This window comes from Pituophis catenifer, unplaced genomic scaffold (genome assembly GCF_029215685.1).
Source record: "Pituophis catenifer annectens isolate HBS135680 unplaced genomic scaffold, rPitCat1.0.hap2 SCAF_2, whole genome shotgun sequence".
In the NCBI taxonomy this organism is placed as follows: Eukaryota; Metazoa; Chordata; class Lepidosauria; order Squamata; family Colubridae; genus Pituophis; species Pituophis catenifer.
In genome coordinates this window covers 130884247-131024620 of record NW_027256882.1, presented here as the reverse complement: position 1 = coordinate 131024620, position 140374 = coordinate 130884247, and the positions used below count along the sequence as shown (strand labels likewise).

At 39.9% G+C, this 140374-nt stretch overlaps 3 protein-coding genes across 3 annotated transcripts; all 3 read right to left on the bottom strand.

Annotated features, from left to right (window-relative positions):
• Window positions 1-13802: 13802 nt before the first annotated feature.
• Window positions 13803-45457, bottom strand: ST6GALNAC1 (ST6 N-acetylgalactosaminide alpha-2,6-sialyltransferase 1). Its single transcript, XM_070934601.1, has 9 exons — window positions 45345-45457; window positions 31508-32291; window positions 29479-29647; window positions 27027-27198; window positions 23363-23501; window positions 23037-23140; window positions 18852-18938; window positions 15774-15873; window positions 13803-13973 (listed from the first exon to the last, which is right to left on the bottom strand). The coding sequence occupies exons 1-9, from the start codon at window positions 45455-45457 to the stop codon at window positions 13803-13805; spliced, it is 1839 nt and encodes a 612-aa protein (XP_070790702.1).
• A 22685-nt stretch (window positions 45458-68142) lies between these two features.
• LOC139310444 (uncharacterized) lies at window positions 68143-73060 on the bottom strand. The gene is made up of 2 exons (XM_070934599.1): window positions 72384-73060; window positions 68143-69512 (listed from the first exon to the last, which is right to left on the bottom strand). Exons 1-2 carry the CDS (start codon window positions 72709-72711, stop codon window positions 68917-68919), a joined length of 924 nt encoding a protein of 307 aa, XP_070790700.1. The 5' UTR covers window positions 72712-73060; the 3' UTR covers window positions 68143-68916.
• Window positions 73061-80720: 7660 nt separating this feature from the next.
• Window positions 80721-137093, bottom strand: MXRA7 (matrix remodeling associated 7). Its single transcript, XM_070937525.1, has 4 exons — window positions 136317-137093; window positions 110836-110896; window positions 102605-102701; window positions 80721-80863 (listed from the first exon to the last, which is right to left on the bottom strand). The coding sequence occupies exons 1-4, from the start codon at window positions 136908-136910 to the stop codon at window positions 80749-80751; spliced, it is 867 nt and encodes a 288-aa protein (XP_070793626.1). The 5' UTR covers window positions 136911-137093; the 3' UTR covers window positions 80721-80748.
• Between the last annotated feature and the right edge of the window lie 3281 nt (window positions 137094-140374).

The window sequence follows — 140374 nt, the reverse complement described above, 5'->3', positions numbered from 1 at the left end:
AATCATTCCCTTCGACGTCCCTTCTCTTCTTTCACGTCGACCTTGAAAAGAAGTAGTCCAATAAGATAGTTCACTGAGATATAAACCGGTCGGTTTTTCTAGAGTCACCCGTTTACCCACACTTTGCAGTTTGCACGGATCGATGCAAAACGCAAGGCTGAGGTACATCCGGAAAGGAAAAGCTGCGGCTTGAATTCACCCAACTTCTCTACTACAATGCATAAAAGTGAGATGGCGGGGGAGGGGAGGGGGGAAGGACAGCGGAAAGAAACTTCTTTGATAGTGTGCTTAGTGGCAGTCATTTAGCGAGTGATCCGATACTATAATGCCGTCTTGGCTTGCCCAAAAGAGCAGTCATTAGAAACCAACAGCGAACGGCGGTCGCATAGGGAAGGCCTAACGTCGAACAGGGAAATTGAGGGATTTTCTGCCAACATGCTTAAACACCCTATGAACCAACCAGTACCCTACACAAGTGATCAATAGGAGAGTGCAAAGAACATCATTCAAATTGCCCCAGTTGGAGTTGTCACCTATTTTGGAGCAAGAAAAATCCCAGTTCCAGGAAAGGAAATATATATCCCCTGCTCAAGTCCTCGTTTCCAACCCTGTTTTTATTTCATGGATGTATTTGGTTGGTTGCAAAAACAAAAATGCCACCCCAAATTGATTAGAGTGGAAACTGGGTGCAAAAGTTTCTTTGTGCATTTATAAACAGTTTACCGATCTGCAAGGAAATGAAGGCATGGTAACCATTTTGCAAATGGGTGCATGTTCTATTGCTATTGTTCTGAGTTGGTAGAGAAGAAGAATATCTTATAAACAGCAGGCGGAGGAGGTGAATCTCTGCAAGGAGATGTTGTCAGACACAAAAGCAAGAATGAAATTCTTCCAAGTTGAATGCTTTATTGTTGACACCTATAGACAAAATTGTCTGAGATTAAAGACTGAATCTACAATATACTCTGAACTATTAAAGAGGAGCTGCTGTTACCTTCTTACTCTTGGCATGCCGCAAAGAGGGGGTTGCGGGGTTTTTTAAAATTGTCCTTGTTTAAACTTTTAAGGGGTTCTGGGAGGGGGGAGGGGGGTGGGATTAGAATTAGGATTGTGGGTTTGGGGGATAACCCACTAGGGGGAGAGTCGGGCTTGGCCAGGACGTTCGGCGGGGGTGGTGGGGGATCCGGAGGGGGTCGAGCTGGTCCAGACTATGCTTTCACCATCGGTACTGTGTGTGGGAGGGGTAGATATGGCGGGAGCAGGGGGCCATATCATGTTAAGGGAGCACGCACCCGCTGTCTTCAAGCGGTAGAGTGCTCCAGCCCCCAAGGCTCTACCCGTTCTCCAGGTAGTACAGACCTTCAGGGCCCGGGCCTTCGTCTGATGTTGTGCAACGCCAGGTCTGTAGTAAATAAAGCCCCCCTCATCTGTGATCTTGTTTACGAGGGGGGAGCGGACCTGGCGGGTATTACGGAGACCTGGTTGGGCCCAGAGGGAGGGGTCCCTCTGGTAGAAATGTGCCCACCAGGTTTCCACGCATTCCATCAGCCAAGGTCACAGGGGAGGGGCGGGGGAGTAGCGGTTATTATTAAAGAAGGCCTTAGGCCGAGGGAGACCACTGTACCTCAGACAGCTGGTTGTGAGTCCCTCCTTGTGAAGTGGGGCCACGGGGTTCAGATGGGTTTGCTGATCACGTACCTGGCTCCCTGCCACGTGGCGGCAGCCCTGCCCGAGCTACTCAACGTTATTGCCGCGGTGGCGGTTGATACCCCCAGACTTATGGTCATGGGGGATTTCAACCTGCCATCCGTGGGTGAGGCGTCTGAGGTGGCTCGGGAGTTCATGGCTTCCATGACGGCCATGGACCTGACCCAACTAATTCATGGCCCTACGCACACTGGGGGAAACACACTGGACTTGGTTTTTGTCTCTGGACAGTGGTTGAGTGATCTCGAGATAGGGGATATAGTCATCGAGCCCTTGTCATGGTCAGATCACTCGCTCCTTCGCCTTGACCTTCGAACCGCAGCACCCCGCCGCAGGGAGGCGGAACCGGTAAGATGGTACCGCCCCAGGCGCCTGATGGAACCTGATAGGTTCCAGATGGAGCTTGGGCCAATCCCGGAGGTTCTGGCTCACGCCTCATCTGGGGACCTAGTGGCCGCCTGGGATAGGGCGGCGGCTGGAGCCCTGGATCGAGTCGTGCCTTTGCGGCCTCTGACCCGGCGCCAATCTCGCCTGGCTCCTTGGTTCACCGAGGAGCTGAGGGAGATGAAGCGCCGGAAAAGACGCCTAGAGAGCTGTTGGAGGGCTAGTCTTTCTGAATCTGACCGAACACTGGTAAGATCTCATATTAGGAGTTACCTAGTGGCGATAAAAGCAGCAAAGTGTACTCACTTTACTGCTCTTATTGCGTCATCAGATAATCGCCCGGCCACCCTGTTTAGGGTGACCCGCTCCCTGCTCCACCAGGAAGCGCGGGAGGACCCCTTGGAGGGAAGAGCCGAGGATTTTGTTCAGTATCTGTATGACAAAATCACTCAGATTCGGGCAGGTCTGGACTCCGACGGGATAGATCCAACGAGGGTGACGGAGACAGGTCTTGAGACTGTTATCTGGGATGAGTTTGATCCTGTGACCCCAGATGACGTGGACAGGATTCTGGGTAGATTGAACGCGACCACATGTTTGTTGGACCCGTGTCCCTCCTGGTTAGTGCTGGCTTCCCGGGAGGTGACGCGAGGCTGGCTCCAGGGGATTATAAATGCTTCGTTGGGTGAGGGTGTCTTTCCCGCCGCCTTGAAAGAGGCGGTGGTAAGGCCTCTCCTCAAGAAGCCTTCCCTGGACCCGGCAGTATTGGCTAATTATCGTCCAGTCTCCAACCTTTGCTTCGTTGCGAAGGTTGTTGAGAGTGTGGTTGCGCGACAGCTACCCCAGTACCTGGATGAAGCGTCGTATCTAGATCCGTTCCAGTCGGGCTTCAGGCCTGGATACAGCACGGAAACGGCATTGGTCGCGTTGGTTGATGATCTCTGGAGGGCTCGGGACAGGGGTTGTTCCTCTGTCCTGGTCCTGTTAGACCTCTCAGCGGCTTTTGATACCATTGACCATGGTATCATGCTGCACCGGCTGGAAGGGTTGGGGGTGGGAGGCACCGTTTTACGGTGGTTCTCCTCCTTTCTCTCTGACCGGTCGCAGTCTGTGTTGACAGGGGGGCAGAGATCGACCCCGAGGCCCCTTATATGTGGGGTGCCGCAGGGATCGGTTCTCTCGCCCCTTCTGTTCAACATTTATGTAAAGCCGCTGGGCGAGATCATCCGTGGTTTCGGGGTGAAGTACCATCTGTACGCTGATGACACCCAGCTGTACATCTCCACCCCGGACCACCCCAACGATGCCCTTGAAGTGATGTCCCAGTGCCTGGAGGCCGTACGGATCTGGATGGGGAGAAACGGGCTCAGGCTCAACCCATCCAAGACCCAGTGGCTGTGGTTTCCGACGTCCCGATATAGTCAGGTGGTGCCATCGCTGGCTATTGGGGGAGAATCATTGGCCCCCACGGAAAGGGCTCGTAACTTGGGCGTCCTCCTGGACTCACGGCTGTCTTTAGAAGAGCACTTGACGGCCGTGACTGGGAGGATTTTTCATCAGGTTCGCCTGATTCGCCAGTTGCGTCCCTTTCTAGATCGGGACTCGTTACGCACAGTCACTCATGCCCTCGTCACCTCTCGTTTGGACTATTGTAATGCTCTCTACATGGGGCTCCCCTTGAGGTAAACCCGGAGGCTCCAACTGGCGCAGAGTGCGGCCGCGCGGGTGGTTATGGGAGCAACATGGAGCTCCCATGTAACACCTCTCCTGCGCGAGCTGCACTGGCTCCCGGTGGTCTTCCGGGTGCGCTTCAAGGTTCTGGTTACCACCTTTAAAGCGCTCCATGGCTTGGGACCTGGTTACTTACGGGACCGCCTACTACCATCATCAGCCTCCCACCGACCAGTACGCTCCCACAGAGAGGGGCTCCTCCAGGTGCCGTCGGCCAAACAATGTCGGCTGTCGGCCCCTAGGGGGAGAGCCTTCTCTGTGGGGGCACCGACGATCTGGAATGAGCTCCCCCCAGAGATACGGAGGATTCCGGATCTGCGCACCTTCCGCCGCGAGTTGAAGATGCTTTTATTTCATCAAGCTGGCCTCGCCTAAATCTTCTCCCTTTTAAGTGTTAATTCTAAATTTTAATGGATTTTAAAATATGGGTATTTTTAAATTATGGGTATTAATTCAGCCAAATTTATTTAATCCATTTTATTCGATTTTAAATTTTGTATATTTATGTGTTTTATTTCATGGCTGTGCACCGCCCTGAGTCCTTCGGGAGTAGGGCGGTATAGAAATTCAATAAATAAATAAAAGAAATACTCTCATACATGATATACGGACTGAGTTACAGTATTTCTTACTTCTCCGAATGCACCTCTTCTCTCTTGAGGATCCATCTCTTCACTACATTCCATCACAGGTATAAATATAATCAATAAATAATAAATGATTAAAATCCAAGGATCAAGAGACAGAATGAAGCCAACAGTTCCTACCAATTAGGAAAAGAGGAGAGATGTGCAAAACACATTTCTGGAGATGTGAGATTCTGCACGTGTTTGGTAGATCATTAGATGGTAATACTGTACATTACAAAAGATCAGCAGAGCCAGCACATTACAAAAAAAACACCAATGAACTATTTCAAATAAAACTTCAGTAGATCCCCCACCTTTCGAAAATTGCTGTGTAATTGTACAGAGTTGGTTCCGAACCCGTGCCAAGGATATGGTATGGAGGTGTTCTTAATACTGCCTAAGGGGTGGAATCTTAAACTGGAGCCGAGGGGTATGTTCTATCCTCAATCAGAGATCAGATTGCTGATGACACAGCCCTCCAGATGAGCATTTTTATTTTAGTTCTACCAGTCTTGCATTTAGAACTATTCCAGTAACATAATAATCATAATAATTTATTAAACTTGTGTGCCGCCTGACTCCCAACAACTCTGGGTGATTCTAACAACAGAACTGATATCATTATAGGGTTGTTTTGTTTCTTTGCTTCTAAATACCATGTTTGCACCTTCAAATAAAGTCACTTCCAAAAATTAGGGCAAGATAAAAAGTGTGTGTTTGTGTGTGTGTATGTATGCATGTATGTATGTGTATATATATGATAAGGTAGTATATATAAGACCCTCTCTTCCAGGTTTTTCCCACCACAACCCTATTGGATAGGTCAGGCAGATAAAAACAGAGTATTCCTAGTATATATTATGGGGAGGGAAGCTTCTAGTGCTCTAAGGATTAAATCCACCCTTCAATTCATCCTGAGGAAAACTGAGTACTTCACCTTCTATTTGATGGTAAGAATTGCTGATGTTCTCAACTATAGTAAAGCATGGAGTCAGAATATAAATTTGTCAAGAAGTTAATGGCAAAAAAGTCTCGATTTGACAGAAATAAGCAACTGTAGAGCTAGTTATAGCTAGAACATACAGAATTAAGATATTGATTAAAAGGACTATGAAACAGTAAAATGGGGGGTGGGGGGTATTTTCATATTGTTGGAAGAAATATCCATCTGGTTCAGTTCCAAGCCGGAAGAAAGGCACTGGAAACAAAATGCAGGCTGGAGGCTGATTGAAAAGAGGGTTTAATGATGAAGCAGAACCACATGGGTTCTGGGCAGGTGACCACATGGAGTTGAGAGTGGGGTTTTTTTATACCTTCTCTTGGGCTTTGCACTTGAGCTTCCTGTTCCTGTGCAAAAACATGTATTCTATTGGCTGTTGTCAGGCTCCCATGGGGCCATGTAGGGGTTATGTAGGGGTCATAGCTGGTTCTATAGGCAAAGTACAAATCCTATGTGTTTGTCTGAGCTACGTTTGGTTGAGGTTTGGACTGCTGATGCAATAAAGGGGCATTGGGCAATTCCTATTGTGGCTGAGGGCTAATTCTATCTTTGTTCAGATCTTGCTGCAGAGAATTTCAAAATATCCTGACTTGAATGGATTTTTGCCTGCAGTATTTGCTTTGCCTATGAATAGAGCTACCTATCTCTATCTCTTAAGTGCTGACATCTGCTGTGGGCTATTAAGAAAGGTGGGGGCTGCTTTCTCCCTCTAAAAGCATGTTTCTCAATTTCTCATCCGGGAAAATATAATATTCTGCCTTTTTAAAAATTTTCTCAAACCACTCCATTCTTCTAGGAGAGGGGTGGGTGCTAACTTTTTACAATATGGGGCAGGCACAGAGATGGGTTTCAGCAGCGGTAGCTGAAATTTTGAGTAGTTTGGAGAACTGGTAGTAAAAATTCTGACTGGCCCCACCCCCATCTATTCTCTGCCTCCCAAGTCCCAGCTGATCGGGAGGAAATTGGGATTTTGCAGTAACCTTCCCCTGGAGTGGGGTGGGAATGGAGGTTTTGCAGTAATCTTCCCCTGGAGTGGGGTGGGAATAGAGATTTTATAGTATCCTTCCCTGCCACGCTCACCAACAGAACTGGTACTAAAAAAATTTGAAATCCACCACTGGGCAGGCAGTATAGGTCTGGAAATAGGGTGCCCCCATGTTTAGTTTTGATAACTCTGCAGTCAGCTATTATTCTATTTTCTGGAATATCCTGTACTTTCCAGAGCTGGGTATAAATATAGCAAATAAAGCTGCCTGGATAACCTTTGGCTTTTTTTAAAAAAAAAATCATGCTTTTGCTGGGCATATTATATTCTGCTCTTTTTCAACAACTTCAAGGTAGTTTTGATGGAACCATTGGTTGAAGGAGATGAAGCCCCAATGTTAAAAGATATTAAAAGATATCTAGGGTTAAAAGATACTCCAGCTTAGAGGCCATGCAGGGGAGGAAACTTATGTCCATCTCAGGCTTCCCCAAGGGAAGACGGACAATCTGGTGAGATTTTTATAAACTGGCAATCAACAATAAAGAAACCTACTGAAACTGTTGTGATTGCTTGCACCTGACAGTAGTTCTCATGTAGTTCTCCCTTAATTTTATCCTTGTAACAACTTTATGAAGTAGTCTAGGCTAAGAGAATTCAAATTCAAAACCTTTTTAACCAGATGATGTTATCTCTCTTTTTAAGATTCTGGGCCCAGCTATACCTTCATATCTATAAGCCTTTTAGACCTCTCTTTGCAAAGCTTACACAGCCTAATTGATCAAAATGTCAACATTAGCAAGAAGTCTGCTACCTGGCTGAATTTAGCTCCATTTGGTTTGAGTTCTGTTCCATTCCTGATTCTTTCTCAGTAAATTCAGATATTGTTGAGTTATGTTTATCGAATAAGCCATGGTTGGTCTTGCATAACATTGAAATGTGAAAAGAATTTGTCACATTTATTTGGTGCAGTAGTTCAGGCCTAGATTAGAAACCAGAAGATTGTGAGTTCAAGTCCTCCCGTAGGCATAAAAGTCAGCTGGACGACTTTGGACCACTCTCATCCCCACCCACCTCACTGCTATGGGCAAAATTGAAGCTGGGCTTTCAGCCTTCAGTTATATAAAACAAAAGTAGGATATAAATAATAGCTGCGGTTACACAATACAAGAAAACCAAACTTTATAAACAGTGTAATTGCTTACCACAGTAAGGGAAACCAGTGTAAGATCCAGATAGTGAAACAGTTCCCTGTAGAGCGACAATTAAGATTGAATAAATAATTTCTTTGTGTCTCAAGAGATAATTCTATAAATCGCTACCAAAGTTAATATTTTGTCCTAGGGCTGCTTATTTTAGTAGCTGACATAGGGGGGAAAATCATTTCAGTGAGCTCCTCTAACAATCTGGTGTGTTTTCTATGCATTATGGTGGTTTTAAATTGTATTTTATTGCTTTATATTAGCTTGTATTGTTATCCATCCAGAATTATTTGCTTAAGATGAGTGGCCATATCTCTTTCCCAAATAAATAAAAACCTTTTCTTCAGCAATATCGTCGTTTTGTCAGGTAAAAATCTCCATTCCAGCGAAACGTAACTGACCTAAGATTTCTAGTTCAGAAACTATCCAAGAGTTTAGTCCCACCTGATTTTTATTTTTATGTTTTGCAAATCTGTCCCTCATTTGATTGGTTACAGCAGAATTTTTAGAAAAGTTTTAAAGGCTAATTAGCTCATAAATTATTAAATAGTACATAAATTACTATAAATTGGTCAAAACATTATTAAAGAGAAAAGAATCCCTCAGAGCCATGATCAGTCTTACCAAAATAAAATTCATACTAATACTGTAAATGAAACCTCTGCCTCAGTCAGTCAATCACCATTTAAAGTTCTTGTGAGAGAATGAACTAACGTGTGCACAACTATACTTGCAGATGATTACTTCCATTTTCAATAACCTTTTGGTGAAATTCTACACTAAAATCATCCTGAAAAAGCCTTGGGAAGAATGGAGAAGCCCTCATATGGACTAGTGACTTGTTCATGAACTGGAACAGAAGATGGGCCCTCACAAAGAAATGCAAACAGCGGCATGAAATCAGCATTGGAACTAATTTTGTTAGGGATGACAGATAGCCAGGAATACTGACAACACCAAATTATTTAGGAGAAATTAATCAAAAGAATTTTGTAAAGAAGAATCCAGAATTCTGTTGTCTGAATTGAGTGGCAATATAAATCCTCCAAATAATAATAAAATAAAATAATATCTTCAGATTTGGTATGATTAAAATGGCAAACTCAGTGAGTTTAATAAAAATAAATATAAAACATGTAAGTTTCAGATATATTTTATTTATTTATTGCTTTTAAAGTAATAACAAGAAAAAAAAGAACATGAAGATAACTGATACATACACTGACAAAAAGAAACAGAAGGTGCTTTAACAAAAAAGTGAAAAATTACAAGAAAATAGTATGATATAACAGTAAACATTTACAATGCTATATATACTTATCCAATGCAAATATTAATCATGTATATATATATTTATAGTACACCTGTATAACTCTTTTTATAACCTATCTGTATTTTGTATAAATATGTCCCATATTTCATTTTACTTTTCCATACAAAGCCTATGTCTATAGGCAATCTGCTCATAGGTGGCAAGTGGAATCATATCTTCACTCCATTGAATGAATGGAGCAATATATTTATCTTTTCAATGCTGCAATATCAGTCTTGGCCATAGTAAGGGCACATAGAATCCATGTATATTGTCTGGTTGTCAAATTCCAAGTACTAGATATATAATTTCAGAAGAACGTTATCCTCTGAAAGTTTTAGCTCTTGTTACACAACCATATTTATATAATCCACATTCCCCCCCCAAAACCTAGTAAGTATAGGATATTGCAAAATATACTATAATATCACAAAGACAGAATTTATGCCGATATGTTTATGACAAAGATATTGGGAGAAGAGTAAGATTAATTACTTAAACCAAAAATAAATAAAAAATAGTGCACTGATTCCACTTATTAGAGATGAAAATATATAAAACTTCAGTGGATATAAATTGACAATTTTTAAAATTCTATTTAGAATTATATAGCAAACCAGAGAATATATTGAAAATATTGAAAATATTAACTTTTTTAAATAAGTTAATTTACCTCACTTAATTCTGCACAAAAACAACTTTTATTTGCTCCTCTGACTAAGGTAAAGAGTAAACAAATAATTTTAATCATGGCAAGTGGTAAAACACCAGGATTGGATGCATTCCCTATTCAGTGGTATAAAACATTTATAGATCTTTTGGTGCCAAAACTTAGTTAATTGTATTATGAGATATTTGATAAGGGAATTTTATCAGCAGCATATAACCAGGCTTATATTACAGTTATACCAAAGATCACACTCAGATAAAGATTACACTCCAAGTACTAATTATCATCCAATCTCATTGATTAATATTGATTCAAAAATATTAATAGCAGTGTTAGCAAATATAACAAGTGATATTGTTTGTTATTAAGAATGATCAAGCAGGGTTTATAAAAATTCAGCAAGCAGCAGAGAACATGAGGTTAATTATAGACATAAGAGATTTGAATAAAGGTAAAGAACAATTTGTAATTTTATCATTAGTTGCTGAAAAAGCCTTTGACAAAATATATAAACAATAGTTTGGGTTTCCTTTGGAATTCATAAAAGTGACTAGTTCCTCTAAATAGTGAGAAAGTAGGAGAAAACATACGACTAACCTTCATTTTAAATGTAGGCAACACATATATCTTGAGCCATTTTATGAATTCCAAAGGAAATCCAAACTACGTTCAGTAGTTTTAAACTACTAGCAAGAGACTTGTGGAAATGGCAAATAATAGGCATGTGAGGGTCAGATGGGGAACTGGCCACTGAGTAATGTTTATTTGTACCTTCAATGTTCAAATTCAAAAATACCTATTTGAGTATTTCAGAAAACCATACCCTATTTTCCAGATTTCTCCACCTTTCAAGCGTAGGGAATCTGTGATGCTCCCGGTGCTGGTGCAGCAGCATTAAGAGCCTTGACTATAAACAATACAAACAAATTATAGCAACCTTATTGATTTCTTTGTTGAGTTTAGCTCTGCTGTCCAGTTTCTAAAGAAATTTCTTTAGAATCAGATTTACTATATTCTCTTTTTCCTTCCCTGCCTTTCTGTCCAATTTAGTCATGTGTTTGTTGCTATTTATAAAACCCGTTTTTCCTGCATTTTCATAATAAGCTCTAGTAAAATACCCAGAATCAGAAAGGTCATCAAAGATCATCTATATCAAACATACAGTAGTGCAGGCAGTCTGCTGCTACAGAATCTTAGTGGGTCAGCCTTTGCTTGAAACTCTGATGAGAATTCATCATCTCCCTGGGCAGTGGCTAGTTTCATGCATCATGCCAAGGCATGTTGGGTTTCACTATGGTTTGTTCTATTGTCCATGTTTGAATTTTAATGGGTGTATGCTTCCTGAAACATGCTGACAAAAAGTGAAGTTTAGGACATAGAATCCTTAAGGGGAAAACATGTCAGATATAAGAAAACTTTTCAGACTGGAGAACAGTTCTCCTTAGCTTCCATGCTCTCTGCTCTGAGTAAAGCTCCAGGTAGACAAATGTTCTTTGTTATGTGCTAGACTACCTATAACTGGGTAATACCTATATAGATTAGCCTAGAATATGAATAGAATATATATTTTTGCTGATTGTAAAAAAAATGGAGATCTGGCCTTGGAAAGGGGGAAGAGAGCAATGAAACATAAATGGAGAAGAAACAGAAGTTTAATCGCAAGAAAAAGCATGAGATAGAAATTCAAAATAACCCCACTTTGATTCTGTTTCATGGGGCAGAGAGAAACTCTGTCAGACTTCAAGATTCGGTGATTATACCCTACAACAACAAAATAGCATTTTTGAAATCTGCACTGCTTGTTTCTTGAGCATGGGAACCTAGAAGGACTGAACTTCAATAATGTATCTTCAATAACAAGTGATTTGTGCTGCACTTATTTCTATCTGTGCATTATTGAAGGCCAGTAAGCATATGCAGTATATCCCAGATACCTGAAACAGGGATCTCTTACACTAGACTGCAGCAGATGAACAACCAATAGGAAGTGTAAAAAATCCTGATTGAAAATCTCTGCACCAACTGTACCCATTTGTTACTATGACGTGCAATTACATGTTTGGGTTATTGGTAAATTCAGTACCTCTCTAATTATAAAATAGAATCCAACCCACCCTAATATCATCAGACTGTTTCTGATATAAATTTTTCAGAGTTGATCCAATTTCCAATTTTACTATAAAGATGAAATTTATGTGATATTTTAACTGTTTCTGGATCCTATGAAATCATGATTTCTATTCCATTCCATTAGAAGTATTATTGATCTCAAACCATTTATGTGATCTTGTATGAAATAATATAGAGATGGTCTGGGCCATTCAAATAATCTTTGTTCATGTTTCTATATCCTTATTTATTCCAAGGTTTGTAAATTACTTTCTAAAGGACTTTTCCGCTATCTTCCATGTTGTGAAGGAGACTAAGATTAATGCCCTCTCTGCAACAGAAAAATACAAGGGAGAAAGGGGCCTCTACAGAGAAAAACATTTGAAAAACAAAACTTATTGGGAATTGTAAAGGTCCTATTCAGGCTTGAAGAATACCAGGACAGAGTTGTCACTTAGCAACCTGGAGCAATGTGGCATGATTTGGATTCCAGAGTGGGAAGGCGAACAATAACTCCTTGCTACCCTACTGAGAACTCAAAAGCTTGAGGCTCTACTCTTGAGAGCAAGCAACCAAATGTGAAGGATGGGGAAACCTCTCTCTAGAGAACAGTCTTTATTAGAGAGATGGCAAATATAACAAATGGTTTTGCAAATTCCCACTTCACACCCCCAAATGTCAGGAAGAAAGGCATTCCTGTTGTTATTTGCAGTTCTCCACTGGAAATCAAAAAGTTAAGCAAATCTAGAAAGTTACATTAATTTCCCAGTAGCAAGAAGAGAGAAATAAATTTTACTCCTTTCCAACATAGGAGGGTCCCTTAATTTAGGTCATCTTGCTTAGTTGTGCCTGCTCTGTTAGCCAGCAGCTTTGCAGGGAGTCATAAGGTAATTTTTCATGGTCTCTTAAAACTCCAGGAACTCAATGAGACTTAGTAATGGGATTCAGCCAGTTCGCACCAATTTGGGAGAACCAGTTGTTAACTTTCTAAGCAGTTCAGAGAACCGGTTATTGGAAGAAATCTTATTTTGCTTTTTTCCACTTTATAGGGCTACTCCTGTAATGAAGGCAGGAAGGAAACATTCTGGTGTTGTTTCTAGCCTAATCTTTATTGCCCTGCTTACAGAAACTGCCTCTCTGGCTAACCCTTACTACATTGTAACAGTTAAGGCATTACAACGTGAGTGACATTGAGTTGGCCATGCCCACATGGTCACATGGCCGAGCCACGCCTTTCCAGCTGGTCATTAGGGCAGAGAACTGGTTGTTAAATTATTTGAATCCCACCACTGATGAGACCCTTTTAGGTGCAAAATATGAGAACCCATCTGTGAGGGAGATGAGCAATTGATAAGTTTGATTTATATAAATAAATAAATAAAATAAAATAAAATATCAGCTTCACCATTTTTTCTAACTTGATTCTAGAGCAAAGAAAGAACACTCCTCACAATCTACATATGAAAAACATTTTTTACTGTTAAACCAAATCCATTTTCATATTAAAAGGTAATGGCTTCACATTAAAACTAAGTAATCATGGTTCTTGTTTCTTTACCGGTGAAGAAGAAAAAAATGTTCACATTTATGCAGATAGGATTCAAAACTAGTATTTCAGGTAGGACAAGTATCAGGGCTCCAATTATAGGGAGGGCCGCTAGGTAGCACCTGAGTTATCTGTATCCCTTTGCTCCCATTTAGTAGTTATTTGGATTCAAGTTTATTCATTCTAATCTCAAGTATCAAGAATCTCTTTGAACATTTGGAAAAAAGTGATCAGACGTCATAAATTGCCTGTGACACTACCTCTCTCCTAAATGTAATCAAATACTCAGGATTTAATTATTCCTACATTAAATTATGCTCTTAAATTGCATAATCTTTTTGTCCTAGATGGATAATAATGGTTCATGGTATGTATATTTTTGGAAATACCTTAAGTGTTATGGAACCATTCAGAAAAATAAATACTAGTGCATCTTAATAACAGCATGTTCAAATAACACCTCCGTTTTAAGAGTTTCTGCACTATAGCAAAATAACCAACTCCAGTCAGGAGTTCATAATCTGCTTCCATCAGGTTCGTTGATAGAGCTTCATAATATTTGCGTCATGAAGTCGTTTCCATACCTTCCGTTCCAGATCGAAGTCATGGTTGGTATAAAAGATTAAACGCTTCCGTTCTTTATCATAATAGTGATCTGAATACTTTTGGTAACCTTCGGTGATGTACCCATAAGCACTTACCTGGGAAAGCAAAGGATTATCATTGAGGAGGGAAATAAATGTGGTTGGTTTGGGGAAAAAAAAAGCCTAGTTAGATACATGAGAAATACTTAATAAATAAATACATGAGCTCATTGGATTTACTGACATAGTTCCATGGGAAGCTTGTTGGAAGGCTGGGATAGTGGCAATTTGCTTTCCCCCAGGGTTAATGATGATGGAGGAGAAAAGGCAAAACTACATTAAACGCTACTCTTATGGAAGGGGGGAGGATCAATCCTCTCCAGAGCACTGACTCCCCAATCTTAAAAGCAGTTCTTATAATGCAATGAATAAATTGCAGGAAATAGTAAAGGGACAACAGACCTAACCAAGTATGGCACACATTATCCACAGACTATAGAGCTTTGATTTGAGAAAATGGAGAACTACTTGCTGTTTAAAGGCAATTCAAATGGATGAAGACATACATATAAGTATGAATGTTTGTTATCTAGATAAAACGTGCATTCCTTAAATAACAAGAACTAGGAGCTGGGCCCAAAAAGCTGTGACCATTAAGATGTTGACTTACATATTCTTAAATTTGATTAACACTCAAGTAAGTAAATGCCTGTAAAGCTTAGATCGTAGTTGCTCAACGATTAACTGTCATATTTTTCGGACTATAAGATGCACAGGTATATAAGACGCACCAAGATTTCGAAGGAGTAAGCAAGAAAAAATGTTTTTGCCCTCCCCGGCCCCCAGGAACACTCTGCAGGCCTCCCAAACCCTCTGCATGCCCTGTTTTTGTGAAAAACAGACCTGTTTTTCGCAAAAACAGGACACACGGGGCAGGGCTTCGGGAGGCAAAAAATGGCTGTATTCGGTGTATAAGACGCACCAACATTTCCACCCTCTTTTGGGGGGGGGGAGTGCATCTTATAGTCCAAAAACTATGGTAATCCACACCTTGTCCTTCCTCTGAGAACATTTCCAAGAGTGATGGGGAAACGGGCAACTTCAAACTAGCTATGCAAAGCAAATGAGGAGAAAAATCTGTGCTAGTACAGCATTCTTCTGCAACTGAGGATTGTGGCTTTGGAAGATGAGGGAGAAGGGTAGCACATAACCTTGGGAAGGGTGCTTAACAGTTGAAATTTGAAAGAGAAAGGGAAAGAGGAAGAAAGCAAGATTAATTCAAAGCCTTTTGGAAGAGTGGGAGATGACTTTGCCCCTCTATGGATATGGTGAATTAACTGTGGAGATGTCAAAGGAATCCAAGAATTCGGAAAGCTGTAGAGGAAGTTGAGGAAAGACATGAGCTTATCTCATTGAAATCTACTCTTTAGGAAGCCTTGGGGATGTCGGGACTTTCAGAGTCCCTTCAAACATTTTTTTACTGAAATTAACTTCAATAAGAAAGACATGCAATAGAAAAGGTTTAACCACAAGTTAAGCATTAGAACTGCATTATGTGGCTGGCATGCAGATGTGACGTTCATGAAGTAAATCAGTGCCAGGATAACTCACTCAGGCAGAAAGGGTTTTAATTTGAAGTTTCTGTTGTTTTAAATAAAAAAGGAAGGATTGAAAGAATATGATTAAAGGAACAGCAGCACAGAAGTGGTCATGTAGGGGGACAAGGGCTAAAAGCATATATCCCTGCCCTGAGGCATTTCTCTAGTGAAGTAGAGAGAAAAAAGCCCAAATGTTGAAATAGCAGCAGATCCACTGATTGCTAAATACGTTTTTCCTAAAGGATGGTGCAAGAGACAAATGTCTCTGTTAACTTTGTGGCTCACCTTTAAATTCTATGCAGCATCTTTGAACCCTTACCTGATCGCAGAGATGGAGTGCAGTGAAAAGAAGGAAGGCTCCTGTTGTAGGTCTATAAATCCGCCAGTAGGGCTTTTCTAGAGTTTTGGATTTCAAAAACCTGGGGTGAGTTACAAAAGGAGATTTAAAAAGGTAGCACTGGGAGACAATGAAAGCTGAGCAGGTCCTCTCCTTGAGGCCTTCTCAGAGAATGAGCTGCTGTTCAGCTCTCAACAAGCAGGTTGAAAGGCATTTATAAGGCATTCTTAAAACTGATCATAGACATACACTCATAATGAATTGTGTTTGTTTTTAAAATTGTCTTGGGTTCAATCTGATAAGGGATCCTCTACCTTTAAGACTGTGAAGGAGGAATAGTTTCAGGAGACACACTAGTTTTTCACAGCTACATTCTAGACAAATCTTGCTTAATTCCAGCCTGATTACTCAAACTCCAGGAATCCCATCCCGAACTGAATCTGACAGCTGGGGATGGTAAAAGGTTCCAACCTTGGAACATGCCAAGCACAAAAGAGCCGTTTCAATGTTCTGAGTGCAGGTGCTTTTGAGAAATTTTATTCTGCACATGAAATAAAACTCCCATTATTTTATTCCAGGTGAGAAAGAAAATTTCAGCAGTGGCCTAGTTTTGAGGGTTCTGACTGCTCCAAATACTGGGATGGAACTGCTGTTTTGTGGTTTGTGTTTGGCATTCTTCCTTCAAAGTTTCATACTGGCTAGTTCAGAAGCTTGAACTACTCATGTTCCTGCTACCGTTGTCAGAGAGTGGATGGAGCAATGTGAGAGTGGAACATCAAGAGGGAAAGGGAAAAAATGCAGGTAAATACATAGCAGAAGAAAATGGCTGCCCAGAGTTGCCTGCTTGCCTTCCAGGTTAGTGTGGTTAGTTGGTTTTTAAAGAAACTTTGTTCTGGGAAAGCTGGAGTTCATGTGGGTGGGTGGATGCATTGCATCCTATGAGAACAGAGATTTTCTCCCCCCCCACCAGGAAATAATGCAAAGGGAAGATTCAAAGGTTTGTGTCATCTCCACAAGAGTTCTTAATTTACTACTCCTGAGATTCAAATACAACGATTAATAATACAGGATTGGCATGCTGAACTTTGTCCTGTGCATGCTCTCTCATATCTGATCATAACATTAATGAATTATTCTTTCAGTTAGGAAGAATCAACAACCTGCTGGTTCATCCCAGAATGATAATGTTGCTTTTGTTAGGATTGCACCTGGCAAACAGGCTGAAAAATAAAATAAAAAAACTGTGCCTTCTGAAACTTAGCTAAGGAAATGTAAACAAAAACATAAACAAATGTTAAGAAAACAAATTAATCACTAAAGACTGAAAGAAATGCTAGAGAATTTAGTTGCTTTCTTTGTCTCCTAATGTGTTGGGTAAGTGAACCTGAAGGTTAACTTAAAGAAACATTATCTGTTCTTTCTGTTGAGAATGAGGAAGGGCCATGATGGCAAATCTATGGCATGTGTGCCAGAGGTGGCACGTGCACCATCACCCCAGGTCAGATCTCCGTGGTGTTTCTTTTGTGAGCTGCTTTTTCCCTGCAAACAACGAAACAAAAGCTCACGAAAGAAAAAGATTTTACCTCTTGCCGCACTGCTGCTGTTGGGATGCCCCGCCTCCCGCCAGCCAGCTGGTCTTGATTGCGCATGCGCGCATCACACACCAGTGGTGAGTTGCTACCGGTTCGCCCCAGATTGGTGAAGCGGTAGCGGCGGCAATGGCGGGAGGCTCCACCCACCTGCCTGGACACTTCTGCACATGCGCAGAAGCATTGTGCACAAGAAAACCAGTAGCAAACTAAATTGAAACCCACTACTGATGTCCGCGCATACGCACCTTTCAGTTTGGGCATGCGCGCACGTGCAGTTTGGGCACTCAGTGTCTCAAAGGTTCACCATCACTGAGGTAGGGGAATGGAAAAAGAGCTGATAACAGATGCTAATCTAAATATAAGTTTCAGATGCTTTCGAAACTTGTTTCTATACTTTTCAGCAGAGATTTGTTGTAAGAGATTAATGTTTTTAAAGTTTGGTCAAATGTTCTTCCATTTGAGCTTTGTGGCATTCTCTGTTGCAGCATCTGCCCTGTGGAACAGCCTTCCCCAATCTGGTTTGTCGTCCTAATGACAGAGTAGTTCTTCCCACACAGGCACTGGACCAGGAAGTTAGAGGAGCCTGCTGTACAACATGTATTACGTATCTGGTTGCTGGTATAGTGTGTTTCACATTATATTTTATATTTTATCGTTTTCCTTGTCCTAGATATTTGTGATCCTTGTTAGCCACCCAGAGTCATTTAGCAAGCAAGTAACCATATAAATACAGGTAGTCCTGATTTACAACTGTTGACTTAGTGACTGTTTGAAGTTACAATGGCACTGAAAAAAGTGATTTGTGAACGTTTTTCACTTGTGACCACTGTAACATCCCCATGGTCATGTGATCAAAATTCTGACACTTTGCAACTGACTCACATTTATGACTGTTGCAGTGTCCTGGGGTCATATGATTACCTTTTGTGAGCTTCTGACAAACCAAATCAATGGGAAAACCAGATTAATTTCATAACCGTGTTACTAATTTAACAACTGCAGTGATCCACTTAACAACTGTGCCAGAAAAGGTAATAAAACAAGGCAAAATTCACTTAACGAATGTTTCACTTAGCAACAAAAATTTGGGGCTCAATTCTGGTCGTAAGTTGAGGACTACCTGTAGTTTAAATAAATCAATAAAATGCTACCAACACCATCTAATTCTTATAATCCTAGAATGAAAAGAAGGCAGTAGCAGCTGGCTTCAAGTTCTCATTGTTTCCTATATAGTCAGAACACAAAATATTTTGGGATTTTTTTTGACCAGATATTGAATGCTCAACCTGTTTTATGTTTCATTCCAATAGCATACAGCCAGCTTGTAATAATTCTGATGGAATGTTTTGTACTTTGTTGCAAATTTGAAACAAGACATTGTTTTGTACATCTATCCATACTGCCATTGCTGCTTATTTAAAATCTTGAAACTTCTTGAGGTTTGAAATTCACTTCACTTATGTCTTACCTGTTTTTAATGTATCTGAGAAAGTCTGGATGAATCACAAAGTATTGATCCAAATTGAAATTGTCAAATTTATCCCGGGGCCTTGGTCTATAAAAACAAAATATATCTTTAGGCAAACTATGTACAGTTCAAGTCAAAGCTGGTTTGGCCAGCTTTTCTATAAATTAGAGTGATGATGCAAGGTCTTATCTTTTCGCACTGTATCTAAGATCAGAATGGGGAAAACAAAGTGTGTGTATATTTTTGTACTGTATTATTCGATTAAAGTCACATCGACATAAAATAACAGCTATTATTAAAAGGAAAAGTGAGAAAAAAACAGTCTTTTTTTTTGAAAAGAAAGAAGGTGGCAAACATTTTAAGGAATGTGATTGTTTAAAAAGGGGCCAGAGGCATATGGCAAAATGTGTATGATATAAAACATATGTCAGGCTTCCCTCTGATTTGCTTAGGACTCTACCCAGCCTAACTGTGGGTTCATCTGCACGGCTCTGAGATGTTCATTTATCCTTTTTGGAGGATTTTTCTTTTCCTCAGAGTTTACTCTATATTGCCATCCCATTCCTGAGGTAGGCTGAGATTAGGTCAAGGAAAGTACGGTAACGTTTTCCATCAGAAAATGGAACAAAACCATTTGTGTAAACATTCAGTATTCCTAGGAAACATTGGCAGCCTTCAGGGCTCCAAATGATAAGACCTTGCTCTATCATTAGCAAAAGTCATTCCTTCTTTGGTTGCCAGAAATAACAAAACTTCACTAAAATCTTCTCTTTTTTCAACTCAGGGAATATTGACCTTGTGAATGACCTTTCTTTTCTGAGACTTTCTGTTGCTGTAGCATCTTCTACCATGAAGGCCTTTGTGAAGTGGGCAATGATACAAAAAGTTACTTTGCTCATCCTTCTCTTCTTTGGTCCTCCATCTTAGTCAATCATGAAAGGAACATTGCAGCAGTGCACAAGAAATATGTCAACCTGTTCAACAACCTTTATTTATGTGTTTGTGTGCTTCCCCCCCCCCTCCTTTTTGGAATTATTAAAATGTTACTGTGATGGTGAATGTTATTTGATGTTACTTGATTTTTGACAGAATTGTGGGGGAACTGAAAATTGTAGGCAAAGAAAGTGGGCCGTTCAGCAAAATAGAAATGGACAATTGAATAAGAGGAGCAATCCCAGTCTTTTATCTTCCTTAACTCTGCAAGTATTCATTTCCAGGCATTTCACAACATGAGTCTTTAGCAAGAAATGGGGAGGGCCACTGCAATGGTGAAAGTCAGCTAGGCCACCAACATCAGAATGCTCTTAAAGCAGGGGTGAAATCCTACTGGTTCTGACCGGTTTGGGTGAACCACTAGGGATTATGGGCATCAATTTGCCGAACCGGTAGTAATTACCCCTCCTTGGTCCCACCCATGTCCGGCCTGTCGCTGCTCACCTCTTCTAGCCACTCGATATTCCACAGAATTCAATGTTAAATGCAGCAGAGAGAATGCTAACTTTTCTCCCTCCATTCAGAACGGAGCTGCTGCAGCCTGTCCCTTTAAGGTAGTCCCCAGGAGGGAGCGGAACGGGGGGGGGGGGAGGAAGCAGCTGGAATGGAGCTGTTTTCGTGAAAGGTAGGAAAATGGGGAATGGGATTTTCTTCTCTGTCATCCATTCCTCAATCTCAGACAAGTGGTTAGGAAGGGAGGGACCGGTGAGGAGCCCCTCGATGTGAGTGATGACGAGTTGGCCATGCTCACCCAGTCACATGACCTCTCCCCAACAAGCCACGCCCACAGAACCGGTAGGGGAACTTTAAGACCACTGTCTTAAAGTTGTTGGTCAAAGTGCCATGTAAATTCCCAGTGAGGAAGGGAAAGGGCACTAGAGGGCGAGAAATTGGACAGTGGGTTTCAAAACAACACACTTCACTCCACTTCACTCTAAAATTTTTTACTACCGGTTTGTGGGCGTGGTTTATTTTGTGGGCATGGCTTGGGGGGGTAATATGACTGGGTGGGCGTGGCCAACTTTTTTTCTTTTAACTTTTAAAAGCATTTTTTTTCTACAACCTTAGGAGGTTGCAGAAAAAAATGCTTTTAGAAGCCTCTGATGATCAGGCAACTCAGCTGGGATCGCCAGAGGCTTTTAAAGGCATTTTTTTTCCTACAATCTCTTCGGCTGAAGAGGTTGTAGAAAAAATGCTTTTAAAAGTAAAAAAAAAAAAAAAAGCCTCTGATGAAGTGGGTGGGGTAAGCGAGCAGCGACCAGGCAGGGGATCGGTTCGGGGGCTGGCTAGCCAATGTTATTACCGGTTCTCCGAACTACTACAAATTTTTACTACCGGTTCTTGTGAACCGGGAGCAACCCACCACTGCTTCACTCCCATTGTAAGAACAGGAGAAAGCACATCACAACAAGGCTGAAGGCATAAGCCCTACGAAAAAGTCAATAGAAATTGTTATACTCAATTTTTTTTTTATCTCTTTGCCAGGGGTGAAATGCTACCGGTTTGCACTGGTTCGGGTGAACCAGTAGTAATAAAAGCTACCAGTTTGTCTGAATTGGTATTTCCGGTGATCATCTGTGCCGCACGATTTATATTCGCTAGAAAGCAGGAATTTCTAGCAAATCTAAATCACGCGGCACAGCTGGTCCTCCCCTCGCTGTTCTACTTACCTTCAAAAGGCTCCTTTTTCTGCGCAAAGCGCACATTTGGTGTGCACTATGCATGCACTTGCATCCAGTGTGCGTTTGGCATGCATTGTGCATGCGTGCACTGCATGCGTTTGGTGCACACTGCATGCGGACACATGCAGCATGTGTTTGGCATGCACTGCACATGCACATACACAGCGTGCATTTGGCATGCAGCACGCATGCGCGGACAGCAAACCGGTGGCAACCTGCGGAGGATTTCACCATTGCTCTTTGTCATTTATTTTCATTAACAGGAAACTGATGGGCCACCAGAGATTCTTGAAAGCAGAACTCACACAAAATTAATCTAAATTTTGTCTGGTTCATCTCCTGATTATTCATTAAAATACTGAGGGTGGGGGAATGTTTTCAGAGTTCTTACTTTAGAATGTTATTTTTCTGTTATGCCAAATGAGATGTGGGTACAGTGTGCCAAAATGTTAATAAATTATGAAAATGCAGCCATCCTTATTCATTAACGTTTTACACACTGGAGAAAGATCTTCAAAATGTTTGCAAGGAGTCAGCAATCCAAGGTCAAGAAAATCTCTCCACACTGCCAAGGCAGAAAAATTGCAAGATAATAAAGACTGAAAGGACTACTTTGTCCTGATCCATTTATACTTTGGGGATGATCTGAACCTGGATAATATGATAGATAGATGATAGATAGATAGATAGATAGATAGATAGATAGATAGATAGATGATAGATAGATAGATAGATAGATAGATAGATAGATAGATGATAGAGATAGAGAGATAGAGATATATTGCGAACTATCCTAAAAATACGAGTTTCAGGTGTAGCTATAAGAGACAGACATTGCGATCTCCAGAACTTAAAATATATTATCCACTTAGCTTTCGTTAGCCTCTGCTAACATCGTCAGAATATAAAAACCACCATTGAAGAGATATTCGCCTTTATGCATCATTGATCAATTTGGCCATTGCGCGCATGATAGGCCCATCCACCCACCTCCCATCTATAATTAGCTCTGTCATTTTTACTTCAGACCTGTTAATTGATGGAGGTTTAGCTCCTGTTGCTTCCTCCCCTATCGGTCACCGCTTCGGCTGCCCATCCCCAGGGAATGACGCTGAGCTGTCAGATATTTAACGGCATTCTCTCCGGCCCCTTCCCTGTAGTACAGTACAGATAAACCTCTGCATCTGAACCTGCTTTCAATTGAAGATGTATATTATGCTACATTATTTTTATGCATTTCAAATAGGCATTTTTATGCCCATATTCTATTCATACATATTCATTTCTGCATTTTCCTCCTCAGCAACGTCCATAGCAAACCACACAATGACATGGCAATGTCATCAGACATCTCCAATACCATTATGTACTTGCATCCCAACACCTGAACTTTTGAGATTATGCAAATCACAAAATTTGCACGATGACCTTGTTCACTGCATGTCTTGTCATTTGACCCCTCTTGCCATCCATTGTGGGAGTCCTTATCCAGAAACACAGCACTACTCACCCATAATAGTCCAAAAATCCCTTCCTGACATTGGTGTTCAGCAGAAGAGCTTTCAGCCATTCATAATCTCTTGTCCCTTCCAGGAAGTGCAGATACTTGATCTCCTAGGAAACATGCCACAAATACACTGGGAGGGGGCGCAGCAGATGGAGTGCCACAGCATAAAAAATAGGGCGGGGCACTCTCTGCTAGACTTGGGTGAGAAAGGGATAAACCTGAGTTGGCTTGTGAAACTTTGAAGAAGGTTTAAAGTTTTCTAATCTAAGTTGTTCTCACAACTACTGTTCACACTAGGAGGAGGAGAAATATAAGGATATCTGTCTTACTTTTCCTGCAGGGATCTTCTTGAATCCACGATTCCCCAGAATCATAACTGAAGCCATTAAGGAGAAGGCTGTGAATCCATAGAAAGAAGTTCTTGTTCCCACATCTTTTTCATAACCCTTGATCACAGCTCCGCTTACTCTGGTAAAAGAGATCATATAAAGTCACCAAGTTAGCTAAGTGGAGCTACTTCAGATACATATGCATAATTTGCAAGATTCCAGGAATATTAAGATACATTCCATACATGCATACCCATCGGTTGATGAGTGAGAATTGCTTTCATAATTCCAGCTGGATTTAGGGAATGTCTTAGCTTTAAGCTTTCACAGAGCACCATTGTGGGCTTTTTTGGGTGTCCAATCAGTAGCAACAGTTTTTCCTGCTGTCTAATTTCCACAGCGCTGATTACTGACTTCCAATAAGTCATCCTCCGGTGCCTCCAGCTGGCCAATGGCAAAGTACAAAAAAGGAGCTAGACAGCTGTTCTTTCATGTGAAGAAGGAAAAAAAAAATCAAACCCAGCCAGTCACTGTGGAGAAGTTGTCTGGGAAGATGTGCCAGAAAATCTTAGGAAGCAGGAAGAACTTATAAGGACCAGGAGGTGGAACAAGATGAAAGTTTCTATCAATCAACACATCTTTCTTGCTGCTCTAGAAGGAAACTTGCAACACTGCCCTCATATAGAAGAAGAACTGAGCTGATAGTTACCATATTTTTCAGAGTATAAGACGCACCTTTCCCCCCCTAAAAGAGGGTGAAAACTTGGATGAGTCTTATACACCGAATGTAGCCCAAACAGAGGTTTCAAGAGGCTGAAAAAAGCCTCTAAAACCTCCGTTTGAGAGGCTGAAAAAAAAGCAAGGCGCAGAACTCACAACCAACGAACCTGTTGCTAAAGTTCACCTCCAGGAACAGCTGATTGGGGGTATTCCGGTAGGCTGTTCCACCCCCAATCAGCTTTTTTCTTATTTTCCTCCCCAAAAATTAAGGTGCGTCTTATACTCCGGTGCGTCTTATAGTCCAAAAAATATGGTAATCAGCTCAGTTTCCCAAGGTCCTTGCCCACAGGCATAGATATGAAATAAACCTCAGCCTATCAAATATGACAATCAGAGTAATAGTCACTTTGTTTTTCAAAAAATTATATTCGTACTGGCAGAATGGAGCTAAAGCTGGCTCCTGTTTGGGTAAACTAAAGAATCATTCTGACATTCTGCTTGCCATGGCATGAAGATAGCTCACTGGTTGTAAAGAATGTGAACACATAATATTATCCTCTATCCAGGGGTGGGCTTCAAAAATTTTAGCTAGGGGTTCTCTGCCCAGTTGCTGGGCGGGTGTAGCCATGGTGGGCGTGGCCTAGTGGGCCTCCTGCACCAGGGCGGGGGGGGTTGCCCTCCCCAGGCTCCAGAGGCTTTCCTTGAGCCTTTGGGAGGATGAAAATGGCCTCCCCAGGCTCTGGAGGCCCTCTGGAGGCCAGAGACAGGTCCCAAACTTCCGGAAGGCCTGTTTTTCACCCTTCCCGACCCTCCACGCACGCCCTGCACTTACCTGCATCTAAAATGGGCCACGTGGGGACCCCTGGGAGGGGAGGAGAGGGGTGGGAGGGGCCAGCCAGGAGTGGGATTTATGGTTCTCCAAACTGCACAGAATCTTAGCTAGAGGTTCTCCCAAATCCCAGCGAACCCCCAGCAGTCCACCCCTGCTGCAATCTATTCTGTCCCACCTGTAAAGCAGGGGTGAAATGCTCCCAGTTTGGACCGGCTCGGGCGAGTAGGTAGCGATGGCGGCAGCCAGTTCAGAGAACCGGTAGCAAAAATCCCTGCCCCTGCCCCCCATGCCCAGCTGAGCCGCGTGATCATCAGAGCCTTTTTTTTTCTTTTAAATGGCTCTGACGAGCCAAGCTCTGATGATCCCAGCTCTGATGATCTCAGCTGTTGCCTGCTAATCAGTAGCAAAAATCCCTCCCCCTCCCCCCTCATCTTGCTTACCTTAGTTGCTGGTCGCAACGCCTTGCTGTAATCCCTGTAATCCATTGCATCAGCAAGCAACTGAATCTCCCTGCCTGCAATCAAGCAGGCAGAGAGTTGTGGACTTCAACTCCCAGAATTCCTCAGCCAGCAAAGCAAAGCTGGCTGAGGAATTCTGGGAGTTGAAGTCTACAAGTCTTAAAATTGCCAAGGTTGGAGACCCCTGTGCTATTGGGTAAGGTTTTTCCCCCTTTGGGAGCTTTAAAAAAATAGTTACAGTAATTGGGGTTTTTTTTAGTTGTTCTTTTTTTAGATCTAGCCATTTAAAGTTTATGAAGTTTTAAATTTAGCTGCTTTTATATAAAAATAAAAATAAAATAAAATAATATTTGTGCAGCTTTCTGAGATTTAGTGTGTTTCTGTAGTGTTTCACTTTAACTACACAAACACACAAAATCTCACAAAGCTGTATGTGGAATTTTGTGTGTGTAAAGTGTAAAAGTTGGGTTTTTTGGGCTTTTTGTGGCTGTGTGAGGTTCCTGCTTGTTGCAGGGGCCATTTTGGGTCTAGCACAGCTGCTTTTACATTGTGGGTGAGCCAGTTGTGTTGTGTTGTGTTGTGTTGTGTTGTGTTGTGTTGTGTGTGTGTAAAATGTGAAAGTATTTTGGGTGGGCTTTTTGTGGCTATATGAGGTTCCTACTTGTTGCAGGGGCCATTTTGGGTCTAGCACAGCTGCTTTTACATTGTGGGTGAGCCAGTTGTGTTGTGTTGTGTTTTGTAAGTTAAAAAAGGGCAAAGAAGTGACAGACTTGGCCACGCCCACCTGACCAACAAGCCACACCCTCCCAGTCACCTTACCACCAAGCCCCATCCACTAATTAAGCCACGCCCACAGAACCGGTAGCAAAAATTTTTAGATTTCACCCCTGCTGTAAAGGTAACTACTGCCTGTCTCTTCTGCAATTGCTTCAAGGTTATATTTTCCAGCTTCCTCCAGCAGTAGCTATGGATCTGGACTGACAGACTGAGCATCAGACTAAGGTAAGATTAGAAGTAGGGTCCACTGGCCAACTGAAGCTGCTACAGACCTTTCTCTGGTCTTTGATTTTTAGCTCCATCTGCTTTCTGGCACTGGGGAAATCAGAACTTCCACTCTGTGTTTAAAAAAACCCCATCTCTCTCATTTCTCTTAATTAAAAAAAAAACCTCCCCCATCTCATTTAGTAATCAATAGGTGACAAGAAAAGGAGCAAGAGGAGGAGGGAAGTAAGTATATTTGCTGCCAGTTCTCCTATTCCCAGAGAAGCTTACTTCTCCCCATGGAGTGGCAGCTGAAGAGCCATTTTCAAGTTCTGTTCCTCCACGTAGAGATAAGAAAAGTGGGCTGGAAATAGCCAGCACCTGCAAACCTTGCTGTAGCACAGAATACAAAGAGGGCCAATACATTTGGCTACTCCAGTACACTTCGGGGGCTGCTTTTTATTTCTGCCTCCAGCAGTCTTCTGAAAAGTGACTGACTACCTGGCTAAACAATTCCTGCTGTAACATAGATGATGCGGCAGCTAAGCTGGAGGGGAGGAGGTAGCTATGCTTAAGGGATGACAGCAGAAGAATTGTGACTGTGCAGGTGGCATCTTAATAGGTAAAGCTGCATACAACTTCAGGCCTTCTGCAGAACTACAGTTCCTCTTACCGGAACACATAATCATGAGAGTCAATTTCCTTGCCCATTCTGGAATTATTCAGTATCCCTCCATTTCCTACTACTGCACAAGTGATGCACTTGGAGGTCTGACTGTTGTTGTGCGCAAAGAGAATGTGATGGTAGGGTTTAGAGGGAAGCATGGATATCACTTCTTTTACCACTGGAAAAAAAAAGAGACACAATTATTCATTGGAAGAGGCTAGCAGGTTACATAAAATCAGACAGGTCCAAACTGGGAAGGACACAACAAACAATTCAGGCGTAGCCGGAAAACTAAATTAGAATATATTACATTGACCATCTTGTCTTGGCATTGAAAGCTCAGTTGTGCATAGAGCTTGTGATCTTCCCCGATACAAATTGGATCTGGAATTGTCAGTGCCATCTCATAACCCTGACTAGGAAATAAAAACTAAAATGTTTTCCTAAAATCACTGGAGTATATATAGGAAGGAGAAATAAACTATTTTTCTCTATTCTTCTATTCTATTCTATTGTTCTATTGTTCTATTATTATACAGGCAGTCTTCAGTTTATGATTTTTCAGCAGCCATTCAAAATTACAGTGGTACTGCCTGAAGGGTACTTATGACTGATCCTTGAAATTCTGACCAAACCCCTCCGGTCATGGGATTGTGATCTAAGCACCTGTCAACCAGCTCACATGTAAGATGGTTGCAGTGTTCCATGGTCATATGATTGTCATTTGTAACCTTCCCTGCTAGCTTCCCACAAGAAAAGTCAATGGGGAAGCTGGCAGAGAAGATCGTAAATCACTCCCACTGCTTTTTCTCCCAAGGAGCTTGGCTATGGTGTACGAGATTCCAGGAGACTTGTACTTCCTAGCATGCATCCCCTTCTAGCAATCCCTCCGCCTGCATTCTGTAGTATTTGCCCACAGATGCAATAGCAAAAAGTGAATCATTTGCCTAATATTATAATGTGCATATAATTATATCATTACATTGTAATGGAATTTGGTCCCTTGCATGCCTAGTCTATTGCACGGAGGTATTGCTCTTCTCTGAATGAAAGCCAAACATCTTCATTAACATGATTCCTATGGAACATGTTTCTTAGCCTGGTAACCATGTAGGAGAACATCCTTTTCCATAGTCCCAAAAGTTTACTTTCTAGCAGCAGGACCATCTTCAGATGAGTTTTTTTCCAGCTAATCTAAGTAACCTGATAGGTTCATAGCAGGAGAGGTGCTCCTGCAGATAATTGTGTCCTAAGACATTTAAGAGTTTTAAAAATTAAATTATACCTAGTAGATAAATTGTAGCCAGGGCAAATCTTTCAGCAGAATTTTATTTATGTCCATCTTTCTCAGCATATGAGTCTGGGCAACTAACAACAATTTAAAGCAGCAACAATAATGATAATAAATAAAATAATGGTACAGGTAATATCCATCAATACAGCACAATTCATTGGGGTTTAACTGAAAAAAAATCTCCCAACACTGAAATTATATGAATCACATTCACTTAAGGTTGGGAGAAATAGCCAGATCTTAAAGGCCTTATGGAAGACCAAGAGATGGGGTGTTTCCATAAAGTAGGGACCATGACAGAGAAGGCATACTTTTGGGACCCCATTCCTCTCTTTCATAGAAGAGATTTGGAGCATGCCTGCTATGTCAGAACAGGTGGGATGGGCAGAAATAATTGGAGATAAGAGCCCCCACAAATAACTTGGTTCTGTGCTATAATCATATGACCCTATGCCTTGCTTTAGTCATCAGAGGAGAGACTACTATCTGCTCTCATTGTCTTTCCCCACTATTTTTCTGTATGAAGGATCCTTTTCCACTTGTGTGTTTAATGGCATTGTATTTAGCTCTGAGGATCAGTAATATTGCACTCAGGTTTTGAAGCAGAACACCACTGGGAGATAAGACAATTTAAGACATAGAATAAGGCTATAATTGTTGGCATCGCCCTCTATAATTGTTGGTATCATCCTGTGGTGCATAATAAACCAACCCTATTACTGCCAATACATTTTGTAGTAGATATTAATGCAATCACATCAGTGGTGGGTTGTCCTCGGTTCGGACCGGTTCACAAGAACCGGTAATAAAACCGGTGGGAGGCTCCGCCCACTGACCCGGACGTCATCATAGGTGATCTGCGCATGCGCAGAAGCTTCTGCCCATGCGCAGAAGAGCGTGTGGGCGTGATGTGAACCGGTAGTAAAGGTAAGTAGAACCCACCCCTGAATCACATGTCAATAATCTAGTGACTTTTGTTTCTTCTTTTCTTAGGATCACGCTGAGAATATGGACTTTTCCATTATCACAAGATGGGGAAACATGGAACAGGTTTTGGGTGGATTGATAACTGACTTCTAATGTATATGACTTCTAATACTTTATACCAGAAGAAGTAGTCTTGCTTTTAACCCATACTATGCACCCAATAATAGAGATGCTCACATGAGAAGTTTAGCTCCATAAAGCCAAATGGTGGAGGAAAATGGTCCATACGCTTCCATTCACTGTCACTGAAGTGACTCCTGTCCATGAAGACTGTGATGTTGGGTAGGAAAATATCATGTAACCAATCAGATTTAGCAGCCTTGTTCTTCAGAGAATCTGGGCAGGTCTAAGAAGTGGAGAAGGAAGGGAAGAAAAGTTACAAGACAACTGTTTGAAAAAAAACACTATTGCCTAATCACAGCGGCTTTCCATCCTTGTTGACTATTTTACAGAGTTCTGACAATAATTGATACGAATGAGATTTCAAAGTAAATATGATCTGCACACTGTCAGGTATTCTAATAAATAATCCTAAAGCTGTGATTTTTTTTTTTAAAGTAAATGTACTCTTGCTTATTTTTCTCCGCTATGGAGTGTTCCTTTTCTTTTTCTTTTTGGTGATGGCTGTAGAATACCTCCATATACTAAGTTTTCTTCAAAGAATTTTATGAGGGGTCCAGGTACTGCTCTCCAGTTGTAATATTTTCCTACTCTTCTCGTACCAAAAATTTATCTGTTAAAAGTAGCAAAATTCCTTGAGATTAGTAATATAGGTAGTCCACTGGTGGATTTCAAAATTTTTTACTACTGGTTCTGTGGGTGTGGCTTGGTGGGTGTGGTGTGGCTTGGTGGGCATGGCAGGGGAAGGATACTGTAAAATCTCCATTCCGTCCCCAATCCAGGGGAAGGTTACTGCAAAATCTCCATTCCGTCCCCAATCCAGGGGAAGGTTACTGCAAAATCCCATTTCCTCCCAATCAGCTGGGATTTGGGAGGCAGAGAATAGATGGGGGTGGCAGTCAGAATTTTTACTACTGGTTCTCTGAACTACTCAAAATTTCTGCTATCGGTTCTCCAGAACTGGTCAGAACCTGCTGAAACCCACCTCTGAGGTAGTCCTGTTCTTACAACAGTTCATTTAGTGACCATTCAAAGTTAAAATAGTACTGAAAAAGGTGATTTATGACTGTTTTTCACAGGATGCTGTTTTGCAGCATCCCCATGGTCACATGATCAAAATTCAGACTCTTGGCAACTGATTCATATTTATGATAGTTGCAGTGTCCCAGAGTCATGTGATTCCCGTTTTGCGAACTTCTGGCAAGCAAAGTCAATGGGAAAACAAGATTCACTTAACAACTGTGTTACTAATTAATAGCTTCAGTTATTCACTTAACATTTGTGGCAAGAAAGGCCGTAAAATGGAGCAAAACTCATTTAACAAGTATTTTGCTTAACAACAGAAATTTTGAGCTTAATTGAGGTCGTAAGTCGAGGACTATCTGTACTAGAAACCATCTGTCTGGAAACATTCTTGGTTAGGCATCAACAAGAGTCAGTGAAATATTTGAGAACATTAATAGTGTGAATCCCTAAATGTGTGTAAGGAAGTCTAATGTAGATGCTAGATTAGAAGAATACTTAATATTCATGTCTGTAGATGAAAAATCACTGAATTTCTACTTCTCCCCAACATGGTACAACAGCACAATCACAACACAAACTAGTCTTCAAAATCATCTTCTATGGAGATTGTTGCGATGTATCTTTAAGAAATATTGCTCTTCTCTCATTCCATAAGGTCCTGTGTAATCCTATCTATAGTCACTTAGATAGCTAGATGGCCAGTGCCTAAATTTGATAAGTAAATAAAAATAAGTAAATTAGGATGATGTGGTTGGAGAGTTCAATTCCAAAACTGTCTGAAAGTTGGAAGAACCATGCAGGCAAGGATAATATTTACTCTCACTGAGTTCTGCTAGAAGTGAAGTTAAGCAGATATTGCAGCCCAGGATGGCCTTCATAATATATGGTTTCCAAGAAAAATTAAGTGCCATTAAGTAAAGAGAACAGGAAGCATCATACATCGCAATAAAGACACCCCTTGTTTGATTATATCACAGAATATAATTATTAATATGTATGTGTTGCAGCAAGCACAGGCATTTTTAGAAAATTTCTGGTAAGATCGCACTATGGTACTTACCGATGGTGGCGTTGAATTATCCAAGATGTAAATGTCATCAAACTCCCAACGGGGCTCAGATTTAAAGTCAGCTGCTTTTAATCTTTTAGGGGTTGTTGCTAAAGGACCCGGATGTGTGACTTGTTGAATATCAGATATCGATCCCTTGGTAGAGTGTTCTTTAATTAGGTTTGTTTTGTTGGATTGCTTTCTCAGGTGAGTTTGATTTGCTCTAGAGGGCAGTGTGGCATTTTCACCAAGAAACTGTTGTTGTCTGGCTGCTTTTCCTGTAGTCTGTTTTCTTGGGGGTACTGGTGTCACCTGTTTAGCCTTTGTTTTCTCCTTTTCTTCATTTCCTGGTGCCATGCCTTTATTTGTTTCTTCCTTTTTGTTGGAGGCTGGTGAATTATTCTTCCCATCTTTAGTAAATGATCGTATTTCAACCAAAGTTTTGGCATGGTTTTGGTTTGCTGCTGGTATCGTCTTATTCTCTTTGGCTTGAGTTTTGTTTAACGAAGGAGTTTCTTTCTTCACGGCTGATTTTTGACCGGTTTCCACTATGACAAGCCTACTCCTGGTTTGCTTTTGAAGTGATGCTAATGCATCTTGGAACTCTGCATGCCTTCCATGGGCATTATAGTTTGCCGGTCTCTTCACAGGATCTTTCTCCAGTAAGGAACTGCCTGGTCCCACTGTTGTATCTGGAAGCTCTAACGTCTTTGGATTGGTAGCTACAACTTCTTGAACATTGTTTTGGATGTCAAACAGAGGCACTATTTTGACATATTGAAAACTAAACAAATGGCTGAAATGCAGTTAAAAAGATAATTGTATTCAAAATGTATTTATTTAAAGTAGTCCATATGTATGACATTTAGAATTCAGGTGCCTACATATGATAAAAAATCAAAAACCTAAGTAAATATCCTGAACCCACCTGTATTGCAGACTTCCTATTCCGAAATGTTTGCCTTTTAAACCATCCCTTTTTATCTTTTTAAATGCTGCACCTGATTACAAATTGCTAAAGGTATATTTTATTATTATCTAGTTAATTCAAGAAAAATTCTTTAAGAAAAAATACTGATGAGTGATATATAGCATATAAAGAAAACTATCTTGGCTGATAAATTTTACATTCTCTTTTTAGGTCACTTGGAAGCACTTGGGTATCTCCTTCAGAGGCAGAATATCTTGGTATTTATTGATTAAATATTAATCAATATTTGGGTCAGGCCGGCCTGACCTAAACTTCTCCGCTTTTAAATGGGAATTTTAAATTCGGTTTTAAATTATTGGGGTTTTAAATATGGTTCAGCCAAATTTATTTAATTTGTTTTATCTCTATTTTAAATTTTGTATTTCCATGTTTTATTTTTATGGCTGTTCACCGCCCTGAGTCCTTCGGGAGTAGGGCGGTATACAAATTCAATAAATAAATAAATAAATAAATAAATAAATAAATAATTGTTCTTCCATCTTTTGTTCTGACTTCACCTACTTCTTTCCTGGCTATGTTCGTATTTTAAGTACTTGTACCTACCTCAACATGTTGCACAAGACTAAACATGACCCCACAATAAGGAAATAAATACTCAACTGTCAGCCCTTTGAGGCAATCCAGACAAAAAACACCAACAATGACTACTTACTCAACATTTATTGTAAGGTTCCATTAATAGAATATTGTAAGTCTGAAAGTACCTCTCCCCTCCCTTACTTTTCCTCTCCTGAAAACTAAGGAGGATCCCTTCTGAAATGTCTTTTCCACCCTTTCTTCAGACTCGGATTTCATCTATCAGACCACTCTGTAGGATGCTGCTCTTCCTCCTGATCATTCCCACATACCTCAGCCTTGGTACATGGCAGCTATATAAGTAATAGTCACTAATAGTGATAGCATTTTTATGCTGCTCCACAGTGCTTTACAGCAGTCTATGATAGTTTACAATATCAGCATTTTACCCCCAACAATCTGGGGCCTCATCCTACTGACTTAGGAAGGCTGGAAAGACACACACACAGACATATATATGATAATAAAAATGAGACAAGAAGAGGACTACAATGTTGTGACCTAGGCTCACTTAGTCATTACAGGACACAATTAGTCTCAAACAAAGCTATTTTATTATAACAGCTGAGAATTACTTCATTCCCAGCTTAGTCCAATTAATTCTAAAACAAGTCCTTCAGAAAAAGCCCTTTGGGCTTATCACAAACCTTTATCTTCTTTGGCACCCTGCCAAAGGCCTTTCTTGGCAAAGCCCCACAAAGTTCAGAAACAAGAGACGCTGACTGGAAAACAGATTTAGCAACATTGCTTTCCTACAAAGAGCCCAAGAGCCTTTGCTGCTCTTTTAAGCCTTATGGGAGGGGCCAATCTTCTCCTCACCTTATTCCCAAGTCGTCCTTTGTGCTTTAGCTGCTCTTGCCTTCTGGCAGCTCTGTGCATACGTGCACTAGGAACAGGCTCCTCCTGTTCTCTGCCTCTCTGCTGTCCGACTCTGGAGGCTCCAGAGTCCGCACATCACTCCCAAATGGCCCTGGCCCCATCTTTGCCTCTGACGCAGAGCCCTTGTCCGGGCCTTCCCCAGGACTGGCCCATGGTCCTCCCCAGCCTCCTCACTGTCCGACTCCGCTGCTAGCTCCACGGGCTGCTGGTGGACCACAACATACAAAAGCTTTTCTTCATTCTTATTCTGACCGTTTCTTCAACTATAAGAATTTGGATTACCTTATTAACCTTGCCCTCTAGACTTGATTATAATCAGACCTAACTGTCTCTCTTAAGATATGGCATAGGACTTATTTAAGCTGGAGTGCACCGGGGAGGAATATTTTTGTGTGTATCTGCCAGATTGACTTTATACCGCACATCTACTGCTGGACATGTTCCCATTTCTCACACCACAGCAGAAGGAACTAGGGCCAGTTCATGGCTATCAGCCCAAAGCCCAGTTATGGAATACACAATTCACACTTAGTCAGAAGTAGTAATTTGTTGAAAGCATTTACAAACCAGATGAATAAGGATAACAATGAAGAAAATCGGACTACACTTTCTGTTCATTGGAAATGCTTTGCAATCCAATAATCTTCCGGAAGGTGCTGAAGACCTGGTTCTGCCAGTGGGTGTGGGGAACCCAGGTGGAGCCCATTAAATGGCTTGCGTGTAATGTAATATAATAATATAATATAATATAATATAATATAATATAATATAATATAATATAATATAATATAATATAATATAATATAATATAATATAATATAATATAATATAATATAATAATATAATATAATATAATATAATATAATATAATATAATATAATATAATATAATATAATATAATATAATATAATATAATATAATATAATATAATATAATATAATATAATATTACCACAGAGAAAGCTCTCCCCTGGGGGTCGCCAGCCGACATTGTCTGGCCGACGGCACCCTGAGGAGGCCCTCTCTGTGGGAGCAAACTGGCCAGTGGGAGGCAATTGGTGGCAGAAGGCGGTCCCGTAAGTACCCCAGCCCTAAGCCATTGAGCGCTTTAAAGGTGATCACCAACACCTTGAAGTGCACCCGGAAGTCCACCGGAAGCCAATGCAGCTCGCGCAGGAGAGGGGTCACATGGGAGTGCCCCGTCGCTCCCATAATCCCCCGCGTGGCCGCATTCTGCACCAGTTGGAGCCTCCGGGTGCACCCCAAGGGGAGCCCCATGTAGAGAGTGTTACAATAGTCCAGACGAGAAGTGACGAAGTGCTTGAGTGACCGTGCATAGGGAGTCCCGATCCAGAAAGGGGCGCAACTGGCGTATCAGGCGAACCTGATAGAAAGCCCCCCTGGCCACAGCCATCATATGCTCTTCTAAAGACAGCTGTGTGTCCAGGAGGACGCCCAAGTTGCGGGCCCTTTCCATGGGGGCCAATGATTTGGCCCCAATAACCAGCGATGGCACCAGCTGGCTATACCGGGACGCCGGCAGCCACAGCCACTCGGTCTTGGAAGGGTTGAGTCGAAGCCTGTTTCTCCCCATCCAGACCCGCACGGCCTCCAGGCACTGGGACATCACTTCAAGGGCATCGTTGGGATGGTCTGGGGTGAAGATGTACAGCTGAGTATCATCAGCGTACTGATGGAACTCCACCCCAAACCCACAGATGATCTCGCCCAGCGGCTTCACATAAATGTTGAACAGGAAGGGTGAGAGGACCGACCCTTGTGGCACCCCACAAACAAGGCGCCTTGGGGTTAACCGCTGCCCCCCTGTCAACACAGATTGCAACCAGTCGGAGAGATAGGAGGAGAACCACCGCAAGACGGTGCCCCCCACTCCCAGTCCCTCCAGCCGACGCAACATGATACCATGGTCGATGGTATCAAAAGCCGCTGAGAGATCTAACAGGACCAGGATAGAGAAATAACCCCTACCCCGAGCCCTCCAGAGATCATCCACCAATGCGACCAATGCCGTTTCCGTGCTGTACCCAGGTCTGAAGCCGGACTGGAGCGGATCTAAATAGACAGCTTCATCCAGGTACCGGGGAAGCTGTCGCGCCACCACATTCTCAACAACCTTCGCAATAAAACGAAGGTTGGAAACTGGACGATAGTTAGCCAAAACAGCCGGATCCAGGGAAGGCCTCTTGAGGAGGGGCCTCACAACCGCCTCTTTCAACATGGCCGGCAGGACACCCTCACTCAAAGAAGCGTTAATAATCCCCTGGAGCCAGCCTCGTGTAACCTCCTGGGAAGTCAGCACCAACCAGGAGGGACATGGGTCCAATAAACATGTGGTCGCATTCAGCCGTCCCAAGATCCTGTCCACGTCCTCGGGAGCCACAGGATCGAACTCCTCCCAGATAACACTCTCAAGGCCTGCCTCAGTCATCTCGTCTGAACTAACCCAGTCAGCGGCCAAGTCTTCCCGAATCTGAGTTATTTTATCATACAGATATTATTATTATTATTATTATTTATTAGATTTCTATACCGCCCTACTCCCGAAGGACTCAGGGCGGTGCACAGCCAGACAATAAAAACACATACAATACAAAATTTAAAAAATAGAATAAAATCAAATTAAATAATTTTGGCCCCGACATATTTAAAACCCCAAACTTTTAAAACCAATTTAAAATTGAATATATAAATACTAAAAGATATTTAAAATTTTAAAAATCTTTTATAAAAGAGGGGGAAAATTAGGCCAGGCCGGCCTGGTGAAATAGTAAGGTCTTTAAGGCGCGGCGGAAGGTGCGCAGATCCGGGATCCTCCGTATCTCTGGGGGGAGCTCGTTCCAGATAGTAGGTGCCCCCACAGAGAAGGCTCTCCCCCTGGGGGCCGCCAGTCAGCATTGTTTGGCTGACGGCACCCGGAGGAGCCCCTCTCTATGGGAGCGTACCGGCCGGTGGGAGGCTATTGGTGGTAGTAGGCGGTCCCGCAAGTACCCGGGTCCTAAGCCATGGAGCGCTTTAAAGGTGGTAACCAAAACCTTGAAGCGCACCCGGAAGACCACCGGGAGCCAGTGCAGCTCGCGCAGGAGAGGTGTTACATGGGAACGCCATGTCGCTCCCATTACCACCCGCGCGGCCGCACTCTGCGCCAGTTGGAGCCTCCGGGTGCTCCTCAAGGGGAGCCCCATGTAGAGAGCGTTGCAATAGTCCAGGCGGGAGGTGACAAGGGCATGAGTGACCGTGCGTAAAGAGTCCCGATCCAGAAAGGGACGCAACTGGCGAATCAGGCGAACCTGATGAAAAATACTCCCGGTCACGGCCGTCAAGTGCTCTTCTAAAGACAGCCGTGAATCCAGGAGGACGCCCAAGTTGCGAGCCCTCTCCGTGGGGGCCAATGATTCGCCCCCAATAGTCAGTGATGGCGTCAACTGACTATATCGGGACGTCGGAAACCACAGCCACTCAGTCTTGGATGGGTTGAGCCTGAGCCTGTTCCTCCCCATCCAGATCCGTACGGCCTCCAGGCACTGGGACATCACTTCAAGGGCATCGTTGGGGTGATCCGGGGTGGAGATGTACAGCTGGGTGTCGTCAGCGTACTGATGGTACTCCACCCCGAAACCACGGATGATCTCGCCCAGCGGCTTCACATAAATGTTGAACAGGAGAGGCGAGAGGACCGACCCTTGCGGTACCCCACATATGAGGGGCCTCGGGGTTGACCTCTGTCCCCCTGTCAACACAGACTGCAACCGGTCAGAGAGAAAGGAGGAGAACCACCGCAACACAATGCCTCCCACCCCCAACTCTTCCAACCGGTGCAGCATGATACCATGGTCGATGGTATCAAAAGCCGCTGAGAGATCTAACAGGACCAGGACAGAGGAGCACCCCCTGTCCCGAGCCCTCCAGAGATCATCAACCAACGCGACCAATGCCGTTTCCGTGCTGTACCCGGGCCTGAAGCCCGACTGGAACGGATCCAGATACGTCGTTTCATCCAGGTGCTGGGGGAGCTCTTGCGCGACCACACTCTCAACAACCTTCGCAATAAAGCGAAGATTGGAGACCGGACGATAATTTACCAACATTGCCGGGTCCAGGGAAGGCTTCTTGAGGAGAGGCCTCACCACCGCCTCTTTCAAGGCGGCGGGAAAGTCACCCTCACTCAGCGAAGCGTTTATAATCCCCTGGAGCCAGCCTCGTGTCACTTCCCGGGAAGCCAGTACTAACCAGGAAGGACACGGGTCCAATAAACAATTGGTCGCGTTCAGTCTACCCAGAATCCTGTCCACATCCTCAGGGGTCACAGGATCAAACTCATCCCAGATAACATTCTCAAGACCTGCCCCTGTCTCTCCCCCTGAGACTACCCAGTCGGAGTCCAAATCTTCCCGAATCTGAGTGATTTTGTCATACAGATACTGAACAAAATCCTCGGCTCTACCCTCCAAGGGGTCCTCCCGCGCTTCCTGGTGGAGCAGGGAGCGGGTCACCCTAAAGAGGGCGGCCGGGCGATTATCTGATGACGCAATAAGAGCAGCAAAATAACTACATTTCGCTGCTTTTATCGCCACTAAGTAATTCCTAATGTGGGATCTTACTAGTGTCCGGTCAGATTCAAGAAGACTGGCCCTCCAACTACTCTCTAGGCGTCTTTTCCGGCGCTTCAACTCCCTCAGCTCCTCGGTGAACCAAGGAGCCAATTGAGATCGGCGCCGGGTCAGAGGCCGCAAAGGCACGACCCGATCCAGAGCACCAGCAGCCGCCCTATCCCAGGCGGCCACCAGGTCTCGCAGCGCAAGAAGATCTGCAGTCGTATACATCTCCAAAATGCAGCGATGGAGGCCCAAAGCTCAGACCGGGGACTTCACAAAAGATGTAACACAGCCAATTGTTCATCGATGTGCTGTTGGTGTCTCAACTGTCCTCCCACAACAGCAGGAGGGTCCTAAATTATCTCCTCCAATGGGGGCGACCTCCGGCCCGCTCTCTCACGGCGGAACCCCACGGGGCCGTAGATTGAAAAAGTTCTCCCACAGACAAGAGTCATGATGTAATAGAGGACCCCTCAACAGTTGCATCAGTTTGGCTGACCATGGTCGGAAAAAAGATTTATCAATCTATCAGTCAGTCTATGAGTCATGCCAGGGGCGAAGATGGAAAATCCTTGGCAAAGTCTTATACTCAAGATCATATTCAAGTAAGTCCCGATGAAAAAGGGAAAGAAGGGAAGGGGAAGAAGGAAGAGGGGAAGAAAAGGGGGGGGAGAGAGAAGATTCCCTCAATTAGGGCGAATAATAAGCCCATTTAGGCAGACACAGTACCTGGGAGGGGGAGGAGAAAAGGGCTGGTATCTATGAGACGGAAAACTCCTCCGTCCCCCCCCCCCAGCCCTACATTCCTCAGATAGTTCAGTTCTTCCGGGATAACAAATCCAAACCCCAGCCTCCATTGGATGTCATAGGGGGCCTCCAGGTCCTCTACAGCTGCCAAGATATCCTGTACAAAATTCTCAGCTCGGCCCTGCAAGGGGTCATCCCATGCTCCCAGATGGAGAAGGGAGCGGGTCACCCTAAACAGGGCGGCTGGGCGGTTATCTGATGACACGATAAGAGCGGCAAAATAGCTAGATTTCGCCGCTTTTATCGCCACTAGGTAGGTCTTAATGTGAGACCTTACCAGTGTCAAGTCAGATTCGGATTGGCTGGCCCTCCAACCGCTCTCTAGGCGTCTTTTCCGGCGCTTCATCTCCCTCAGCTCCTCGGAGAACCAAGGAGCTAAGTGAGTTCGGTGCCGGGTTAGAGGCTGCAAAGGCACGACATGGTCCAAAGCCCCGGCGGCCGCACTGTCCCAGGCAGCCACCAGATCTTCAGCCGAGCCGTGAGCCAGATCTCAGGAAGTGGCCCAAGCTCCATCTGGAACCTATTAGGATCCATCAGGCGCCTGGGGTGGAACCACCTGGTTGGCTCCGCCTCCCTGCGACGGGGTGCAGCGGTCAGAAAGTCAAGTCGAAGGAGTAAGTGGTCAGACCATGACAAGGGTTCAATGCCTATATCCCCTGTATCAAGGCCACTCAACCACTGACCAGAGATAAAAACTAAGTCTAGAGTGTGTCCACCTATGTGAGTAGGGCCATGAATTACTTGGGTCAGGTCCATGGCCGTCATGGAAGCCATGAACTCCCGAGCTACCTCAGACGTTTCACCGATAGATGGCAGGTTGAAATCCCCCATGACCACAAGTCTGGGAGTATCAGCCGCCACTTCGGCTATGACGTTGAGGAGTTTGGGCAGGGTCGTTGCCACGTGGCAGGGAGCCAGGTACGTGATCAATAAACCCATCTGCACCCCACAACCCCACTTCACAAAAAGGGACTCACATCCGGCTATCTGAGGTACAGTGGTCTCCCTCGGATCAAGACCTTCTCTTAGAATGACCGCTACCCCTCCGCCCCTGCCCTGAGCTCTCGGCTGATGAAATGCACGGAAGCCTGGTGGGCACATATCCACGAGGATATGTATCCATTAGTATCTCAGATGGTAAGAAAACATAATCAGTTCACCTCTCCAGATATGTTTATATAAATATATTTAGATATAATGCAGTAAATTAACAAAAGGAAAAAAAATCCCCAGTGTACAGATACTGTCTAGTGGATGGCTATGATTTATAAAAGCAGTTTTTCCTTCTTTTATAATTATGACTAGGGTTGCCATTTCAGCTCATAAATTACATATGAAAATATTTATTAGGTAGGCAAAGGAACAAAACCAGATCTTGGTGGAAAATAGTCTGCAATGATTGACATATTGATATGAAATCAAAGAAAATCCAGTCTACAACAGTGTTTATATTTTGAAAAACAGGATTATGATGATATACCCATTTATCATTCATGGAAGTGCAATGGAAATACACTGCTGAGGTGCCAACCTTTTAAAAAATGATCTCTGTGAGAATTGTTGGCCTCTCTCTGACTCACAATCCTACGCTGGCCTACCATGATTTTTTTTACCTCCATTGCTTTGCTGCAGAAAAACTGCCTTGATAATACAAGAATCTAATGCTATGGGACAGAAAAATCCATTCGTGATAGCTTTAGCTTTCACAGAGTAGTGAATTTACAAGTAGGCTTATAGAACCCAAAATATGCAAAACAGAGGAAATTTTCATGTGATGTTTTCCTCCTACATCTGCAAGCAATGGATGGAAGCTGACTGCTGGGACCACAGCTTCAGTTTTACTTTTCTTGGCAATTTGCTTCTGAGTTCAGAAATGCCATCCCATTGTTTCCTAAAAGAAAAGTATTCTGAAAGCAATGTTATTGCTTTCTTTTGTTTTCAGTTCTTCTTGGACATGGTCCATCCCAAGATTAATATTAGAGAGAGTACTATTTTCATGCCAAGATAGTGCAGTAATGGTGGAAATGCTACTTTAATCCAAGAGCATTTCCTTTGTATTTTGTGGCAAATTCTCTAGAGGCTAAACTCTAGAACAGTGTTTCCCAACCTTGCCAAATTTAAAACATGTAGACTTCAACTTCCAGAATTCCCCAGCCAGCATGCTGAGTGGGGAATTCTGGGAGCTGAAATCCACATGTATTAAAGTTGACAAAGTTGAGAAACGCTGCTGTAAATAATAATCAAGCTGTAGTCATAAGACTTTGATTTATAAAGAAGTATTATTTCTTCACTCTCTGAATATTATTCTACCCTTCTTATGCTTAAGAGCACACATTTAGATCACATATAAAGTCTTTCTAAATGAATAGAGAATCTTAGACATTATTAACCAACTTCAAACTTAAAAAGATGCCAACTTTTAAAAACAGGATACAGGTTATATAAGGGCTTCTAGTCACACAGTTACATAGGCATGCCTTCAATTGTTAAACACGTTTAGAACATTTAGTAAATATTGAAGCATCATGTAAGTAACACAAATAAATTCAAGGAATATACAATTTATTCTTTGTGCCAGTCAGGTAAAGTAGCAAATATTGCAGTCCAACTTTGCAAGAAATAACAGGCATGAATAACACTTCTTCCTCCTGTGAAGGCTAAAAAATTTGTTGTTGTCTTCTTACACCAATGGAAGAAGAACCAAGAGGAGGAGGAAAAGGTTTTCTGTATGCTTTAAGTCCTGTATTTTCTGGCATCACTGAGGGTTGCAATATCCATATCGCTATCTCTATAACTATATTACACTTTTACCCCTCACATTTCTAGGTTCTATCATATCTTAAGATCTAAAATGGAAACCTAACATCAAAAAGGTCATCAAAAAAGCACAACAAAGAATGTTCTTTCTTCGCCAACTCAGGAAGCTGAAACTGCCCAAGGAGCTGCTGATACAGTTCTACAGAGAAATTATTGAATCTGTCATCTGCACCTCTATAACTGTCTGGTTTGGTTCTGCAACCCAACAAGACAGAACTGCAGAAAAAACAATTACTACCAACCCGCCTTCCATTGAGGACCTGTATCCTGCACAAGTCAAAAAGAGGGCTCTGAAAATATTTACAGACCCCTTGCATCCTGGACATAAATTGTTTCAACTCCTACCCTCAAAATGACACTATAGAGCACTGCACACCAGAACACACTAGAACTATAGAGCACTGCACACCAGAACAACAAAACCGGAGATGGGTTGAAGCAGGTTCTGACCAGTTCTGGAGAACCGGTAGTGGAAATTTTGAGTAGTTCGGAGAACTGGTAGTAAAAATTCTGACTGGTCCCACCCTCATCTATTCTCTGTCTCCCAAGTCCCAGCTGATCGGGAGGAAATGGGGATTTTGCAGTAACCTTCCCCTGGAGTGGGATGGGAATGGAGATTTTAGAGGCTCCTTCCCCTGCCACGCCCACCAAGCCATGCCCACCAAGCCATGCCCACCAAGCCATGCCATGCCCATCAAGTCACACCCACAGAACCGATAGTAAAAAATTTTGAAACCCACCATTGAACTAGACAGAACAACAGTTTTTTCCCGAACACCATCACCCTGCTAAACAAATAATTCCCTTAACACTGTCAAACTATTCACTAAGTCTGCATTACTATTAATCTTCTCATCGTTCCTATCACCCATCTCCTCCCACTTATGATTGTATCACTGAACTTTGTTCCTTGTATTCTTACGATTTATATTGTTTCCTAGTATGATTTGTTTGCTTATTTGTACCCTATGACTATCATTAACTGTTGTACCTTATGATTGTTGATGAACGTATCTTTTCTTTTACCAATCACACTTGGCCAATAAACAATTCTTTAATCTTTAACATCCTGGACATGAACTGTTTCAACTTCTCCCCTCAGGATGCCATTACAGGGCATCCTGTACAAAACAACTGGACAAAAAAGATACTCTGCTAAATACCTAATTCCCACAGCACTGTCTTATGCTTAAGAATATCTAACCATATAGTAGAGCTGCATTACTATTATCCTTCTCATCTTTTCTATTACCTACTCCTATTGATATCTTATGATTATCACTTTGTTGTTGTATCTTATGATTTATGATTTTGTTGCTTATATGTACACTGAGAATTTATGCACCAGAGACAAATTCTTTGTGTGTCCAATCACACTTGCCAAAAAATTCTATTCCTATTCTTATTCTTATTATTCCTATTCCTACAAATAACTCCAGGCAGTGAACATATCCAACACTACTTCTTCCTCCTATTTTCCCCACAACAACCACCCTCTGAGAGGGGTCACTAGAGAGAGAATGACTAGAGTCAGACAGCTTTCATGGCTAAAGCAGGACTAGAATTGCTCCCAGGTTCATAATTCTTGACTTAATAGGAACATTAAAAGATTTTCCTGCTTTTTATCTAACAACCAAAACCCAGGTCATTACTTAGAAGAGTTAAACTCATGTTCGTTACTAATTTTTGAGTGAAAATAGGCACACCTGAAAGTGCTATACTTTTATAGTTAGGAAACTGCATCTTTTGTTTTGTGACCCAATACTATTTTTAAAAAAATATTGGGATGTAACAAGAGTTCACTACCAACAATCTAGGAAAATTAAATGATCTTTCATTTCATCGCTGCAGAACATATTTTTAGAAAATTATACTTGTTGCACTCCATTATCCATTCTTTTTTGAAACAAAACTTACACCAGTTATTTACCTCAGCAATCTGGTAAGCTACATAAATTCTACCCTGCCACTATTGTTTAAGGAATATGTTATAAATGGATGGAAACTTTTCAATTAAACATGCAAATGCACACAAAGGACAGACACTGATATGTTTCTAGACCTAATCATTCATATACAAATTGGTAGGTATGTGTATACCCATAGACACGTACACATTTTAATAAGTTTTTAGATTTCTGCTTTCTCTAGAATCATAATCACTTTGCTTTTATTTCTGTCCCAATAAAAGAAATTTCAGGCTGGACATAGAAGAGCAAAGCAAGAAAAGAATCTCTCCAAATTCCCTTAAAAATGATCACAGTGATATTACTGATTGGAAGATGCCCACGCTCAGTCTATGGGCAAAACAGCATGATTTTCAGGGACTTTCATGGGCTGAAAGAGACAAGGATGAGGTTGAAGCATACCTCTGGGAGCAGCATTATTTTTATTGATGTTTTATCTATAATTATGCACAAATTTGGGGAAAGAGCCTTGGTGGTGCAGCAGACTAAAGTGCTGTTAAGTAACACCAGCTGCCTGCAATTACTGCAAGTTCAAATCTCACCAGGCTCAAGGTTGACTCAGCCTTCCATCCTTTCGAGGTAGGTAAAATGAGGACCTGGATTGTGGAGGCAATAAGCTGACTTTGTATAAAAAAAGAACCCCACTTAGGGGGGGCCGAAAGCCCTACTAAGCAGGTATATACAAAACTATGAAGGCTATTGCTTAACACATTGTAAGCCGCTCTCCAGAGAAGGGCGGCATATAAATCGAACCAAGAAAGAAAGAAAGAAAGAAAGAAAGAAAGAAAGAAAGAAAGAAAGAAAGAAAGAAAGAAAGAAAGAAAAAGGAAGGAAGGAAGGAAGGATTGCAAAAGTTGGTTTTTAACCTTGGGAGCAAAATTAGTCACATTGCTGGGACCTATCCTGATAATGCAAAAGATGTATCTTGCAAAAAACAAAACAAAACCTGACCCCATCCCAAAGCTATAGGAATAATGGATAAATAATGGAAGATATTTTATAACTATCTATTATACTTTATAACTATCTATTGTGACAAGTCACAAATACTTGCCTGGAGAACATATTGCCATATCCACAAAAGAGAAGATATAGATAAGTACAACATATAGTGCATCTCAGTACCCAATCAAAGACCAGCTGATCATGTTAGAGCATGCAGTATATAATTTTCATTTGAGAAGTTAAATTTCTTCTTACCTGTATGGATATTTTTCAACAAAGCCAATGTAAGCAGCAAATGACAGAATGAGGAACAAAAAGCCTAGGAGGAAGAGTTGGGATGATGTAGGAAACTTCCGCCTTAATCTCATGGTGTAATCCTGAACGTTCAGGATATCTCTACCTGTCCTAGCCCCAGATGTAGTGCAGATTGGCTAATCCCACAGCGTTATTCCCCTGATATCACCTGCCTAGGGAGGGAGAGAGGGAGGGTAGGGCAGGGCAGGAGCTTCATACAGAATTTCTACACTTCATTCCTTTGCCAGAAAGATAGAGAAGACTACTTCCTCCTATTAGAATTACTGTTCTTGGAGGCAGACTGCCCAAATGGAAAGACTCCCACAAGTTAAACAAGTAGGTGCAAATATTTTCTGAATTCACAAATGTGTGTAATTAAGATGAATGAGTTGTGAAAGGAACAGGGCTCCTTTACAAAGTTGCAAGAGGTGCATTTTTTCCAAATCTGCTTAAATAAGATGCACCTGCCCAAATCCTCTCCTCTTTTCTATTATAAGCAATTACTCCTTTCTGATTGTTAGATAAAATATGGGGAATTCAGTTAAGGAGCACACCAAGGAAACTGCCATAAGCCTGGAAGCTACTGAAACCCTCAATTATGCTGAAAACTACAAGACATGAGTGTGCAGACAATCCTCTTCTTGATGACATGTTCCCCCTTCCATTGCCTAGAATGTTATGGAGGCAACAGACAATTTCTTAGTTGACACAGAAGAAAGAAGAGTAATTTTTGCCTATTGTTTCTTGCAAAGTTTGGATGCAATATTTAGCCATCCTGCTGATTTGCCCCAAATACTGACTCCTTTAGAATTAGAATAACAGAGTTGGAAGGGACCTTGGAGGTCTTATAGTCCAACCCCCTGCTAAGGCAGGAAACCCTACACCACTTCAGACAAATGGTTATCCAATCTCCTGAAAAATTCCAGTGTTGGAGGATTTACAACTTCTGGAGGCAAGTTGTTCCACTGATTAATTGTTCTAACTGTCAGGAAATTTCTCCTTAGTTCTAAGTTGCTTCTCTCCTTGATTTGTTTCCACCCATTGCTTCTTGTCCTGCCCTCAGGTGCTTTGAAAAATAGCTTGACTCCCTCTTCTTTGTGGCAGCCCTCAAGATATTGGAACACTGCTATCATGTCACCCCTAGTCTTTCTGTTCATCAGACTAGACATACCCAATTCCAGCAACCATTCTTCATATGTTTTAGCCTCCAGTCCCCTAATCATCTTTGTTGCTCTTCTCTGCAGTCTTTTTAGAGACTCAACACCTTTTTTACATCGTGGTGACCAAAACTGGATGCAGTATTCCAAGTGTGGCCTTACCAAGGCATTATAAAGTGGTATTAACATTTCACGTGATCTTGATACTATCCCCCTGTTTATCCAGCCTAGAACTGTGTTGGCTTTTATGGCAGCTGCAGCACACTGCTGGCTCATATCTAAATGATTATCCACTAGGACTCCAAGATCCCTCTCACAGTTACCACTATTGAGCAAGATACCACCTATACTGTACCAATGCATTTTGTTTTTCTTCCCTAAATGTAGAACCTTACTTTTTTCACCATTGAATTTCATTTTCATTCACTCCGAGTGAGTATGTGAAAGAGAAAGAAGAGGAGGAAGAGTACATATGGGCTAGGGTTATATGACCACTTAGGCCAAAATATGGCTCAAGAGTTCAGTATTTGGTATGTCATTAGGACAGAAAGATTATGAGTTAAGAAGAGAGAGAGAACATTCTCTATGGAAGAAATCCGTCTCCACTGAAGTGCAGTTGGGACCAGGGATGGGTTCTACTTATCTTTACTACCGGTTCGCAATGGGATTGCATGCGCACGCTTGCTTCACTCGCTCGCGCGCCTTGCTTTTGCGCACACACAGATCGCCAATGACGACATCCGGGGTGGTGGGTGGGGCCTCCCGCCGGTTTTACTACCGGTTCTTGCGAACCGGTCCCAACCGGGGACCACCCACCACTGGCTGGGACTAATTTCCTACTGTTTTCCACCCCAGATTAAAGCTTTATTTAACTGATCATAGTTAGTTGATCTTTTTGATTTTACTTCTTCCTACACTGCATATAGTAACTGTTCTGTTTTCTGTTACTGTATTTTAGAATCATAAGAGGTTGGTGGGAATATATTTATCACTAGAGAATTTTTGGATTAAAGCAGGGCAATTGAACGATCTATTAAGAATAGCACAGAAGCTGGAGGCTGGTTGAAGAAGGGGTCATTTCTCTTTTTGCAAAGAATTTATTTGGCTCTTTTCAAAGTTACATTTTGTACCTTATTTTCTTTCAGTTTGGACAATAGACGTTCTAAAGCGTTTTAGCAGGATGCATACATAAAAATCTTTACAGGGGAGCAGAGCTGGGCCAAGGTTATTATCGAGTCATTTTGCCCCAATTGCCAGAAATGAAGATACTGTAGTTTTTATAGTAGGAAATTGTTTTCTCTGCAGCAATTTGTTCCCCACTTTCTTTTTGCATAACTGGCTTCATTCCTAAAATTCTTTTGCTCTTCAGAAGTATTTCTTTTTATGAGTCTGAAAAATAAATTATGTCTCTGACAAAAGCAGCTGAGCGGCATCCTGATGTGTGGAGATGTTCTCCCTAGCTAAAGCTCTTGAACTGTGTTTGTCTTGTTGTGAAATGCTCTTGCTGAGCATGGTGGGCAGTAAACAGCCTTTAATAAGCTTGGCTGGTGATCAAAACATGACAAGACAGATTTCACAGATATCGGGAAGATCCCATGTCTGGGCTACTCATCCAGAAGGGTGTTGTTGATACCTGCAAGCATTATGGATTGGTGTTCCACACAACAGCATCTCCTAGATCTACATTCAGAACTTTGCCTCCAGGCTGAGAGTAAAATAAGTGAGATGCTATGGGAATGTTTATTTTTCATCCATTTAAAGGATGGAGGAGGAATAAACAGCTGCTCATGTCCATGGCTATTCCAGAAAGAACATATTATCCATTGTTTTTATGCACATCTTTGTGTTCCATTTCACAATAATCTAAAGAGTAACATGGAATTACATACCGTGCTTGTTTTGAAATACTTTAATACTTTTGTTGGAAGGAAAATCCATCTGGTTCAGGTCCAAGCCAGGAATAAAATAAAATGGAGGTTGAGTGGAAAGAAAGTTTAATGAACAGAACCAACAGCAGTTCTGGGTCAGCTGAACAATTGGTTTGATGAGTGCATGGATTTATATAAGTTTCAGAGTTGCTGTTAGGGGGTTGTGCAATGTTTGAAATGCCCTTAGGAGATTGTGCAATGAAGTGAGCTCTGTGTCTTCTGCTAAATGGTGGTGGGTTAGTCCTATTATGTCCTAAAGGGTTATGTCCTGTTCTTAGAATTTGTAGAATTAGAGTTCTGTAGAATTTGGGTGGAGGAGAATGTAAATTTTAATCCCATCCTTGGAGGTGAAATTCTTTTGTTTCGTGAGTAGGCTGGCTCAATCTTTCTTAATGGGCACAAAATATCTGCTGGAGGCTATTAAGAAAGATTGAATCTGTCTTCTGCCTCTAAAAACATGTTTCTCCATTTCTCCTTTAGGGAAATATAATATTTTACCTTTTTAAATATTTCCCAAAATATTTTACTCCTGGGGGGGGGGCTTCCCACATTTTCTTGTTCACACATTGATATGGAGTATCTATTTTCTATATGGAAAATAGATACTCCACATTTTTAAAACCTGAGCATCTGTGCTCTACATGCCATGGACGCCATATGCACAGAGTTTATTATTCACCACACTCCCAGCTTCTGCTTTGGAAATTAATTCAGCGCACACAGCCATTTGTGTCAACCATTTGCTTTGTTAAAATGTTTGATTAAGACTCCCTGAGGCTTATAAACAAGTATTCCAAACAATAGCAATTACAACTATAATCCAAATTCTATTCCAAGGCATGTATTACAGCTAATTGCACTGCCCATTTGTCTCCAGCTTTCCTTGTTTGCTTGCCAGTTTGCTATTACCTTGAACAAAAATAATTTAGCAGGGCATCCTTGACCCAGGCGAAAAAAAGGAGGGCGAGTGCTGGTGGAAACTTAGGAAAAACATGTTTCGATGCTCTGGAAACTGCTTAGAGAAGCTTTCCATGTTCTTCCTCTGCACCAGCAATTAGAGGAATCTCTTTTGATTGCTAAGCTCCTATAGATAGCAAGCTGATCCCATAGCTCAAGATTATCCGATAATTCGCATGCTAGAACAGGAGCATATTACTTTGGGGGAGGGATTGAAGAGTTGCATTCAGAAGAGTGGAGCAGCAAAAGAAAAGAGGCTGGCAAGGATAAAAACTAGACCTGTTTTAATATAAATTTTTAGCTTTAGTTAACATCAAATTGATCAAGTACTTTTAATATGAGGATGCCCTCATATGCTATTAATATGAATATTGTAATTCTTCATTACAGGCCAATGATCCGGACTAACCAAAACTTAAATAAATAAAACCTACAAAATGGAACAGACAAATAAGACATACAAGATAAAAAATCTTTGTCTTCATGTTTGCACTATTTTGCCAACAGCAATATACAAGTTTTACAAGCCAGGAGAATAATCTTTCAATGAAGTCCTTATCAGTTGGTAAACACTGAACATAAAATTGTTCAGTCATTCCCAGAAATGGTCTTAGAAGGGACGTTGGGAGCTCTGCATGCATCTCAATAGAAATGTCATATAGCAGAATATGAATTTGGGTTTCAATGTCACTATCTTTACCAGAACCAAGCCTTTCAGGACATGGAATTTTACAGAATCCTCCCCCAGCTCTGCTGATGATATAACATTGAACTGTAGCAATGTAATACTCACTGAGATGTATTGTGTGCATAAATAAATACACATTTGGGAGGTTTTTGATTAAAGCTAGCTGTGTCCGACCTTGAGGTCGGAAAAGAAACTTTATTTGCTCTTTAAATACGCATAGTCATGTTGTTGTTTCAACTTTTATTAACCCTACAGGGCAATATTAGGCATGTGTTTTGCCACTTAGAATAGCTTTCTTAGGAAACTTGACCATATTGTTTCAAAGTCTGACAATTAATTCCTGAATTTAATTGGGCTCTGTGACTTGGATAATGTCTTGGCTCTGAAAAACTTGAAGGCAGCTGGTATGCACTGGACACCTCTCTAGAACACGAAAAAATGGATTGCTGTGGAATTCTTCTGGGTGTTTGAAGCAACCTAAGCAGTGTCCATATGATGCTTCCCAGATATTTGAAATCACCCTGCTCTATTTCATGTCCTCAACGAGTCGAATGCAATTTTTAAAAAGTCTGTGCAAAATGCACAAACTTTGTGTCTATGGGGATCCAGTCAGAGCTGAAGAAGCTTCTGGGATGACATCTTAAAAGAAAAACAAGAAAGTCCAGTTGCCTCTTGAAAAATCACCTTACGGGCATAGTCTTTGTTTTTTCATAATTGATCAGTAAATGATGATGATGATGATGATGATGCCAGGACTAATGCTATGAAAGCGAAAATACAAAAATCTACTGCCGACTTTGCAATGACAAAGTTGAAACTGTTTCACACTTAATATGTGAGTGCAGCAAAATCGCGCAAACTGATTACAAAGCTACACCTTGCTAAATTAATCCACTGGTCGTTATGTAAAAAATACGCCTTACCTGAAAAGTCATGGGAACATAAAAGTGGGAAAAGTTGTCAAAAATGAGGTGAAGATCTTGTGGGACTTTCGAATACAGACAGATCGTCATTTGGAACACAACATGCCAGATATCACAGTTGTCAAAAACCGAAGTGTACAATTTGATATTGCTGTAGCAGGAAACACCAGAATCGAAGAAAAAGAACTGGGAAAAATCATGAAATATCACGACCTGGCCATCGAAACTACATGATTATGGAGGAAACATGTAACAGTGATACCCATTGTCATCAGGGCACTTGGTACCATGTCCAAGACTTTTGCAAAATACATCAAGAAATTGCAGCTTCCTGCAATAGCACCAGCGGAACTGCAAAGAACTGTTCTACTTGGAACATTGTACATTTTAAGAAGATACTTGGTTGATACCTAGCATGCTGGCAGCAACCTGTATCAACCATTAGCACCAGTCAGTGGTATTTGTGATACATTTTTAAATGTTCAGTTGACTGATTTTCATGTTTAATGAATAAAATAATAATAATAATAGAAACAGCTAGAAAAATTTTTTTAATTTTTATTTTATTAAATTTCTATACTGCCCTTCTCCCGAAGGACTCAGGGCGGTGAGCAGCCAGAAGATAAAACACAGAGATACAAAAATTTAAAATAAATAACAAAATATCATGATTTGCAAATTGAAGTTAAGCGATTGTGGAGGAAGAAATCAATGGTTGTACCAATAGTAACAGGAGCCTTTGGAGCAATACCCAAAGAGCTGCCTAGGTACATGGGAATTTTGAACTTATTAGACCTGAATATTCTGACTGCAAAAAAAACCCCACCCTACTTGGAACTGCCTATCTACTCAGACGTTATCTTAACAGCTCTTATGTCGTTGGTTAGGACTTGAACTGTTAAATTTTCACCACTCCCAGACTATCAATCAGATTGAAGTTTAACCAATAATAATAATCTTTTATCAGAATTGCAAGTAGGAATTAATGTTTTATACTGAAATGAGCCAATGTTCTGCTGAGGGCTGTTGAAATTTGTGAAAATAGAACTGTATTGTCTGCATAAAGCAGTACACATACATGTCTTCTGTCCTGTTTGGGAGGGATGGAAATCTCCCTTGTTAAGGATACTAATCATTGTATTGATATAATAATTAAAGAGCAATGGGGCGAGAAAAGACTCTTGTTCATTCCCCTTGGGATATCACTGTGTTTGAAAGATGCCCAGCTGTGCTACATCCCACCCTCAGATTGGATGATTGATGATAAAGAGATTTCAATTTCACCCAGAGAATTCCCCTGCATATAGAATCAAATGCTTGCTTAAAATGAACAAGAAGGGCATAAAGAACCACCTTTGTTGGCCAAATGTATTTCTTTCAAATAGGAATTAGTCTTGAGCTCTTCCAGAATAGCCTGCTTAGACTCCTGCCTCTTCTTCAGTGAGGAAGCTCTCTTTCTCCAATCAGTCTAAAAATTTCCAGTAGGTGAGTCTGGCACACATCTACTTATTCATTGCTTTTTAAAATAATGACAAAAAAAGAAAAACAAAACAAACCACACAGGTAATTATGGCAAATATATATACATGCATTGTATGCCTTCGGCAATTTGTGTCTGGCATATACAGGATCTTGTTGATTATGCTCAAAAGGCTCACCGGGTGATAATTTGTTGGTATATCCTTTTCCAGATAATGTTTTTGCCTCAGTCACTAGCAATAATTGCTATTTATTGATATGAATAAAAAGAGAGGCCAGCACCAGGGTCCATCAGCCAGGATATTCATTCCAGAGGTATTAAATCCCTACACTAATGCCTAATTAAATACATTTCTGACATTGAAACTGGAGAACAATCTCATTCCCACCGCCCCAGAAAAAAACCAGGTAACGTAACTTTTATGGCTTTTTTCCCCAGCAATACAAAGCCCCAAAAATAAGATTCACAAATCATAGCAGTGATAAACTTCCTTCGGGGGCGGGGGGGGGGGGGAAATAAACTTTGGGCCTCCCCAATTAAATGTCAAAATTTGGCAGAATTTGTTTGTCTGAGTTGTGCTATCAAGTATGTTCAGACTTCACGAACAGCCTTTTTCTTTTTGAGAGAAATTACGAGTTTGTAAAAATTTTCTGGAAAAATATCCTTCAATACTGTAAATACACTCAAACAGCAGTTGTGAATTATTGGCAGCGGACAACATTAGTGTGCCATTTCTAATGGGATAGCAGGCATATAGAGCAAAAAGCAAAATTGTTCATTGAAAAAAAAATCAATAGTTACATTGGTGAGCCAAGAAATATCTAGCAAAGCCTCCATTCAGCTGAGTTCATCTCCTATGTACTTACTAGACCCAAACCTAGTTAGCATTTCTGGGTATTAGCAAAAATTGATTAGGAAATGCCTTGGCTGTATTATGACATACACACACAATCATATATTCCCTCCCCCCGATCATCATGGGCTATTTTTTTCTTGTATCCACACTTATTCTCTGGAGACAAGAGCAAAGGACTTTTTAACTCCACTCCAACTGTGAATAAGATGGCCATTTATGCATGACCGATAAATAGATTTCCCCAAATTTTTATATTGTATACTAATTGACACAGATGTATTCCTGAAAAATATTTCCTATACTTCAATAGAGACACTGTTCATCTTGTCATGGAGGAAGCTGTGATCTGTGCACCTGCTCAGGTTGAAGGGCAATTTCAGATGTCTGATTCCTTCTATTAAAGAGGACCTTTCTTGGAGACCCACTTAGTAATAGATGCTTTTAGGTATAATTGCAGCTCTTCAACAGAAAATGGTCTTCCTTAAACTGTATCCTGGCTATGGGATGCTCCTTTCCCAACAGATGCAGAGAAATCAGTAAGGAAACAGGTTGCTTTTGTCATTCCAGTTGCTGGCTTCTTTGTTACTGTCATGCCTTCCTGTTTCTCCTATTGAGAGTGTCAGATGTTGCCTGCATATGATGCACCAGAGACTAGAAGGGGTTAAGTCTTTACAGACATCACATGTGACTATATCAGCCAATGAACTCTCTTATTGGACTCTTACCTAGAAACCACTTGGACATCTTCCCCTTTTTTTTCTCTCTCTCTCATCTATCTCTCAGCGAGACAACACGTGGACTTCTCTCTCCTCTCAACATCTGAGTCATACAGTTAGGGTAAAAATGTAACAGGACATCCTGTTCATTATCGTATGCATGTATATATTTGTAAATAATAAAAACAACCTTTTGAACCTGAAGCTGTATTGACCAAATAACTTCCTCATAGAACCAAATGAGCACGACCATCAATATATATCTGATAGATAGAATTCGCTATTGCCTGTGTCCCTTGAGTCTGCCAGTAAGAGTAGAAACAATGCATATATGCTTATCATATTCAATAAAATGGTACAATGTTCAGCATTTAAAGTTTAATGATTTTTTTTTTTTAAATCCAGGCAAGTAACATTGTTGTGAATTTGAAAGAATGTAAATGGATGGTGGACTGGGGGAGGAGGAAACTATTATGCTTGGCAAGGCTGAGACAAATAGACGGGCAAGATAATGGATGTTACAGATGAATAGGAGGAAAGAAATTACAGGGGTGCCCTTAGAAGAATGACTAGTTCTTACTAGAAAGTGGCTAAGGTGGCAAACATCTGACCATGTCGATATCTGGAATCAAGAGAACTTAACGGCAGGAAGAATAATATAGCTGTGCTTTGAAAAAGAAAATGAGAGGAACCACACTTGATGGCAGCCTGGTGGTTGGAGGTTCAGATATAAGTTCCAATAGCTCAGGATTGAACTGTGGAGTCCAGCTCTCTGAATTTGGTTGGTTTCTTGCAGACATTTCATTACCTAACTAGATAACATCATCGCATCAGCGCTAATGAGTGTGGGGTTTGCTCCAGAGGTGGGTTTCAGCAGGCTCTGACCAGTTCTGGAGAACCGGTAGCGGAAATTTTGAGTAGTTTGGAGAACCGGTAGTAAAAATTCTGACTGGCTCCACCCCCCATCTATTCTCTGCCTCCCAAGTCCCAGCTGATCGGGAGGAAATGGAGATTTTGCAGTAACCTTCCCCTGGTTTGGGGACAGAATGGAGATTTTACAGTATCCTTCCCCTGGAGTGGGGTGGGAATGGAGATTTTACAGTAGCCACACCCACCAAGCCACACCCACAGAATCAGTAGTAAAAAATTTTGAAACCCACCACTGGTTTGCTCCCAGTTTATATACTCTCAGTGTTGGTGGGGGTGATGTTTAAAATATAAATGTTTAACGTGTTCTTGAATGCCAGAACAGAAAGACACAAGCAAATATCCACTGGAAGAGTTCTGAGCACTTTGTGGGCATCACTGAAAAGGCAATGTCTTGAGTTCTCTTCAACTCAAGCCAGTTTTTACAAAAGAAGAATCTTTGATTACTGTACTTATTTACTTGAAAAATTTGCAGATTGACCAAAAGTGATGATCTGGGTAATATACAGACCAGGGTCATATTTGTGCAGTCAAGTTTCAAAGTAACTCAATTTTAAATCCTTTATGGCTTTATGAATTGGACATGGAAATGCAAATGCTGGTGGAACTGCTATTAAAAAATAGTATCTCTTCTTTCATATCTCCTGTTAGCATTTGGATGGCCACAGTTTGCATGAACTGACATTTCACAGAAGTATTTAGAAATAAAATATACGGCAACAAACTAATTTGGAAATTAGAGCACAGGTAACTGAGGCCAGCTTTACCTTTTTAGGTAAGACTTTCTGAGATGTACAAGGCCAAGCTGATTAAAAAAACCATTCTTAGCATCTGTTAGCATCTGTGGTTTTAGATATTCAATTAAAAGTACTTATAAGTTACATCTTTGGGAAAAAAAAAACCTCATCCAGAATCAGGTTCATATACCTGTTCTTTAGACAGCTCTCCCTGTCTATTAGAATTATGTTTTACCAGGATACAAGTTATTTTTTTTCTTATTTGTTCCAAAATTTTACCCACCCATTGGGCAGGCTTTGTATAATCTTCCTAGGATCACAGCTGGAAAACTTTTATGTTATCAACAATTGATGACAATGTAGCCCGCCTTCTAGTTGAATTGTTTCCGCACCTTTGGAAAAGCATGAGGGAACCTCAACAGAATAAAGCCTCTTGGGCAGGTGGGATGGAAAGCTGACACAATGAAAGTACTGTTGAGAGTATATACCTGTGAATGCGAACCTATGGCACGTGTGCCACAGGTGGCACGCAGAGCCATATCAGTGGGCACGTGAGCTCAGCTCTGGCATGCATACACGCGTCAGCCGGCTGATTTTCAGGCCTTTTGGGCCCACCGGAAGTCAGGAAAAAGGCTGTTTCCGGCCTCTGGAAGGGGGAGTGGGGAAGGCCATTTTTGCCATCTCCAGCCTCCTAGAAAGGCTCTGGAGCCTGGGGAGAGCGAAAAACAGGCCTACTTTGCCATCGCATGCCAAAAGTGGGAGGAGCGCGGGGGGGGGGGGGTTGCACACACATGCATGGGGGCGGGGCGCATAGAATTATGGGTGTGGGCACGTGCACGAGCAACCCCCCCCACTCTTGGCACGCGGTGGCAAAAAGATTAGCCATCACTGGTATATACTCTCCACTGGTCATTGTAAGTTTTCAATCAGAGCAGCCAAGCCTCTTATTTCCACAGAACAACCTAGACTGGCATATCTTAACTTATCCCCATGATAAGTTAAATTGCTATTCACCCATCTTTGAGCTGATAGAAAGTGGTACCAGCATAAGCTTTTCTGTTGATCTATATCTTGCCTCTACTTGCCTCTATTTAGTATGCTTTGAAAGAATGTTCATCTTTCATGTGTGCAGGGCATGATTAATCAAGTGATTGGTTTAACCCTCTGCTTTTGTTGCCATCCCCAGTTTTGAGGGTCACGAACTGACAAGAAAGAGCCACCAATCCAGGCAATGGAATGATGGAGTTGGGTTTTGGGTTTTGGGTAGGAAAGAGGTTCGGTCTTGACCTGTTTTGTGCTTTAGCAAGCTGTCTAAACAGTGTTCAGTGGGCAGAGGAAAGTGATGGGATATGCAGATTATATCCTTGCAAAGCAAGAGAGCATCCGTCTACCTGACAGCTGTTCAGTGGACATGTGAAGCTGGAGTTCCTTGCTAAAAAAATTGTTTTACTTGCTTTCAAAGCTCAGTACCCACCCAGCCTCCAAAAAGAAGCCTAATAGAAAAGTGATATACTTTAATATGATCTCCCTCTTTGAGGGAAATGGGAGGTTCAGAAATCTGAGAAACAAACAAAGAAGTTTCTGGGACTGGAAGAGAGAAGGTGTGCCAGAACCATCCTGAAGACCCAATAGGTATAGGACTAATCCAGTGGTGGGTTTCAAATTTTTTTACTACCAGTTCTGTGGGTGTGGCTTGGTGGGCGTGGCAGGGAAAGGATACTGTAAAATCTCCATTCCGTCCCCAATCCAGGGGAAGGTTACTGCAAAATCCCCATTTCCTCCTGATTAGCTGGGACTTGGGAAGCAGAGAATAGATGGGGGTGGGGCCAGTGAAAATTTTTACTACCGGTTCTCCGAACTACTCAAAATGTTCGCTACCAGTTCTCCAGAACTGGTCAGAACCTGCTGAAACCCGCCTCTGGACTAATCCTGACCTCAGTGAGTCACTTGACTGGACTGGCACCATGGGCAGTCAAGTATGCCTGTCCCGTTCGACATACTTTAAAATAATGACAAAACTTAATACAGTAATGACAAATACGGGCAAAACAATTGTAGTTTTCAGAACAGAACAATGCTATAGTGCTATTCATTAAAAAGCCCAATAAGATTGGCATTGTATGCTAAGAAAATGTGTACTTACTCATGCTCTATGCCAAATAAAGATTATTAAACATTGGGTGTCGTGTACTGCTCAAGATCTCAGGACCTTTGCCCTTGTAACAAGCCAAGGAAAGAAAATCTCTAAACAATGTAGTATTCAATGGGTCAAAGTTATTAATTGAGCATAATGTTCCGTAAACAGCTCTCTTGTGCTTTGAGGCACACCTAACAAAGAAGAGAGTTTTGAATGACTTTTGCTGTAACAAAAGATTTCTGCTCAGTTTAAGAAATTCCAAGATTCCAAAATTCCAATCATACCTGATTAGGAAAAAAGAAGTTTTCTTTCCCTATCCTTCCATTTGCATGGAAGGACCCGGGGTACCTTGTGAAGAGAACTGTTTGGGTTTGGTACAGTATTCTGGGGGCCATAAGTGAGTGTTAGTGCCCTACATATTTGCAAAATATTTTGATCATGTCATCTTATCAACCAAACCATACTTCTGGCTTACAATCACTGTCTAAAATATATACTTACCCAGGGGTGAAATGTAAAATTTGTTGCTACCAGTTCTGTAGGCATAGCTTGGTATTAATGTGACTGGGTGGGCATAGCCAACTTTAAAAAAAAAAAAAACTTTTCAAAGCATTTTTTCTAATGCTTTGAAAAGCCTCTGCCAATCAGGCAACTCAGCTGGGATCGTCAGAGAGGCATTTTAAAAAATACCTCTCTGCTGATCAGGCAACTCAGCTGGGAGTTGCCAGAGACTTTTCAAAGCATTTTTTTTACCACCTCTTCGGCCAAGAGGTTGCAGAAAAAAATGCTTTGAAAAGCCTCTGATGATCCCAGCTGAGCCACGAGATCCTCAGAGGCTATTTTTTTTTTACTTTTAAAAGGATATTTTCTTCGGAAGAGGTTGTAGAAAAGTAAAAGAAAAAACCCTCTGATGATCGTGTGGCTCAGCTGGGCATGGGGGGGGGGTACAGGGATTTTTGCTACTGGTTCTCCGAACCACCTGCCGCCATTGCTACCGGATCAGGCGATCCGGTCCGAACCGGGAGCATTTCACCCCTGTACTTACCCATCTAACACATGCTGATTCTGTAAAGACCATTCATCATGTCATAAATAAGCTAGCAGCTTGCTCCCAATCCCTGTGGAATTAGCCATTTCTTCCTCCTCCTAATAATGAGATTTATCTCGCTGACTTCTGTGTGAATCTACTGGTAGTTCTCAACTTAACAATAGTTCATTTAGTGACTGTTCGAAGTTACAATGGCCCTGAAAAAAGTGACTTATGACAATTTTTCACACTTATGACCATTGCAGCATCCCCAGAATCACGTGAACAAAGTTCAGACACTTGGCAGCTGACTCATGATGGTTGCAGTGTCCTGGGAACATGTGATCACATTTTGCGACTTTCTGACAAGCAAAGTCAATGGAGAAGCCAGATTCACTTAACAATTGTGTTACTAACTTAACTGCAGTGATCTACTTAACAACTGTGGCATGAAAGTTGGGGCAAAATTCACTTAACAACTGTCTCACTTAGCAACATAAATTTTGGGTTCAATTGTGGTTGTAAGTCGAGAATTACCTGTATAAACCCTAAACAGTGATAACATGATCACTATCTGATTTTCATATGGTGATGTCTTCCAGATGTCATATATACTGTATGTTATATGATATGATATGATGATATATGATTATGATATGATATATGATGATGTCTTCCTTCATACTCCAATTCCTTAGACAGAACTCCCCAGCATCTTTGCTTTATGATAGAGGTGAAGAACATGTACACTTCTAGGTGTTGCTATTTCACAGTTTCACATTTCTGCATTTTATGAGAAACACATATGGAAGAGGGATAAACAACAGCATGAGTTCCGAAATACTAGTTCCAAAATAAAAGGTTAAATGAATGAAGAGTTACACAGTTAGACATACTGGTAGTGCTCAGGATCAAAGGCTTAAGTGCAGGATTATGCCAGAGCTGTTTAAACATGCTGTAATGCTTTCCTGTTATTACAAGGTGTTTCCTCTTTTAGAGGAGGGTTTCAGTGGCAACCACCATAGTGATTATAATGTTGGATTTGAAGTGGAGAAGTCATATTCAATTCTCGCATGATCACAAAGCTTACTGAGTAATTCTAGCTCATTGACCTCTCCTTAACCCAACCAACCTGCCAGGCAAGGGTGTCCATAGGACATCGTCAAAAAGGACAAAGGAGTGACTATGATGGGGCAATCAAATTTCTGTCTGTTATTTTATATAGGTTGCACTTTTTGATCATACCTGGTGGACATCCTTTCTCAGAGCTGTTGTGGTGGGAAGTTAGGGAAAATATAAGCAGCCTTGAGCTCTATCAAAAAACATAGGATATAAATTCAATAAATGATGACAATGCAAGAGATGGGATTTCATAGATTTCACTGGTCTAGTCAGAAGCTTTCTTGACTCTTCCCAGGATTTAGGACAGAAAAAAATAGGTCGTATCAGCCATTGTCTGTCTACCTACTTTCTTCTCTTAGAAAGCACAATCAACTAAAAATTTCCAATCTTCAGCTGCATGTGAACAGTTCTCAGCAAAATAAAAATTCAAAATGAATTGTGATTGCTGTTCAGAAGAAATTGAATAATTATTTCTTGAAATAAGTTATTTGAAATTAATGAGTCCTTTAAAGTTTCAGATAATTTGCATTGTAAAATCAAAAATTGAATCTCTAGATGTTTTTCTAACACACTCAAGCGTAAACCTTGAAAGTAAATATTGCATAGAACTACCTGGCTTGGGTGTGGATTATTTGAGAGATTGTTTTCCCCCAATAATTCCTATCCGTTCAACTTGATCCAACTGATTGGGCATGCTGCAGACTTTGTCAGCCAAGGAGAGAACAGGGAGGAATCAGAAGATGGGATTTTTCTGCTGTAGCCTCTGCCTTATGGAATATTTTCTCCCTAGAGATTAAAATGGCCCCAACATCATTGGCCTTTCGCAAAGTTTAAAAACTTGTACCCAACTTTGGTTATGTACTCAAGCCTGGGACTGAGAATGTGTTAAGGGCCTCATTACTTGGCTTTACTATCAGTTGATTAATCATCACGTCTGCTGTTTGTATTTAATGTTTTTCAATTGTTTTTAGTTGTTTTATAATTTTAGAATTATAAGCTGTCCAGAGTCACTTTGTTGAGTTGAGTAGCTATATACAAAAAGAACCGAGGTGGCGCAGTGGTTAGAGTGCAGTACTGCAGCTACTTCAGCTGACTGCTAGTTCAGCAGATCAGCAGATCAAATCTCACCAGCTCAAGGTTGACTCAGCCTTCCATCCTTCCGAGGTGGGTAAAATGAGGACCCAGATTGTTGGGGGCAATATGCTATTTAGTATACTGTCTTTGGTGTAAGCCACCCAGAAGAATACAAAGGTTTGCAAAATATTCTGTATTACCCAATTTCTTTTCTTTTTCTTCTTTGTGTTCTTTTTTAAAGAATAGGATAAGTGCAATATTATAGAGCAGAAGTACAATCTTGAAGAAAGATGTCTGAATAGTCCAGAATCGACAAGAATTCCTGTGGAATAGACAATGGCTATCTATTCCAATCCCCTCTACTGAAATATATCCTCCATGCTACATAGTTCTAATAAACAGCAACATTCTTCATTTAATCATTATATTAAACGATTAAATTCAAACATAAACATAAACTCAACAAAAAGATGCATAAAGATCATGCTGCATGTGGATTTTTAACCCCAAACACAATTTGTCTGAAGCAGAATTCCCTAAAATGGCCAATATTGATCCTTAAGTGTCAATGGGATTATTCAAGAGTTTGATAAATATCTGGGGTAAAAAAAGAGTGAATATATGTCTGGGAGTCAATAGTTGATGGATAAATAATGCAAGATCAATTGGGGTCAATTAATCTTCTGGGGTCTCTGTGAAGGTCCATGATAGGCCCTAATCCTGAGGATGAGGTGGCTTGTGGCATAACAGTTGCTGTAGCAGGAGTGGCAAAACCTGGGACAGAGTCAAAAGAGGAATCAGCCTAGAGTCTCTAAGTAACCACAAACAAAGTCCAACTCCTCTGGAATTCTGTTGACCCTTATTTAAACCAAAATAGTGCTAACTATTAATTGAGTAGATTCCTCTGCATAAACTTTTTAGCAATAAATCAGTTTAATTGGACCTTCAGGTGTGGACCTGATCTTTTGCACTTGAGTGTTACCCAGAGTTAGACGGTCATCCACCAGCAAAAACACCCTTGAGTTGTCTCTTTTATTATTGTTATTGCTCATAATACTATTAAAATGACTGAATGACTCAGACCAGTTGCTCTAACACAGGGGTCCCCAAACTTGCTGGCTGGAGAATTCTGGGAGTTGAAGTCCACAAGTCTTAAAGCTGCCAAGTTTGAAGACCTCTGCTCTGACATCTGTAGTCATGAAAACCTTTGAAAGACTAGTGCTGTCCCACTTGAAAATCATCACAGATCTGCTGTTAGACCCCTTGCAATTTGCATACCGACCAAATAGATCAACAGATGATGCTGTTAATATGGTTCTGCACTACATCCTACAACATCTTGAATCTCCAAAGACCTACACAAGGGTCCACTTTGTAGACTTTAGTTCAGCATTCAATACCATCATTCTAGACACTCTTCTAACTAAGATAAACCAGCTAGAGATACCTGAATACACTTGTAAGTGGATCATAAGCTTCCTAACAAACAGGAAGCAGCAGGTGAAGCTAAGCACAATCACATCAGATACCTGTACAATTAGCACAGGGCTCCCCCAAAGCTGTGTGCTCTCTCCACTTCTCCTCTCTATATATACCAATGACTGCATTTAACGATCCATCTGTTAAACTACTGAAGTTCACAGATGACACAACAGTGGTCGGTCTCATTTGAGACAATGATGAATCCGCAGACAGACGGGAGGTTGAACAACTAGCCTCGTGGTGCGACCAGAACAATCTGGAACTGAACACACTCAAAACCGTAGAAATGGTGATAGACTTTAGGAGAAACCATTCCACCTCTTACAATACTAGACAACACAGTATCAACAGTAGAGACCTTCAAATTTCTAGGTTTGACCATATCGCAAAATCTAAAATGGACACCTAACATCAAAAATGTCATTAAAAAAGCACAACACAGAATGTTCTTTCTGCGCCAACTCAGGAAGTTCAAACTGCCCAAGGAGCTGCTGATACAGTTCTACAGGGGAATTATTGAGTCTGTCATCTATAACTGTCTGGTTTGGCTCTGCAACCCAACAAGACAGACACCGATTTCAGAGGATAATTAGAACTGCAGAAAAAACAATTGCTACCAACCTGCCTTCCATTGAGGACCTCTATACTGCATGAGTCAAAAAGAGGGTTGTGAAAATATTTAGACCCCTCACATCCTGGACATAAACTGTTTCAACTCTTACCCTCAAAATGACGCTATAGAGCTGTGATGGCGAACCTATGACACAGGTGCCCGAAGTTGCACGTGGAGCCATTTTGCCTGGCACATGCAGCGTCACCCATTCCTCTTCCGGGTTTCTGGCCCATATGCGCATGTGACGGTCAGCTGGCCTTCGTCTGTGCGGCAGTGCCGGAAACTGGAAGAGCTGATCTTCCATTTTCCAGCGTGAGCATGTGCACTGGCTAGCTGATCGTCACATGCATGGCAGTAACCAGAAGATTAGCTGGCCAGTGAACATGCATGTGCCGGAAACCGGAAGTTCATTTTCCAGCGCGCAAATGCCCCCTGGGCAGTTCCTCTTCCGGCTTGTGGCCCAGACAAGCGCACGCACTCCCTTTTTGTACCGGGTGCCGAAAAGGTTCGCCATTACTGCTATAGAGCACTGAGAGCATATGCACCAAGACAAATTCCTTGTCTATCCAATCACACTTGGCCAATAAAATTCTATTCTATTCTATTCTAAATATTTTCCTTCATATAAATATAAATGAAATAATAAAATATATTATTTTAATATAATAAATGTTTGGGGGGATCAAATAGATCTGTAACTTCAAGAAGTGATCAATAAGCTGAAGACTTTGAGGACCCTGATCTAAAGCATAAAATATCAAATAAATATATTGCACAGTATTTATGCTATTTTAATAGGGTTGTTAATCTGAGTTGCTAATTGTTTTACACTATCTTAGTTAGAAAAACCCTTCATACTGTATTTTTATTATTCATTTTAATTACCATTTTTGGTTTTTAATATTGTATTTTAAGACAGCTGAAGCAACCCTTTATTTTTTTAAAAAATAAATGCTGTTATGTGACTTCTCCATTCAATGAAGAGAGAAGGCATATGCTTTTGTTTGTCAGAAAACTCCCAAATCCTTTTAAGAACAGTATTAAAAATATATTTTAAAAAACACTTAAAATACATACAATTCTTTAAAACTGAGGAATCCTCTAAATCAAGGAGTAGTTTTGAAAAGCTAGTAAAAGTGGCTTTACTAGCAACTAAAAGTCAACATGTTTCCCTGTAAACCCACATCAAACGCATCCATGGAGATTCTCAGTCATCCACGTCATGGTTGTCACAAAGATGCTTTTTCAAGAGACAATTGAACTTTCTTTGTTTTCATTGAAGGTGTTTTGCTTCTCATCCTGAACTAAAGAACTTTTTGGATGAGAAGCAAAACGTCTTCAAGGAAAAACAAGAAAGTCCTCTTGAAAAAGCATCTTTTGGACCACATCAAACTCATTGCAAAGTATAATTTTTTAAAAAAGAAAATGAGATTCTAGCAGTGTATCTAAAAGAGAGATGATATTTTAAATAAGTAAAATATCTATCTTTGTAGTAATAAGCAGAAATTGGCTCCAAAACAAGCTAATGAAGACGTTTCAGTCTATAAAAAGCATTCCAGACAAATTTGCACAAACCATGGTTTCCAAAAACATTTCAAGATTCATCTTATATAGACCTTGTTACCATAACATCAGGAGGCAATTAGATTATAAAAGCAATGCATATAACTGTAATAAATCAAATTTTGTTTGATATGAAGATGCAAATAATGCAAAAAGGCATTTATTTAGAATTAGCACCATCCAGTGGACTAAGAAAGTCACACCAACTTAAAATTTCTGATCGACTATCATCAAAACTACTTAGGAGTTACAAGCCTTAGAAGGCTTATTCTGTACATAAAAGTTTTTACTACTCAGGGCTGCTTAGGCAAAATGCAGTGTGTACTAGTGAACCTAATATATGAGGATATTAGATTCTCCCCCATAACCCCAATATACCCAGCATTATTACTAAGTGAAAATTATAAAACGGCAACTGGGGTGGGGTGGGGGGGGAGAAGAGAAATGCTTTTTTATGAAGCTAATAATGATAGTTGAGGGATAGCCACAAGGGCTGAGGATAGCATATCTGCTTGCTTATTCTGAAGAAATCTGCAGTCTTTCCTGATGAAATGGTGAGATGGCTGTGAAGAGGCCAACAGTACCCAGTTCAAGCCACTTGCCCAGTGAAAGTAGCTCTGAGTAATCCCTGAGACCTTGTTAGTGCTTGCTCACAAGAAGCCACATCCATTGTTGTTTTGTCGACATAATGCACATACAAAGTCCACTTCTCCCTGGAGCTAGTACAAGGGTATGGTTTTTTCTTCTTCCTTTTTTATGTATCATAAAATCAAACACCAAATACTGAACCCAAAATAAATGGTGGGAGAGAGAACTACCATCACCACCTCACAAACCATCTCACTACCTGCACAGACCTAAGCACAGGTTAAGCCCTGAATAGCTCTGTTGTCATGCTAGAGCCAATGTGTTTAACAAACTACATTAAATGGCCTTGTCCCATGCTCTCAATCCCATTGAGCAACTACTCAACTATCCTATCCCAATACATTTGTTAAAGTTTGTGCCTATCGAATTAAACTCTGCTTTATATGTTTTAGATAACGGGATGGCGTGTAACATTTTAGACCAAAACAACTGGCTATGATGATGAAATTCATCAACTTATGGCATCGACAAAATGAAAAATACATAATAGTAGGGGGAAAAAAACTTTAGCATACAAAACGTATGCTTAATTTAATGGCTTACTATTTTGAACCTGAAAATATTGTGGGGAGCCATTATTTGGAGGGCTGCATGTGGCAAGTTTGAGACCCGAGTTAGAGGCTAGTAAGTTGTTCTATCTTTAATAACATGCTCCTAGGCTCTCCTTCTAGTAAGATATAGTTAGCTAAGTGCTGCACTTTGTTTGTCCATGTATTTCTTGTAAATAAATCCATTGTTACACATGCATAGGATCTAGGATCCAGAATTCTAGTTGATTAAACTAGGATGCAAAAAAGTAAATCTTACCAGCTGGTAGAGTCAACTAGGACGAAATTGTCAAACAAAGGTCTGATTGAAAAAGTACATCTTTGTAGGCAGTGAAACACAATGATTCTTTTGTGCAATAAAAATACATTCTTTATTCCCAGAAAAATGCAGGTGGCAGAGAAATCTTCAAATAATTTCATTAAAGACTTTAAGAGGGAAGCACTAACATAAGCCTAAACATTATATAGAGTTTTTCAAAAATCTATCAAGTTACACTACTGTGTAAAAATAATTGTGTGTTATTCTACAAAACACCCAACGCTATGAAAATAATACTCATGCCCTACTACCGAGTCGGGATATTGCAATTTAAACTTTATTCAAGATTCATTTCAGCTAGATACACCAAAATTCTCTGCCTTTTTCCAGTCCTCTAAACTGCTTATGTTTTATTCTGAATCATATAGCATGGTGCCATGCCACTTATTAGCAATAACTCCCTTGAAAGTTGTAATAAATTATATTATGATTTGTATAATGATGTTACTAATGGACACCTAGCTAATTCAAAGAGGTAGACCTACAAACAAATTAAGATGCAGCTTGGAGGTATTAGCGATCAATAACTAACTGCACTGATCTGTCCCCAAGGTAAGTAGGTGGAATTCAGTTTTCTGGAAGCAGTTTGAATTTGAAACAAGCTTTCTGAACCTTGAATGTGCTCTAGTAGTAGCCTGATGGGAGTTATCCATGTTGTATTCAGAATCAAAAATGATCAAGGGCTATTACAACTTGTTCAGAAATAAACTATTGTACTTCTGGAATGCTCAAAATAACTTGTTCCAAAATCAGAATCAATCATTTTGAAATCTAAATGTTCCATGACAGAAGTTTTGCACATCTTAATTACAAACTAAGTTGGAAAGTCAAAATGGGTGTACGCATTTTACAGAAACGTCGAAGATGTAATAGTATTTGAATGTTGCTGGAACTTCTGTTTACATTCCAGTCTTCCTCACACACATCTATATTCCTCACAGATTATTGTAATTAAATTCCTATAGTAATATTAGTACAGTATTAAAACTGTACAAGCGTTAGGGAACATTTGTCACAGCCAATTCACAGGCAGGTGAATTTACTATAATGTAAATCTGCTTCATCTCCTTTGGGTAATGCCACCACTGCCAAAGAATTATTTAGAACAGTGATGGCTTCCGATTGTTAACTCCAGTTGTCCCTCATATATACCGATAGGTGGCATATTAAAGTTTCATAATCTTTCTGGAATATTTCCCCCCCCCCCCCCGTGTTTGACATCTGCATGGGATCATCCTCAGCCTAAATAAATGCTAATAAATTGATGCACACATTCTATGGTTATTATGTAATGTACAGTATAATTCAAAATCTCCCAATGAAATAGTAATTTGTAGATTTATAATGAAACAGTAAAAAAGGGACATAAATAACCTGATGATTATTTATAAAAACTACAAACAAAAGGATGGTTTTCCTGTCATTTTCAACTAACTATGGAAATAACAGCCAGCTTTGAATGCTATCAGATGAAATTGGCAAGATTGGGGGGGGGGTAGAAACTATGCAATAGATATGCCTTTTAATGTATCCATTGCTCTTTACTCTTACTTTATATTTTTACTAGCAATATTTTTCTATTTTCCTTTTATTTTCCCCCCAGCTTAAGGAACAAATATATGAAATCACTATTGCTAAATTTGTAGGTTTAGTTGCTATTTGCATTTTCTCTGACAGGCCAACTAATCCATTTGAATTTCTTTTGTTATGGGTGTTATAGCTAGTGTTTTTTTTTTAACCACTATTACGGAGGAATACTGTTTATACAGAAAATACAGAAAATTCCAAATATTAAGCATTAATATTAAGAAAATAGAATCCATACCGTTAAAGTATTTAATCTTATAAGCACCCAAAAATAAAATGAAGAAAAAAGCAAAACATATACAGGGCAATATGCTGCCAAATACCATAATAATTTTCTATATGTGCCATACTAGAAAACAACTTTTGTTTGGCATCATGGATACAAGTCACCTCTTTGAGATAATGCTGCTGGTTTTGGACAGAACTTTACAAATTCCTAAATGTCTTACATTGAAGGTAGTAGCCTTCAATGCCACTAGGCTCTTGGATTAAGCTATTTGTCAACTGTGGTTCAACAGGCATGTTAAATATACAGTATTTTGAAAAATGGCTACTTACAAAATACTCTTTCATGATGTCCAACCTCAGCCATTTCTTTCAGATATTATTATAAGAAAAAACACTTATTCAATATGTTTCTATATATAGCCTGATATATTAGTTAAATATCATAGAAACTGCTTCTTTAAAGGCTAGGATAAAAAACAAGGCACACCCAGGTATGTCTACTTCACAGGTTTGTGATGCTTTTCATTACAGCATCTTATGTTGTTTTACAATAACCCTCCAAGGGAGTAAAACACCCAGTTTCATTAAGATGAATGCACCCATTTGAAGTCTTCATAATGTAAGACAGACAGATTTTTTTTTCATGTTACAGGAGATCAAAACTTAGGAACACATCTGTTAATCCGTGACATATCTGTGAGAGAAAATTTTAAGCTATATTGTATATAGTCAGCTCATGTCTTCTTTTTTTCATGTAATAATAAAACCAATCTTCCCAAACATTATACAGACTGCTTTTCAAAAACTCTTTCCCAGCTACTGCAAAATCTGATACAATCTTAAGACTTTCTTCAGATCTGCTATGAAGATATCCACTCCCTCATCAGTCAGATCACTGACATCTGGCAAGAAGAGATCTGATTTATCAGAGGTAATTGAATTATGTGACAGAAAGTGCACACCAATTTTATTACAATAGTTTACCATTATCTTGTTAACCAGAATTTGAGCAGTTTCCGTATATCTAGGCTTTGGATCGTTTTTCCAAATACGTCTTGGTAACAATGAAGACCAAACTATAACAGTATCTGGAAATGCTCTTTTAAGAATGCCTAAATCATTTTTCATTGAGATAATGACTGAAGTATTATTTTCGGGAAACAGATCATCTTCACCAAGATGAATTATTATTACTGAGGGAGGAGATCGGACATGATAAATTTCATGCAAAAGAGGTATAAGCTGTGTCCACATCATGCTCTGTATCCCATGCCAATACACATTTGCCCGTGAAGTTGAGATGCCCAACTGCAATCCATGTGGGTGACTTTGCGCTCTTTTTTTCGATGCCAAGATCACAGAATTCCCACATATCCATACTTCCTTTGGTGCAGGTTGCACATTTCCAACACCTAAAAGCAAAATGTCACATTAACTCCTTTGATTCAAGTTCTACATAAGTTTACTCTTCTGACATCGGAACAGCAATAATCCCTCTTGAAAGTAAAATATTATAAAAATATTACTATGATGGACAAATTATATCAACACTCAAGTGGCACAAAAACATAATTCTTAAGATATATGTACTGATTAACAGAAGCAGATGAAAGGAATTTTCTCTTCATATTTCTGGGCCACCACTATATATGACAAGCAAGAGCTTGGCTTATACCAGTGGTTCTCAACCTCTTCTTCACCATTGACATCTTTTAAATACCTTTTGTGGCCTCAAACCATGGGCAAGGATCACCAAGACTTAAAGTTTTAACTTAAATCATAACACTTCAAGACTTCATGGACCCCCAGGGATCCGCAGACCATAGATTGAGAAAAACACTGTCACCACCATTAATTTTCCACCCATTAGCAGCAGTAATATATAAGTAAGAAAAATCATAGTAGGAACAGTGGTATTCACAGATTTGTGATCTCTCGTAGTGCCATCTCCTATGGAACAGCCTTATCTTTTGCAATTTAGAGAACCCAAGATCTCTTAGCCTTTCAGAGGACTGGCCTTTTCCACAGTTATTAGGAACAGGGCCCCAAAATATGTGTATTTTTGTACAATTGTTATATAATGTCTTAATGGCTTTTCTATTTGTTTATTTTTAATTCCGATCATAGAGTTTTTATAACAGCTTTGTACCACATAGCATCCAACTTGTTAACTGTCAAGATTTCCCCTATGTATTCAAAATGGACTGTAATTAATATAGGTTTTGGTGTCATTTTTGTAAACTGGCATTTTAGTGGTACTACTGCTATTATATTATTATCCTTGGGATGGTGACATTATTCAGTGGGTGGCATTTCCTTCTTTTGAGAGCAGTACATTAGAACTTCATGTTAATATGTGCCATTATGTATATGGGTAAATGACAATAAAGGCTATCTTATCTTATTATTTTTGCATTGACTGCTTGCCACCTACAGTTATGTATTTAAGATGGGTAGTCAGTCATTTTGAGACCACCACGTGTGTGTTAATATAGCAAAAACAATTTAATCTGAACTAGAGAGAACGTAACAGCTGTGTTTGTGGCATCTCTCTGGGGCTCAAGAATCAGAAATACCCAGCTGTTGTCACCCAGGAGTAAACTATTGCAAGAATCATAGAATCTCCATAAACATGTAAGAATCACACTGTCTTTCCAATTCTGAATGGGGAAAATGTGAAAAGTTAAGATGAAGGGGCTTATCTTTAAAGGATTAAAGATCGAAAAATGGGGAAAAGACAAAATAACAAAGATCCATTTTGGCATTAGTATCTGGGAAGATTCTATAGCAGATCACAAAATATCTGATTTACAAGGAGTTTGAAAACTATAAGAATTACACATAAGTCAGCAAGAATTTATCAAGAACAAATCTTGCGAGAGTAACCATATTTCACCAAACACTACTGCTTTGTGTCTCATTCTCAGCACCACACTTGAAGGATTTGGAGATATCAGGAAAGGTTCAGAGAAGGGTGACAAAGATTATCAAGGGACTAGAATCTAAGCTTATGAAGAGAGATTGAAGAAGCTGAAAAAAGATGACCGAGGTCAGTATGGTAGTCAACTAAAACACCAGAAAAGATGCTACATAGAAAAAGGTCAAGACCTTTCTTGTGTTGGGGTACAGGAATAATAGATTTAAGTGATAAGGCAGGTTCTGATTAGAAAAATTAGATATTAGAGGGGGGAAAATCATAGTATTTGGAGAAGTGGTATGTATGCTCCCATTCCTTGGCTATATGAAAGCCAAAGTAAAAACAGCCATTTGTGGGAAATGGATTTGAGGGCCAAAATAGCCCTTTCTAAATCAATGATTCTAACTCTCTGTATTTCCTAGTCTTGGTAATTTAGATTAAAGCTGCAAATATGATGGGGGTACACAATTTACAGTGAAACATGCAGTTTCAGAAGAACAGAACAGAATAGAATAGGGGATGGGGAGGAATGGAATAGAAAGGAACAGAACAGAATAGAATGAGCTGGAAGGGTCCTTGGAGGTCTTCTAGTCCAGCCCCCTGCTCAAGCAGGAGAATCTATACATTTTAGATAAGTGACAATATAGACCAGGGGTCAGCAACCTGTGGCTCTGGAGCCGCATGTGGCTCTTTCACCCCTCTGCTGCGGCTCCCTGTCACTCAAAATATGCGTCACAACCGTCAATGTGCGACACCTGCCGGCATACGATTTATTGAGCTTTTCAACCCCTGGTAGGCCAACTATGGATAAATCCAAGAAAAGAAAAGTTTCAGGAGAAAACAGAACGTTTAATTCGACTACATATGCTAATTTAGTCAGGCTAATTTAATATGCTAGTCAGGCACGGGAAGGGTTTTGTGGTTCCCGGTGTTTTCTTTTCTGTGGGAAATGGGTCCAAATGGCTCTTAAGGTTGCAGAGCCCTGGTCTAGACTCTTCTTAAAAACATCCAGTGTTGGGAGCGCCCACGATTTCTGGAGGCAAACTGTTCCGCTGGTTATCATAATTTAGTTACACATTACCTTGCCTTTTCAATAGCTATAGGGAGGCGACAAAAGATTATGAAAGGACTAGTATTGGTCACTTCACATTATGTACCTATGGATCGAGTGTTTGTCTGTCTCTATCCCATTAATTTGCACTAACTTTCCTGGCAGAAGTCTAAAGCCAACAAAGGTTTTGCACATTATGAGGGCAGGGTATATAGGTAGAAGTTTCTGCTCAAGAGGAACGCAAACATTTCCAGATTTCCTTGGAAAGGAGGCGGCGTCGACCATTCCAGCGGTTGGTTGCCTTACTTGACTCACCTTCTGCGGAGGGCACCACAGTGATTACAGCCGTACGTTTCTCACCGAACACCTTCTTCCTTTGGTCGTGTCCGGCCACTAGTGGGATCTGTTTCAAGTTTTCCCTAGAAACTACTCCTTTGCCACCATCCAAGTTCAAGGCGGGAACAGGGGATACCGTGGCCGCCGGACCCAGCAAGCCACGTCTACCGGCTGTTATGACTGCGTCCAGGGCTTTTATGAGAGAGGAGTTGGGCGGGTTGCCCTTGGGGTCGGAGGGCAAGGCTTCTTTATTTCCCATGGCCTGATAGAGACCCGGGCTACCGTCGTTGGGCTTAATGGGTACCATGGCAGGGGAAAAAAACCAGGTTGTTTTTCAACGGTTTCACTTTCAGGGCAGAAACCGGGGACGAAAGCTGCCTCCACCGTCCAAGGACCGTCCTTCAGAGGCCGGGTGAGTGGAAAATGCTCCACCAACTAGAAGGAGCCGAGGACTTTTGTTGCGGAGCCACGATAGGCGCAGGGGAAAGAGTACAGGATCTTCTGGGCTGAAGCGGCAACCGAGTCCTCTCCTTGCCCCGTCCACGCCCGCGGGTGGGTGCGTGGGGAGGCGCAGCCAAGCACAGCGGTCCGTTACCTTGGAAACCACTTCCCGGTCACATTCCCTCTTCTAATCCCGATCCAGGTTTAATCGAGAGCATCAAAAGAGAAACCGCGAGATTGAATGTAAAACGGCTCCTCCCGGCCGCCGTAGCTTTTAAAAAAAAAAAACGCCCAGCGGTTCAGAAATGCGCGTGCGTATTAGCTTCCGCTAGGTTCTGTAGAAATATGAAAATTTAGAAGAGGACGGCGCGCTCGCTTCCAAGTTCCTTGAAATCTTTTTTTTTTTTGTCTTCTGGGAAGAATCGAGCGCTGTAATAGAAAAACCTCGGGCTAAATAACTCAGAATGTTATTTTGTTCTTATTACAAAGCAAATGGTCTCGCTTACATTATGTGAAAAAATTTATTTATCACAGCAAGATTAGCTATTGTGCTTTGAATTTTTAGTCTCGGAAGATATATAAGCAAGAGAAAAAAAACCAACGATAGTTGAACGTTGCCAAAAGCCACAAGCGCAACAGCAGCAAAACCCATCTCCCGCAAAGAACATTATTACTTCCCTGGTTTAAATATGTTTAAATATTTCTAACATTTTAAAGAATCCCAAACATCCCAAATAAAACCCTCAGTTAGAAATGCCGTCAACTCTTCCATCTTTCTTAGCTAGTTTATGGTTTGTGTTTTTCCCGTGTTTTAAGAGCGGATCCCACTTCCGCTAGAGAAGAGGAAAACAGAGTAAACGACCATCTTTAATGCAGGAAGTTGTAGTGGGTGAGTTATTCTTTATTTTCTTAGATCTACATTCCTTTCTGTGAACTCGGCAAATAGGCGCTGCGCTCCGTTTCTGGTCTGCAGATCATGAGTCGGTGCTCTTCTGAGCGCTGCAAGAAGGCGCATGCGCAAAAGGAAAGGTTGTTTGAAAGAGTGCTGTCTTCTCTGTATTGCATCCCTTGCGCGGGGTCTTACTAGAGTTTATGAGCTAGGCGGATTTTTTTTTTTTGGTGATACTGTCCCAGCATATCTGCCTGGTTCACAAACGCACTAAACTACAAAGACTGTGTTTGCATGGGCCATCTTATCCTGGATTAACTAATCTCGATTTGATTTTGATTGAAGAGGGGTGGGGAAATTGTTCTCATTACATAACAGTTAAATGAGCCTGGTGGCTCAGCAGACTAAAAGCATTGTGATTAACACCAGCTGTCTGCAATTACTGTAAGTTCAAATCTCACCAGGCTCAAGGTTGACTCAGCCTTCCATCCTTTCTAAGATAGGTAAATTGAGGACCCAGTTTGTGGGGGCAATAAGCTGACTTTGTATAAATATACAAAAGTATGAAGGCTATTGCTTAACGTATTGTAAGTCGCCCTGAGTCTCCGGAGAAGGGTAGCATATAAATCAAATTTAAAAAAAAAATGTAACTGGCTACCTTATGGCTCTGTTGTATTAGCGGCAAAGCTTCAAGTAGTTGTGGCTTCAGCCTTCCTTGAAATTAATTGGGACCATATGGTTGACATTAATGCTTATGCCATCTCAAAGGCTAGTTGCCTTTGTACAAGTGCAAAACTTGATTTGACTGTTGCCTTCAAAAGGGTTTTGTCAAGCTGGGGAAAAAAAACTTCAAATATTTAGCAAATTTGCACTATTGCAACTAAAAATTGATAGTAAATTCCAAACTGGATGTAGCATATAACAATAAACTGCAAACTAACCGGCCTACATTGGGCCTATTCTGTTGGGCAACTCATTTTTTTGTTATTGATTATTCTGTATGTTGTGTGAACACAACTAAAAAGTGACATTTTTTGAAAATCAACTTTATATAAATTTATCTTTATAAATAGCAAAACCGAAAAAAATTAAAACCGAAGCCGCACTGAAATTGACACATGTAAAAAAGGAGTAGACCGTGCATCACAACATTGTAAATCTTGCCTTTTTTGATCTTTCCCCTCACTCCCAATGGACACCATTTTCTTACCATAATGTATAAACACATTTACTGATGAACCATAATTTTGTATTCGTTCACTGCACTACCAACCTAAGAGACTAAAATTTAGAATATACTAAAAAGGCACACACATGCACGCACACATATTTCAGAGGCATTAAAACATATTAGCCATTTTGAGAATAATTGTCATAGATATAAAAACTGATCACAGCAAATGGTGATAGTGGGTTTCTTTTTCCTTTCTCATCTTTTCTCCTGCAGTTTTCCTCTTCTTTCTTTTCTAGTGCAGTCAGTGGCTAGACAAGTGATTAGGCTTACCGTAGCAATGTGTCATTTCTTCATGAACATGTCCATTTATTGACAAGTGGAGTGTATGTCTTATAGATGATAATTAAGTGGGGTGATTTATAACCCAGGAGACAAAAATAAAATTCAAGATTGTTTTAATATATTTGGCAAATGGGCTAAAAACAAGAAATTTAACAAATACAAAATGGTGTACTTCACATACAGAAAGCAAATGCACAGGGTCAGAATGGGAAATATATGGCTTGGTAATATTGTGAAAAAAATCCTGAATTAATATTTGATTGCAAACAAAATAGCAATCCATACTGTGAAAGGGCTGCAACGATGGTAAAATGCAATTTTGGATATCAGCAAAAGCATAGTTTCACTTTATTCACTATCATAACCACCTCAATTTTTTTTAATACAAGTTTTATTAATTTTTTTCTTTCATAATACATATTTTATGAACAGAGTGTTGACCGGGTGACAACTTACACATCTTACACATAATCATAATCATAGTTATAATGTATTTTAATCTTCCCATTTTTTTTCAATATTCATCTCTTTTATATAATCCTTTATCACAAATTAGTCATTTTGCACCATATCTTATTATTTCATTTTCTGCCATGTTGTCTATCTGCTGAGATTTAATATAAACAAATTCTATTCACTCATCTTTTTGATATAATTGTTTATAGTCATTTTTCACCATATCTTATTATTTCAACTTCTGCCATATTATTCTCCTTACATATTTCTTTATCATTTCATATTCAATGCTTTCACTTAAATAACATCAAAGTATATCCTATAATTCTTCTCTCTAACCAATACAGTAACAATTTAAATTCAAGACTATCAAAATAACTATTTGTTATATTGCCTATTTTCCCATTCCCATTCATTAATCTACCTTATTATATATATTTAATAATATTTACCTCATCATCATTCATCTTTAACCATTATCTCTCAATCTTTTCCCATTTTCTAATAGTTTTTTGCTCGACCCTTTATCTCGCTCTAACTTCTCAATTCTCTTTTTCTTCTTTTTATATATGTTACATTTCATCTTCTGGCTTCCTTTTATCTTTTTTTTGTTGTACTTTTTGAGCATCCCTCACCAAAACTTTCCCTTGTTTCTCCCAGATATTTCCTTTTTCCCTTTTAACTGTTTCTCTTTTAGGGGGAATTTTCCCCCTTTCCTCTCTACTCTTTTTACATTCCCAAAAATTTCTATAATATTATCTATCTGATTTTTATTTTTTAATATTTTCTCTTCAACATTGTTAACTTCTTCTCGTTTACAATTCCCTCTTCAAACTCCTCTTCACTTTCTTTTTCTATATCTTTCAGTGAATTTTGTTTCTTTTTTGCCTAATAAAGATTCACGCATACTTTTAAACATCAAAATTAGCTCTTCATATATCTGCAACTCCATTTTGTAGCAATTTAAAAGATTATTAAAACCTCCCCAATTGTATCTCTTTGCAATTAGCAAAATTTAAAGTCTATTTAATTTTCTTATATCTCCTCTTCTTTTCTTTTCTTCTTTTTCTTCTTCAATTATTCCTTAGTTCTTCAAATTTAAAATGATCTTCTCAATTATTAATTGTCCAAATTCAGCAACAGTCAAATCCAATTAAAAGGCTATCTTCAATGAGAGAAGGGAAATGAAACAAAATCTCAGTTGTAAAACACAGTCACTCCTTAATTGTTCTCACAGTCCAAATTATCTTCTTCTATATGGCCAAGGTCGAATTTTCCAGCTGCTATTCTGTTTTGTCTATTTAAGTAGAGTATTATAGTTCTTTTTCTTTCCTCCAGCAGATGGTACTCTTCATTTTTATTCCATTACAAAATAGTCTGTTAAGTCCAATTAATTATCAAAATATCCAGAAATTTATAAAATCCTCATATAAGTTGTTGTTTTCTTCCGAAAATCACTTTTTTTCCCTTTTGAAATATTTTACTTTTCTCATTTTCCAGATCTAAAACTTCTTCTTAGGCTTTTTATATTACAGTCCCTGCTTTTTCTTTTTTCCGCATGTGTTTCCCCCCCAAATGCCAGATAGCCGCTAGTCCAAACTCAGGAATTTCTTTTAAAACTCCAATTTCATTTTTTTCTAAATAAATCGGCAATTATCTCACCCAGTTCTAGCACTCTGTCCAAAAACCGCTCCAGCTCAATTCTTAGGTCCAGTTGTCCCAGATTCAAGGTGACCACCATAAGATGGCCGCCGCCCCCGTTGCCACTTTGGGAGAGCTGTTTCTGTTCCAGCGAGGAAATTGCCAATTCCTCGTGGTCCATGAAACACCTCTTCACCATCCCTGCAAGATGGCTATAGCTTGAAAGCCTCCCGGCAGCGGTTTGTCCAGCTGGATTTCACGTGGCTCATCAGAGCCCGCTATTTTCCAGTCTGTTCCCGCTGCAACGTCAACCAGAAGTTTTTCACACCTACCTCAGTTTAATGTCCAGTTCTGAGCATCACACTTTAAGAAAAAAATCAGACAAACACCAAATGATTCATAAAACATTGAACATGTTTTGTAATGAGCATGATTAGGGGAATAGAAAAATGTTAGGAAAATTTGAAGAGTTTAACAAAAAATAATGTACTCCATTAGATCTGTCCAAGCACAACTCAGATAGCTATTTGTTGTGGTATTTTAATTTAGATTCTTGCATAGAGCAGACAATTGGATTTGAGGCCACACAGCCACTTCTGACTCTGTAGTTCTTTGATTTCATAATATGATTTACGTTATTTGAGTCCCATCATTGTGATTTTTTTTATAAGCCATAGTTTATGTCTTAGTCAGGTAGGTGAATTCAGTTGGTTATGGCTTCATGTGATATGTAAACTCAGTCAGTTTACAGTAGATGGCACTTACAATGCCAACTTTAGGACTGGTGTGGTTTAGAGCTTTAGGGATTTATACATGGAACAAAATAAGTTCCCAATCTTGTGGATCAATGCCCTTTTCTCACATGACCCATTTGCAAGGCTGCTATCTGCAGTAGTCCTAAATTATCCTCCTTGGGAGTGGAGGAACCTCCTTTAAAACATTTATTCTAGCTGCCGGGCATATACTGTAAAGTACTAGTACTTAACTACAGAGACATAGTCCTTAGATGTGTCATGAAATATTGCACTCTGATAGTGCATCCTTGATGCTATCAGGAAAATAAGCCTGAACTGAAAAGAAGAAAAAGCCAAAATGCTGATTTACTCCAAAGAGGTAGATTTAGGGCAATTTCTGTGTCTGTCCAGTTTTCAGCTTCTCTTTTCTTACTCCAAGCAGCACAAACACAAATACCAAGCTTTCAAGTAGCTGGTTAGTTGGGTACATATACATTTTGCCACCAATCCTGAAGTATGTGGAACATGAATTCTTTTATTTAAGAAAAGGAGAAGTTCCAGAAATAATTAAAATAACCAAACATTATTTCAGCAGCATACCCAATCTCCATCCTAGTATAAATTGTTGGAGAAATACTCCGCAGGGCCCCTCTGTCTTCTCTGTCACCTGGATGATGAGGTTTGAGTCTGTTTTTCTACTGCCAGGACACAGCTCAAAATCTCCCAAACTTTATTAAGAATCTGCACAGTCTTAGACACACAAGGACTTGTTAGGTAAGGTTCCAAAGTGAAAGTCCCTGAATACACATACAAGCAAACTTATATAGTAAATTTCATACAAAAGCATTTCAAATGGTGCCATAGCACTGGTTAATCTACATTTGATCGTTTACACATTTCTAAGGAAGTAAAAAATCCCTCCAAAGTTTACTTTCGACTATCATAATTTCCAGAGCAGTCTTCTAGTGGGGTTATTCCATTATCTATAACAGCCATTTTGTGGTACAACTTGCATCTCCACTGCAACCTTGAAACTGCATAGCCTGAGTACCTGTTTGCTTTTCTATTCTGGGGTGTTTCACTGAACAGTATTTCAGCTAACTTCGCATCCTAATAATAAAGTCATTTTGGCCTCTTTATTAGAACTAAATTCCACATGAATCCCACCCACAGTTTCTCTGGGTCCATCCATCTATTACAAAAACCAGTGTCTAAATTGTCTCTTTAAGAAGGTATTTGTAGGTATTTGCTCTTCTACCTCAGCAGATGGCAGCAGCAAATCAATTTTGCTGACCGTGGTGCTAAGTAGATTTGTGGGGCGGGGGAATGCCTTCCAGTCAGAGTTGGCTTCTGGTGACTTCCTGGAGTACTTCTGCAGTTTTCCTGGCAAGTTTTTCAGAAGTGGTTTGTCTTGCTCTTTTCTAGGATTGAGAAACAGTGACTAGCTCAAGATCCCTGGGCTGATTTTATGTCTAAGGTGGTTCTGGAGAACTGATAGTGGAAATTTTGAGTAGTTCGGAGAACCGGTAGTAAAAATTCTGACTGGCCCCGCCCCCATCTATTTTCTGCCTCCCAAGTCCCAGCTGATTAGGAGGAAATGGGGATTTTGCAGTAACCTTCCCCTGGAGTGGGGTGGGAATGGAGATTTTACAGTATCCTTCCCCTGCCACGCCCACCAAACCATGCCCACCAAACCATGCCACGCTCACCAAGCCACACCCACAGAACCAGTGGTAAAAAAATTTGAAACCCACCATTGAGTAGAATTTATGATGCCTTTAACCACTATACCAAACTGGCTCTCAAGTAGATTTACTTTAATTGCCCAAAATGAGAAGGAGCCTGGAAGTAACTTCTCAGAGTAACAGATTTTATTAAAGGACCTGAACTTTTGTGAACTCAGCCTACTTTTAACTCAAGTCAGTAATAGAATCAGTCAAGGGCTTTTTGTGGCTGAGAAGCTGAAAAATACCCACATCCCACACTAAGGCAATGCCACTTCTGTAATGTTGCTTTAAAACACTGTGGATGCAGTAATAAGAAATCTAACAATCCACACATGTATTATCCCTAGCCCCTATCAAAACATTTCATCAAAAATGTATACAAAATTATGTAACTTCTACAGCTTGACACTTTTTAGTTTAAATATTTACAGAGTTAATCTAGAACACAAATTTCTTTGAAAACAAAGTTTAGTCTAAAGTGACAAGACACTGTTTACTTGTTTTTAGATTTACAGTAGTGTTTCTGATGTATTAGTTTCAGACTCACTGGTTACTTATATTTTATCGAGAAAATTCTTTTTTAAATGTCTCCATCATATTACAGATAAGTTCAAAGACAGTTTCTCAAATATCATTCACTGTCTGTAACATATCTGCCTGTAGCAATAGGACATTTGCATTCAATAACAGTATAAGATCACTGTAAGAAATTACAACAGCATTTGGTATATTTTAGCTCCTTAAATATTGATTTGCAGACCTCCTTAGATATTGATTTGACACAACTAAATGACTTTTATTCTTTCTCAAAAATCATTTTTAAAAGATAAAATACAATAAAAAAAACTACTTATTGCATTTTCACATACAATATATTCTAATGTTGAAAACTACAGGTTTTACACCTTTAGTATACTGAAAGGGGAAAAAAACTTACAGTCTACATGTCATAAAGCTTAAGTTGTTCTTTGATATCAGATTCAGACATATCTCCAAAAGTGTCTGATTTTTCCTTTAGAAGGGTGAAGATGGCAGCCAGCTGCTCTCTCTGAACCCTGCCAAGAAGAGAACAACAAAAAAGAGAAAAATGGAGATACTTTTGTTTTGAGAAAGACAGTGGAGTTTGACAAGATAGCTTGCAATATGGGATATTTCCTATTTAAAATTTTAAAAAATGCATGATAGAGATGTGTGAATAAAAGTTTTTTTTTACCCTAAGAATAAAAGACTGCACACATTTGATCTAAAATGCTGGGAATCTTGGTTTAGAATCTCCCCTATCAAGATGCTTTTTTATGCGGGATGACCCCTCATACTTTTTAGACACATTTTCACTTTTAGGAAGCTACCCCTTGCATGAATTCCCTGATACCATGAATTGCAATGTATATTTTGTGTTGTGAAAAATTACACAAGGCACTAAGACTATTCACCTACAAATTAAATAATTTAAATGGCTGAACAATCTCTTATTGTTCACCCATTTAAATTACAGCACATGCTGTAAAGATCATTTTTAAGAACAAGCAACAGCTAAGAAATCCAGTGTACCTTACAAATACACTATTATTGTGCTGCCACATTATCACTATTTTCTGATACTATTAATAAGGATATCCAGTTGAAATGTGGACACAACTAGAGTCAAATGAGGATGCTTCTAAAGTACTGTCATTCAGTGGCCTGGAATATGACATTAGATGGATCTCAGTCTGGACTGATTATCTTACCTACCCTCTTAAGAGACTGGAGCCTCAATCCATCTTCTCTTAACAGGTAACCCTCAACTTATCATCACAACTGGAATCAGAATTTCCATCACTAAACTATGGAGTTGTAAAGCATAATGTCACACGAATGCATCACTTTACTGCAGCAATACAGCAATCCTGGCTGCTGTCATAACTCCAGATGTATGGGTTGTCAAGTGGGAAGCAGAGGGAGTCCATAAGGAGCATGGGGGTACTGCAAGGGAGTGAGGGAGGCCTGGCAAAGGCAAGCCATGCATGAGTTTCAGGGAGGCTTGGGAAAGAGGGTATGGGATGTGTGATGTGTGCAAGCACAGGGAGGCTAGGGAACAAATATGCTGTGGCTCACGGCCTCCTTGGTACATGGAGAAGAAGAAGCCCCTGAGCCACTGTGCAAAGCTGCAGCCACCCCGGAAGCCTCAGCTGCCCCATCCCAGTAGCGCTACGCAAAACCATTATGCTATGGAAAGTGCCAACAGCATGGCTCAAAGCCACAGAATTCCAGGAAGTATCAACAGAATGGGGCAAAGCCACTGTGCCCCAGATAGTGCCCAAGCCTCAGCCACAGTTGCCTTTGCCCCTCTGCATTCTGAGCCCAGCCCACCCTTCATTCTGCTGCACCACACAAAGCGCCAACAGCATGGTACAAAGCCAAAGCATCCCATAAATTGCCCCAGCTGCACAGCTGCCACCCATGAAAAGAGCTAGATGGGTAGAGGGGAGGTGAAGCAGCACCCCTGAGGTTGTAATTGTGAGCAGGCTGCCAAGTCCCCTAATTTGGATCGTGTGACTGTGAAGTGCTACAACAGCTATAACTTTGGGCACTGGTGGTGTAAGTCACTTTTTCAGTGCTTCTGCAACTGCAAATAGGTGCTGAATAAATGGTTTCTAAGTTGAGGACTACTTGTAGCGTTTTAACATTAAATGAAACATGTTTACCCAGGGCTTAGAAAATATTTCCCTTTTTTTTTTGATTTTTTTTTTTATATTTTTTTTTTATTGCAAAAGTTTTACAATTAGATTTTCACCCCTTTTTTCACCCCCCCACCTCCCTCCCCAAACCCTCCCTAACCCTCCCTAACCCTCCCCCCCCAGACTTCCCTATTATATACTCATAACTAATAACACTAGTAAACAAGCTTAAACCCATCCCTCCCCCTGTATAATTTTTCCTCTTTATCTCTTTACATTAAAATATTTCTAATACATTAAAATATTTCTAATACATTATTTTCAAATAAAAGCTATTTGATACTTTCTAGTTTGGTATTTGTTCTGAACATATTCTATCCATCTTTTCCATTCCCATTCATAAGTCTCTTGTGAACAGTCTTTTAAATATGCTGAAATCTTCGCCATCTCAGCAAAACTAGCCATCTTCAAAGTCCATTCCTCGATAGTGGGTAAAGCTTCATTCTTCCAATATTTACCTATCAACAATCTTGCTGCTGTTATCATATACAATATCAATTTTATCTCACCCCGTGTAAAACCTTTAACTATACCCAATAAAAACAACTGTGGAGAAAATTGAATTTTTTTCCTCAAAACATTCTGCATGACCCACCAAATTTTTATCCAAAAAGCCTTAACTTTCCTACAGGTCCACCAAACATGATAATACGTGGCATCTAAACATTCACATCTCCAACATTTTGGCTGAACATTAGGGTACATACATGACAACTTTTTGGGATCTAAATGCCATCTATAAAACATTTTATAAAAATTTTCTCTCAGGTTTTGCGACTGTGTAAATTTAACATTCTGAACCCAAATTTTTTCCCATGTTTCCAACATCACTGGTTCTTCAAAATTCTGTGCCCACTTAATCATACAGTCTTTAACTAATTCAGTTTCTGAATCTCTTTCTAGCAAAACATTATAAAGCCTTTTGATATGCATTGGACCTTTCTCTCTTATATGTCTAACCAATTCTTCCTCATGCAACATAATACCAGTTTTTTGGTCCTCTTTCCATCTCAATTGTAATTGATTATATTGTAACCAAGTTAGATTAAGCCCTTCATCCAACAGTGTCTGTAATGTCTTCAGCTGCCATCTGCCCGCATCTGTAAAAAGAACCTCTTTGTATAAAAACCCCCCGAGTGACATTATATTTGTATTCCACAAAGTATGACCAAGATCCAGCCATAGCGGTATTTTGTAATCCCATTTGAGTCGGTGCTTCTTCCAAACTCTCATCAAAGAGTCTCTAAGTATATGACTTTTAAATACTTTATCAACTTTGTCATCGTAGAATAAGTAGGCATGCCATCCAAGTTCAAGGTCAAAACTTTCTGCTTTCAATATTCCAGTCTTTTTACTTCCAAACCAATCACTTGTTAAAGTTAAAGCTGCTGCATCATAATATAACTGTAGGTTTGGGAGTTTAAGACCTCCTCTTTCTGGAACATCTTGCATAATTTTCAATTTCACTCTCGGCTTCTTCTCGTTCCAGACAAACTTATTCACACCAGACTGCCAAACTTTCAGTTGTTTATCACTTTTAAGCACCGGAATCATTTGAAACAAAAACAGAAATCTTGGCAAAATGTTCATCTTAACTGCTGCTATTCTTCCAAGTAGAGACAGTTGCAGCTTTTTCCAAGTCTCCATATCCTTCTGAACCTCTCGCCACAACACCTCATAATTATTTTGAAACAATTTCATGTTTGATTCTGCAACCTGAACTCCAAGATATTTTACCTTAGGTACAATTTCAAAACCTGCCCTCCTTTCAAGCTCATGTTTACGATCTTGTGTCATATTTTTAACTATCATTTTAGTCTTTTTTGAATTCAGTCTAAAACCTGAAACTCTACCATAATCTTGTATAATGTCGTTCATCAGGATTGTTGATTCCATTGGTTGTGATAGGGTAACAACCAGATCATCTGCAAATGCCTTTATTCTATAATCCTCTTGCCTTATCATTATGCCTTTCAAAATTTTAGAGTCCCGTATTGTATTTAGCAAGACTTCCAATGTTAAAATAAATAAAAGTGGGGACAACGGACATCCCTGTCTTGTTCCTTTTTCAATTTTAAACTCTGTCGTCAAACTTCCATTAATAATAATCTGTGCTTTTTGCTCTTGATAAATTGCTGAGATCGCCTGTATAAATTGGTCCCCAAAGCCCATCTTTTTTAAAGTCTTTAGTAGAAAATTCCAATCCACTCTATCAAAGGCCTTCTCTGCATCCAAAAAAACCAGCACTGCAGGAATCTGTTTATTCTTATCAAGATATTCCAATAAGTCTATTACTTGCCTTACATTGTCCTTCATATATCTGCCCTCAATAAATCCCGCTTGGTCCTCATGAATCACCTTTTGGATTACTGGCATCAACCTGTTGGCTAATACCTTCGCATAAATTTTATAGTCTGTATTCAAAAGAGATATTGGTCTATAATTCTCTGGTTTTTTAGGACCAACTTGTTCTTTTGGTATCAAAGATATATAAGCAGTTGTCCAAGATGGGGGTATTTTACCCCCTTGTTGAATATTGCAAAATAAATCTCTAAGTTGTCCCACCATTTCAGCTTGTAAAGTTTTATAATACACTGCAGTCAAACCATCTGTGCCAGGAGCTTTGGCTGTTTTTAGCTGTTTAATTGCTACTGTTATCTCCTCCTCTGTTATAGGATAATTCATTCTTTCCTTTTGTTGATCGGTAATTTTTGTAACTCTCTTATCATTTAAATATTTTTCTATAAGTCCATTCTGCACCTCTTCTTTGGCATATAATTTAGTATAGTAGTCCACAAAAGCTTCTTTAATTAATTTTTGTTGAAAGATTTCTTTCCCTCCAATATCAATACGATCGATAATCCGTGCACTTTGTTTTTTCCTCAATGTGTAAGCCAACCATCTGCCCGGTTTATTAGCGTTGCAAAATGTGTTATGCTTCGCGTATTGTAGGCTTGTTGCAACTTGTTCCGCCATAAGCATTTGAAATAAAATAAAAAACAAAACAAAACAGAAAATATTTCCCTTATCTTAGTTTAACAGGGGGATTCTCAGCTTCCTCCATTTTTCCAAAGTTTGCTTGCTTCTGCTGAGTATAAGTATGGCATGGTATTCAGGATTGCTGCTAATGCTGCCCTACTTCTTAAATGGCCTGTGGCCCCGAGCCCTTTTTTGCATTCATTAATGCTTGTAGATCTGTCTCTTATTCTGCCTCTGCCATCATCTGCCAGAACTCCATATAACTCCATATAACTAAGAGGGCATTTTTAAAGTTTCTAAAGTCTCTCTCTGATGTTTGGGCTAATTTTCAGATGGCCACTGCTCCTTTTCAAGCTCTCAAAAAGCAGAGGTGTCAAGTTTCAGATGCTCCTAGGATCTTTTTTTTTTTATCTAAATGCCTATGTGCCTATAGCACCACACTTGTCAGTCCACCAAGGGGAAAAAACCCCAATAAAATCATGCCAAGTCATAATGTGGCATGTTTATTTTTAACAGTGTAAAAGCACAGGTGTCAAACTCGCTCTGTCATGTTGCCATCACGTGACGTTTTGTGACATTTTTCCCATTCATGGAGCTGGGGTGGGCATGGCCTGCGAGTAATGCATCCGGCCCATGGGCCACTAGTTTGACATCCCTGGAAGGGTCAATCCAGTTGCCCAGATATGTAGACAATTGATTTCTTTAGCAACTACAGTGGTACAAATTATAGCCCTGCAGATGCATACAGGCCAGAGATTTAGGAACTGACACTGGGGGAAAAAATCTTCCTTTTATTGCACTTCAAAAAAGACATGGGTTTACAACAAGCTTGGCTCAGAAACATTACCAGCTGTGAAAAATGCTTAGCAAAGTTTATCTGTATGCAGACATACTTAGGACACTAATACTCCTGTTTTACATCTCTACGGTTGTTTGCAAAAGTTTAGCACTCTTGATCAAACTGTGTTTCAATGAATCCCTAATGAAGCTAACAGAACCTTTACCTAGTACAAAATTAAAATTTCTCTGCAAATTTTAATGCATACTTACTATTTATGTGTAGCTGTTAATAGATCCAAAACAAAACAATGGTGAATATTGCAGGTGTAAAACATGTGGACACCTTTCCAATCAGTATTTGTAACATCTCCTTTGGACGAAATAACCACTTCCAACTGTTTCTTGTTACCACCTAAGGGTCTTTCTAGTCTTGCTTTTGAAATGTTTTTTCACTCTTCCTTGTAGAATATTTCTAGCTCAGAAATAGTTACAGGTTTCTTTGCACGCTATGCATGATTGGGATCTCATTATAGATTTTCAGTAATATTCAAATCTGGGGACTGTGAATGACATTCTTTCTTACAGTAATTTAAACTATGGTTTTGTTTTCTAAGGGCAATCAATCATACCTTTCCCAGTTCCAATTCAAATCTGAATTTATTGGAAGCAAGAGCTGTGTGTATACTATGCACAGTGGTGGAATTCAACTAATTTAACAACCGATTCTCTGCTGGGTAGGCGTGGCTGGGTGGTCATGTGAATGGGTGGGTGTGGCCAACTCGGTGTCACTCACCACGCCTGGCCCCACCTCCCAGCTGCTCACCTCAAAGGTCTCAACAAGATACAATCTCTTATTTATTTACTACTACTGAACATCACTTAACGGTGGCAAGGAAAATCACAAAACAGAGCAAAACTCACTTAAATCTTGCTTAGCAATGGAAATTTTGGCCCAGTTGTGGCCATAAATCGAGGACTACCCCTAATGAGAATGTAGGATAAGGAGCCTACTTTGATCACCCCTTTGGGGTGACTTTTGAGAAACATTTCTTGAAAGGGTGGGACCACAGTGGTTTCCACCATGGTGGAAACATGCTGGAGCAAGAGGGGAGGTGTCCCTTTAGACAGGCAAGAGATGGGCGCACAGACTGAACACTGCGGCTTGTTTTGTAAGATCTGGAGCTTAGCAGGAAGAGTTAGAAAGTGGCGTTGGTTGCGCCCCTTGCCCTGAAGCGAACTTTTCTTTGAAGCCTGGATGGCCGAGCGCTGCTCCATCTCTCCAGTTGTCCTTTGTATTCCTTGCCGCTGCCCACCTGCCATCTTTTGCCGGTCCAAGCTAAGAAACTTGAGTTTTACTTCATGAACTCTGATGCCTTTCCGTCCTTCCCCACTCCCGCCCTTTAAATTTCTCATCCTCCCCCAGGCTCTAAGCCCGATTTAGCGAGATGAAGCAGACGTGCCAGGTGGGGAGGGGAGAGCTGGTTTTTTTTGGCTCAGGATTGGCTGCAGCATTGGAGGTTTCATTAAAAGTCCTTTTTAAAAAGTGCAGCCGTAGGGCCCTTCCTGGGGAGCAAAGCCTGACTTCAATGAACTGATCCATCCTGAAGGCAAGCTCCAGAGTTTCCACGCACCTCTGCCCTTCAGATTCCAATGAGGGCAGCGCCTGGCGGCTCCGTGCTAAGCAGGCAAATGTGCATATGCGCACTGCAGTGGAGCAGTGGTCTCAGCCCCAGCACGGTGGTCTCCCAGAAGCGGCTGAGTGGGTGGCCGGCATGCGGGTGGAGGCCCCACAGAAGGCAAGAGGCAGGAACTAGCACATCCCCCCGAGCCGAGGCGGAGGGCAAGCAGGTGGCATGTGGGCGGAAAGATGGCGAGAGCCAGACCCATAAGGCAGCCGGGCCTACTGTGTCCACACCGAGCGCAGGCAGCCACGGTGAGCAGCGTGAGATGCGGAGATCAGCTGGGCCGCGTGGCCAGCATAGTAGGCCGAGGCAGGCAAGTGGGCAAGGTACAGAGATCAGCTGAGCTGCAGGAACTGCGTGGGCTGGGCAAGTGAGTGAAGGAACTGGACTGGGGACATGACTCTAGGCACCAGCCAAGGCGAGATAAGGAGTGACTGGGAGGGGCGGAGAGCGGCAGGGCCACCTAATGTTGTGATTTGCCGGTTCTCCGAACTGCGCAAAATCCTAAAAACCGGTTCACCCAAACTGGTCTGAACCAGCTGAAGCACACCTCTGACTATGCATATTTAGAAACACAATGACCAGTCATGAAAACTATTTAAATGTTTATTGGACTGAAAAATGGCAATATACATTTTGAAACTGCTAGAAATTATAGTTTTTTGTACAAGATCTACCTCCATATTTAGAAAAACAAAAAACAAAAAGCCCACTCAGACAGCAATGTTTTTCATTATTGAAGAGATAGCTTTTCTCATTGCCACTAGTCATTTTCCTTATATATGTATTGCTGCATACTGAAAGATTATATTGTATATAAGGCATTATTTGCATAGTTAATGGTGTTTTGAACACTGAGTCTATCAATGTGAATTGGAGGCAAAGTGGTTGCTAACAAATATCTCAAAGCAGAGTGTCCTTATATGAATGGGATTTGGTTGCAAACTGTACTATATTAGAGAAAATAGGTATAGGAATGGAAGCTTATTTTTTAAAAATTAATTATGGTCAAAGCTTCCTGCTGTTTCTTAAATAAGCCTGGGGGACAGGGAATTAGTCTAGAGGAAAACAGTTCTTAAACCTATGTGTCCCAAAGAATGATTGACTAAATAATTTCAAGTATTTCCAAATAATTAAGGTTTTGTTTCAAAAAGTAACAGGGAATGGATTATGAAGCTTTCCCTCAAAATATAGGAGAGCAACATTTAAAAAAAAATCCAATCTATCAAACAGGACGTGATTATCAGTAAAATATCAAAATTGATGTGTTAACAGAATAGTGACACAACATAAAAATGGTTATATCTTTAAACTTATTTAGGAAAATTGGTAACCAAAGGGCCATTTTACATTTCATAGCTCACATTTTCAGATTCCATTCTTGGGAACAGGCTTGAAGTGTCAAGTAAACAAAACCTTAAGCTAATGAAGCATTTTTAATCCTTGCAATTAAAATTAGTCACAAATTGTTATACTAAGACTGCAACCCTATACTCTTATTTAGGAGTACATCCCATTAAATTCAGTGGGACAAACTTCTAAATACATGTGTTTAGGGTAAATCGTTCTAGTTTCTTAGGACATCCTTCTATCCAAGATGAAATACTGTCTCATTTCTAGGAGGTCAGAGTATCACGCAACCAACTTTCCATCTGTGAGTGGAAGGAACCTTCAGAAGCTTTTATATATTACAGCTCTGTCTTCAAATTTATCTAGAAGGTTTTTTTGGTCCAGGACAGAGTGGTGAAAAGGGGTCAACTCTAGCTTGTTCTACCATCTAGACAGGAAGCAGGTCCATTGTATAATAATTGATCACTTTTGTCCAGGTTATCTAGTTAATTTTTTCTTTTCGTTCTGTTTGGGGAGAGGCTGCAGATAATAGAGTACTGACCACTACAAAGTGTGTTTGCTTTATTCCCCCAGAGATCTTATCTTACATCCAAGAACAGAACCCTCCTAATGTAGCCTGTTATTTTCTCTAGCCATATAATTCTCCAGACCAGACACCCCAACTTGTTCCAATCTTGATATTATAAGGATTGATTCTGAGGAACTCAGCTTCAGCCAAACAAAAAGTCTTATATTTTGAGGGATATTTTTCGGTTGTGTTTGGGGTTTTGCCCTTTTTTTTTTTCCTCAAGCCTTTAAAAATGCCAAAAGGTAAGTCTTAGGAAGAGTCTAGGGATAACTTCATATAGTCTTCAGTTCTGCAAAGAGAAACAAGAAGAAAATAAAGAGAATACATTTTAATTGTGTCACCTTGGGTCAGTTATATATTAGTAATGCTTTTATTTTTTTAATAAGAGAATAACTCAGTGCAGGGAAGGAGTCTTAAGGAAAGTTTCTAGACCTTTTGGGCATACACAAATAACATTCATCATTTGCAGCAGGATAGCCTATGCCCAAGAACACGAGTATCTACAGCACATCTAATTTTCCATCAGGAACTCTAGCCCTATAAAGTGAAAACTGACAACTAGACATTTGGGGAAAGGAGAAATACAGAACTGTGTCTGTATTAAGTACTACCTTCTTTAGCCATCCCATGATTTATTGCTCAGATTCATGAACAAGCCCTATTGGTTCAGATGTGGGGATTCAATATGAGCTGCTCTATTTGTCAGAAGCCAGATTTAAGCCCAGAATTGGAACTTGCAATGAAGGGGACTGTCATACTGCATAGTTATCAACAAGCTCCTTTTTGTACTGGAAATTCATCCAACTTCTTTCAAAATTCCCGTGAATGAAGCAAGATGATAAAACTTTCGTTCATACAATCCCATGGCAGATGCCAATTTTCAAATGTCCAAAAATGTAACCATTCTATGAATGCTACTTTCATTTTCAATTGTGTATTTTTGCAAGTCAAATACTAGGTTCATAAATATTAAGAAAGCACAGACTTGGTGAGGATCATTGTTGTGATAATGTGGATACTTGTAAACCATTCATCATAGACTGCTACTGAAAAGGCTACTGGTTGTACATAACATCCACTTCTTAAGTATCAGGCAAAGAGTTTGTATAAAACATAAATGATGTACTTTTTAAGCTGAAAAAGTCTTACTGCTGCACAAACTTTTTTCCCTTTTAAGTTGAGAACAGTTAAAGCAATATTTATGAACTAATGACCATCTATAGTTATGCAGATCCTCTGTGAGATTAAAACCTAAAATGGATCATCTGAAGCTCCAGATGAAGCCTTCAAATCTCTCTTCGCCCCCCCCTCCACCTCCCCACAAATTTTGTCTGTCTATAGTTGCTGAAAATCTGTAGTTCCTTAATATTTTGAGGTGGGAAACATGTGGACATGACAGTATAAACTCTTAAAATACAGAAAAAAAGCTCACAGACCCAGGGAAAAGACTGGTCTACATGGATGACAAGCCACCTCTGATCTCCTTGGTCTTTTCCTTTCCTTCTCAAGAAGCGCTATTTCAACAGTTAGAACTGAAGAAGCTTCTTGGGTGAGAAGCAAAAGGTTTTCAAAGGGAAAAAAACCCCAAGAAAGTCTAGTTGCCTTTTGGAAAAAGCACTTTTGGGATATTTCAATAGACTATGGCTAGTTGCTAAGTTTTATTTTAATAGACAATATTAAGTTATTAAAAGATGGGCCATCCCAGGGTTCCAGCTGCAGGAAATCAGAGATTAGCTCTGTAAAAAAGTGGTCAACAAGCTATTCTATATTGTACTGTACTGATATGCCTATGCTTATGCTTTATTTTTTAAGTGATATATAGTGCATTTTTTTTTACAATTATATTCTACATGGCCCATTTTGTAAAGTAACTTTGGGACAAACAGATTGAGTAACATTTGGAAGTCATTTTCTTGAGCTATGCAATTATACAGCAGTTGACATCACAACGTTAATAGCTGGGTTAAGGCTTTTCTAACTCTAGTTTAGCTGAAGTATTTCTTAGGAGCATCAGTTGAAAATGCAGGCAGAAAGAGCTCACTTGCTTTCATATGTTAATTCAACAACATTACAAGACATTGGTATGCCAGGTTGATATCCTGATACTTTAGCACAAAACTACATAATTTTTTGGAAGCTTCAGGCCTTTTTTTAAATTTTATTTTTTTTTAATAAAATAAAAATACTTTTATTGTTGCAACAATAGTAAAGGCAGCAGAATTCTCTTAATGATTTTGAGTTGGGAGAGGAGGAATATTTTCCTTGGACATGTAAAGCTTATTTCAGATTTAATTTACCAATTTCCCTCCTGTGTTTGCTGTTAATTTGCTGCTGAATTACCTCAATGATCTGAAAACCTTCAGGGCTGCAAAAACTATAGTTAGGGGATCACGTATAGCTTGTAGTTTAAACCAGTGGTGAAATGCAATTTTTTTTACTACCGGTTCTGTGGGTGTGGCTTGGTGGGTGTGGTGTGGCTTGGTGGGCGTGACAGGGGAAGGATACTGCAAAATCTCCATTCCCACCTCCGGGGCCAGCCGGAGGTAGTATTTGCCGGTTCTCCGAACTGCTCAAAATTTCCGCTACCGGTTCCCCAGAACCTGTCAGAACCTGCTGGATTAAACCCCATCTACCATCACTCCAAAATGTTTATTTTTGTTAATATACTAACAATTATTATTTAAATCAATGGCTTTATATTTTACCTGAGAAATCCTAAAATTGCCTGGAGTAATTCTTTGCTATAGAACTGTTTAATCTGATGGATTATTATCTAATTCTCATCTCTTTTATGACGACATACTTGTAAAATACAGGTCAAAGCTGAGAGCTGACTTTCAAACCGAGAGTTTTGAAGGTTACATCTGGAAAGCAAATTCATCCAACTTCCTTCAAAATTCCGTGAATGAAGCAAGATGATAAAACTTTCATTCATACAGTCCCATGGCAGATGCTAATTTTCAAATCTCCTGGTAGTTTCCAGGTTTTGACTCGCCTTTTATCGCTTGTTGAAGAAGAACTGTACCCACAACATCTAATAGGTTTGAGGCAGAAAATGTCTGACTATGACAGGGTTCAGAAATATGAATAAGGAGACAAATTCCTTGTGCGTCCAATAATATTTGGCCCATAAAGAATTCTATTATATGAAGTATAGAAGAATATACTGTGGAGACTGCAGATAATCTAATTAATGAGAACTAGAAGCTGAGAAGAAATGGAAAACAATCAAGGGGTCAAAGTAGCTTTCCTTGTCGTCCCTCCACCCCCACCTTCTCTCTCTGCAGGTGTAAAGAAAAAAAGAATTCAGTTCATTGATTAAATTTCCTGTAGAGACTTATGGAGATGGTCTTGAGGGGAATATTCAGCAGCCATCTCTCGCACCCAGAAAAAAAAGACAGAAGCAATCCTTAAAATATGGCAAAAAATGTAATATTTAGAAGACATTCAGGCTGGCTTCTCCTTGACTCACTATGTGGGAGGAGAGGAAAAACACAATCAGATTTGCAAGATTCTGTTAATGTAGTTCATAAAGCTGACTTCTAATTTTCTTGTGGAATCTGTTTCCTGATCTAGTCAACCCCAAAAGGCTGGAATTTTCTCCAGTGTGATTTATTTCTTAATATAAATGAAAATAATAATAATAATAATCCAAGATCAGTTCTCTCCAGAGGATGACAGAGGACAGGAAGGCCTGGAGGAACGTTGTCCATGGAATCGTGATGGGTCGGACACGACTTCGCAACTAACAACAACAAAGATCAGTTCTATGCCAGGCACATTTAGGAAATGTGTCACAAAAGATAATTGGGTACAGACTTAAAAAAAACCCATCAAATTTTTATTTGTCAAAATACAAAATCGGACTCTATTGTTTTTAAGAAAACATATTACTGCTTTTGAAAATAATAGAGATTTGAAAAGTATAGAGTAGTCAGCTATTTCGTAGTCCAAAGGATATTTTTGATTTGCCAGTTCTTTCCATACATTGCTGCTGCATTTTTCACAAGGTGCTGCTGGTGCGCCAAACCAGATAACTGCTAGCAGAAATAGGTCTTTCTGCCAGAAAATATTGGGCGAGCCAGACTGCTGATGTTTGGGAGATTATAACTGATCTACTTTTAGTATCCCCATTTCTTTAGTAAATAAAATTTACTAAATGTGGTTATTTTCACAAATAATATCTGAGCGATATCCAGGTCTTTCTACTAGTTGGATCAGGTCATTGCTAAAGTTACTCAAAATCACAATCCAGATGAAATAGGTTAACTGAAGCCTTCGTGAACCTACCGTGTTTCCCCCAAAATAAGACCCTGTCTTATATTTTTTTGAACTCTGAAATAAGCACTTGGCCTTATTTTGGGGGGAGGTCTTATTATTTTGGGGCACGTGGAGCAAGACGGGGCTCTTGGCATCTTACCTGATTTCCACCTCTGTCTCCCTAACCCTAACCCAAGGAAATGGTGGGGATCGGCTGCACATGTGCTTAAATATTTTCGGGGAGGGCTTATTTTAACGCATGCGCTCAAAAGCCCGATTGGGCTTATTATCCGGAGAGGTCTTATTTTCAGGGAAATAAGGCAATATTGGGCAATGCATAGGATTTCACTATGGCTAGAAGACACCCAGATGAAAAAGCTAACCTATTAAAAACTAGTCTGGTCTGAAAAGCTTTCCTGGGTTAACAGATTGAACAGCATTTAAACTTAATTTGAAGAGTAACATCCCCTACCCATATACCCTGCAGAGGACAAGGGCTATAACTGAAATTTGACAATAATGCCTGTTGTCCCCCGTCTGGTTTGACTGGGAATTAATAGTAACTGTAGTTCAAGATGTCCAGAAGCCCCAGGCTGAGGAAAGAAACACATGGCACTTTTATTGAGGGCACTAACTCCCTCTAAGTGTTTGTCCATCCTTCTTGCCCAACCTCCTATCGTGCTGCAGAAGATGAAATGAAAAAAAAAAAAAAAAAGGAGCAGAAACTTACCAGCCTCTCTCATCCCAAAGAAGCACCATGCTGGACAGGAAAGCAAAGCTGCTGGTAAAGGAGTGAGAGGAGGAAGAGGAGGAGGAAAGTGGAGGGGAGGCAAATGACAAGAAGAGGTGAAGGTATTCACCATCCCAAGGCAACACATAAACACACAGGGTTTCAGCAAGCAAAAATTATGGGGAAATTAGCAGAAGAGCATGCACTGAAGAGCAGGGTTGGCAGGTGCCAAGGGGTAACTGTTTCAAGAGATCCCCACCCTTATGAAGGCTGGTGTTTGGGAAAAGGGAAACTGGAAAAATGTTTGGATGCCTTGATTAACCTTCTGCTCCTTTGGCTTATATATACAGGAGCTGTTACGAATTGTCCAGTCCAAATTTAAGTATAGCTTATAGATTGATTTGTTATTATAAGAAGACAATCTGTCTTGTTTTTTGCTTTTTTTAAAAAAGAAAATAAAAAGCAGACCTCAAATGGAAAACTCTGCCCCCTCTTGCTGTACCTTCTTGGATTTCAGCAAGGGATCGTGGCTTTTTAATAGCTTTTTAATGTCAGATGTCTTTCTTTCATTTAGGTGAATTGAGTTTCGGATTGTGGTATCCAATTTGCTGCAAGCTTTTCTCATCGCTGAAGTTTAGATGAAAGGCCAGGACAAGTGGAAGGGCATCTCTATCTTACTTTATCTCACTCTATTCCTCATCTGATAAATGAATGCCTACTGGTAAGCAAGTATTTGTATATCTTCTCTCCCCCAAGTAGCTATCAGAACATGTGATACTGCTATAACAATCTTCATTCCATATTCTCCATCTCTGGTAGAATGGAAGTAGGAAAGCATGATGACAAAGAAAGTTCCTTCATGCATTATAGAGGGGAAAGAGACCTACATATGTACTGGTAATTATATTTCCAAGAAGCACCTAAGCAGGATTTGAGGGTATTAGCCTCTCCCACTGTTAATTCTCAGCATCCAATCTTCAGAGGTATTAATCTCTCTCTTGGAGATAATATGCAAACATCATAATTAGCAACCATTGCTCACTTTCTTTTCTATTAATTTCTAATTTTTCCCAAACTTGGAGGGGTTTTTTTTTTTTTGCTGTAACTGGGAGAAGCAATTTTCTGTGCTTAGCACAGATCTATTGCCTTTTTTGTCTTAACCTTCAAAACGAACCTCAGATTCTCAATTTCTCTCACCTACCCCACTGAAAGAAATGTAATAAAAGAAGTTTTACAGCAAATGACCAGAAATACACATTCGGTTTGCAAAAAAAACTGGTTTCCCTTTCTAAATCTGCTATGTTATCATTATTTTGGCAACAGACAGAGCATTTACAAGGTAGGGAACCTTCAGTTCTATAAATGTTGTTGAATTAAAACTCCCAATATGTTCCCTTCTCCCATTTGCCCTGGGTAGGTCTCATGAAAATGGTAAAAAAAAAAAAGCACTTAGAGAACTACAGGTTCCCTATCCCGTAGAATAAATATGTACAAATTTATTATTATGTTCTGAACTTCAGGAAGGAACTCCGGTTGAGAAGATCTGTCTCCCCACTTGCTTAAATAATACTAAACACCTTGTATTAATAGCAATAGCATGTAAGTTATATACTGTTTCATAGTGCTTAAAGCCTCCCTAAGAGGTTTACAGAGTCGGCATATTGCCCCCAACAATCTGGGTCCTCATTTTACCGACCTTGGAAGGATGGAAGGCTGAGTCAACCTTGAGCCAGTGAGGATTGAACTCCTGTCGGTGAGTTGAATTAGCCTGCAGTACTGAATTCTAAACACTGCACCACCATGGCTCATAATTCCAATTTAATACCAATTTAATCTTCAACAATTCACCAAAAATGCTAGGAAATAAAGGTTTAAGAACTGTTATGAAGAATACAACACACCACTCCAAAATTACGTCTCAAGATTCCTCCAGAAAAGACTAGATACTAAAAACTGAAGGAGATATGCCCAAATAATGCAATTTAGCAAAAGGGATTTTGTTGGCAATTTCAACTGAGAAAACATCTTATCTTCATCTTCTGAGAGCATGCCACTATGAGGCCTTCGTAGTGTCAACTTTCAAGGAAAAATGAAAAACACAACATAGTGATTAAATGATTCAAATTGTAGATATGAAGATATGATTGTTCAAGCTTCAAAACTTGCATTAAAATTGTTTTATAAGTAAATACATAATGCAGGTCCTATTGGAATTAACTGGATGTACATTTATAGGCCTGAAACTGACTTGAATTGCAATGCATTAAATGCCTGCCATTTAATGAAACACTGCAGCTCGTGCCTACAATCTAAATATTATTTATAGACTTGACTGAATAGCCTGAAGCTGGTGCCTCAGTAAGGAGCTATGACTAATCCTTGGAGCCTCTTTGACTGACTGCTCTCCTTCCCTGTTGTTTTTCTCCCTCTTCACGTTGCCTGATTTTTAAAGGAATACAAGCAAGCTCGGAGAGCAGCAAAAAGAAAGAGCAATATCCTCACTTTTTTCTGGAAGACCTGCAACTCAAGCGAAGAGCTTTTTCTGTAAGTGGGTAAGGGCAGCATGTTGAGGAAGCAGGACAATTTATTCTGATGCCTATACAACAAACTAAGGACTATTATTCTCTGGCGTCTGCAAAGCCCTTACAAATAGGCTTACAAATATCGGCGCAAACATGGGAGACACTGTTATCTTGTAAGGCAAAATATCAAAGATCTACAGTACCATCTGTAGTGCGCAACTGATGCTGATTTAAACAAAAGAGATTGAAGCATGCACTTTGATTGATTGTGCCACCGATATCTCACAGTAGCTAAGAGCAGTTGTTTTACATTGAAAAACAAAACCTTTCTGCTGATATCAATGTACTGACTCTCAAGCGAGCTACTCTCTCAGCCATAGTCTCCTCCATAGAAACTGCTATATATGACTGATTTGGACAGACAGTTCCTCCAGCCCAAAAGTTACAGAACTGCCCCCCAGAACTCATTGAATTGGCCAAGTTGCCCAAAGTTCGGACTTCAAATTGGAGGGACACGTTCCTCCTCTTAGCTAAAGACTGTGGGTGAGGTAATAGATGGGAAAGGCCAGCAGCATATGTTCCACTAGGCAAAAGTGCACCTCTTTTGTTCGGCTGAACTGTGGTGCTCCTGATAAATGAAACGGGGCACAGAAGAGAGGGAGACTAATTTATTAGTTATGAATAGGGAGAAGGGGAGGAGGTGCAGGGGTAGGGAAAAAACATGGTCAACTTTAGTTTTCAGTCACATTAGCAGAGGTTATAGGTGGAACCACTACTTCTAAGAAGTATCATCTCCTTACCAAAAAGATTTGCTAGAATGTTTGTGGCCGAGGACCTAAGGTACTTGCTACAGGGATGTGAGGTCAGAGGTCAGCTCAATCCTGCAATATAATAAACGCAGCAAACCTGGGTCACATCAAAATGGCAGCAATGCCAGGCAATGCCAACAGGAGGTGGGGGGGGGAAGAAGAAGGCCAGGAAGGGTCAGGATGCACACGCAGGCACATGGCATGAAGAACCAAAGGCTCGAAAGGGCGGATGGCATGGCTTTCCTCAGCTGATTCAGTGTAGCTCCTTACCTGAGGGCAACCCTGCCCAAAGAAACCACAACAAAGGAGGAGGGTTTGGAATAGCCTGAAATGGAAAAATGCTGATGCCACCACCAGCGCTCCGAGGGAAGGGGGAAAAACAAAAGAAAAAAAAAACTGGGAGAAACAAACACAGACAGACAGACAAGGTCACTGTGACAAGAAACAGAGAAACCGTTAGAAGAAATGCAACAGTCTGCCAGACACCCATTAGCAGAAGAGGTGAGGGGGGGAGGGAGTTTGCAAACAGCTCTGCACAGGCCAAGGCAGCAAGCATTAAGTAGGGCAGGTGAATTTGGAAAGTAGATACAGGACACAGGAAACCGATAGTCAATCATGGTGCAGGTGGAAAAGGTTATTAACAAACCCTTTCTTTCCTTAGAAAAGAGCTGTCCTAGGGAGTTACTCAGGTTTGTGTCAGGTAAAAGTCCAGTTTTGGTTATCTTTAAACACCTGTGTAACAAAGGTCAGGGAATCCCTTTTCATTATTATCCCAAAGGTGTTTTTTTTCAAGAGGCTTTGTTATGGTTGCATTTGTCCCTCTGTATTTGTTTATTTTATTCTACAAAGCTGCTCCAAATGCAACCTATCCCGAGTGAGATAGGATTCCTGAGAATGTGCCTGATAAATTAACATTTACATTTGACTTCTTCAGTGTGTAATTCTTCAGATGTGTGGGATGCAAACCCTTAACATTTCCAACCAAGATGGCAGGTGGAATATATTTGGAGGACACCACATCAGAGAAGGCTGATCTGTACAATTGTCAAAGCAGGCCTGCTTAACACAGTGTCTGGAACTGATGCAGCTTTGCATTTAGTTCCAAAGGGCTCAAAGTTCATCTGCTGGTTGTATAATGAGATGAAGTATGTAATTCTATTAATAATAGTATTTGGTCAGCTGCCTATGGTACACAACTGGTATGGCAAGTTCTGGCACACGGAAGCATGCTGTGCATGACTGACTGTTATAGAGCCACAGCATTACCTGGGTTTATAGCTATAGCCTCTAAAGGCCTATTGATGCCACTTTTCTCATAGTGCCCAATAGAATCAAATAAATAATCTAAGGCCCAGGAAGACAGTATCTAGTCATAACTAGTCAAACTGGATACATCAATAGGCAGAGGAAATTGAGGAAATAAATATGAGTCATGCCATTCACAAAGCAAAAATGAACACATAATGGGATAATTATCTAGATCAGGGGTCTCCAACCTTGGCAACTTTAAGATCTGTGGACTTCAATTCCCAGAATTCCTCAGCCAACTTTGCTGGCTGAAGAATTCTGGGAGTTGAAGTCCACAGATCTTAAAATTGCCAAGGTTGGAGACCCCTGATCTAGAGCCTCCTTTGCCTGCCAGTGATGCCTCAGTTAAAAACTAGCTAATAATTTTGGAAGAATGGGAGATAAATAATACTTATAGTCTGAGATGGCTCACAGTATTGATGATGATACACAATAGTCTTAAATAAAATGTATACCAAAATGAGCTTTGATTGTACACAGATGAATCTCAGCAAATAATCCAAGTTTGTGGATTTGTATCTTTGCTGTATTGTTAAATTATTGTAAAACTCTCTCCCAAAGAAACATTGCACTAACAATATTTGAAGGCATTTCAACAGAACAGGGAATGTGTATCTCTTTAATCAAAGAGACCATTTGTAAGACATTCAATGGAGCAGACAAGGGGGCTCCAGATCTCTTCCTGACATATAATTCAGCAGATAAATGTATTATACCCGATACTTTAGGAAAGACTGTTTTTCTTCCAATGATATATATGGTTGGTATATCATTTGTTTTAGTAGTATACCCTTCTCCAAATTAGGACCAATAAAAGGATCTTCTGTATATTTAAACTGAATATATACACATTTAAAGAAAGAAGTTTTCACTACCTAGTTGTGCCCAACTCTAGGGGACCAGTGCCCATCTCTATTTCCTAGCCGAGAGAGACAGCATTATCCGAAGATGGTTCCATAGTCATGTGGCCAGCATGGCTATAGGCCAAAGTGCATGGAACACTGCTACCTTTCCATCAAAGTGGTAGGATATATCTACTAGCATTTTCATGCTTTCAAATTGCTAGGTTGGCAGGAGCTGGAGCAAGAACGGGAGCTCACTTCATTATGTACTACTTGGATGGTTTCAAACTGCCAACCTTCTGATCAACAAGCCCAACATCTTAATTGCTAGGGTACTATGCCACCTATATACACATTTAAAACCTGTTGAAGTCACTCACAGAATCCCTTGTCTTCTCTACGTGGTTACATAATTGCTTAGCCTCACCAAAAAATCCACAGTAGAAATGACTAACTGCTAGTTAAGAATTAATTTTGTTTGTTGGTGTACATTTTAGATCAAGAACTGGGTAACAGGAGGCATACATGCATTGACAACTTGACATTCCTAGTTAAACAGGAGGAACATTGATATAGGCAACTTCTCATGCTGCTATACTGAAGGGTTGACAAAAGCTGCATTGCCTGAAATTCTACACAACTGTTCAGGAGAAAGAAAAACTCATTGGATTTGATCCTTCCTAATAGAGGTATGCACAACTCATGCCCCAGATTTACAAATAATCCATCCCCAAATAATACTAAGACCCCAATTCCTCCCCAAATTTGACAAATATGGTAATTTTTAATTTAGTATATAAAATTAAATACATAGAAATAATCATACAATGGTTCTGTTTAATAAACTGTATTTAATTTCAATTAACTTTCAACCAAACCAAATTCAGTTTTGCATTTCATGCACCTAATTTTTTTACCATGCTCCTTTCCCTTCCACACTGCTACTCAAAAAATGTGCAGCTTTCTGATCAAAAGAAAGAATCCACACAAAGAAACCAAATTATTTGTACTGAAAGCAACCAAATGAACTTCAATTTAGTGGCTCATCTAAGCCTCAACCAAATGGTCTGATTAAAAATGTATGTCCTTAAATGTTCTATGGGAATTTTGTTTGCGACGGTCACATTAAGTTTGATTACCTATTATAATTATGAGTTTATATGTTCTTCCAGCTTTTCCCCCTTATCAGAATATTCTATTCAAAAACATACAATTTTTGTAGATTTAGTAGCATTTTCAGCTGAACTCTGATAGATGAAAGAACAATGTTTTTACTTTTGTGTATCCTAATAGTTTAAAAAATTTATTGCTGAATAAATACTAATAATGCAACAATGGAATTGTTGTGAAGAATGTATTTTTAAAGTAAAGGTCGGACTTTACGGAGTTTATTAAATTTGCAACTTCTAGTCAGATCATTAATGGCTCAGCTTTGGAACTCTATTTAGAAACACATTTTTCTTAGGTTCACAGTAAACATAATGGAGCAAAATTTGTAAGCAAATTTTAGCAAAAAAATTGTAACAATATAAGCCAGAATTGCAAGATCTTTAGCAAAAGGGAATGATCTATTTTTTTAAACCAGGAAAACAATGTTCTAAGCACATTCTATCAGTATATACTTATTACCAGCTGTATCTGTGCTGCAATTGTTCTACCATACTATTCCTAAACAATTTCTGAGATACCAAGTAATTTATTGAAATTATTTCTGAGTAGCCAAATGTCTGGGGTCAGGAAACCACTACAATTTTCTTAATGCTGAACTGAAATATTTGACCCTGATATTTTTTGGTATTTATGGTGAATAAAAACAGTTTTTGTAAAATGTTAGAATTGGAAGAATTTTTTTATGGGGGATATGAAGACTTGTTCTGTCATCACTTTAATGTGCTTGGTAATCATAAGGGCCAAGGTATGGAACCACAAGATTTATGTGGAGTCTTGTTTAAACTGAGTTTACTTGGTGGTTTTGGCACCAGAACATCCACTGTAAATCTTGCTATTTTGACAAATGCTCTGTGAAATGAGAAGCAGCCAACAGATCCATTTCCAAGGAAGTGGGCAAGGTTCTTCATGACTGAGTCATCACCCAAGAATTAATCTTTGACGACTATACTGGTTCAACTGGGAAAGCTAAATATACCTAAGACCAGCTATATTTGATGGGACACGGCAACTTAGAGGAAACGAGAGGGATCAGAATCTCTAGTTATTCTGTTGAATTTAAAGAAAATCCAACTTACCTTTGTTCCTCTTCAAGTTCTTCTTTGGTCATCATTGTTTTATACTGGTTTCCTCTCAGTTTGCCAGGACTATATTTAAAAGATAACTTTTCATCTGCTACAAGACAATGAGAGAAAGAAAAAAAAGGCTTTTTGTGTGGTGAAGTTATTAACATACTGAAACGTTATTTTTAAAATCACATTCTGGTCAATCCCCTTGTTCTTTTCCTTCTTCCCAGTTATGTTTATATATATGGCAGAATCTGGTGACTGAAAAGAATTGCTGGATCCTGCCAACTAACTTTGTTATTTAGGTGTGTTTGATTTATAAGGAGGAATTTTAACCTATTCAGTTCAATGCTGAACCAGATTTGGGGATCTAGCTAGTTGGACAAGAGAAAGAACTGGAGTTGTAGAAAGGCTTCCAATAATGGAAGTTATTTTTTATTAAAAACAGAGTATGTCCCGAATCATTGTATAAATCATGATTACATAAACTATAGCATGTAGTACAATGTGTGAATCCAATTTCTGTGTTAGAATGGACCACTGTTAATGCTACAAGCTGGCTACAAATGGATGGAAATAATCCGTTTTCTTTTCCATCATCTGATAAGAACAGAATTTTTATGCTGTAGATTGGGATTTGCCCCTTTTCTTCATGTAATAGTAACAAATTATGCTTCCTGATCCCCCTGAACTGCAAATCTGCTGTCATTTAAATGTTATAATAAACCAATATCCAGCCAGAGGTTTTACCTCTTTTTCATATTCTAAATCACCACTTCACAGTAAGATTGGATTCAGTTATTATTATTTATTAGATTTATTTGCTGCTCCTCTGGGCCTTGATTTAAAGCCCCAAACCAAGGAGATGTAGCTGTGTCTTTTTTAGTGGAAAGACGGTGGTGGAGAATGTTGTTCTTAAAACTTCTATTTGCAACTACAGTATTGATACCATGGTCGAAGAGGTTCAGTGATGTTTTAACCATTAGAGTCTGAATAATGAGCTAATCTGAGTACACAAATATGCCATAACATTAGCAGCACAATGACATAACTGTCAGCAATTTGCAACTCATTTGAAAGAATACAGAGCCATCAAATAGGATTTTGCTCCTAATCTGTAATAAACTTTAGCCAGAAATGACATGTAATTTTCATTAAAGGTCCAAGCACTTTTGCCCTTGGGATCACTAGGGCGCAGATGGGAAGGAAGCACTTTGTACAGTATTTGCTTAGCACTTAGCAAGGTTATCTTGCCACAATATCTGGAAATTGTAGCGACCCTGGGAGCTAAAAGGAAAAAGCCAATTTTTACCATCCAAATTCAATTTTATGTTAAGGTTATAAGCATCAAGGTTTACACAGCCAAAATGGCACCTTCTACACAGATGGTAATATCAGCAGACTTGGGGGTAAGCCCAATGAAATATACCATTTAAAAAAAATATTTAAAACATTGAACATTGGGCATGTTCAAATGCCACAAAAAATTAATTGTTGGGAGGGAAATGGGTGAGAAAAGACATGGAAGGGGCATGGCTGATCAAGTGTGAACAAGAACAAACTCCATTCCTATGTTTTGTTGTACTGTGGGTCCCATATGCATATATACAAAATGTACAGAGTGGACATTATGGTTATCCTATTAGGCATAGCCTCTTGAGAAGTTTATAATCTCTGGAGAAAAGCTCTAATGCTGGGAAAGGTAGAAGGAAAGAAAGGAAAAAGATGATTCAATTATAGCAGATGGATGTAGTGATGAATGGGATAGACATTTTTTTTGGAGAAGACCTGTCTATGTGGTAGCTAAGAGTTGAAAGCAATTTGATGGCACTTAATCCAGTTCTGGCCACCATAATATAAAAAAAGTTGTTATGATTCTGGAAAGAGTGCAGAGAAGAACAATAACAATGATTAGGAGGCTGGAGGCTAAAACATACAAAGAACAGTTACAGGAGTTGGGTATGTCAAGTCTAATGAAAAGAAGGACTAGAGGAGACATGATAGCAGTGTTCCAGTATTTGTGGAGCTCCTACAAATGAGGGGGGGGGGGTCAAACTATTTTCCAAAGCACCAAAAAGAAGAGAAACAATGGATAGAAACTACCCAAGAAGAGAAGCAACCTAGAACTATGGAGAAATTTCCTAATGGTGAGAGCAATCAAGCAATTGAACAACTTGCTTTCAGAGGTTGTGGGTGCTCCATCACTGGAGGCTTTAAAAAAGAAACTGGACAATAATTTGTCTGAAATGGTATAGGGTCTCCTGCTCAAGCAGAGGGTTGGACTAGAAGACCTCCAAGGTCCCTTCCAACTCTATTACTCTATGTTCTATATTGTAATTAATAAACAAGTCCAGTCATCTGCAAGGCTATACCATTTCAACCCAGATTCTCAGAATATACTTAGGGATTTACTTTTTATTATTGACTATTTACAAAATTTCTGATTCTCCTAAGCAAGATTTTGTACAGTTTGACTCATTTTAGGCATCAAGTGAACGTCCCTTAATATGCTTCTTTATAGTAGAGTGTTAGGCTGTAAATAATACAATGTGAGTAATTCCCATTGATTCACACAGGCCTCATTACTGAACTGACTTGGATTTTTATCATCTGTAAATGGCTTCCACAATCATTATTTTAATATCGCTGTTCTACTTTGTTTGAATTTCTAAATGGTAGCTTTGTTTAAGAATGCTGCAGAAATAGCAACAATAAGTTTGTGGTGTCTTAAAAATAGGGGCGTGTAAAACGTTCTGAGTTTGAGCTGCTTCACTGTACAAAACAGGCTGTTCCAACTTCACTGGAAGAGTTCCAATCTTAAAATAACTTTTAAAATAATGGTTAGTCAGAACACATCTAGTGAGACAGCAACAATTTGATTCAAGCTTAGAACAGAGCTGAAACATAATGTACACCTGTCCTTAAAAACAAACTTTATTACAGCATTATAGCCCATTCAAATGGGGGAGTACGTACAAATATTATGTGAACAAAGTGATTGTTAATTTGAGTTTAGGACATAGCACAGGACAACCAGCAATTTTTTTGTGGCCTTTAGAACTGAAGCACTACTGTGAAAGATGATGGCTGAGGTGATTTAGTCATAGAGAAAATGAACAAGAGCGAATATATGTGTCCCAGGATAATGTTCAACCCAACTGACCCAGATTGGATCCTGCAAAATGAACGAGGACTGAATTGTAAAACAAAGATATGAAACAAAAGATCTGAAGAGGTTTGAGAAAATCATGTTTGATGGAATTCAAAGACGATTCGTAAAAAGAGAAAAAGAAGCTTTGGAGTCCCATTAACTGCGCATGAAATGAAAGTTCTAGGCTTATATAAGCCTTAAAAATGGAAATTATATTCTGAGATCTAAATTGTATCTCCTGGCAGAATGAACTCTGAAGATGGCATACTTATCTGAGTAATATGTTATCTGAATAAGCCACTATTGAGTTCTTACGATGTGCTAAGCCAGAATATGCAAAATACGATGACTGGATTTATACAATGTGATAAAAGCAAAAGAGAACATGTTATGGGTTGTGAAATAGGCATATCATAACTAGGTTGCAAAAATCTAGATGACCACTCAATGGCTTCAGATACAGTTGTTGTTAGTCATTAAGTCATGTCCGACCCATCGTGACCCCATGAACAACATTCCCCCAGGCCCTTCTGTCCTCTACCATCTATTTCTTTGATGTCATAGTATGGTTATCTAAACCTTTGCAGTCCATACATAGTACAATTACTAGAAATGGAGGCATTTTGATTTTAAATTCTAGGAGCTAATACATCTTGAGAGAACCAGTTGAGGAAGGCTGATGCAAATGATATGGATACTAAAATGTTAGATAGAATTCAACTGTATCTGATTTGGGCTGGGGAAGAATCATGTCTCTAGGATTTAGATGAATGAGGGCAATAGCTGTATCAAGTGCTGATTATTTTCCATCTGTCACCCCAGCAACTAATTTTAACCCCAAATTAAAAAGCAGTCCACTTGTAGTTAAATCAGTCAACATGGAAACAACTTAAATTGCTCCAGACCCTTTTAAATATATTGAATAGGTTATAGGCCTCTTGCATTGGCTGTTCTTAATTTAACTCCATGATTCTCTTTCTCTTTTAATACAATATAAAAGCTCCTCTCTATTAACATCACAACCCCGCTTCTACTATTTTGTGCAAAGCTGAAATTATCCTTCAAGGGCATACAGTTTGCTAACTTTAGTTGATGTGCTCTTCGGAGCTGGCGAAGGAAAGGGAAATATCTTCATGCATTCAGTCTTGCCTTCATCTAAATTTTAGTACCCCTTTTCAAATTCTGGACTTGTTAGATGTGTAATGGGAGTGAAATGACCTACTTTAAACAAAGCATCTGGAAAGAGACATTTTTAAAGACATAGCTACTCTCCATTCATTAAAAGCCTGCAAGAAGACACATCATTTCTTTCAAAGATCATTTCCTTGCAGCCATATTTTCAACAGAGAGCTTTAATTGAAAGACTTCTTACACACTGTACCTTATGCTACTATGCCTATTTACTCAGAAGTAAGCCCAATTAAATCAGCAGCAGTGACACAGACTGTTCTATAGCCTAAATACAATTAGGCATGTAGCTATAGCTGCCATTTTCTTTAAAAAAAAAAAAAACTTTTGTGAATTTTCTTTTGTTGAAGCTGGATTCCAGGTCATGTTCAGAATCAACCAAAATAAAAATATTCCCATTTTAAAAATTAACAAAAATTAAAACAAAGGAATCAGGTCACATACTTTAAAGACAGAAATAATAAGGACAAATTCATTTAAAACAGTTGCTTACAATTGTGGCCCCTACAGAAGTAGACATAATAAAATGGATTAAGGAAGTGCAACATTTGCTATCTCATCTTTTAAAATCCATGTGACAGCTAAGACTTCACTTTCCTTGTCTACCAGTCCTCCTGTGAATGTATCTGAATTATGTAATTCTCACTTGAGGAATACATCAGCTGATACAGCTATAAGGGTAGAGTCCAATGATGTCCAGAAAACAAAGCCCCTGAACACCTGTTCCCTCTGCTAGCTCACACCATCAGTATCACCTCATTTATCCCTTGGTGTGCAAACATTATCTGATGCTGAGCTCTGATAATCGAAATTAGATGTTCTTTCTTTTTTCATTTAGCAATTCATAGCACCTCAAATAATCCGTTCCAAATATAGTCTTTGGAATCACATCTTCTAAACTCTATGTAGAAGTGATAAAAGAAGAAAATATTTGCAGGTTAGGGTTGAACTTGGGAATCCTTGGGGTTCTCTGAGCTTGATTGTTTGCTTGCAGACATTTCCTTACCCAGCTAGGTAACTTCATCAACGGGAGTGGATGTGGAGTTTGTTCCCTGTTTATGTACAGTAGCTTTCCTTGCCAGTGTAGGTGGGGATGTGGTTTTCTTCTTGATAATTTTCCTTGATTAGAATATTGTTTGATCGTTTGTCTGGTGTTAATCCCTGCTTACAGTATCTGGTGTTGACTGCTAAAGAGAATGTGTTTGTTTTCTGCTTAGCTTTTTTCACGGATTCTTTTGAATGCTGTGTGAATGTGGTTTATCTCTATATTTCTATTGTTGGCTGATTTGTTTGTATGGCAAGCTTCCAGGAATTCCCTAACAGTACTGGATTTAGCTTGGTCTAAGATGTCAGTTTCCCAATTGAAAGCATGGTTGAGTTTGTCCAGTGTTGTGAGATTAAAGAGTTTTTCGTCATGTCTTCTGAATTTTAGTTGATGTCCATGGATGCCTTCTGCTAGTCTCCTGCTTATCTGTTTTACTTAGAGGCTATTACAGTCTTTACCTGTATGTTATAGATCACTCTCTTTTTTTCTTCTTGGACTACTGGATCTTCTGGTTTACTTAAGATGTTTTAGAGGACTTTAAATTGGTTTGTGTGCTGTAATGATGCCATGTGTTTGTAACAGTCTGCTGGTTGTTTCTGAGATGTTTTTGTTTTATGTTAACTTTTTCATAGCTTGCGTTGATTGCACTGTAGTGGGCTGAGTGGTCAGGCATTTTTGAAAGTTGCATGACTATCAATTTTGTTTGAAGATGTTGTATAGGTGGTCTGTTACCTTTTTGTGGAGTTCCCTGTAAACAGGGATTAACATCAAACAATCAAGTAGAAACAATACCCTGCTCAACGAACTGCCAAAATCATATCCCAGCAACACTGGCAGGGCAAGCTACTGCATATAAACAGGGATCAAAGCACACTCACTTGCATTGATGTTGTTACCTAGTCAGGTAATGAAACATCTGCAAGCAAATAATCAGGCTAAAAGAATACCAGGGACTCCACAGAAGTGGAAATTTGGGGAAATTGAAATTCTCACATCTTTAGAACAGGGATCTCTAGATCAATCAGCCTCCCCAGTTCTAGAATCTACCAGGAATCTGCTGAACTACTGAGTCCTTTTTTTTTCTAAATTAAAGGTTGAGAAGGTGTAATTCAGTAAGTGTGGTTTTTCTTGGGAAAAGAATGTGGCTCAGTAGTAGAGCAAATATTTTGCATGCATGGCTGAATATCCTGTTATATTTGCCAAGTTATTAGAAAGGCTGAATCTCATATCAGACAATAGAAATGCCTTTGCTGAAAACCCTGGAATTAGCCAATGGAAACAATTCTGGGCCACATGATAAGCAACTGATTTCTTCCAAATGCCATATGGCTTCTTATATCTTATTTAGAAAAAATGATCTTGCACTTTTTCTTTTTCTTTTTCTTTTCCTTGTTACATATGAACACTTTCCTGGCTTGGAAATAAGAAATTACTTTGCTCCTGTGTATCAGAATAAGAATTAAGATATATGAAGATGGTCAGTGAGCAATATGGCATTTTTTTCTTCTGTATAAGATGGTCTTGCTATGTGAACTGCAGAATAGACTGTGTTCCTCCTTCTTTATAAAACAGAATAGACATGATGGGATGTGGATGAGACTGTTTAGAAGTGTTAGAACTGTAATCTGCCTGAGCCAATATGTTTATAGCCTTAAAATACTGCAGGAAAGTGGGACAAGGAAGCACGGTTCCTATCAGCATTCTTCCACCCCTTTCTGGGGGGAACCACCCCCCCCCCATTTACAATATAATAATTTACAATATAATAATTTATCAATCTTTTCGGCTAGGACTTAGAAATCTGTTTCAAATGATTGGCTTGCACTGAGGATTTTTGGTTCATGGCATAAAGCTTATTAACAGAATGTATAGTTCTGCAAAGAGTTAAGTCCTCAAGGTAAGTTTCTCTATACTGTATTGCTAACCACAATACTTTTAATGAAGTCACCAGGATTGTTTGTATTGTTTGGATGTGTCCTGTTGGAGTCAGCAAACATATGGTTTGGGTCAGAAAGCCCTTGTACAAATTTCCTAAACTGGGCTTTTTGGCCCAAACCAAACCACAATTATTTGCTGTTTGTAGGAAACACAACTCAATGTATTTCAGTTGGCAAAATATCTTGAGTCAGCCCTAGAGATAGCCTTGAACACTATCTCTCAGTCTTACATCCAAGGCTGGGGATTATGATAAAAATTAGCAGCCTCCAGATGCAGCCTTCTGAACTCTGCAGAGAAAGTGTGTTTGGGTAGTGCAGCCTTCCTCCATGTGTACGGGATGACAAATCTACAACTCCTAGCTCTAACAGCCATTGGCATCAGTTGGTCAAATTTACTACTTTAGTCCTCTGTCAAAACTTGCCTTCTCCCATCTCAGCTCTAACAATTAGTTGAAGGATAAGTGAAGCTATTCCTTTCCTTTACTTGTTCCACGTTAAAAGTGTAAGGGGAGCTCACTCACTGGTCTTGTCATTGAAGCAGAGTTGGACTCAGCATCAAGGACTATGCAGTTTATGCCAGCATACTCTTCCACCAGATCAAGGACTGGAAGAAGAACACTTCCTTCCAGAAAAAAAGTCTATAGTGTTGCATTGATCTTAAGATTGAGAATGTATCTGCTCTTAAATTCATATTACACAATTCAGGTCTAAGTATTAAGACTGTTTTTCTAGTGGTTTTTTTTTCCTATCGTGCATTTTCTAAATGAATGGATAGATGAATGAATGACAAAAAATAACTCTTTTTTTCTTTCAATTTTCATTTAATAATATTAAATATTAGGGCTTAAAGTGACTTTATTTGTGTTAATTGGGATCTCCCATGTCTGATAACATTCCAGATATTACAAAACCCAAAACTTACCATCTTCAGCCTCAGGTTCCTTTATTACTAGTTTCCCATTTTCCGATTCTTGATCTTCCTCCTGAAACAGAAACATTAAACATAAAACTATTGCTTAGCTATTAGCAACAAAACCTCCCTGCAAACCAATCCAAATCATGTAGAACATCAACTGAAATTACGGATAGAATTTTAACTGGAACTTAGGAAAGGATGCTGTAATAAATAATTATTGCTTAAAGAAACTCTGAATTTGTCTATATTTTCCCCCAGATGTTCTTGTGGACAAGGGAACTGGGCAGCTGCAATATCTATTAGAATTTATGTCTTTTTTGAACCTATCATCATTTTTTCAAAACAAGAGGATTCTAAGGGTAAACATTTAGCTCTGTATCTGTACACACTTATTTTCACACCTTTGTTGGCTGACATATACATTATTTTTTCCTCAAATTGTTCTGCTTCCCATCTGCTGTTATTATATAATACACACATCCACCTTTACTCTTAGATTCTTAATTTCACCTTTTCTACTATGGGTTGTTTTGAGCAGCTTTTCCCACTTAAATGTATATATATTCCCACTCCAAACATACACATATATTGTACTCGCATGTTTCAGGAACTTAGGGTGACTTGCATTTTTTCCTCAAGAATAACAATCTTTTTTTTTTTTTTTTTTTTTTTGATCACAGTAGCACTGTATCACGGAAGCATTGTGAACACTCAGGTGCTTATGGGCATAAACTCAAGAAGCATTTCCCTATCAGGGGTGGGGAATTATGGCCTCTTTATGACCTCTGGATTTCAACTCCCAGAAGTCTTGAGCCAGCCATGTCTCAAAAGAGACATAAATTCTAATAGTCTAGCCATGCTGGCTCAGGAATTCTGGGAGTTGAAGTCCACAAGTTTCAAAGGGGCCATAGTTTCCCACCCCTGGTCTATACTGACAAAGTATTCACATACTACTAATGGGAAAGGCAGTGCATTAGAATCAGGCTGGGGTCCAGAACTCATGATATGGACCACTTTGTTAAAGAAAGCTGGTCACAATCTGATCAGCTCTTGCACAAAAAGAGCCCAGGCAGCCCGTGTGTTATTTCTGGAATTCCATGGAAGAATGGTAAGCAGGCGATAATCTGATTAAGCCTTCTCCAACCTGTCCCACTCCAGTTGTTTGGGTCCAAGCCTCTCAGAGCTGGAGCCAGCTAGCAAGCTGATCATTCAATAATACTTAATGCCCACTAAAACTATTATATTGGTTAGATTTGCTTGACTCTAAACTATCATCACTAGAAGCTTATTTATGCAACCTGAAAAAAAAAATACTTTAAAATTCTATGGGCATGATGAATCACTTCAAAAAGAATGAAAGCTTTTCACCAGCCTGAAAACTGAGGCTTTCTACAATTTTGTACTTAGGCTGCAATTCACAATTACAATGATTTTTTAAAATTCCCTTTCTTGTTTTTGGTTATTCTGGTTATTTCACATTACACAGGGGCAAGATAGTTATGAAGGGAAGGGCCATAATTAGGGTTGGGTGCAGTGAAGAGTCCATGCTGAAGATGAATAAGGTTTAATAACTGCAGGGAAAGATTCTTCTCTGACATTCTGGAATGGAGCAATAGCCCCCTCATGTATCAATCAACTTCCATCATCCTGTGAAGACCTGGGACTCTATTATGAAGCATCTCTTCCATCCCCTAGATCAGTGATGGTGAACCTATGGCACACGCATCAAAGATGATATATCACAATGTTTTAGGTGACACACCTGATTCACTAGCACCAGTAACTATTTTTGAAAGCATGCCCTTTTTTGAATGATTTTTGGAGGCTCTGGAGGTCTTGTAAGAATGGGGTATATTCTCGAATGGCATCCAGACCGTCTGGAACTCATACAAGAGGGCTCCACAAAGAGCACTGGAGCACCCAAAAATCATGCAAGAACAGACTTTGCTTTCATAGGGTGTTTGGAGGCTGCAGAGGCCACAAAAGAGCATTCTACGTAGCTGCTTCAAGAACGAAGTCCTTGTGCAACCCAGAGGAACCTTGGGTAGGTCTCAGTGGCCTTTCAACAAAAATAGGACACTGCCTGAAGGTAAGTAGCACATAGCAGATCCTGGGGATCACCCATGATTGGACTGTACTTTTAAAAATAAATATGTAAAGAATTGTTTCTCTTTTGTTTGGTGGGGTGTGTGAGACATACCAGGAGAGTCAAGTTAGGCATTTTCTGAATTGTTGGCACATCAAGCAAAAAGGTTTTCCATCACTGTCTTAGGTATTTCCAAGCCTGAAGAAGTGTCTTCTTTCCTGTTTAAAATCTATGGCTAATTAGAGCAAGCAAATAAATGCACAAAGGTCCCTCAATGATTGGGTAAAAAAAAAGTAAAAGAAAAAGGGAAACATCTGAGCCCCCCGCCCCCAGCTGATGTTGAACTGAGAAAGAAAAAGCAGAAATTATCTGTTTCCTTTCCCTTATTTAATAATAGATTTTTCTAGATATGCTCCAAAACTATAGTGAGGTTGGGTCCTGATGCAACACCAATTCTCAGAATAAGAAGTATATTTTTGAGCTGGGTAGAGCTTCATGTCCTTCTTAAGCTGAAGAGACCGTCTCTTCATCCATAGTGATCCCTAAAAAATGAGAGCTATATAATGAGTGCTATATGAGAACTATATAGGCAAGAGAGGAAAACTAGACATCATAGAATTCTTTAGGAAATGCTTCAACCATTTTAATTCAAGGTGTATTTGCACATAGTCTGGCTCCAAGTTTACAATTAGAGAGAAGTTGATTCTAGTAGCAACTCAGCGTGCCAATCTATTCATTTTTTTCATACTCAACACAAACACATAAGTAGGGGTATGTATGCGCACATATGCATTCACTTTTTCATTGGTACTTAGGCACCAGATTGCAAAATAACAAGGCATCAAGTTGTACTTATTTTTCCTGTGGCCCTGGAAAAGAGCGGAACAGCCAATCAGATTCCAGATGATGGGTGGGCCTGCTTCTTTCTCAGCACTCGAATTCCCCTGGTTGGATTCAGTGGGGCCTGACAGCTTCCACCATTTCCTAGATTTGTACAGGAGTGTGTGCACAGAGAGGGCCACCAGAGGAGAGTGTCACTTCCAGTTAAGAGGACAAAATCAAGATGGAAAAGAAGCCAAGAGCAGAAGGGAAGAGCCCTGGGCTGTTATCAAGATGCGATAAAACAGACATACTCTTTGCACCAAATGTCTTGCGAATTTAGAAAGCAGTTTTATAAAAATCAGGGATCTCTGCTCTTATCTCCAGCTCAGCAATCTGGGTGAAGGGTGTCACCAGGGAAGAATGTATACTATTCACTAGCCTTCTTCATTGCATTTTGCATTCAATGCTCCTTAACTCACCAAACCCAGCATCACTACTACCGTCCTATACACTCATATCTATTTTAATTAACGTTTTGGCCTCCCACATACATTCAGTGGTTTACAAAAAATAAAAACTCAGTATACGAAGAGTAAAAAGAAGTACCTAGGTAGTGGAAAAAAGGTCTCAAAATCCCAGATGTTGATGTCTATTAGTGGTATAATAAATATCACTTGCCTTATTATGCATTTGTAAAGCTAATGGTCTTTTATATAATTTTGATAAGTTATGAAGCTTTTAAAAAAGAAAATGGTTGGGCTAGCTGAAGTAGCCAACCTTGACTGGCAGGGCCATGAACTGAGCTTTATGGTTAATGGGTCTGTTATGGTCGGCAGTATAGTGGTTGGAATCTTAGTGCTGCGTAACGGGGTGAGCTCCCGTTACTTGTCCCAGCTTCTGCCAAACTAGCAGTTCGAAAGCACGTAAAAAATGCAAGTAGAAAAATAGGGACCACCTTTGGTTCCGTGAGCCTTTGCCGTTTAGTCATGCCGGCCACATGAACACAGAGACGTCTTCGGACAGTGCTGGCTCTTTGGCTTTGAAACAGAGATGAGCACCACCCCCTAGAGTCGGGAATGACTAGGACAAATGTGCGTGGGGAACCTTTACCTTTACCTTTAATGGTTATAATAAGAAATTGGGTTCACTAACTAAATCTGAACCCCTCTAAGCCTTTTTGAGCATGTTGGTTCCAGTTGGTCCCCAAATGGATGCCAACACAGCAGTAGCCACATTGTTAAGCTTCTCTTTGTGGATTGTGTGTGAAGCTTAGCAACATTCATATTGGAAGCCTGAGTCATCTGCTTATAATTTTCCTCCTGCGCCTGTTTTGCAAGGAGTCATAGATATTGCTGCAGAACTGCCAGCTGAGTCTATTTGAGTAGTTATCTACTTCTATAAAGGATTATCTGCTTTCTAAAAGTGTTTTAATCCACCTATCGCCTCTTCATTCGTAGTTCAGTTGATTTAACCTAAGATACCTGCTAAATCAAACCAGATTTTCTTAAAAAACCTTTAATTATGTTTTAGATTCCATTGCAATAAACCAGTTATGTTGGAGGGCATAAAATAAATTCAGTGAAGCTCAAAATATAAAAATTCAAAGTCTTGTTAGGAAATACAGAATGGGGGGGGGGCATATAAAACCTAATTGATTTTGGAATTCATGGCTACAAAGGATGATGGTAGCCTCTAAGTTGGAAGAGTTTAAAGGCAGATTGGATGCACATAGAGAAGACCAACTTAATTAAAGGTGATTTCTCTTAAGCAGGGGTGTCAAACTCATGTTGTCATGGCATTGTCATGTGACGTATTGTGACTTTTCTCCCCTTTGCTAAACTGGGCGTGGCCAGCATGTGACGCATCCAGCCCGTGGCCATGAGTATGATATCCCTGCTCTTGAGATTCAATGTTACTTGGACTGGAGGTTAACTGGCCTTCAAATCCTGACTTCACAGAATTTCAGAAGGACAGGGCTACATCTGGATCTCCTACTTGCAAGGACATCAAATAGGCCAACATGAGAGATAGTAGATTACAATGGGTCTTGGACTGATCTAGCAGGGCTTTTCTCATGTTCTTATAGCATAGTTGACCATGACATTCATAGGAATGTGATGTGGAAGAAGATGGTGGGAAAAACATTCAACTATTGCTTTACTTGTCAGGGATTGTTTTGGAACTGGATTGGAATCTATTTAAACTTTAATTTCTAAATGAAGAAACTCACAAAGTCCCCTTCCTTATTTCCTACGAGCTTCATCCTGTTGCTGACAGGTCCATGGCTTCATTTTGCAGCAAGTGTTAAAGCTGCCATAAATTCGTTGCAGAAGGAAAAGACATGAGAGAACCGAAATCTTGCTGTTACATTGCTGTTTTTATGTACATAAAAAAATGAAGTTGCAATGCCAAATACAGATATAGATTGGAGGAAGAATCTTGCAAGCTCTTTATCACAGAGAAGGGGTGTGAAAGGAATTTAAACCCAGAGTTTGGTAGCAGAGTTTTTTTTTTTAAAAAAAACTACAGGATGGAAAATAACTCTTGGCTATCATTTCTAAAGTGTGTCACATGTTGCCATTTAAGGCTCTGCTTTTTTATCCGCGCCTGATGTAAGACACTGCAAGAGGAAAAGAATTCAGCCTGAAATAAAGGCCCTGCCTGCTCCACAAAGTCAGTGACATCATTTGCTGTTCCCTTTCAACCAAATCCTGCTTCTTGATCTCTTCATCATTGTAATGAAGGAAACAGCTGCTAAAGCAAACAACTTCTCGGACTATTGGAATAATCAGTGCTAATCTGGGGGGTGGCTTGAGGCTGGGTGTGCCTTTGAAAAAGGATAAAGTCATCTGCCTGCCAAGAAGTCCAGACTGTTGTGTACACAGACTGCAATGTGAAATGGTGAATTCAAGTGAGAGCCATTTGCAAGTTGGTACGTTACACGCCTCATGCCTGAGCAGACACACTGAAGAAGGAACCCCATGGAAATGGGAAGAGAGATTTGGGTATAAGCTCATTGTTATAAATTAATCATTCACTGGCACAAGAAATAATAGCAATCAATTGGATATTGAGGACTTGTTTTTTAAAAACAAATAAGGGCATAAAAACGTTCATTCATTTTAAAACTTCGTTTTATAAAATATTAGTTTAGAACATTAAGGAAAACAATAGTCAGGTTTTTAATATAAAAACAGTATTGTATGAAATTTTTCAGATAATACAGCATGTTCATGTTTTATGGAATCCAAATATGTCAATTTCATTGTGAACTTAAAAAAAACATTGCAGTGGCTGTTTTAAGGAAATCTGTTGTGTTAACTAACATTGATAAAGAATTCCAGAATAAACTTCAACAAGTTACTGGCCTTCATATCAGCCTAAGTGGAATAATTATCATGACACCCCTGAAAAAAAAAACCCTTTAATTACGAAGTCAGTCAAAAACATTATAGGAAACCAGCAATGGTGACAACATCCAGCCAAGAAAAATAGAGACATTCAATAAAATAACTAAAGTGCTCAATAAAATGGTATCTTAAAAAGGCAAAATGACTTTAAACTATATTCTACAATCCTGTAACAGTGAGACTTTGTACTCCCTAAAAATAGTTGCCTGTTCACACTAGTTGGGGCCATTATTAAGAGCTCTGACCTTGTATTTATAGTCTTAGTTGTGCATGCACAAAGGTTTTTACAACAGCAAAAATTGAGATGATGGCTGAGACCTAATGAATGAAGCCTGTAATGCATGCTGTGACCCACAAAACAAATGGGCAGGACAACTGCAAAACTATGGACTACTTCTTGAGTTTGTCTGCTCCACCAACCTTTTATAGTAAGCTACTGCTGGAATGTAGAGCAATGTGGTTAGGGTATTAGAATCGTGAAAGCACGTGAAAAGTTCTATTTTAATGGGAGGGATTTCACACATTTCTTTGTCATGTTTTCTACTTTCCCAGGACTGAGATATCTTTTTCCAATGGCTCCACATTTTCCTGTCATTCAGCATCATCATCCCTGCAAATGTCACTGCCGCTGTCTGAGCTTTCCCAGTAAGGATAGAATCCCAGAGAATTCCCAGATTGTGCACAAAGTCCTGCCGGATGTATGCAGATCCAGTTAGTTCTAAATTTCCATCCAGACTAGTTGAGCTCCCTGACATTTATTCCCTAAACTACTTCTAAGCACTAGTCCAAGATCTTGCATCAGAAAGAGGCAAGCAAACAAATATATTTTAACAATGTTTTCATCTCTAAATCTTTTTTTCCCTTTGTCTATCTGACAAGCTCCAGCCTGGTACTGCTTTCCCTGTATCTGTACCTGGAGCTCGAACTATTTCACCCATCCTAAAATGTTATTCTGGAATCCAAGGCAGATGGGGACCTTGGAGAAATTATGAAGAAATGGTTACAAAATCTAAATTGAGGAGAGGGAGGGAAGGAAAGACATTGTTAGGCTTTCAGGATTATGTAACTACAACCTATACCTCATTAATAAAGTATTCCAGTAATTATAGTCAAACTTGTAGAATCTGTTTCCTGGCATTTCTTGAAGGGCTGACAGGTAAGGAAAGACACTCTCTGTCCACAGGCAATAACGTTTTGACATACATATCTTTTTCCAACCTGTTCCCAGCTGACTGTATTCTATCTATGGAAATAGGTTGGAATATCATCAATTTATCACCACCATTTCAGTAATTCAGTAGCTAGAAAGCTGGAATTTATTTGAGCCCACGGCTCTGTTTTTTTGCAAAACTTTTGGTGGCTCAGAAAGCCCCCACTCCTTCCTTTCTCTACACAGTCCATTTAATAAAAGCTTATTTCATTGTCATGCTATATCAAGGAATGGGGCCCTTTTCAATGTTGTTGCTCAAATAACAGATTTTGCAAACAAATAACTGAAATACTACTTCTCCCAGGAACTATTATCTACAATTACATCAAGGTGCCAGCATTCCCAGCTGGGTAATTAGAACCAATTCTGGATAAATTCTTTGCTATCAAGTAAATCTACTATTTCTTCCCCTTCTATATTAGTCTCAACTCTCTATGCAGTAATAAGGAAAGGAGCTGACATGGTCTTCTGGGCCTCACCCAGCCTATCCTCTTGAGATGCTTTGCAAGCTTGTTTGAGTCTGCTGTTTTTAACTCATTTCTAATCTAGTTCATTAACAGTAGACCTTCAACTGCATTTGCCTAATGATAAACATCGTTTCACCTGGGCATTGATAGCATAAATAGATTCCACATCAGCTTAGAAACCAGAAATTGCTGGATTCATTGGTAACCACTCAGGATTGTGAGTCCAAAAGAACCTATCTTCAACTCCTAGATTGGCTGCTTGGGGACTGACTGTGTGCCCTTGAAGATTTCCCACCAATATTCTTTGCCTTTATTACTTGCAACTGAGAAAGGCTTTCTGCAGATATCAACTGATAAATTTAATTCTTCTTGAAGAATCTGTTTCTTTTATACTATAGTGTTTATGAGTACCAGCAGTTCAATATCATGCATTCCTCTCTTTAACATTTTAATTATATTTAATCATCAAATATTTTTTCTTTGTCATCATGGTCTTTGTGGAATCACAAGCAGTATTTCCATTTTATACCCAGAAAAATACAGCTTGCTCACATATAAAGTATCATAGGATGGGCTGCAATTTCACTTTGTAAAGTCAAATATTTAGATTAGGATTCTTGTTTTCTTTTGGAAAGGATATTCATATCATAGCCTTGTCAGAATGTAGTGTTTTGGTTGCTTTAAAAAGCCCCACCACCACAACCACTTGCAAAGCTCAGTTGAGTGAGACGCTTGTCAGCTGCCAAAGGCATAAAAACTGGTTTCTGAACAATGCTGCCATTTTGAAGATGAGATGAAGAAGGTTCTGCATGAACCACTACTTTTGACAAATATCTCTTTTAAAAGATTAAATTTGGATATGATAAGGGAATCACTAGGGTCCTTGGGTGAGCAAACTCCCTCAACAGACGTTTTAGCATTAGGATAAACATCCCTAAATTAGGTCTGAGATTGGTTTGAAGACGTACAATGTGCCCCTTTGATGATGTTAAAAAGGGCTGGATTTAGTTGGCATGTGAATAAAAGACCAAATGAGACCTTCCCCTATTTCTTCTTGAGCTTATCATGGAAGATAGGCAGAAACAAACTACAGAAGGTGCCCTTTACAACAAAGGGTGCGTGTGTAACAGCTGGCTTATACTCCCAAGTGTACTTCCACAGCCCCTGAAATCCTTTCAATAACAACTTTGCTTCCTAATATAAAAGCTGGCCCACATTTTCCCAGTGTATTAAAATATGTAATATTTTAGAGCAGTGTTTCTCAACCTTGGCAACTTGATGTGTGGTTGGGGGACATGCTGGCTGAGGAATTCTGGGAATTGAAGTCCACACATCTCCAGCTTGCCAAGGCTGAGAAGAACTGCATTTCTTGCTTTCAGGTGCTAGGATTTTGAGAGACAAGTTAATTTGGCAATGCGGATCGTGGGATGCTAATTTGGAATGAAGGTTACTTATGAAACATGGTAGTCAAATACTTGGTTCTATTTATTATTACTTTTATTAGATACAAGCCCTTTCACCTTCAGCAGCAAGATGGAAATTGTAGTCAACTATATTAAAAGCTGCTTAGTTGAAAAAGACTGCCTTAATACAGCCTTGTTAATTTTGGGAAATGTCTGCAGGAACATGTGGCTTGTTTCCCAGAGATGTCATGTTAGGAGGAAATCAAGCATTATTTCCTATGTACACAGGGACCAGGTTTGCTGAATTCCCAGCCCCTAAAAGAGAATGGACAATAGCTTATTAAGGGCCCCTCTAATTGGACTCACTGCTGGCATCTGGCATCCATCCTAGCTGCTCTAACAAAGGAAGGCATTACAACAGCCTGGATGTGTGGCCTGATCTCATCATTTTATATTCGGGAGGGTGAGCTACTGAGTCTAGCCCCATTTGCCATTTGAGATTTTAAAATCTATTTTTCAGAAGTATTCAAGAGCCTACACAAACCATCCAGTTCATGAGTGCCAAGAGGAACTCTTAATTCCATAATCTGTAAGAATTGGAGTGGTACTGGGAAGGAGACCATAATTCAGGTTATCCACTATCAAAGTTGCTGAAACGCAGTTCTCTTTTGCCGTACCTTTTCTATTGCCATACCTTTTATATAGAAACTAAACAATTCTGCATGTTGAAAGATGAATTTTCTGTCTTTTGTAAGTATTCTTCTGTACATTTTCATTGAAATCACACAGGCACTGTATTTTCTTAAATGAAATATGCATAGAATTAAGTGTTGTACCTTATGACAAATGTATCTTTTCTTTTATGTACACCGAGAGCGTATGCACCAAGACAAATTCCTTGTATGTCCAATCACACTTGGCCAATAAAGAATTCTATTCTATATCCAACAATACCAAGTTCTTAATTGGACTTCTCTCAGCTAAATTATTTGATTTCCCTATTATTTATTCCTCTAATCCATGTCTTGTTTAATGCTCAGTAATAATTCCCAACATGCCTCCCTATTGGAATGCATGTGAAAAAAAGGGTGGTGTGGAGTTTTTTCTCCTTTTATGCAAATTTCAGGGCGGCTGGCTATTGTGATTTGAAATATAGAATTCTTTATCGATAGAATTCTTTATTGGCCAAGTGTGATTGGACACACAAGGAATTTGTCTTGGTGCATATGCTCTTGGTGTACATAAAAGAAAAGATACATTTGTCAAGAATCATAAGGTACAACTATATATATATATATATATATATATATATATATATATATATATATATATATATACACGCACACACACATATATATAAAATATCTCTGATTCTTAAAACTCCTGCCTAGCCCAAGGAGAAACTCCTTCAGAGCAGCTGGAATAACATCTTCCCTTTGCTCATTAATCAGAACCTTGTCTCCTTGAAAAGCAAGGCATGTGTTTGCAGGCAGCTGACTTTGCAGGGGGAAATGTCAGTTTATTGGAAAATAGGACTGCTGTTGTCTAGCACAATTCATTTTCCACATGGCTGTGCCTGTCAGAGGTGGTCTCTCTGCCTCTGAGGGACTAAGGCTGCCTGCTGCCCTGCATTTGGACATCTTTGCTTGGCTAATGACAGCCAGGCACAATCTTCCAGATCACTTTTTAAAATGAACCCTTGGAGAGGCAGAGGGCTAACTAATGAATCCCTCCCTCACACATGCGTACAGCATGCACCATGCATAATTTCCTCCTGGGGCAAAATGACACCTGCCTGTAAAGTTTGAGAGAGTGAACTGCCTGTGTACAAGCTGTCACTGGCTATTACAGCCCCATGTATGAATTAATCTAAAATCGCATTGATCTTGGCCATTTAAAAACCTCCTTTGATTTCAGTTGGTTCAGATCAAAGTTCACAGTCACTCTAAGGCACAATGCAGCTTGTTAGGATTGGGCTTAGTGTATTTTGTGAATCCAACCACAGTGCTACATTTGAATTTTGCCACTTGTGGTTTATTCAGTAAAACATAATTAAAGCAAAACCATGACTTAGTAAGCTATAGGTACTTAGCCAATCCCAGAATGAGCCACAACGTTTAGACACAGAGTTGCTCTGCTGTCTACAAAAGAACTACTGAAATGTGAAAGGTGGAAAATGGTAAAAAAAAAAAAATGTCGCAATGCCAAACAGAACAACATGAGGGGAAGACCAATTGTTTCATTAGTAAGAAAGAAAGAATGGATCCAACAAGAGAAGTATCTGAGAAATAATCAATGAAATTTTATTTTCGTTCACACATTCTATGAACTATATAAAATGTTCCTCTCTGACTACTGTACCCCCAAATATTTAGTCCATAACTCCCATCACCTCAGATGGAGGTGATGGAAATTGAAATATCCAACCTTTGGAGAGATCCTAGGTTAATGGAAGTATCATTATCTAGAAAGTGTATCAATGAAAATCTTCCTTTCTGGTTTCCTATCTTCCTTTCTTTGTTCTCATGTGTCATTCCATTTTTGGGAAAGCTTTGAGGCAAGGAGGGACAAAAACAAGGTGAGGAACAAGTCTCTCCTTGCATATACTAGGCCAGCTGAAGAACATTTCAAGACTGAGCAATATAGCATTTCCTTCCCACAGTCATTTTTATTTCAGTGCAGGTGATGAGACATCTGACTGTGTCACAGGGCAGCAGACAAGCCATGTCATATACAGAGCTCTCTCCCTCAGCCTTCTGATGCCCCCTTATTCTTCTGTTTCGTTGCACTGCCCTCATCCTAAGCAGCAGGGAGCTGTCCCACCTTGTCTAATTGCAGAGCCAGAACCTTCCTCTTTCTGCTTTGATGGATATATAGCTGCATAAAATCAACCAACAGTAGTTCCAATGATTGAGGGAAGTTGCCACACTTCTTAAACTTGCCATACTGTATATATACAGAACATGTCTAGGTACAAATACCATCAACTTATATCACTTCTTGGAGACCTCGGGCTCAAAGAAGCAAGTCCATTCAGCTCATATTCATACCCTTTCTACCTGCCTCCATATTCACATCCTATCTTAAACTACATTTGATATCTCGTTGACATAAGTAAAGTTTCATCCTTGCTTTTTTTTAATGATCCTGATACAAGATGGTGTTTTTGTATTGCTGCTAATAGCATCTCCCTTTTCCCATGAGAAAAGAACAATACTGAGCAGGAGTGTGCAGGTTAGATATGGAGCCTCATCCAAATCTAACCATTCCAGTAATCTTGCTCTAGGGTCCCTGAAAATCAGCAGGGAAATGCCTACCAATTTTCTGCACTCTGCTACAAGCTGACAAACTGGGCAGCTGAGATATGCTTCCCAGGGGCCACTGTCTGCCCAAATAGGGTTTATACAACCAGAATCATTAGTTTGAGATGGGCAGCTATTCAAATCAAATCATAAAACCTGAATTTGGATCTTGGAGCATATCTTGGTAAATATCCTTTACTGTAATGCTCCAGCTGTTTCTTCTCTCTGAAAAAAGACAATCTGTCCAATTCCTTCATAAAGGAAGTAATGAAAGAGAAGGCTTTGTGTACAAGTATATTTTAGGATTTACATAATTTATGTTGATTTATAAACATATAACAATCTGTGGCCTCATTTATTATGCTCAATTTTACAGCAATATCTAAGGTCACCAGATGGCAAGCAAAGTTTTCACATTCAAGAAAGAGCTGAATGGCTAAGTAGTTGAGCTGGGCCTTGTAGGATATTGCATATTCTGTCCTTGCTCTGGAGCTAATTCCTGTTTTGTTTTTAAGGAAAATGGCAACCTTGGGTTAATAACTACCAAATGTGAAAAACAGCACAAATGTATCCTGTCTGAAATTATTTTCAGCTTACAGAAACACAATGTTCTTATGTTTAATAGATTGGAATGAGTAGAAAGCATTTTATGTCTAGTAGGGCTACTTTCTGTAGGTGTAAAAGAGCTTAGAATGAGCAAGGATTTCTTGAGGGCATAATGAGGAAGGAAGGGCCCATGACATTCTGCTGCTTGAGGCAAAACACAAAATTGACCCTTCCATGTTCTATGTATAACAGTTAAACAAAACTTATTTCATCTCTGGCAATAGGGAAGTTTCTCCAGTGGCTGTTTTAGTCAGGTATGACATCCAGCTTCCCACCTTATCAGAGTGTCAGCACTTCAAGCTGCATTTACTCTAGTGCTGACATAAGAAGGAGAAGCGGAGGCGTCTGGAAAGGGACATTTGATTTTTCACCTACTTATTTTCCCTGGAAATAACATCCCCTAGGAGATGGGATGGGAGGGGGGAAATTCCTTTGAGCTGGAGCAGTAGATTAGGGGTAGAGTGATTTGGAAGATGGCCAATGAGTGCAGGGGAGTGGGGAACGGAAAGGGAGGGTTTTGGGTCTGGAAGTAAGTGTTGGCTGCGATGGAGTCAGAATTAAAATGTCGTGCTTAATAAATTGGAGTTTTTCTTCAAAGACTTTGTTTGAAATGCAATTTATTTGAGATGACCTCGAAACCTGACACAGAGTTTGTCAGGGTTGAAGTTTATGGTGTCTGCTGTCTGCGGCAGCCAACTGAGCTGAGTGTGTGGAGAAAATAACACGTGAAGAAATACATGGTATGAAATACAGATGGGCTTCTGGGGATCTCTTACTGGAAAGTCAATGTCCAATCTGTTCTCCTTCGTGAAGTTCAGCTAAAGTAGGACATTTCATAGGCACAGGATGCCTCATGAAAGGGAAAGCAGGAGCCCTTAAGATACAAAGCTACATTTTTGCTTGCGCTCAAGCTTCTGCATCAGAATTGCAGTAGCTTTCAGTAGGATAGCAGGCCCTTCTCAAAATTGCTTCTTCCTGGGAGCTTTATAAGCTTGAAGAACGCATAAGAAGCATGGGGGAGAAATATGATACAGCTCATAGGACAAGAGAAGTATTGCCAATGATTCTGAATAGGAAAAAAAATAATATTGATAAAGCATTGCAGACACTTTCCTCCAAGGTAATCTGATGCATTTCGGGATGGGTAAGAGAAGTAATCCTCCTGATAGATAAAATTATGAATAATCTTCTTTCCCAAGACGGAATTCAGAATCTAAATAGATCTTTTCTAACCTAATGCTTGCTTCAGCTAGACTGCACGTTGGTTCCCTTTATCCACCAGTCACTACTGCTACCATCACAGAGAAAAGTAGGTAGGAAATACTGTTTTAAATTATGCTATTTATAAGGGAAAGAAACCCATGTCCACATATCACGGGGACACCTTTATTAGAACCAATTGTAAGGTTGCAATTGGCATCCCATCGCTCTCCAGAATTTTTCATCAGACATTATGCTAAACACGTTAAAAAGCAACATAAAACACTAAAGATGGTGGGGAATGGGGCAATGGCTAAAAGCAGGGACTCTGTTTTGTTAAAATTACAATATGCTTCTGACAGCTGAAAGATTACACATGAGTTATGACACACACACACTCCATCAAAGGCACTTTGTCAGAAGAGGACATGAATTCCCCTGCCAGTTGGCCACTTGGCAAAGGTGAACTATATTTTCTTTCTGATTCAAGGTAAGTAAACTGGAGGGAGGGAGGGAGGGAAGGGAGGGAGGGAGGGAGGGAGGGAGGAAGGAAGGAAGGAAGGAAGGAAGGAAGGAAGGAAGGAAGGAAGGAAGGAAGGAAGGAAGGAAAGATCATACATACAGTATTCACTAGCAGATAAGCCAGGAATTTTAATTGCTAAAATGCACACAAAAAATTGGGTTCAACCTATCCCCCGATGGGCTTATTTAAGAGCATATATGGCAATACTTTTACAAAATATCTCTCTCTCTCTCTCATATATATGTATGTATGTATGTATGTATGTATGTATGTATGTATGTATGATATATGTATGTATGTACATATGTATGTCTTCTTAAGTTTTCGCAGGTGTGTATATGCAAAAAATTAAAATCTTGGGTGTTTTCCCGCTTCATGTTAAATAAGTTAGTTAAAATGTTTAAAATTCTGGTTAAAATCCTAGCTTAAAATCTTCCAGAAATCCTTACAGAGTGTTTAACAAAATGCCATGAAAAATACAGGTCAGTTTATCTGTGCATAGTGTACTTTTCATGGAATTTTGGATAAAATTCAAGGATTAGTTTATCCACAGATGGGCTTCTCCATGAGCATATATGGTTCATTCAAGGAATTGTGTCTATGCATATTATGTGAATGGGCCACCACAGTTCAAACACCATAAATAGAGCTCAAACACAATCTTTTCCAATAGAGCCGACCGATTTACCAGTGAGTCATCTACTGTGAGTCACTTGATGAGTTTTAGGCAACAAAGAATGTGAAGTTGCACACTGGTGTATAAACTCAGCCAAAATGAATCATACACATGATAAACTTGCAAGTATGTTGGAATTTGTCCTGAATACCAAAGCTAGTATTCTGTATCCTGCATTCGCTTATTTTTATTCTCACAGGTCACGTAAATCATCCTGTTTTACTCAAATCCCTGCCTTAAAAATTATGAACTGACTCATTTGAAAAATTTTACCTGTACTGATAACAAAAGTTCATTTGTACCTAGCAACAGGCCTTTTAAATGGGTTGTGTGCTCACACATGTCATGAAGTCAGACTTACGTACTTTATATGGTGACATCTTGATACACTTGTTTTGATGCCACCATGCCTTGTTACAGGTTCCAAAGCTAGTGGTAGCTTATTTATGCAGACCATTATTTTCTGTTGCTGAACATGGCAGCATCTAGGCATGGCCCGTTCTTCTTGCGCGTCTATTATCTACATTGCAAAGTATTGCATTTACATCATTATCAAGTACAATACAGGTAGTCCTTGACTTACAACAGCTCATTTAGTGACCTTTCAAAGTTACAATGGCACTGAAAAAAGTGATTGTTATGACTGTTTTTCACGGTTGCAGCATCCCCATGGTCACACGAACAAAATTCAGATGCTTGGTAACTGGTTTATATTTATGACAGTGCTGTGTCTCGGGATCATGTGATCACTTTTTGCGATCTTCTGACAAGCAAAAGCCAATGGGGAAGCCAGATTCACTTAACAACCATATTATTAACTTAACAACTGCAATGGTTCACTTAACAATGTGGCAAGAAAAGTCATAAAATGGGGCAAAATTCACTTAAATGTTTCACTTAGCAACCTAAATTTTGGGCTCAATTGTAATTGTAAGTCAAGGACTACCTGTAAAATTATAAAAATGTGCATGGGTACCCTCAGCTCCCTATATGTAAAGAAGGATGACATTAAGGTGCTAAATGTATAACATATGAGCAAACTCTTTATCCATAAATTCAGCAACTATATTTTAGCTAAGTAGTTAATATTTGTACTGGATTCACACACATCCTGATAAATGATACCTCCAGTCTGTTAAAAGAAAAACAGACTATGATTGTTTTGTCTATGTCGTCCGCTATAACAATCCAATTAAGATCCAATCTGCCTATTTAGAAGAGCGCTAATATTGCTGCAGAAGGGACATTGACATTGACCTTATGGTATCTAAAGAGTAATAAATTAATGTAGAATATTCCTGATTAGGTAAAGTTCTTTTAATACAAATCGTGCCAACAAATTGGCCAGGAGACATGCAATGTCATTATACTTGGAACATGTACTGTAAATCCTTTTCCAACCCTTTCTTGGCCTTCAGAAGTAGTTACGTGGTGGTATTTCTCCCCAAATAAGATGTAGGTAACAGAAATTTACATTCCTCCTTTGGGAGCAACTATTCCGTCCCCCCACCCACCCACATTGCAGTATCTGACTCGCTTGTTTGCCATGCTCCCTAACTTGCCTTCCCAGTATGTTTTTTTTCCCCTCAGTTTTTGGTTACCTTTGTTGCTACTTATTTATTCCGAATAAATACGTATATTTTCAAAGTTGTAGAAGCAATTTTGTAATATTTTAATCTTTGGCATGAAGCAGACAGTTTGGGCAAGGATTTTATGTCTGTTTTCCATTTCCTCTCCTTTGACAACATGGTAAATGCTCAGCTATTATTTTATTTTAGAGGAGCCTAATTTTCAGTGTGTAACTATAAAGTTCCTGCACTTTTTTGCATGTTTATTAAACACTGGAACAAATTGAACAAGCTGTGATATACCACCTTCTATTTTTGTATGTTTGTAATGCCAAGTATAATCCTTTATGAAACAAAAGCTGCACATCTTTCTGAACATAAACTTTCAGATTGTGTAGAAAAAAAGTCTAGGTTCAGAGAGATTCAATTCTGACCCATCTCTTCTTCCATCTCTCCTTTCTCAAGAATCAATAACTGCTTAATTTCTTTTTCATTTTTTCTGTTAACTATTGTTTGGCTTGATATGGCAAGAAATACCTCTTTTGTGGAACCAAAAATAGGGAAGTCCACATGAGCAAACATGAGATCTTCCCTTTTAAATACAGTTAACTTGGAGTACGTCTGTCCAGATTCCTAGCATGCTCCTTATATGTATTTACTCAAAAATCATCCCCACTGGTTTCAATTGCGATTTCTCCTCAGATGAATGAGAACAGGACTGCAGAGTATTGTATATCTTTCCAGAGTATTGACCTTACAATGGTAACAATAATATTATCAAACATTTGCATTGAAAAGGCTTCAAGAAAATGACCGCATGAAGTCGATGACCCAGTGAAGAATGCAAAATTGATATATAGTGGTCAAGACAACATAACTCCACAATGAAACTATGCCTGAAAGGAAGAATGAAGATCATCATTCAGTAGTTCTGCATGCATAAGATCCTAAATTTAACCCTTTGCACGTTAAGAAAAAGCTGCCAGAGATTGGAAAGCAGCTACCATCATTGATTAGATTTGTCTCCTCCTCCAAGATGACAAATTCCTGAGATCATGCAAATAGATTTTGAGGAAATTGGGTTGAGATAGGCTGCATTAGAAAGACTGGTACAAAGCAATAAGTTTCAAGTTTAAGAAAATTCTTCTGAGGATTAAACATTCAGTTTGTGATCAAAGATTATGACATGAAATCACTATCTGTTCCAAGACTTTAACATTTCAACTATTATTTTTTTAAAACAAGCTTACTTTAGCTCTAGCTAGAAACATTCAGGATGTCAAGTTTCCAAAGGCTAAAGGGCAGCTCCACTCTCTACAGTATTTTGACCAGTGCCACCAATCCTGAGCTCCCTTTAGAGAGAGCTAAACAAATAGCTTGCTCAAGAAGACGCTTGGCACGCGCCAGCTCACACCGAGCCCCACCAGCCCAAACCTTTCAAGCACTTAAGTCAATACAGAAAAATGTCTCTCCCTCTGGATGCTGGTCAGGCACAGCCTTCCTCTAAAGGCAGCCAAGAAAAGCCAGGCTGACGAAGGAATTTAAATAGGGCTATTATTCCTATTACTGTGGGGTGACGGCAGAGAAGGAATACATCCATTTTTCTCCCCACTCCTGCTTTTGAATATCCAGTGGAGTGGGACAGAGTCAGAAGCAGAAACTAACATTTAAAACTATCTCCTGCTATTTCAATCTGAGTTGTTAAAAAATATTTAGCAATCAAATTCTAGTGGCAGTAGCAAAGGGAAACACACCCCAGCCTCCTACAAACCAGTAGGTTTTTAAGCCAGCACATTCCATTTTTTTTTAGCCCTTTGATCAACAGCCTTGAAAAATTCCAAAGAATGTAGGCTGAAAACTTCAGAAAAGAGGAGATCTGGTTTAGCTATATGTTGCATTCTTTTGGAGTGCAATTTCTAAAATTGTAACACATCCTTCTTAGCCCAGGATTTTTTTTTCCAGACCTCTGTTCTTTCTAATATGTTTGATTATTCTTTAAAACGCATTTTGGATGAAAAGGGACAATGCCAACCATTTAAACCAATGACCTAAATAGGACTGGATTAGCCTAAATCAAAATGTTCTGATCCCGATTCCAGCCAAGCTCACTGCTCATTCATCCCCCACGGGGCCTTCACTCTGATACACACTGTTCCTCTGATTCTTCGTATCATAAGGCGGCATTGATTTTCCCCCGAAGTGATAAGGATGCTGCACTTCCAGATCCAGATTTTCTTTGAGCTGTTCTGAGTCACATGCCCTCACGGATTAACTGTTGAGGCCAGCCTGTGAATTGCTGAGTTTATCCAAATATAGTTGGTAGGGACTGATAATATTTGCTTTCCCCCCCTCCCTTTCCCCCAAAGCAGTGTGCGTCAGTACAGACAGTGATTTCACAGCCAAAAAGTCTTTAATGAACTCCTGAACATTAGATACAAGGCGGTATAAAGATTTGGAATGTCTTTATATCAGCCATTCCAAATCGATCAGCTTCCAGATTTATTGGAATACCACAGAACTGGAGTCTCTAAATAGCAGTCTTTTTCATTCCCACTAAGATCACTTGGGATCTAAAGTGGAATCAAGCGTATTCTGGAAGAGCCTGGATCAATTGACTCAGAGAAGATGGGCCCCTAAGCCAGTCCACGAGGTCCATTTGTGTCTAGCAAAGGGAGGGGCAGCTTATCTCATAGCTCACCAGACCTAGATCTATGCTGGTGCAGTCCCCATTGCTGCATAAAATACCATCGACTGCATTAAAACAAATGAATTTATTTGTATTAAAAATAAAAGGAATAACTGAAAGATTTGGGGATTTCCTTTTCCTCCTGGCCTGTTCCAGTGCCCAGCTTTAATAAATAGGGCCGATAACCACTAACAAGGCTCCCAGCCTGCAACTGGACTCAACTCTCCTTATATGGGCACCTTTTGAACACTGGTTTCATGTTTTGGCTGACGGCAGGCAACTGTATTGATGCTTATTCTTTGGGGAACAACTGGAGGAGGAAGAGAGTACAGTAGAACCTTGGGGTCTCACATAACTATTGGTGGGGGCATTTTATTCCTAGGATTATTTTTAGGCTTGGTAATTAGCCTTCTCCAGTCTGGTTCCTTCCAAACAATTTTAATTTTAACACATCATTGATAGCTAGTGGACCTTCTGGCTGGAGAAGGTGGGAGCCACCTGAGACATTTGGAAGCAACCAAACCAAAGAAAGCTGCCCTAGAGTGACTGGTCACTGTGCCCTCAATGGGGGAGTCATCTGGTAGAATCCTGTTCCCACAGGCCAGTTTTAAGGACGTGACTTTTTGGGGCATGGACAAGTCCCTGCAGTTTTCTTGGCTAGATTTCAGAAGTGGTTCACCATTGCCTTCCTCCTGGGCAGAGAGGGAATGACTGACCCAGCTGGCTTTGTGAAAATGATTATAGGTGAAAAGAGCAATGAGAGAGCTGATGTGATGTGAGGAAAATGCTATTTCAGACAGGCATGGACAGAAATGAACAGATAGCTTTGCTTTATAAAACACAACTTTTGTCAACGAAATCTCAGTCATAATGGTAAGGAACATCTTTTGGGAGGAGTTAGGAAAAGAGATATGAGCATACAGCCATGATTTATTTAATGAACCCAAGTTCCTTAATCTACCCAACACTGTGAACCTTAAATAAATCATGGGATTGGATGCCAAATGTGCTAGGCTATAATTTAATGAGTTAGTTTGCAGGTGTGCGTAGAATTCAAACTCAAAGATCACAAAACAGTCATTTCCACTTCAGTCTTGCTTGTGAAGACAAACTCAGTAGGTTAAGAGACAAGGTAAATACTTTTAGTCTGCATCAATAACAACAAGATATATAACAACCTACCAATATTTTCATTAAGAGGTGGTAAAGATTGGCCAGGATCAAAATACCATAGAAAGAGGAGGAGGAGGAGGAAAGAAGAAAAAGAACAGCCATTCTTTTAAAAGGAACATATGTTACTTCTGCTTTCTCTGAGGTATTTCTGCAATCCTTGTAGGAGAGAGGCTCCATCCAAGCATTTTTAGCTTAGGGGTTGCTGGTTAATGTTGTGTGTTACAGGCTTTGATGTGAGTTTCCATCTAGGGAGGCTGGTCCATGCTCTGCACCTTGCTGGTAGCTTCAAGCAGTGCTAAGAAGCCCAGCTGGCTAATGGATAGCTTGACCAGCAGACTTGCTTCGGGGCAACATTTCCATGTTACCAATGTTTCTCCTGGGAAATTATGCAAAGATAAACAGATCCCTGAGGCAGAAGCACAAGGCTGGAGGATAAAAAATAATCATTCAGGTTATTTTTGAGATGGAGCAATTAAGGGAGAAGAATTTCATTTTCTTGCACAATGATGTCTGGACCCAAGCAGCATGTTTTTAATATAACTGGCTAGACACTCATTCTATGGTTTGCTTTGAAAAGCAAAATTAAGTCTTAATCCGAGCTGAAAGCCATTGCTTATGGATCACAATGTCTGGGCTATGATATTAAACTGGTTTGGGTCTAGTTATTAGTTGGATAGGAAACTTGTAGGGATTTCCAGGATTGTAGGCTAGATGGGATAGTTAATAAACACCTTACAGTGGTGTTTTCCAACCTTGGCATCTTTAAACTTCAACTCCCAGAATTCCCCAGGCAACATTCCCTGGCTGAGGAATTTTGGGAATTGAAGTCCACACAGTTTAAAGTTACTAAGGATGAAAACCACTGCCCTGGAGTAAGGCAATGACAAATCACTTCCAAGTTTTGCCAAGAGAGATCCGTAAGCTTCTCCATTAACAAAGCAGATGCTGAATTCAACTGGAAATAATTTTAACTTTGTCAGGCTTATTCAAGCATGGCCTTAACATCTTTTCAGTTCTTTCCAACTCTATAATGCTATGATTCTGGATCTCAAGCCATCAACCTCTTAATTCTGGAACAGGCTAATCAGCAGAAGTCTCACAAACACATTTGGCTAATATAGTTTCTTTACTGCAACAAGAATGAAGTCATACACATACAAAAGATCATCAAATGGACTTTGGATCTCTGCAGATCTTTTGCATTAAGTAAGATCCCCTCATGCTTATTGCTGATTATGGTTGGCATGCATTTTACAGCAAACAAAGCCAGTGATCTCAACTGAATCAAAGTATTCTGGGACATGTTTCAGTCAAGTCTCTCATTAATTAGATCCCTCACGCATCTAATAAAATCACAATCAGATCTTCAAGCCCTGCTAATAAAGATAATTTGGTACAGGTGTAATAATATGGAATTCACATTATCTACAATACAATGCTTCTGGAAACACCATTATTTCCATATAGTTGAACAATCATCATGACAATTACTTTTATACAATTTCGCATTTTGTGAGTTCAGGTGAGAGAACCTGACACTCAGGCTATCCCATGCAATGGCACCATTTCTATACAGGTATATAATTATGCATAATTATCTTCAGAAAGTACAGAGATCATCAGTCTCCCACAAATGGAGGGGGCTCATGTCACAACTTTTTAATGGAGGTGAACTGTCACCTTCTGGATCTTTTTATCACTGGTTTCTGATAATTTGTGGCTAAAAGCAAAATCGGATATGTAGTTCCTTCATGGAGCTTAAGATCTAACAGATCTAATTAAGTTTACCTATCTCAAGAAGTTAGCCCCATCTATGTTGTAGCAGACTAAGACATTAATTGCGGCATAAGAGCTTAGAGGGCGGGTGTCAAACTTGCTGTGTCACAATGCCATCACGTAATGCTTCGTGACGTTTTTCCCATTCGTGGAGCTGGGGTGGGTATGGCCTGTGTGTGATGCATCCAGCCCGCGAGACGCTAGATGGTAAAAAATGTGCTTAAGATGGTGTATATATCCTATGCCAAGCTTTCACCAGTGGCAGTATAGCAATTTTTGAAGGTTGCATAGGATGGAACTTCTGGAAATTGCTCTTCCAAAACATCTTGAGGGCAATAGTTAGGAAAAGCTGCTTTAAGCCTACACTTAATTGTCTCATGCTTGATACTTGACAGAGACCTATAGCTATATTGCCACTTTAATGACATATAGGGCAACTATAACAACAGAAGGGGTGGTATTTAAACATTTACCTTCAAACCTCTCAAAGTCTTCAAAATGGCCAGCCTGGTTCCATCCAGAGTGATCTTTTATTTATAATTATCCTAGACCTTAATCTTGTCTTCACTCTCTAAGCATGGCTTCCCCACCCCCAGTTAAATTGGCATCATTCATTTACAAGAGCAAAACTATTAGGAGGCTATAATACTTCTCTCTCCCATCCAAAACAAATAAAAAACCCACCCCAGTAAAGATTGAGCAAGCTGTTCTCAGAACAGAAAATTAAAGGTCTGAGAAAAGAAATCGCATATTCTGAAAAGGGCAAGGCTGGCATATTGAACAGAAGAATGTACTGTAACACCTATCAGGATTCGAGCTACCAAAGAAATGTGTTTTCAAAGCAAATCCAGAAACATGTACATTAAGGGGAGGGGGGCAAAGAATGAGAATTCATCTGAACTTGTAGAAAGGAGCCTATTTAAATGATCAATACCACATCTGAGACCAATCTGAGGGATTACACTTCTAGAATGCTTGAGTTCCTCAAACATTTATTTAAGTCTCAAGTGCCTAGAACTGTTAATATTGAAGCCATAAATACATTAGCTCCTCTTAAAATGAAATCCCATCCTTTTTTTTTAGAAATACAAAGAGAACTGAACTGTTCAAGTCATCGAAGATGGAAACATCATGGGAAGATATCTGTGTTATGTGGTGGGGAAAAAAATTTGTCACTATCTTTTCTGACCAGCAAACTTAAATTTAAACTCTTCATTTAATGCTGCTTTATGCTTCTAATGAATTCTACCAAATTCCTGTGCCACCCAACCACATTTAGGGTAGAAATGGCAAACATCTGTTATTTTCTGGAACTGGCCAAGTATAGCTAACTTCAATTCTAAAAATCATGGTAAATCTAGCCTTCCAGCAAGCCAATCTCTCCCTTTAAGGATTGGTAGTTTCTTTTTAAGTGGTTACAATTCAGAGCTGCATGTAGCAGGTACCAACCACATTTAGGGTAGAAATGCAAACATCTGTTATTTTCTGGAACTGGCCAAGTATAGCTAACTTCAATTCTAAAAATCATGATAAATCTAGCCTTCCAGCAAGCCAATCTCTCCCTTTAAGGATTGGTAGTTTCTTTTTAAGTGGTTACAATTCAGAGCTGCATCCGTTTTTTTGAATGCTATTGCCATTTACTAAGCCAGGGCACATTTCTGGGGAAAGAGGAATCCTTGGATTGTCACGCACTTCCTCAACTATGAGAAAAAAAATACCAATTGCAGCAGGGAGATGGAATTTCTCAAGGCCAAAAGGGGCCACCTAAAACTATGCCAAAAGGCAGAAAGGAGATTGCAAGTCCTTTCCCACCTCCCCACCCCTCTTTGCAATTTATATTGAAGAGAGAAAAACTCTAGGCTCCTTCTGGTTCACTGAAATTAGCCCAAGCCAAAAAAAAAAAACGTTACTGGGTATGCATAGTTCTTCCATGACTGTATATACGCAAAGCCGTGCTAATGATAAACCTTTATGATAAGGCTTACCAACCCCACTAAGTTGCACGTCTTTATTTCTTCAGAGGGAGGAAGGTGGGCGGCAATGAGGACTTCACAATCCAACCACTTTTAAGAGGACTCCCTGTTCGCATTTTCTGGAGCAACAGGTGGCTTTTCCTCAGCTGGTGGCGGTGTGTAGGGGGAAGTGGATAGTAACGGATATATTTTAAGAGGAATGTTTGGTGCGGTTGGCGTCTAACCGAGACAGAGCAAGCCAGTAGGAGAGGCTGGAATTAAAACCGATCAAATCCAGCCACGCTCTCAGCCTCCCTTCCCGCTCTGACGCAAGAGGCACTTGCGACCCAAAGTCCTTAACGGCAATTGATTAAGAAAGGGGAGATCTATAGAGGACCGTCGAAGGAAAAAAAAATTAGGATATCTCCGCCAATTAACAACCCCCCCCCCAAAAAAAAACCCCTCAGGACTTTTCATCACGGTTGGTTGGCTTGCAGAATTTGCTTGAGACCGCTCGAGCGTGCTTGTCCCCCTCCCTCCTCGCGTGCCTCGACACGGATGGGCGCAGATGCCCACGCTGCGTGGCCTAAGGCAGCAGCGCCCTTGCTCGTGGCACGGCATCCTTACCTTGCTCTCCTCCTCCTCCTCGTCGTCCTCGTCTTCTTCTTCCTCCTCCTCCTCCTCCTCCTCTTGCTCTTCTAAAGCCACCGGAGCAGCAACGACCGCGTCTCTCTCCGCCTGACCGGCCACCTTCCGCTCCACTTGAACGTGACTCCGCTGTTCTGCTTTCACCGCCTCCGGGGCAGCCTCGTCCTCGACCTCCTCCCCTTTTCCCTTCTCCCGAAGCCCTTCTTCTTCTTCTTCTTCCTTTCCTTCCTTCGTCCCCTTTTCTCCAGCCCCTATTTCCTCCACGGCGTCCCTTCCAGCTTCTCTGCTTATCACCGCCTCTTCGTCTCCTTTCTCCTTCCGAGGCTCCGCGCCGGCCGCCTCCGGTTCCCTCTCATCCTTCTGGAGTGCTTCGCCGTCCGTCCGGTCTACCGCAGCAGAGCTCGCCTTGGCCTCCCCTTCTTCCTTTGCTGCTGCTGCCGCCGCCGCCGCCGCTGGCTCCGTAGCTTTGTCCTCTTCCGAGGATCTCAGCTTGACAAAGACCGACGCTAGAATAACAGCCAGGACGGTGAAAAGCAGCGGGACTGCAACGTACAAGTCCACCGCTACATCCATGCCTCCGGCGGCTGTGCGACCCGACAGCAGTGGCCGCAATTTGACCGGGAGAGCTGCGTTGTCGAGTCGTCGCCCGCTCCCTCGTGCTTTTTTCTCTCTCCTCCTCCTCCTCCTCTTTCTGCAGCCGCCGGGCAACTGAGCAGCTGGACTGAATTCAGCTGCCTGAAAGCGGCGGTCGGTCTTCTGAAGCCGAAAGCAGGATAGGGTTTCACAACACCCGCGTCACTTGGCCGGGGCCCGCCCCCCTCCGTCTCTGGTGCCACTCCCGGCAAGCCTAGGTCGCCGGGATGGCCATTCCCACTTAGGAGTTTTAACACGGGGAAAGGGAAGGAGAGACCAAAGGAAGGAAGGAAAGGAAGGGCTGTTTTGAGAGGAGGATATACAAAGTCATCTCCATATATACCCAAATGTGGTTAAATAACCACACTTGTATTCCACATAGGCTAAAAAGAACTCAGAGGAATGAGCTGCATACAGATTGATATTCCCTTGCAATATTGAATCGTGTAAACTTCCCCGGAAAAATTGGAGAGTTGGATTCGGCTTGGTGCTAGACCATGAACAGTGGTTTATATATCACTCTACAGCAAAGCCAAATATTATTATTATTATTTTTGGCTCAGGGTAATCCACTCTCCCTGATCATTCTATTAGAAAGTAAACTCTTCTCTATTAATGTAATGAAGCGGGCTCTGATGGATGACCACTGGATAACTTTCTATTCACTCTATTCTAAAAAGCAATGCATCCGGTTGGAAAGAGTACAAACTCAGCCAAGGTCCTTTTGGTTCCTCTAGGAGGCCTCTAAGTTGTCAGAAGAAAGGAACATTCTAATGACATACATCTTAAGGGTTGGTTAGGTCAAGGGGATCCACATGAGTTAAAAGTTGTCCATCGTCAAAAGATAAAAGAGATGCTTCAGTAATCTACAAAAAGAATTATGATTGTTTTGCAAAGGAAATGTCAATTAAAATTGATAAATGTATATGACCATATGAATTGCTGACTTCAAAAGAATCCTTTGTCTAGAAGGGTATAAAACCAGTGTACCTAATTCCTGTCTTTGTTCAACGCTTCATGTACAGAGCCTTGAACCTATTGCGCAATATATAAAAATCTGTCTCTGATCAACCCAAAAGTTGTGTTTGTCTTATTAAATCCACAACATTTATGGCACCCTGCAGATGGGACTACAAGGCAGAGAACTTTTGTTCTACCAGACAGCCTGCCTCAGCGGGAATCGACGCCTCCCCAAGGAAAATCCACTGGCCGGCCATTAGGACTCCTTTGAAGTCCATGGAGATTCAGTGAGGAGGTGCCGTAAACCCGCTGACGAAGACAGGCCAGTCAAGAATCCTTGAAGGTTGATCAGACAACAGAGACTCAACAAAAATACAAAAAAGAAAAAAAAGAGAAAGAAAGAAAGGAAGGAAGAGGAAAAGAAAACAGGTAAGTATAAATCAGAGAGTTAAAGTCTCTCTGTTTAGAGGTACCTACCCATTAAAGGGGTGGAAGAGTGAGATCTGATCAATCTCCTAGGAGACCAGTTGGCGAGCTGAAGTCTCTGGAATTAAGTATTTAATTATTGGAATTAAGTACTAAGTATTGTGTGTAATCTTATGTGTGGAAAGAGAAGAACTAATTGCAGTGTTATAAATTTTCTGATAAACTGACATTCTTAAACAGCCAGAGTTTACTGTTCTTCCCTCCCGGGGTTTAGCAGGCAGTTAAAAAGGTGAAGCCTGTCTAAATGGGAAAACAGATATGATTTGATCAATTTGGTGTGATTTCTGTTAAATATATGTGTATATATATAATGATAGTGTGTAAATTTGAATGGAATTCAATTGATTGTGATATGTGTGGCTGCCAGCAAAGTGAGATGATTTGTGCTTGAGGCTGTGAGAGATATTTGAGATTATTGTAATGGTTGGTTTGCATGAAGTGGGATTTTTTGTATGTGAAATTGGTTTAAACAAGAAGTTGATTGCAGTACAAATATGAAAAGCCTGTGTGTTGATAAAGTGAGAAATTAGAGAAATACTAATGTTAGTATAGTAATAATACTGTGTTGCTTTGTTGTAAGAATGCTGAATGGAAGAGAAAAGCGAGGCTTCCTTGCACGCTGTACATTTTTTCCCTCTTCCCCCCCTCTTTTCCTTTGTAAGAGAGAAACAGTTCCTTTTAACTTTTTTCCTTTCTCTCACCCCCTCCTTTTTTCCCCTGGGAGATGAGAGGCACGAAAGAGGGGGGGGGCTACGGTTTAACCATTTTTTTTCTCTCAGAAAAGCAGCCAGAAAAAGAAGGGGGAAGTGGGTGATCGGCTAATGCTGTTGCTGCTAGGTCTCTTTAATTTGCATATGAAAACTTTTCTGCTCTGAATACAATTTTGATTTTATTTTTTCTGGAAATTTTTGGAGGTTTAAAAACGCTTCATTAAACCTGTACTCAGAATCCTGTTGTTTCGCCAGGCTGGGTTAGCAACATAATTTTAAATCGGATGTTTTAAATTTCTGGGGTTTTAAATTGAGCCGAATCCATTTAATATTTTTAATTATTTTAAATTGGTGTTTGCCTTGTTTTTTTTTTAAACAAAATAGGCTGTACACCGCCTTGAGTCCTTCGGGAGAAGGATGGTATAGAAATAAAATTATTTTTATTCTTATTTTTATTCTATCTCAAAGAAATTATTTTGAAAGATTTTTTTAATTTGACTTGCATTTTACTATTGTTTGTCTTTCTTAAATGTTTTTATGTCTGCGTGCATTCTGCATCCTTAACAGATGGCACGTTTGTTCGTTTGTATGTTTGTTTGTTGTTTATTTGTTTGTTTGCTAATAGCACAAGTTACTGCCCTTTTTGGGAATTGTCACAGAGATGAGTTGGAAATTGCGATGTGTGGTGGGAGAGATTCAGTGGCATTTTTGTCTAAAATGTTGGATTCTGCCTCGAGAGTATGCTTGTTTTTGTTCACTTCAGTTTGCGGGGAGATTAGATAATTGGTGCTGAGGAGCTCATTTGTTTATAGAGGGATATACGGTAGTTGAAGGAAGAGAGGAAGTTTTAAGGGAAGTCAGAAAGTTGCCTTTAAGTTTGTCTACACAGACTTGTGCTGGCTTGGAAATCAGGATGGCAGTGGTAGGAGGAATTGAATGTTATAATAAGAAGGAGTTAGAGAAAGTAGAATTGATGGAAAGGAGAAGGTATGTGATTTGTTTTTGGAAAGTTATGGAAGTTGGCAGATTGAAATGTGGAAGTGCTAAGAAGTAGGAGAGAAGTGGTGATCTGAAGAGAAGTGGTGTTTTTCGTTGACAGAGATCAGATTAAGTGAACAAAGCATTTGAATACACTTAATCAGTGAAGGGAGTGTTGGAAGATTAGAGAAGCTCAATATTAAAAGCACAAGAAAATTCCCCTGAAGAAAATAGGCAGAAACTCAGGCAGAGTTCAACCCCCACCTTTAC

Bases quoted from the DNA above. Each gene is read 5' to 3' on its own strand.
- ST6GALNAC1 (XM_070934601.1), bottom strand. From the start codon at position 45,457: ATGAGATTAAGGCGGAAGTTTCCTACATCATCCCAACTCTTCCTCCTA. The intron at 15,874-18,851 runs GTAAGACATAAG...AACTCACCCCAG, and splicing joins CTCAGATACATTAAAAACAG to GTTTTTGAAATCCAAAACTC. The intron at 13,974-15,773 runs GTAAGGGTTCAA...TTGCTTTCCCAG, and splicing joins CACTCCATCTCTGCGATCAG to GTAAGTGCTTATGGGTACAT.
- LOC139310444 (XM_070934599.1), bottom strand. From the start codon at position 72,711: ATGGTACCCATTAAGCCCAACGACGGTAGCCCGGGTCTCTATCAGGCC. The intron at 69,513-72,383 runs GTGAGTCAAGTA...TTTTGCTTTTAG, and splicing joins TGTGGTGCCCTCCGCAGAAG to GTGTTGGAAATGTGCAACCT.
- MXRA7 (XM_070937525.1), bottom strand. From the start codon at position 136,910: ATGGATGTAGCGGTGGACTTGTACGTTGCAGTCCCGCTGCTTTTCACC. The intron at 110,897-136,316 runs GTAAGGATGCCG...TTTCTGTTTCAG, and splicing joins AGGAGGAGGAGGAGAGCAAG to GAGGAAGATCAAGAATCGGA. The intron at 80,864-102,604 runs GTAAGTTGGATT...TCTTCTTGGCAG, and splicing joins GAACTTGAAGAGGAACAAAG to GGTTCAGAGAGAGCAGCTGG.